Consider the following 111,508-nt stretch of genomic DNA (forward strand, 5'->3'; position numbering starts at 1 on the left):
CCCTATCAACCGTTATTTACCATTCTTTACAATCCTGAAATCTTGGCAGATACCATCAGGGTCTTATAGCTGTTTTTGACTTTGGAGCCAGGTTTTAAAAAGCACATGTAAGGCTCAAAAGTGATTGATTAACCTTGATTGATTAGGGATAATGTCATTACATACTCCTGTGGAATCTGACAGAGTGGAAGGATGGAACTGACTATACATGGAAACATAATGTATTGGCTAAATTCTTGATTATATCCGTCACCCATTACTAGGTTACTCCTACACTGAATGGAGACCCGTGTTAGTGTCCCTCTTTATAACACTCAAGCGATCTTTAACTGCAGTCACCAAAAGTTTCATTTTGTCAAGCCCACTGGGGAGATATTATTTATTTTGAGACATTTAGAGAGTAACTAACTGGCATCCCTGAAAACCACAATGGTCACTAAAATAACTTGAAATCACAAAGGTAAATATATACAGTATGTATTGAAAACCATCAAAAGAAAATCTGGCTTTTCTATTTCATTGGTTTTTATTTTCTGTGGTCCAACAGTGAACCTTGATTATATCCCGGTGTTGCTCTATCAAATCTGGCACAGGGCGTCTTGAATCTAGTATCAGAAAACCTCGTCTCAACCATAGGTCAGAGGTTGTCACAAAGGCTACGGCCCCGAAACAGTTGACTAAAAATGTACAGAATAGATAACAACAAAACATTGCACTATTCTGAAGTGGCCTTCAATGAGCCCTGATGGAACATCTGCGGAAAGCGTACTGAAACATGCTCTCAGGAGAACGCACCTTTCAAACGTGTCCATATTGGGCCAAAATACTGTTAGACAAGTGTAAAAGTCTCATTGTGAGCGAAATAAATTTAGCACAAACAATTACCTAAGTTTTGGGTATCATCATTTGGTTTTCATTTAATTAGAATTTTGTAAACATAATTTTGTTAGACCACACAAAAACAATGCCTGATTGTTTAACTGTCAGTTGATGAGGCAGAATTTAAGGACACATCTCAGTCTGATTCAAATGAAACAAGGTATCAATCATGCACAGCTTTGGGGATACTGTCACTGTTCGCCAGTCTGTGTAGCAGATACAAACAGATGGTTTTACTTGAAGAGGAAATCCTGTCAGATTTATTTTTCTATGGTTTGTGCTTGTTCGATAAACTTCTCATGGTGCGTCATGTTTATTGTGCTGTTACACACATCTTTGGACCAACAGGGTCTTCCGATAAGGATGTTAAAGATTCCTCCAACTAAGAAGATTGTGTCAATGTATGGGGAAAAAAAATTATCTGAAAGAGGGTGGAATGCATCACTGCCATATGTGAGTGATTTTGTTCTCAAGTTACAAATGGAGACAAAAAATACTCACTTTATTTTCTGTGTCTGTGTAGAAACATAGTATGTCAAATAATTGTAGTGTCAGACTGCATGTAGTGAAGCCCTTGACATCAACTATGTAATGTCCAGTATATGTCACACTTGGCGCTTTGTTTGATGTTGTTGTCTTAGGGTGCTTTCGTCCCAGTTCGAGCGTTTGTTCTGAAACAAATCTTAGGATTGATTTGTTTGGACATATGTGAACACAGCAAACCTGTGAGGATGCGGAACAACTGAGGCGAGAGCGCCTGGACGAGGTGGTCTCGGCTCGATTCCATTCACAGTCGTCCATGGTAAGAACAGAACTGATGCAGCAACAGACACAACTCACTCATAACTGGTTCAACCTCTATGAGAGATGGTTACAAAGATATCAATAACATGTTGAAGTTTGACCTAAGTGCCACGTCTTTATAGAATCTCATATTTTGCTAAACTGAACCAATCAGACATACTAACCACAAAAAAAATAAGTCACAAAAAAGGCACACTGACTTACGATGCTCCGATGTTGTTATTCCTGCTAGGTTAATGGCTAAAAGTGCATGTCCACAGTGAGAGAGATAATCTAAAAAGAAAAATCCAGAAATCACAATGTCTGATTTTGTAACAATTTATTTGTGTCATAGAGCTGCAAGTATTTGAACACCTGAGAAAATGAATGCTAATATTTGGTAGCCTTTGTTTGTAGTTACAGAGGTTAAACGTTTCCGGTAGTTTTTCACCAGGTTTGCACACACTGCAGGAGGGATCTTGGCCCACCCATCAGTCAGGTTTCTGGGCTGTCGCTGAGAAACACGGAGTTTGAGCTCTCCCTGAACGTTTTCTATTGGGTTTAGGTCTGGAGACTGGCTAGGCCATGCTAGAACCTTGTTATGCTTCTTACGGAGCCACTCCTTGGTTTTCCTGGCTGTGTGCTTCGGGTCATTGTCATGTTGGAAGACCCAGCCACGACACATCTGGAATGCTCTGACTGAAGGAAGGAGGTTGTTCCCCAAAATCTCACAATACAGGGCCCCAGTCATCCTCTCTTTAATACAGTGCACTCGTCCTGTCCCATGCGCAGAAAAACACCCCCAAAGCATGATGCTACCACCCGCATGCTTTACAGTAGGGATAACTCCTCTGCATCATACAAATGGTCATAGGCAAACTTAAATCAGGCATGAAAATCTCTCACCTTTCAGCGAAATTCGCCGTTTTGAAGTCAAAAAGGGCGACCTACGTGAATTGCGTAGATCCGAGGAGAAATTATTTTTGGGAGGAGGGGGGTGGGGGGTCGGGAGGTTTTATTTAATTATTATTATTATCATCATGTGATTAACTTAGTACGTAAACTGAGCACTTAAGAACACAGTCAGCAAATCCTTCTAGATGCTTCGCTAACGAGAACCAATCATCGGCCCAAGCTGCGTTCCATTATTCCAAACGCGCGCACTCCTTACTCGTGTACATGGAGTGCTCGGAGAGCCTTCGGTTGCATTGCAAAGCAGCGAAAACAAAAAGCAGGCCTTATCCACATCGGGGCAGACCAGACCGCAGCATACACACTTGCCTGTATTTGCCAGCAGATTGAATTTGGTGAGTAATGGTTTCAATCGTTTTCACGTTTTGCGATATAAAAAAGTTACTGCCATTCGTTGCAGCTTGCGTTGAACACTGCCAGAGCTAGCCAAATCTCCCATGAAAAAAAATAGCTCCCGTTAAATTGGCGTCAAGCTTGTGTATTTAGCGGTAATATAAACGAAGAAACACACTGTTGAGTCAAATTAAGCGGCATTCTCTCGGATGGAGGGGCGCCTCACATTGCTCCCGTCGTCCGCCGGAGACGCGTTATTTTCTCTCGTTATTTTCGGCTTGGATTTGAGCTGACAGCCGGTGTCAGCACAACAGCGGCCCGACGAGTGGTGGGAATGAGTCCTGCTTCTTAAAGCTTTTCAGAAATACAGGGATCCCTCGTTTTTCGCGGTTAATGGGGACCAGAACCCGCCGCAATAAGTGAAAACCGCGAAGTAGCGCCCCAACCCCCCCATTTTTTTGTGCGTGTTCAATGCATTTATTCAGATTTTACATTGGAAAAAAGATACATATATATAAGACATGTTTTTTCACTTTTTTCACCAAAGTATCATTTGTAAATGGTTTTCAAGCACTTCAAAATGTAAGAATTATGATAAGTTTTAAATATGTTACTGCCCCACCCAATTATTTTTAAACAAGAATAAAGTAGTTAGAAAATGCTTGGCTTTATTAAAAGCTTCATAGTGAGTCTACTCAAACCCTCTCAGGCTTTGGTAAACGGTGATTGGCACATGTGCAAAGTTTTTCTTTTTATATATATTTTTTTGTTTGAAGCAACTTATTTGATTGAATAATAAAGACACAAATGTCCTAGCCAAAATGTGGCCCAAACGCAAAACATTACTTAAATGGAAAAATTTGTTTCAATCAAGAAAAATAGTTTTCAAATGCTTTTTTTGTCTCAAATTTATTATTGCAATCAAAAACATTTTTTTTTTATTGAAGCTACATTTTGGGATTAAAAGTATATCCTGTATTTTGATTGAAGCAACTTTGTTCTTGATAGAAGTAACTTTGTTTTTTGATTGAATAATAAAAACAAAAATCTAAGTCCATCGTTATTGAGTGAGAAAGAAATTAAGAAAGCTTTAAAACCAAAAGCCACCGGGGAGTCTGTTTGTTTTTTTAAATATTTATATTTCATTACATAGACATGCGTCGTAGGGAAGGGACATTGAGGGATAAAAAAAGGTGTTAGATGAGGCTGCTAAAGGCAGTGGATACCTCATCAGCTGGGTGAATAGCAGACCTGGTAAGAACAAGTTTGCAAGGATAGTCGGGTATTAAATCCAATTATAAACACAATTACAATGTTATTTTTCTATAAGATTTTTATGTCATTGCTTTATTAATCATTAGGTGCTAGAGTTGTTAAGTATGGATAATAATGAAATAATAGTTTTAAGAAAACTGTGCTGTTGGTGGCTCAGTGACCATCTGATGTGGTTTGTTCTCAGATGAACAAGTTGAGGAAGGAAGTTTTGATGCAGACGTTGAAGGAAGAAAAGAGGCAGACTGACTGAGTGACAGCCAGAAAGTGTTGATGACAGTTTTGATTTCTATTCACTGTTGCCCCCTCCCAATTAAAGTATGTCACAGTCGCAGCCAATTATTATCTAAAGCTGGTTAAAATTTAAGTTATGTTGTTTTAAGGTGTATTAAATACTTGTTCATGTGCCCCTTTTGATCTACGAGCACCCGCCCCTCCACCGGTCTCTGCATGGCCCTGCTGAAACACAGTGTGGGTCGACAGAGCTCAATATTTTGTTGGGGTGTACAATACAGTGTACTGGAACATATTTCCTCCACACCCTTCTCACCTTTTTAACCCCTGACCCATTTTCATGCCTGTAAGATGTGCCCTGACATGTGCTGGTTTAAGCAGGGGAACCTTCCGTGCTAGGCATGATTGAAACGATGACGGCTTAGTGTATTACCATTAGTAACGTTGGAAACGGTGTTCCCAGCTCTTTTCAGGTCATTGACCAACTCCTGTCGTGTAGTTCTGGGCTGATTCCTCAACTTTCTTGGCTCACTGAGACCCCACGAGGTGATATCTTAGATGGGTCTCCGCTCCGATTGAGATTGACCGTCATGTTTGGCTTCTTCCATTTTCTAATGATTGCTCTAACAGTGGACCTTTTTTCACCAAGCTGCTTGGTAATTTCCCACCTGCCCTTTCCAGCCTTGTGCAGGTGAACAATTTTGTCCCTGATCTTCTTGGGACGGTTTTGGGTCTTGACCATGTTACAAGTTTGAGTCTTATGCTGCTATCGACCTCAGACAAGTGTATCTCATTCATGATAATACATGGAGTGGAGGTGGACTTTTAATAGGCTTTCAGGGTCAGAATTCTAGCTGATAGTTAGGTGTTCAAATACTTATTTGCAGCTGTATTACACCAATAAATAGTTTTTAAAAATCATGCATTGTGATTTCTGGATTTTTCTTTTTAGATTATCTCTCTCACAGTGGACATGCACCTACGCTGACAATTTCAGACTCCTTCATGATTTATAAGTGGGAGAACTTGCAAAATAGCATGGTGTTCAAATACTTATTTTCTTCACTGTATAGTGAACACACATTTTTTAAAAAATGTAAATGCAAATAAGCTCTGCCTCTACTTCGCATATTTTCGATTAACGAGGGAGGGGGAATTAACCATCAACCGCGAAAAATGAGGGAATTAAAATCATAGTTGTTGTTATTTTTTTTCCCCAATTTTAGTTTTGATTCCAAATTGTATTATCTTATAGAGGATGCCTCTGTTGTTGACGCCATAGAGTGGTCATCTTTAGAGTTTAAAGAGAGAGAGAGTATATTGCCACAGACGGTATGACTGGCAATACTTTTTTCATTTATGAGACAATCAGAACAACTATTGGGAATGTGAGATTTAGTTACACCTATTACAATTTATTTTGAGCAGAAATGATGCGCAATTTTACTCAAGTTTGTCAAAACACAACATTCTTCAGGGATACAATTTCTGGAAGTGTTCTGACTGTGAAGTGGGCATGCGTTTCTGCTGGCCTGTAATTGTAAGATTGAAAAGGCCAAACATTTAGACAGACTGGGTGTTCTGTGGTCCACAAAAACCTTGAAATAAAAGACCGAGTCTTCATTATGATTTTATGCAGATGGTAATTGTTTCATTGTGCGTTTGTATTCCCATTTTCTACATCACTGTTTGCCTTATAAACATTTATCATCATCAAGTTAGACGACGCAGTAATGTCAATGTTTATTTTCATTAAATTTGTTGGAACCATGTTGACTTTTTATTCATCACAGTTTTTGAATGTAAATATTTTGTAAGACTTGCGTGTATAGTTGTTCATTCCACATTTAGATTTGTAGCCAAGTCATGTAAAATTAGTAATTGAATATCATGTTTTGTTGATTGATTACTGCCGCATTTGAATTCTTATCTTATTTTATTTACATTTTCAATGAAGCCAAATTAAAAAAAGCTATTACGTCATGATGTATGGTGATTTTTGGCTTTTTTATTGTAAGTGGCAAGTCATAAAAACCTACCACAGCATTAGGTATTTTTTTATAATAACATATATTACATTATTATAAAAGGATCAATATAGATTAAATTAAATTGATTAAAAAAAAAAAAAACTAACATCTTGTGCTTATTTTCTTCTTCTATGAATTATAGTCAAATAAATGAATGATGTCAAGACCAAACGTCGAACATATTCCTAAAACATACCATAATTCTTATAAGTATATATTTATTGGGTTTACGGTACTTAGTGGTATCCTCCCTGACATTACAAAAAATAACAGCACTTTAGGTGTTATGTGCCACTTGCTTCGCCAATACTGGACCTGCTGTGTGATGATTTAAGAGCCCAGGCATGAGCGGACACCGAGAGCTTTCCAAGTGATGATGTAAAGACAGGAAACAGGGGCCTGAAATTAGGCCACAAGCTTTCCACTGTTGTTTTGCACCTTGTTCAGTGAGGTGACAGAGCTTTGACAGTTTTTGCTTTGCTAGCCAGGGACCTGCTTAGTCCAGCATTAGATTGCCAAAAGTAAACAAAGCACACATTTTCTGTCATGGTGGCTGGCAAAACATTTTAGCACCTCTGAACTAGGAAAGACGGCTGTAAATGCAAGACAGAATCGCTATTTGTAACCTCACTATCCGTGCCCAGTATGTCTTTTAAGTTAATAGGCTAAATACATGTTTTTCCTCCCTGTATAATTTCATTTAAATTTTACTGACTACACTCATTATGATAACAATATCATCTACTGTATACCCATGTATCACTGAAAGGTTAGAAATTATTTGAATCATTTGAATATGAACAAATCCATAGGGGTGAAATTAACACAGTGAACAGCTAGTTCTGAGGTTTGGGGTCAAAATCCCTCCTCTGACTTTCTCATATGGAGTTTGCATGCTTGTGTGATTTTTCCTCAGGTACTCTGAAGTCTTGGCACATTCCAAAAACATCTTATTTCACTTCATAATTCTAGGAAGTACGTTTGAACCAACCCAACCATCACTAAAAATTTTTAAAGATCATGTCTTGCCAAGGGTGTGGCACTACATTCAGCGAGGTTGGGGGTCATTGAGATGTTAACACAAATGAACAACAGTTTTGACACATTTGGTGGTTTTCATATTTAATGACCTTTTAGCCTAGTAAACACTTGTGCATTGTTTGGCCCTTTATCTTCTTCTATATTCTTCTTTATTCTAGACGTATTATTAGCGTGTTGGATGATGCAGCCTGATTGTCCTGTTTTTGCTGAGTGCCAAGCTGGATAAAGGTCTTTTTTTACATTGTATAGACCCTACTCACCAACGTTACAGAATGACGTGTCGCTGTATCCGGCCGCCATATTGTCCGTCAGTGTTTATCCGTATTCTCAATGGTTTCAATTTGTTGTGCAATTTATAGTGCAATTCTTGGAAGCCCCGGTGCTTTCAGACGCTGTAAACTCATTGGATGCATTGCATAAAAGGCGTTATGTGGAAAAGCTTCAGTCTATCCATTCACCAGATCCATATTTGATGCCTAAATCGATATTTTTCGACCCGCTGTCTTCGCCCTCTCTGCCTGACATCTGCTACCCTGATATCTACAACTATCTTGTCCACACAAAATCAGCCTATTCTCACGAAAGTTTGAAAAACTTTAAGAGCAGCACTCTAAGCAACATTACCCCGTGTGACCCTTTACTTCCAATTTTCTAAAATGGCGACAATCAATAATTAAAAAAAGTTGACTGCGATGGCCGACGCTTCAAGGATAGGTGGATATTGGACTATTTCTTCAATAAAACACGCAACAACTGTGTCTGCCTCATTTGCAAAGAGACAGTCGCTGTTTTCAAGGAGTTCGATGTGACGCAATATTACCAAACAAGACACGCTGACATGTACGACAACATTACAGGGAAGATACGCAGCGAGAAATTATAGCAACTTGAAGCTAGTTTAATTTCACTGCAGCAGTATTTCGCAAGAGGCCGAGTGTCGAAAGAGAACGCCACAAAGACGAGATTGTTGAAATTATGAATTAAAAAAATTATAAAGCAAATGTGACACACAGAAGGGCTTGCTAAAATTTGTTTAAATATATTGTTCTATGTAAATCAGCCAAGGTAGCCCCCCGCATTTTTACCACACCAAATCTGGCCCCCTTTGCAAAAGGTTTTGACACACCTGTTTAACGTCTTTCACTTGGTACCAGCTAAATATTATTCATAAAATAATGATGGTGGAAGAAATAAGCATCTTGAATTTGAAACTGTATGTTGTCGGCGATTAGGCTCGCAATGATCTTAATTGTGGTTGTCAGCCCAAAACCCTCTAAATATACTGTATATTAAATGCATCTTGCCAGATATAAAATGACTACTACATAATCTGTAGTGATCGTTTGGTGCCCAGTTTTCTCGTCGAATTGCAGCAGTCCATCTCGCTCTCCTCTCCGGGTCTCTCGGAATACGGCAGAACTTCAAGTCTCTCCGTTCTCTGTTATTGCAACCAACCGCCACACACGCCTCCACCATTTTGATTATTTATGTTAACGAGCAGAAAAACACGCTATAATAGGAGGAATTTACATAGCGGTAATGCTTAAACCCGACGAGCTGACGGACAATATGGCGCGGAGGCGTGGTTGTGACGTCATGTGAGTAGGGTCTATAGGTAGAACAAGGGAAAAATACACACCAAGTAAAATGTTCAAAGCAAATGGGCTTCCGTTGTTTCCAAGTATAGGTTAATCTAATCTCGATTGCATCATTTGTCCTTTGATAAATATAAAATGTATCTATGTTATCATTCAACTCAACTCTGGGCTTGTGTGCTAATTTTTCCTTTTTTCCTCTTGAATTATAAAGCATTGGAATAATGCAGATATCTTTAAGTGTTAAACTTTTTGCATTTCACAATGAAGAATTAAAAGTCATTTGGTCAGATCTTGGATTGCATTTCTCTCAGTTAACATTTGTTTTCTTAATGTTTTGTTAACAACAGCTTGAAAGAACATGACTGAATGTGATCCAGATGAAACTACAACCACAGTTTTCAGTAGATTTATTTCTGTTACCAAACAGAAAAGTCCCTTCACTGCTATAAAGATGAAAGCTGTTTTCTGAAGCAGACCTACTGAAACTAAGAAAACATGTTTTCTATGATTTTTTTTTCCTTTTAGACATTCGTTTTCTAAACAAATAGCCATCCTAATTGAGCTAATAACTCAATAATTCAGCAAAAAAGGCTTTTTCAATATGCTACAATCATTTCAAACTGTAGTAAATTTCTGATATTTTGATTAAGTCATCCTAGGGGTAGTCCCCTGATGAAACATGTTTGAAACACTCCTCAATACCTATAGAAACATAAGAAAGATCAAACTCAAGAGTGGACATCTGATTACACTCAATGTGTCCACATGCTGAGCGGACCAAAACGGGCTACAGAACAAGTGCTGTGCTGGGAACACTGGGATGTTTTCATTTCTCCAGTCACAACAATCTTACATTAACATGGTAGAGAACAATGATGCCAAACACTTCCTGAACAATTTCAGAGGATCGTTCACATACATACATACTGTAGTTGTATCCCATTAAAAATCCACATCTCCGTGCCAAAAACTACATCCAGAAATGAACATGCCAAACCAAGTTATCTGAACGTGAGAAAACAATGAAGCCAATAAAAATTCCGGAAAAGGCCTTTGCAGTTGAAAAGTCTGTTTCTTTCAGAGCCTGGAAAGTCGTACAAAAATTTTGATGTGACGACACACAATAAATATGACGGCTTTGCGTGAGAGAACTTCAGCAAAACACTTGAGACCTCAGAAGGGATGAACTTCACGAGAGCTCAGTTACTATCATTGACGGATGACTGTGCATCTGTTTTTCCTGTACTTTTTGCAACACTTATTAAAAAAAGAAAAGAGTAAGACCACCATTTTAGCTCTCTTTTAGCTCTTGAGGAAACTGTCAATCATCCTCCCAGCTATTATTAACATTATAATGCTTACTTCTTGGAGTGGGACCCTCTTGTTACCTCACGATACGATACGATTTGCGATGCAAAGCTCACGATAACGATGATCTGACGATATGGCGATACAACGATTATCGATACATTGGTCAGGAAATCATTCTAGGATATTCTATAAACAACTAATAAACAGAAAAAACAAGCTTCTGCTGTGAATTGGAATGAATTTATCACTAGTAGACGTCCAATCCATTTGAACTGGGAGGGTGAACGTCTTTAGCCGTCATTGGCAGTCAATGCCAGGCAATGAGGTAATTTTGGGCCATTTAAGGTCATTTACCTGTTGATTTTGGGGTATTTTATGGGTCACTTCCTGTTTATTTTGCGTTTACAGAACAGGAAGTGACCTGGGAATCACCCAAATGCTTACGCAGTGACTCAAACTCAACAGGAAATGACCTGTAAATGAACAGGAAGGAACCTGTAAATGCCCTGAAATTGGACAGAATGACTGCGAATGCTCTGGTTTCGAATGAATGAACATTCCCAGTCTAAATAGATTGGGCGTCGAGGACCGTCAATGGCAGCCTTACAGTTATCTGAGACACCATCATGGTGGAAGATTTTGGTAGCAACTGGTTGGTTGCTTTTTTTTTTTTTTTTTTTTTAAACATTGACACCTTTTTAAAACGACATCTCGATTCTTGGCAGGAGCATATCGATAACCTTTTGGGATACAAAGTATCACGATATATCACCATTTCGATATTTTGTCGCACCTCTACTTACTTCCAGTTAGTGATGCGATATGCAACAAAGGTTTAACTGTATAATGGCAACAGTTTCAATCTGGAATCTTTCTGTTGAAATGATTTTCAGTAGAGGTAGAATAGCATTTTAAAACATACTGTGTTCACTTCAACCTTAGAGGTTCTATTGTATTCATAAAATGTCGTTGCTTCATTTCTCACACTAAAAGCTGAGGCATTGCTTGAGTGGTAAATCACCCTATCTGCCCTAATAATTCCTTTCAGGGGCGGCATAAGGAAGTTTTAACAATGTCAAGGAAGTGTGTTTTTGTGTATGAGGGAAATGAGTCTAACAGTACGAAAGTATTCTAAAAAAGTGGGTTAAAAACTGAAGTTGTATTCTGCAATATTAGCCTCAGAAACTGTTGGTACCCAAGTTGTGATGGAACAGGAAATGTCACTGTTATCCACTTATGATAACGTCACTGTTTTAGGAGAAAGTTTTCCCATGTCTTAAGTTTCCCCCGTAATGGCTTGTCACCATCTCACTTAATGATTACGCTATCTTAAGCGTATCTTTCACTGGACATCAAGTGGCATGATGAAAAGCCATATCATCAGTGTCTACACTGCCTAAGAATTCCTTCTCCCGCTCAGACAAGCTTTGTAGTATATCAAACATTCCAGGATCTGATAACTTAACCAAAAGCCTGAGAACTATGATAAGGCAAAAACATAATTCAACAATTGTTAAGCATTCAAAATTCTCTGGACTCTGCATTGCCGTTTCCTATCTGATTATTGGTTAAAATGCAATCAAATGTTTTTGGGGAAAGCTTATAAACAGCGTTAAATAAAGACTGAGTCACCACCATTAAATACCCATACCCCAAATTAACCCTGTAAGTACCCCAAAATAACCCCTAAATCTCAAAATAACTATCCAAAACCATGTATTATATCTCATTGTACTGTCCTCGGCAAGATGTTGGAGCTAAGTCCTAGCTAGACAGCTAAGCTCTGAAATGACGATATCAGAGGTTCGTGTGGTTTGCTGGCTTTATTCAGCTGACATCAACACTTTCAGAATAAAACAAAAATTAAAATGAAATGAAATCAGTTTCATCTTCAATAACAGCAAATCAAATTTGTTTTCATGACTAGCTTCTGATACAGCAATAAGAATCCACACGAACGATTAGCATTTATCAGTTAATGTCCGCACGTCATCAAAAACAATCACATTAAGTCGCCCCAAGTACTCGAGCACAATTGAAAATGCACAATAAACAGTACAAAATGTGTTACCTACAGGTGTTGCCTATTTGGATGCGCCACAAGCAACAAATATGCTTGCAGCTCTTTCCCCTTCTTCGTGCGAGCAAATGGCCCTTCCTCGTGTGTGTGCGTGCGGTCTTTTTTGTGTGCGCAAATATGTTCCTTTTCGTGTGTACATGCATTCTTCAAAACAAAAGCCTATATTATTTAAAACAAAAACAAAAAACACTAAAGACTACGGCGTCGTGAAGTCGAAATCACGTAAGTCGGGTACGTTGTAACCTAGGACTACTTGTATTTGTTGTGCTTATTAGGTAAGTCACTGTTCTATTTTATTTTAGCCGAAGCTTTATTATATTGAAACAAAGTAGGATGAACATGAAAACATGACTTCTTTGATACTTGATGATTGATCTTTAGCTCATTATAAAAACAAATTTGACTATTTCAACATAACTTTATGATAACATATGACTTGATATATGATGGAGATGAGGTCCAAGCCCATCATATAACAGTTAATCAAAGCGACTAGCCAAGAGAACAAAATGCAGCAAATCATGCAGCTCAAAGGAGGATGAAATCGTTTTTCATATGTCATTTTTAATCCCAATGTTTAATTTTCAAAGGAATGAACCCACTTATTTGGAAGTACCACTTTGAAACCTTTTTATGACCTGAACAAATAATTAATAGAAAGCATTAAAACTTGCATATGTTCTTTCATTCCGCGAGTTCTTTTCTCTGAGTTCAATCACATTCATTAAACTAGTTGGACATACAGAAACTTGGATGTTCTGCTCAATTGCACGCATGATTGTTCTTAAAAATGTTAATGCCAAAACATGAGTCACTCTGTGGTCTGCAGGTCTGGGCCCTTGCAAAAGCTCATCAGTTTTCCCCCGGTGCCTGATGTTCACTACCCCATCTGGAGCCCAGTCTGGGTGAATATATCACACTTTGAAAATGGGCCAGTCTCCTTTTTTGTGACTTGCCATGTAATGGTATTTCTCACTTTGCAGTATGTGGTTTTCCTTGACCACACCACTACTCTTTAAGTTTGGAAATAATGATATATATATATATATATATTTTAAATTTATTTAGTTATGCATTAAAGCTGATGTTAAAGATAACTAAACATTATTTTGCATCTCTGTAACAGAACATAATAATAAAGTATTAAAATACCTCATTTTTTCCCCCCTCTCTGGTTATCCTTCAAAATTGAATGAAAATATTTTAATTTTGAAAAACATTGACTGGGCATAGCCAGTATCATATCCAAGAAGACTTGGGGATTGTATGACATGACTCGCGGGCCACATGTGGCCCAGTCGGCATCACTGTGCAGCCTGCCTAAGCGCCTCAGAAATGAAACCAAGCAAGTATTTATTCTGCACACACAATACTAGTTTGTTGCTTTTAATTTGAGAAGCAGTAGACAACTGCATGCGCTAACAGTCATGTGAAAAAATTTGGGCACCCCACTAAATATTCAGTTCTTTATTAAGAAATGTTCACTTATCAATGTCTGATTTAGTTTTTCTTTATCTCTGGAAAAGAAAGTGATTTAATTGCAGGTAAACAACAACAATTAACAATGTTTTACTCATTAAACCAAATATATAAACAAAAATGCATATTCTAACTCAGGAAAAAGTTAGGACTCCCTACCACCTAATTGCTAGTGTTACCCCCTTTGGCTGAAATAACTTCAGTGAGACGCTTTTTGTAACCATCTACCAGTCTTTGACATCGGTCTGAAGAAGGTTTGCCCCACTCCTCAGCGCAGAATACTTTCAGCTGTGAGATGTTTGAGGGGTTTCTCACATGTACAGCCCGTTTCAAGTCACCCTACAACGTCTCAATGGGATTAGGATCTGGGCTTTGACTCGGCCATTCCAGGACTCTCCATTCCTTCCTTTTCAGCCAGTCCTTGGTGGATTTACTGGTATGATTTGGGTCAGGGTTGCAGGGTCCAGTTTCGCTTCAGCTTTAATTCTTTCACAGATGATCTCACATGTTCTTTAAGCACCCTCTGATACACGATAGAATTCATGGTGGATTTTATGATGGTGAGCTGGCCAGATCGTGCTGTAGCAAAGCATCCCCAAACCATGACACTTCCACCTCCATGCTTCACAGTTGGTATGAGGTTCTTTTCATGGAATGCTGTATTGGGTTTACGCCAAACATGTCCTCTATTCTGGTGTCCAAATAATTCAATTGTAGATTCATGTGTTCAAAGAACATTATTCCAGAAGTCCTAATCTTTTTTACATTCACTTTGGCAAACTTCAGTCCGGCCTTCATGTTCTTCTGGGAAAGAAAAGGTCTCCTCCTTGCACACCTCCCATTAAGGTTAAACTTTTGAAGTCTCTTTCTGCGGCATGCACTTTCACATCAACAGTAGCAAGAGCCTGCTGTAGGTCCTGTGATGACATTTTGTGGTTTTTGGAGACTTCTTTTAGCATCTTGCGGTCTGCTCTGGGTAAACATGCTTGGATGGCCAGACCTGGGCATGTTGGCAGTTGTTTTGAATGTCCTCCACTTGTAGAGATCCCTTACCAGAATCATAAGTGTCTACTATCTTCTTTCTGAAAGCCTCAGACAGCTCCTTTGATCGCACCTAGTTGTTTTCTCTCTTTTTCAACAGTCAGTCACTTTTGAAAGTATTCTGCATTGAGGAGTAGCGCAAACTTTCTTGAGACCGATGTCAAAGACTGCTAGATGGCTACAAAAAGCGTCTCACTGAGGTTATTTCAGCCAAAGGGGGTAACACTAGCTATTAAGTGGTTGTGTCTTAACTTTTTCCTCTGTTAGAATATGCATTTTTTTTTTATATAATTGGTTTAATGATTAAAACAATGTTAATTTTTGTTTTTTTTTCCAGCAATTAAATCACTTTCTTTCCAGAGATAAGAAAAACAAGATCAGACAGTGATGTGTGAACATTTCATAATAAAGAACTGAATATTTAGTGGGGTGTCCTAACTTTTTCACATGACTTTTTAAGTAAGCAGGAACAAGTGGAACGCTTGCCTACAGGCTATCCTTCAAAATGTTAGACTACGTTAACAGAGAAAAGTTGATACTGCATGCTGCGTTCTCAATGAGAGATGGACTAAAAATATTAATAATTTACTCAAGTCCAAGGTAACGTCATGTGCTTAATAGGTGCCTCACAGGTTGCTGTGCTTATTCATTCATTCATTCATTCATTCATTCATTCATTCATTCATTCATTCATTCATTCATTCATTCATTCATTCATTCCATCTATCCTCACAAGGGTCGCAGACATGCTGGAGCTTATCGCAGTCAGCTAAATAGTAACCCTGAGCAGAAATCGAGCATAGTTTTATTAATCAGGAATTGGTGCCTACATCAAAATTAAGTCAAAATAAAAATCATGCTATTGATGTACTGTAAGTAAATCAGTGAACTTTATCAGAGCAGGAGCACTTCATCACACTTTGATGCATTGTTGGAGGTGGCTAAATAGAAGTAGCATGTGATTAAAATAGAAAATATACTTTTTTTAAATTTATTTTATTTTTTAATTAATGAAGGATAACACGAGAAACAAATGAGTTCAAGTTGTTGTTGGTCCAATACCTGGTCACACTAAAAAATCATGTGGCCCACCCCAACTGAAAATAATCACCCTGGTCAGTATGGAAGCATAAAATTCCAGTTAGGTAGCGATGGAAATGGCGCTGTGGAGTGGTACCTGTCCCAGCACCCTCCAATGGGGTAGGAACTCCTCTAGTGTAGAGTGGTACGCCGACAAACCAAACGGTACACCACATTTGTAGTCAATGACTTTTCATCATACGGCTACAGCAAGGGTGGGCAAGCTATTCCACCAAGGGCCACAGTGGGTGCGGGTTTTCTGTTCCAATTGGAAGCCCTTTTCACCAATCTAGTGTCTTGCAAGCGCAATCAGTTGATCACAGTTAGGTGCTTCTTGTTTCAACAGAAACTTCATTGGTTAAACTGTCTGTCGTGGATCAGTTGGAACAAAGACCAGGACCCACTACGGCCCTTGAGGAGCGGGTTGCCCATGCCTGCGCTACTGTGAATACTAATGCGTGCTAAATATTGCTGTTGCTGGCAGCAGAAGCAGCGTCTCACCTGCAGTGGAAATGCAAGAGAAATCAGCGTCTAGCAATTTGAACAGTATCCTGGGGAATAAATTTAAAATGTTACACTCAGTGGAAACATGCCTATGTGGAACAAGAGTTGCCCAGCAGAGTGGGGCCAGCGTCACTCTGTGGCCCTCTGCATGATGACTATCTCAGCAGACAACCAGTAAAACATCCCACAAGAAGATGTAGACACTGAACCATTGAACAAGGGCTCATTGTATCTATAGCATCCCATATGTGGAGCGTTACACAGCAATTTCCCACAAATGCTACAAGTAGTGCACACGACAAAGAGAAAACAAGACAAAAACAGCACCATCTGTGCATGTGCACTTGTCATTTGAACATGGAATCAACACAGGCATGGAAGTTAGAGTTTTAGATGCTACCAATACAGATAATGTGTTTTTGTTCAGTTAGCAGATGTTGGATTCATCCCATATGACCTCATGTTCATGCATTATGCTTGTGTCAGAAAGAGCTAGTTTGTGGAATAAAGAATGTTGTTTCGGGCTTTAAACACAAGTATAATAATGCAAGGTCAATGTAAATACCAATATTCCATTGCAGAAACACGACAGCCATAAAAAGAATTCCCAATTTACAGAGCAATAAAGTCCAGTCCCCCAATCCTTCAGTGTTCCGTTTAATCAGACCCTTTTTGACAAAAACAACATTCAGTCTTGTCCAAAGGAAGGGGACCAGACTAAGCTTAAATAGGGAGCGAATGAAATAGTACAAACACTTTTCACGTCCAGAATACACTTGTGCCTCAATTTGTCACAAATCAAACATGGAAAGAATGGTCACATGCAGACGACAACATTTGGTTAATGCACTCCCTGTGTTTTGGTTTCTTATTCATGATTTACCACAATCACGTGAGCTTGTTATTTCATGCAGTGTTTGTGTTCGGAATATTATGCACAGTTGTGATTGGCTGAGGATGTGGTAACCAGCTACAGTGCGACTTTGTGAATATAATGAGTGTAATTGTTTGATTAAATGTCATAAATTCTGTGAAGGTATATAACACCTCAGCAAAATTAACAACTAACTCTGCAAACACTTTTTTATGTATTCACTCTGCCACCTTATTTGCTTTTTAACGCATTTATGTCATGTTCGGTATATTTTAGTAAGGCGTCGTTCTTGAATGTCTCGCTTAAAGAAAAACATAACTGAAACATTATACTGGGAAAAAATCTAAACAAAATGGAACCTAAATACAGCATATATGTACTTTATACTAAATACAGTGACTGGATGGTGCTATGTTAACAATATGTACGTATTTATTTCACCTGAAAATAGCAAACCAATCGTTTCCATTCTATACTGACTTGTAGTTCACTGAATAATTTCTACATCTTTGACGCAAGGACCATGAATGCTGCTAACTTTTGATTTTCAATACTTGAAGACTGAAAACCTTTTAAGTTGATTTAGCCCAGGTAATGGTGCAAATGGTTTAATATTTGGTGGGTGTTGCAACATTTTTTATTCAACCAACCAATTCCAGTGTGTACATCAAACAAAAAGCCAACAGCATTGCGATTCATATAAAACATAGAAACTGAAACCACCTTACAGCACTATCAGGCAAACCAACAGAAGTGTTGAAAGAGTCATATGCTTCTTGTGTAGTTTTCATTGGGTCACCATACCTAATTACATGGGAAATTAGGTTAAAACTTGTATTGTCCTTTACCAAAGCAGATGTTTTTTTTGCCATGTTGGAACCCCTTTTTTCTTAGTTTGCTTTCTTGCTTCAGTGGAGCTTACCCAGCAAAGGTGGATAAAAAACTAGCTGCCGAACAAAACATCACTGATAGCGTAGTGGTGCATTTGCCTGACTTCAGTGCAGGCAGTGTGGGTTCAGTTCTGTTCAGTGACAGAGTGGGTGGTTTGCTGTCTTAATATGTGCCCCTGAACCGGCTGGTGACCAGTTCAATGTCAGTGTCCACTTGTTTGTCAGTCTTCATTTAGTGCTGCACAGTAAAGTATATGGATTTATTTTAACATGGGGAATCCAGTCATTTTGACATGAATTTGAATGTAGTTTGTCTATTCTGAAAATCGTTTTTCAGGGGAAAAACAGGTTTGTAAATTTTCACATAAACTACAACCGTGCTGCAGCTTTGCATAGTAAATAATTTGGTTTATCTAGATTATGACTCAATACATAACCATCATACACAGTAACTGATGTAATCTCAAATAGATGAGTTTGTTCTGGAAATGAACTACATGGGTTCTCACCTCTTAATCAAGTAAAATGTATAAATAAATTTCTAATAGTCTGAACTAAGTTTTGGCCAAACCTGCCATAAATCAGCATGAGGAAGTATGAACACTAACAGTGGATGCCACTACTATGACGAATGCTGTGTGTTTTGGAAAGTAATGTACATCCCATTAGCTTTGTGCAACATGCAGGTCTGTCAGATTTGTTTCATTTGGAGTAATGACTTTGTCTGCAGCATGCGCCAGTAAAAAGTACCTCTTACTCAGTCTCTTCTATTTCAAATTCCAAAACGACAACAAAATATGGACAATGGCATTCCTGCCAGCACTGACGTAGTTCCAGACCAATGCATGGAATTTGAGCCAAAGCGAATCCGTTATTGTGGAGTTTGGAATCGATTGTGTGTCCTGCTGTGACAAAATGAAGTTGTAGCAAGTGCAAATGGCATTTTATTCTTGTAATGCTCCGTAGGTTTATAATTTTAGAGGCATCAATTTGAAACTCCATCTTACATTACAATAGTTAATTAAATCTAATTCAAAAATACTAAGCTAATGACTGAGCCTCAACTTGTTTGTTCTGCAGATTCATTATGCTACTGCATAACATGATATATGCAAGTCCTTTCATTTCATTTCAAGACCAGATTCAAACAAAACAAAAAAACAAAAACTGAAGAGCACAGCCAAAAAATAGCCACTTGCAGACTCGTTGAATTAGTTGAATTACATTGACAAGTTGACAAATATTACATAGCTTTATGTGTCTTAACACAAAATGATGAAGGAAATGAACAGGAAGCACATCACTGCATAATTATTTTTTTTGCTATACGGGTATCTTGTTAGATTGTTATTCCATTGTTCTGGAATTCATATGTAAGTCTTTAGCTATGCTTCAAATGGAGTTCTTTAATTTCACCTTGAGAACTGCAGCCATCATGACATCTGGTGATTTTTTGTGTGTTTAAAATGTCTATCCAAAACATCTGCCCACATTCCTTAATAGGAATAGAGACACATTTTCCAATTTAGGGGTTGTTTGTGGCAACGAATCCCAAAGAGAATTTGATGACCAACCCTCACTGGAATTTCTTGCTAGCATCAAGTCTAACAACCGTATGATAACTGAAAACTAGTACAATCGCTTATTACATTATTTCTCAAATAGTGGGGCACGCCCCCTAGGGGGCGCAGAGCGATGCCAGGGGTGGCGCATGTGTCCTCGGAGAATATACTTTTTTGGCATGCTAGAATGAAATGTAATTGCACATCCACTGAGTAGGTGGCAGTGGTTCTCATTTTCAGAGTGCTCGCAGTATTTTTGAACCAAAAAAGAGCACACAGCAAAGAGCACTGGAGATATGAAGAGCTAAGACAAGGAAATATGACAAAGCGGATGTAACGTTTGGCTTTGACTTTTACTACAGTGGGAGATGAGGAAAGACCAGTCTGTTTACTGTGTATAAAAATATTTGCTGCGGACCGCAGGAAGCCAAATCAAAGAAGACTTCACTTCGAGACATTAGACCCCAATCACACTGATAAGTCGCTTAATTCTTTTTCAATTAAAAAGTATCAAATATTGCCAACAATAGTCCCACTTTGTCAGTGTTCCATCGATAAACCAGCCAGCACTGTTAGCATCATAGGTGGCATACCTAGATGCTTACTGCAAAATAACCCCACACCTTAGCAAAGGAGCTGATACCACCTGCAGCAAAAATTAAAACTCATTTTTTTTGTTTTTGTTCTATTCATTTTTGTTTTTTGTTTGTTCTGTCAAATTGTTTGGCATGTTGTCCTCATGAGTTAATGTTGCTAATCAATTTGAATTTATAATTATTTATTGATCTTATTTTTCAGTATCAAATGGTCAAGAATGATAATTTTAGTGTAATTTTAGTTTGGATATGTCTTTTTTTGATTCAGATAAATTGATGCACTTTAAGTCTTTTCTGTTACAAATTAAACAATGTTAATAAAGTTAAACTTGATTGTAAGTTTATCTACTGAACTTTTTTTCTCTAATATTAAAAAGGACACAATGATATGCAGGGATGTACATGTAATGATAACAATAATTTTACAGACAAATGATACTATTTACAGTGGCGGCAGAGGGTTGAGCGGGTTGCTGGGTGGGGTGAGTAACAGAAAATAATCTAGATGCACTGGCTCATTAAAACAAGACTATCCTATTCTGTTTAGTTTTTAAAGTCAAAAGTTATAAGAGTGTGTTATTTACCCATTGTGTAAAAGCCTACAAATAAAATACCAGATAGCAAAATATTTTTTTAAAAATTGTATAAAACTCAGTCTTCTTGCTTCAACTATCATACTCCAGAGAAAACATAGGTTTTTGCAATCTGTACCACCATTTGAGAGACAACACAGGGAGCAGTTGGAGGAACATTTGGAAATACAAAGCAAGCGCTGGAAAGGAGAGGAATGTATACAGAATATACTGTACATTGCTGGCCAAAAGTATTGGCACCCCTGCAATTCTGTCAGATAATGCTCAATTTCTCCCAGAAAATGATTGCATTTAGAAATGCTTTGGTAGTAATATCTTCATTTATTTTGCTTGCAATTAAAAAACACAAAAGAGAGTGGGGGGGGGGGGGAATAAATCTTTGCACAAAACTCCAAAAATGGGCCGGACAAAAGTATGGTCACCCTTTGAAAAATCATGTGATGCTTCCCTAATTTAATTTCCCTAATAACAGGTGGTGGCAATAACAAAATCACATTTGAAGCAAGTTAAAATGGATTAAAGTTGACTCAACTTCTGTCCTGTGTCCTTGTAAATACCACATTGAGCATGGAGAAAAGAAAGAAGACCGATGAACTGTCTGAGGACTTGAGAAGCAAAATTGTGAGGAAGCATTGTCAATCTCAAGGCTACAAGTTCATCTCCAAAGACCTGAATGTTCCTGTGTCTACTGTGCGCAGTGTCATCATTATGTGTAAAGCCCATGGCACTGTGGCTAACCTCCCTATATATGGACGGAAAAGAAAAAATGACTAGAGATTTCAATGAAAGATTGCACGGATGGTGGATATAGAACCTCGACTAACAAGTTCAAGCTGTCCTGCAGTCCGAGGGTACAACAGTGTCAACCCATACTATCCTTCGGTGTCTAAATGAAAAGGGATTTTATGGAAGGATACCCAGAAAGACCCCACTTCTGTCTCAGAGACATAAAAAAGCCAGGCTTCGGTTTGCCAAAACTTACCTCCGAAGGCCAAAAACATTTTGGAAGAATGTTCTCTGGTCAGATGAGACAAAAGTAGAGCTTTTTGGGAAAAGGCATCAACATATAGAGTTTACAGGAAAAAAACGAGGCCTTCAAAGAAACGAACGCGGTCCCCACAGTCAAACATAGCAGAAGTTCCCTGATGTTTTGGGGTTGCATTGCTGCCTCTGGCACTGGACTGCTTGACCGTGTGCATGGCATTATCAAGTCTGAAGGTCTGAAGACTACCAACAAATTTTGTAGCATAATGTAGGGCCCAGTGTGAGAAAGCTGAGTCTCCCTCAGGAGACCATGGATCTCCATTATGGCCATGGACATCATGGGTCTTCCAACAGGACAATGACCCAAAACACACTTCAAAAAGCACTAGAAAATGTTTTGCGTGAAAGCACTGGAGACTTCTAAAGTGGCTAGCAATGAGTCCAGATCTGAATCCCACAGAACACTTGTGGAGAGATCTGAAAATGGCAGTTTGGAGAAGGCAACCTTCAAATCTCAGAGACCTGGAACAGTTGGCCAAAGAAGAATGGTCTAAAATTCCAGCGGGCATTGGAAGAAACACATTGATGGATATCGGAAGCAGTTGTTTGCAGTTATTATGTCTAAAGGTTGTGCTACCAAGTATTAGGCTGACGGTGCCAATACTTTAATCTGGCCCATTTTGGAGTTTTGTGTAAAATGACAATGATTTAATTTTTTTTCATTCTCTTTTGTATTTTTTAATTGCAAGCAAAATAAATAAAGATGTTAATACCAAAGCATTTGTAATTGCTATCATTTTTCTGGGAGAAATTGAGCATTATCTGACAGAATTGCAGGGGTGCCAATACTTTTGGCCAGCATTATATGTGACTTAAAATATAGTACTTCAACAGTCTAGAGCAGGGGTCCCCAACCTTTTTTGCACCACGGACCGGTGTGATTTGGGTCTTTTTTTCACGGACCGGTGTCCTGTCAAATTTTGCACCCTTATAAAATTTTGCTCCCAAAGCTTTTGTGGCGGTGAAAAAAGCCCTCTTTTATATTCAGTTGGACTCTCAATGTTATCCAATGGTGCTAAAAAACTATTTACATCATAAACATACATGTGCAACACGGAAATGGCGTAAATTCATGCTTAACGACACGGCGAAGTCGTGAAGTGAGAGGGCTACGTGCAGTTGTTGTGTGCACCTAACATGGCAAACGTAAGTTAATATTTCTTTAAAGAAAGTTTGTAGTGTGTACTTTGGAATCGCTGCATTCGCGGTCCTTTTTAACGTTCCGCGCATGCCAACTTTGTCAGAACACCGGCAATGTGCGGCAGAAAAATACAGCAAATATAAAATAGCATTTGTTTTTAGCCCCGTCGTGTTAAGTGCAGGGAAGAAATACAACTCACCCGCTGAATCAGTCGGAGGCTTGAGTTTGTTTCGTTAAGACGAGATGGTCCCAAGATGGGAGAGTGAGAGAAGCTAGCATCACAAATACACGATGTTGGAAATTGTAGCACAGTTTTCAGCGCGCTCCTAGCGATGTCAGGATATTCTGAAATGACTTTAATCCAGAACTTCGGTAGAGTTGTTGTCTCAAATGTACGTTTAAGGTCGCCGTGATTTGCAATCTCTACAAGCTGATATTCCTGTTGCACAGACATGCTCCAATCACTCGGTTTATTCACATACGGGTCACGAATTCACTCCTTCGCAGTTCGTGGGTCTTTAGTGATTGGGAAGTAGCATAAATTTTGTTTTCTTCGAGGTTGTAGGCACATCTTCTGGCTCGTCAGGTTCCCTTTTCCCCATAAAAAGTCTGTCCAAAGACGTCTGTTATTCAGTCATTCTAGTGTGGGGGCTAGTTATTTCCGGGAAGAAATGTGATTGGCGACGACCTACGTCATACGTTATTATCGAGTCCAAGCGCGCATAGATATACAAAACGAGATTTGGTACTAACATCCCAATCAATGCATTTCTATGACCACCTCCTATCCTGTAGTTGTATATCGAGAGTAGACAGGGATATTGGTGTGTTAAGCGGCACAGGCCAAAGTCAAATGGCCAGAATGCAGTCGTTAATAAATTATTTATTATTTCTGCGCGGCCCAGTACAAAATGCGCCACGGACCGGTACCGGTCCGCGGCCCGGTCGTTGGGGACCCCTGGTCTAGAGCAAGACTGAACGTGACAAGGATGTGTACAAACAGATCCGAGCGGTTTGTATCTGCTGGAGGAAATTGTCAGGTGTGTTATGTGGTAGATGATTTCTTCTAGGTCAAACGAGAAAGTTTATAAAACAGTGGTGAAGCTGGCCTTTTTTGATAGATAGATTACTACAATGAAGAGGTAACAGGAAACAGTTGTACAGTTGGTGTAAGAAATGAAGATGTGGCAAGTTTTTTTTTTTATATATATATTGACTGACTCGATTGGATAGGATCAAAGATGAACCTAAGGTTAGATTTTTGGGGGGGATAAAGTTCTTGGAAGCAAATTTGAACATGGCAATAGTGAGTACACTCTTGGTCGAAAAAGACACTATCTCATCCTAATGAATGGTGAAGTGTATCAGAACTCATTACCACAGTTGTACACTGGCAGACAGAGGAGGAGAATGGACCTGTCAGTCAAGACTACTTGAAAAATACCTACAGTAGCAGAAAGTGAAATAAGGTAGTGAGGGAAGACATGAGGACAGTTTTATGTTAGCGGAAGATGCATAAAACGGCTTGGATGAAAAGGGATGATGCACTGTTCTGACCTCTGATTTGAAAAGATGAAAGGACTCAAAGAATTTGAGAGATAACGCCCTCTGCTGCCCAAATACAGAGGGGCAAATAAGTATTTCGTCAACCACCAATTGTGCAAGTTCTCCTACTTGAAAAGATTAGAGAGGCTTGTAATTGTCAACATGGGTAAACCTCAACCATGAGAGACAGAATGTGAAAAAACAGAAAATCACATTGTTAGATTTTTAAAGAATTTATTTCCAAATTAGAGTGGAAAATAAGTATTTGGTCACCTACAAACAAGCAAGATTTCTGGCTGTCAAAGTGGTCTAGCTTCTTCTAACGAGGTCTAACGAGGCTCCACTCGTTACCTGTATTAATGGCACCTGTTTTAATTCATTATCGGTATAAAAGACACCTGTCCACAACCTAAGTCAGTCACATTCCAAACTCCACTATGGCCAAGACCAAAGAGCTGTCGAAGGACACCAGAGACAAAATTCTAGACCTGCACCAGGCTGGGAAGACTGAATCTGCAATAGGTCAAACGCTTGGTGTAAAGAAATCAACTGTGGGAGCAATTATTAGAAAATGGAAGACATACAAGACCACTGATAATCTCCCTTGATCTGGGGCTCCATGCAGGATCTCACCCCGTGGCGTCAAAATGATAACAAGAACGGTGAGCAAAAATCCCAGAACCACACGGGGGGACCTAGTGAATGACCTACAGAGAGCTGGGACCACAGTAACAAAGGCTACTATCAGTAACACAATGTGCCGCCAGGGACTCAAACGTCTGCACTGCCAGACGTGTCCCCCTGCTGAAGAAAGTATACGTCCAGGCCCGTCTGCGGTACGCTAGAGAGCATTTGGATGATCCAGAAGATGACTGGGTGAATGTGTTATGGTCAGATGAAACCAAAATAGAACTTTTTGGTAGAAACACAGGTTCTCATATTTGGAGGAGAAAGAATACCGGATTGCATCCAAAGAACACCATACCCACTGTGAAGCATGAGGGTGGAAACATCATGCGTTGGGGTTGTTTTTCTGCAAAGGGACCAGGACGACTGATCTGTGTAAAGGAGAAAATGAATGGGGCCATGTATCGAGAGATTTTGAGTGAAAATCTCCTTCCATCAGCAAAGGCATTGAAGATGAGACGTGGCTGGGTCTTTCAGCATGACAATGATCCCAAACAAACAGCCAGGGCAACAAAGGAGTGGCTTCTTAAGAAGCATTTCAAGGTCCTGGAGTTGCCTAGCCAGTCTCCAGATCTCAACCCCATAGAAAATCTGTGGAGGGAGTTGAAAGTCTGTGTTGCCCAATGACAGCCCCAAAACATCACTGCTCTAGAGGAGATCTGCATGGAGGAATGGGCCAAAATACCAGCAACAGTGTGTGAAAAGCATGTGAAGACAAACAGAAAACGTTTGGCCTCCGTTATTGCCAACAAAGGCTACATAACAAAGTATTAAGATGAACTTTTAGTAATGACCAAATACTTATTTTCCACCAGGATTTGCAAATACATTCTTTAAAAACCAAACAATGTGATTTTCTGTTTTTTTTTTCCACATTCTGTCTCTCATGGTTGAGGTTTACCCATGTTGACAATTACAGGCCTCTCTAATATTTTCAAGTGGGAGAACTTGCACAATTAGTGGTTGACTAAATACTTATTTGTCCTACTGGAGTTCAATTGTTGGTTTCATTAATTTTGATGGCTTCTAATCCACACGACGGTCATCATGTTCTGGCACCACTTTACACATTGTGCTTTAGAAATGATTTACAAGAACAATGTGTAAATGCTCTGCTCTGTTGTCGGACAATCTCTCGAGTCCTTCACATATCACAATGGATCAAAGCGCTGCTGCTTCAACTTATGATTCTGGTTAACAGACTGACAGTTGCCATTACTTTTGCAAACTGGCTCAGGATTACGATATAAGACAGGCAGGTGTGTGTTTCATTCAATTGGCATTCTTATCTGTGTTCCATGCCAATTGTGTCCTCACTACCTCCAAGACGGCTTTTAATCATATGCACTGCCAGTCACTATGTCCCTCTGATTGCTGCATGATTCCTCGTGCCGAAGGTGACTTCATAAGGTCTTGTATTTACAGTAATTAAATTTCCCTAGAACCAATGGTAAAATGAAAAATCAAAGCAGCTGGAGACGTAAAGCTCTTTCGAGAGGTAATTGTCAGGCTATGCGGGTCGCTGCTCCTTCGACTTATATCTGACGCTCTCAGATAAGTATGCTTTGTATCCATGCAAGTGTTTGGCAAATACTTCAATTCCTTCATGATGGGGGACTTTCTCTCTTCCACTAAATTTCTCTCTCCCTCTCCCCCCACCCTCTGTCCTTGCTGGCAACAGCACTTGTACTGCTGGCAAGAGTGACCAGAATAAAAACAGCAACAACAGACAAGGAGGAGGGAAAATAGCAAAGTGATCCATTGAAACTGAGGTTTTGCCGACTTTTAATCCCATATTGTTCTCCTTTTTTCCTGGTCGCTACTCAACTTGTGTTAATTAGGTAGCAGAGAATAAAACCATCTCATCTGGAGAAGGGTGGTGCATTTGGGAGCGAGATGGCTAACGGAAAGGTTCAGCTGCTCCTCCATGGACTCTTCCTCGTAGCAGTGATTCAGCCCTCTCTGCAAGGAGGTAAGCATGTGTCCCAGGTCAACTGAAGTTTTAGCTACAGTAGGAACAGGTGCAAACTTGTGATGTTATCTTATACATCAAAAGAAAGTTTTAAACTCGTTCTTTTGGACATAAAAAAAAAAATTGGGAATAAGTTTGACTTTAATGACATTACCTAGCTCTACTTTTATTTTGTTTGTTTGATTCTAGTTTAAATATATACAGTACATGTGATTATTTATAATTATTTTTCTTTGTGTTCTGCATACTTGATGAATCTCTGAATATTTGTGAAATCAAACCACTGTTGAGGAACACTACTTCTTTTTTTTTTTTTTTTTTTTTAATACTTTCATTCTGCCCTACTGCCATCTCACATTATATCAATCATCAAATTTTTACAATGAAGATTTTGTCGACTCCAAGATTGCTGATATTTCATTCAATTATCTCCTGTTTAAAACAGCTTGTAATGCATTATTGTGTCTATAAAAGGCTGTGTTCATCTTAAGTATGCTCTGATAACAAGTGTGCTGAATCATTTCCAAGCAAAGAACTTTGACAACAATCCAAAACTGTCTCAACACTCTAATAAAGAAATTATCTCTGCATGCTCAACAAATGCGTCACACTGTCTACTTCAAGAATGCTGGGTAAATTAGTGCAGGATCCATCCAAAATCTAGCCCCATTAGAAGGAGCGTGTTTTATATTGTATTTTGTATGAAAGGCCATTTATTGCTCTCATAGGTAAAGAAAGCCATTAGAAATTGAAGGTGGATTCTCTTTTGAGTATCGGATGTATCTCCATGTGTATCTGATCACACACTTACACAATACAAAAAGTGTCACTTGTGTAATTAATGCTCCCTTGGGCCAAGATTCTCTAGTAACGGCATACTGATTAATTTACCAATATATTTATGATTGTTGTAGGAATGTGCCGGTATGAGATTTTGACGGTTTAATAACTTCAAGCAAAAATATGGCGGTTTCACTGTATCCCGGTATTGCAATTATAGCTCTAAAATGGGTTATTATGAGATGTATAGGTTTAAAAAAAAAAAAAAATTCCATTGATCAGGATTTTTTAATTTTTTTTCACAACATATTGGCAAATGTTTACAGTGGCAGAGGACTTTACAAAAGTAGGCTAATGGTAGAGAGGAAATTAGTTAGCCATCTTGGCTTGGTAATAAGCAACGCTATCTGCCTTGTTAACAAGCTTACGGTATAATAAATTGTTTTACCATTGCTAGACACACCAAACTAGCTTGAGTGAACTCTCGTAGCTGGTGGGAAACGTTCATGACAGCGTTTACTTAAATGTTGTGTAAAGTGACGGGTGATGGTCACTTAAATGTAAAATCATGTTGGAGGTGTTGCCTGCACGTTGGCTGACCTTACTCCTCTAAGCCGCGGTCGTCTGTTTCTTTTCAGTAGCCAAAATACTCCCATACTAGCGACTTTGTCTATTTTTGCGGGGGGAAAAAGCTCAGGTGTAGATAGAGCAACAACTGGAAGGGGATGGTTGAGCACTGCCGCTCAAAGCCACTGATTTCTCATTACATTTTTTGGGACCTCAAAAATAGCTGATACCGTAACCACAGTATGACGGTAAATTTTAACGGTTTTGAAACCGTGATGTCTTCATACCACGGTAAACTTTGAAAGTGGTAACCGGCACATGCCTAGATTGTTGTTTAAGTTTTAGTTTTTGGCGAGGTTTTTGTTAAGCAAAACTGTTAAAAGCCTCTTTAACAGCTCTATAATCAGGCAAACTACTCTTTTGTTGATAGAATTAAGAATAATTTAGAATGAAAATTGTGTAATTGTCCAAGTGAATTAGGGTACCGTCTCACAGAAATGGTAGAGATGGAGTTTATGACAACAGGCAAAAGGCACCCATGCGAAACTGGGAACGTGTTAAGCAGCTGAGCATGAAGACACAGACAACCATTAGCACTCATATCTTATTGTCACGAAACGGGTACTAAACCCACACAGACATTCGAAACCAACCAATATTGTCTTCTTTAAAGCACACTTGTTCTGTTGTTTTTGTGTTAAATCCTATTTAATTCTGCAGGAGTACCTTAAATCTTACTCAAGCACAGTTTCACAAATAGAACAAGTCTTTTTCTGCCAGCTATCTTTTCTCTCTAAGTTCTGTCTTGCTTGTAACTTTAAGATTCCTCATTGGCTGTTTTAGCACCAATGACACAAAACAGAAGCAACAGCTGCTACACATGCTGTCATATATGCAATACTTTTTTCAACAGTGGCCAATATTCTTGTTTAATTACACACTTTCATTATAACCTAAACATCTTTCTAGGTATTCACCTCAGACATACACAAATGCAGACAGTGCATACACTATAAACCATGTGTGTAGCTGTAACAAGTGGGTGAGACAATGTGTCCTTGGTGGACTCCCAGCCAGATGGACACAAGGAGTATATTAGTATCCTTATTGACAGCTTGAATCTGCCAAGTCTACCAAGAATCAATTGAATGTAAAACCACCACAAAGAAGAAACATACCTTTTTTAAGGGTTCATTTCAAGAGCCATTTGACTTTACAGCTTATCTGTTACAGACAGAGAAAGACATTGTGTGCACATGCCTTTCCTCCCACTCTCACTCAGACTATAAGTTTACTTTTTATCCCTTTTTACACTACTTTGATTTGGTCAGGCTTTCTGTCTGTGTCTGCGCACCACTCGAAAGCAAAAATTCAAATCAGATTTAAACTAGGTATACAATACTCCATACCACGTTACCTTGCATTTATTAGATCAATTTTAACATAAATGTTGTCATATCACAGCGTTTGCTTTTATCAGGATGCTTTTTCATCCATCTCAGTGGAGGTAGGAAACTTGGGCCAAGAAAGGAACTATTAAATTTGGAGGACATCAATCATCAAACATTTTTACTCAGAATTCTGGTGGTCCCTCCCTTTCCCAAAAGAATTGTATGGATTATGTGGAAACATGGCTTCCTTGATGGAGGTTTTACACTCTCTGAATTCTCATCCTCATCCTTTTTAAGTCAAATTGGCATTTTGTATGTAGAGAGATAACATTATTTGCCTCTAAAAGTAAGTAATTCGTCCATATATAGCATCCTTTTCCACAGGCTGGCTATCTTGAATCCAGCCCTGGTTTGTCATCAAACTATGTAGCAGGTCAGAGGGTGGTAATTATCAGTATTGGCTGAACTTATTCAGTCCCTATTAATTCCGCCCATAACATCATACGGTCCTCAAACCAGCTCCATCTGTGCTTGTACTAAAACTAGTGGGAAAAAAAACACAGAGCCTCATCCTCGGGTCAAATATCTATGAATAACATGAACATTATTAGCACTCCATTGGACTCAATGCGAGTGCTCAGAACACTTGTTTGAATTATGATCGGGCAAGAGGCACGTCTGAATATTTTATGTCGACAAGTGTAAGTGATTTATGACACACAGGGAAACAACCGGGACATAATTTGTTCATGAACGGGTCATTCTAGAATTGGAGGACATTTTGGCTTAAAAACTATTGAAAATAGGCCTTCACTTCTCAATTTTTCTGCTGCACATTCTTCAATGATAAGTAGAAAAACTATCAAAGGCTTGATTAATTAACAGCGTTGAAAATCCATACTAATGTTTCGAATCAAGAAGACAAATTTACTTACCGTAAGTAAATAAGTAAAGGGGAAAAAAAAAAAAAAAAGTCTTTTTCTGATATTTTACGTAATTTTACAATTAATTATTTGGTAGTTTCCAAAATAAGGTAGTTCCCGGGTGATGAAAGAGTTCCGTTCCTACGCTCAGAAAATCATATGATGTACAGTAGCTGGATACAATATATCCTTAGCATGTTCATAGTTTTTAAAACTTTTTCGACAACATAAATTCTTACTGCAATCCAGAAATGCAGAAAGTTGAACTATTTGAACAGATTTCATGAAAAATTAAATTAGCGCTTTAGACCGAACCCTAACCCAGGGGTGCTCATACTTGTTTGCTCCAAGACCTACTTTTCAAAGAGACAACCGCCCGCAATTTTACCTTAACAGCGTGGGTGGGCTTTTAAATTTTTGTTTTGTTTTTTAATTAATTAATTTATTTATTTTTGATGTCGCAAGCTACCCACACTAGCATTGTGATCGACGTAATGGGCACCCCTGCCCTAACCCATACCTTTGGTGGTGTTAAACTACGGTACTCGAGCATACTATCCACAATACAATGCAAAAAAGGAAAATGTTCGTTTGGTGACTTCACTATCCTAATTGCTTTTGGGCTTCCCGCTACTGGAAGTCACTTTAGTTCATTTTAACCAATCAATGAAGATTGTATGACATATCCTTGCGGTCCAAAAATGTGAGGGATTCCAAGATTAGCTCAGGACTTCTGGTTGATTCCCAAAGCCTGATTCCAAAGGTCAACAGTGCTTCAAACTTTATTGATGGAGACTTGTTGATTCAGATCTTTTTCCCAATTTTAGCTTGAGTGGGAGGCAACCACAATTTATTGGATTCAAGTGACGCACTGGGATCTCAGTGCTCATCAATTCCAATATGCAATCAGAGAAACCATCATCAGAGTTTATGATATAGGTTTCTCTCCTGCCTTCTAGTGTTACATTTGCAAAGACTATGCAATTTGATGGCATTTAGCGGCTAGGTGACTTCACTTGTGTGGCCAAGAGCCTGCTTAAACTCCTTGAATGACTTGGCATAGCTGTTGTGAAAGAACCATTATGAACGTTTAGAGTATGTCTGCCTAGCCCTGGCTATTCGTACAGGGTAAATCCTGGTATATTTGACAATTTTATCCACAGCTTTCTATTTTACATTAAAACTAATGCTGTCTGGCTGGAGTCTCCTCAGCAGTAGCCAGAAGCCATTAAAATTTTGGCAAGTAGATTTTCTCACCACCATGACTACTGTGAAATGTGTCGCAGGGTTCAGACCATTTGTTTGAACTGTTTTTTTTTCTTTTTTCTTACTGCTTTATAAATTCTATGAGGTATAAAATATATCTATTAACTTTAAAAATAGAATTTTTCCTCTAGGCGGGAACGTGTTCATATATTCTCTTCATGTACAGTATTACACACAATAAGCTTAGTCACAAAGGTTGCTTTTCAGTAAATAAAAAAAAAAAAACAGTTTAAATAAATTACATACCCTAGATGGTAGGCAAGTACAGTAGTTAAGTACAAGTACATATTACTTTTGATCTCTACATTCTTAAACAGCTATCTGTACTTTCTACTCCTTACTCTTTTTTTATGAAGGGTTATTACTGTTGATTATAGTCCTTAAACTACTGTAAATCGGTACTTTTGGACAAAGAGCTATAATCTTAACGCAGATTTTAAAATCCAATTAGAAATGTTTAATCAACACACATTAGCACCTGAACGCCTCTATGATGCCTGTTTTTCCAGTGTGTAGCTCACACTGATGCTCTGTCAGAAATGGAGAGCCCGATTAGAGTGTCATGATAAGATAAGTGTGTACATTTTTTTTTTTTTTAACCTTCCATGTTCCTCACACTGTGACACTTCCTCATCCAGCAGGCAGTGGAAGGAGTTACAGATAGTAGGACAGGAAAGCAATCACATGTTTGATAATATAAGGGTGCCAGGATCCTCACAGTTTGCTTCGCAGTGTTGTTACTCTGTTTTGAGAGATTTCCATTACACTGTCTCCATAGAGGACTTGGGTTATGGATTAATGTGAATACTGCCCCAAATAGGTATTTTAGTTATTAAAACATTTTCATCTGGATCTGTAAATTGGCTGCAGAGAGCAAGTATCAGGTGTTGCTTTTCGTAATGATGTGGACTTGCCGCTTACTGATTATGCACAGATTTGGCCAGAACAAATGAAGAGAATACTGTTTTGACTTTTGTGAGGTCGCCCGTGCAAGCAATGTGTGTGTGTGTGTGTGTGTGTGTGTGTGTTTTCTTAAATTTCCTAAGCAACATGCCAAAGTGTTGTAATAGCTCTTTAGCTATTCAATACGTGAGTTGTTACCGTACAGCCACAACGCACTGTTCTTAAAATGGCCCATTACTCGCTTGCTTGCTTTTTACATGAACAAAATTGCACTCTTAAAGGTCACAAAGAGCAATTGTGAAAACTCTCATTAACATGGGAGGCAACTACAGGGGAAAAAAACGTCATTGCTATGACTTAATCTAAAAACAAAACAAGTTCTGACTTACAACTTCCTAACCCCTTACTAGTCAGTCATCATCCAGTATGCGGACTCAAAATACAGTATTCCTCATGTACTTGCCATATCAAGTGAAGCATTGTATACTGTTATTTATCCATTCATGAGGAAGCAATTTTAATTACTTTTCCATTTCCCTGGTGCATATATATATGCAGGTGTCCCCGGGTTATGAGGTACCTGATTTACGTGATTTTGACTTCATGAGGCCGGAGTATCGACCGCCATTTTGTTTTCAGTTGTTTTTTTTGTTGTTGTTGTTGCGTAACAGTGTCTGGTCTGCCATTTTGTCGCCAGTCGCGATCTTATTATTATTTTTTTTTACTTCATTTTATTAAAGTGGCGTATAATACATGTTTTTAGATAGTTATTTTGAGATTTAGGCGGTCTTTAGTGGCGCTTAAAGGGTCCATTCTGACTCACGTGGAAATATGTATATGTATGTCTATATGTATATACTCTCTCTCTCTCTCTCTCTATATATATATATATATATATATATATATATATATATTAGGGCTGTCAAAATCATCGCGTTAACGGGCGTTAATTAATTTTTTAAATTAATCACGTTAAAATATTTGACGCAATTAACGCATGCACTAAATGACCCGCTCGCACATTGCCTCAAACAGATTACAATGAGGCCGTTTATGGACATTAAGAGTGAAGACAATGCCACCAGCCGCTTGGGGGCAGCGCCGTTCCATACTCATGTTATTTCTTCTAAACGTGGGAGAATTAGTAGTTGTGAGACGTTTATGCTGTATTCACAATGCAGTGCAAATTGCTATTTGTGCTCCACACATATTTCGGTAAGTTTTCTTTCTTTTAGTGGCATTTATGTGTCTCTTGTTGTATTTTGGGTAAGATATGTACAGATATATGTTATACAGTAAAGGCGAGTGGACACAGGCGTTCTTTGGACCGCGCCGTTTATTGGCATAAGCTTCAGCAACTCCTTCACAACAAACATAAGTATCGTTTAGTGAAAGCACAACAAAAATAATATTCCTATCTCTCCAAAAAAAAAAAATAATGTTCACAAAAATAAAAGCACTTTAGTCTATAGACCCTACCCACCGACATCACAAAATCACGTGCTCGCTGTATGGTTCCGCCCCCTTGTCCGTCATTTTGTGCCTGTATTATCAATGGTCTCAATTGATCGAGCAATTTATAATGCATTTCATGGAAGACCCGGTGCTTTCGGATGCCGTAAACTCACTTGATGCGTTGCATAAAAGGCGTTATGTGGAAAATCTTCAGTTTATCCTTTCGCCAGATCCATATTTGATGCCTAAATCGATGTTTTTCGACCCGCTGTCTCCGCCGTATTTGCCTGACATCTGCTAGCCTGATATGTACAACTATCTTGTCCACACAAAATCAGCCTATTCTCACGAAAGTTTGAAAAACTTTAAGAGCTTGGAGGCTTATAAATACTTCGTTGCTGGTTGGGTGAAACAGGTCCTCGTCCACGAAAATTCGGCAGGAATCTATCTTGTGCTTGGAAAGGTGAGTTACGAAATTTTTAATTCAAAATCTTTTGTTATTGCTAACATCCACTGTCACGTCTAATGTATTTCATGTCGTTTGTCAATGGAGTTAGGGCTTTTAATGTTTATATGGTTTAGCGATAGCACTCTCACTACATACATACGTGTATGTTGTCGGCGATTAGCCTAGCAATGATCTTAATTGTGGTTGTCAGCCCAAAACCCTCTAAATATATATTAAATGCATCTTACCAGATATAAAATGACTACTACATAATCTGTGGTAATCGTTTGGAGCCCAGTTTTCTCGTCGAATTGCAGCAGCCCATCTGGCTCTCTTCTCTCCGGATCTCTCGGAATCCGGTAGAACTTCAAGTCTCTCCGTCTTCTCCGTCTATCTTCTCTGTTATTGCAACCGACCGCCACACACGCCTTCACCATTTTGATTATTAATGTTAACGAGCAGAAAAACGTCGTAAATAGGAGGAATGTACGTAGCCGTAACAGGTAAACATGTGTTGACGGACAAATGGGCGGCACCAGTCAGGAGGAAGGAGTTGTGACGTCACGTGGGTAGGGTCTATAGTAATGAGGCCCTATTCTGACACACAGTTAAACAACAATGCAAAATGAACTGGCATTCCATATCAAAATAGCTATGCAAAATACACGTAAAACTCTATTTTTATTATTGTTATTTTTATTCTTATTATATTAACTCTACTTTTGATTGAAAATTTTACAAATTTTATTAAAACGAAAACATTAGGGGTTTTAATATAAAATTACTATCATTTGTAACTATAACAAGACTTGAACTACAAGTCTTTCTATCCGTGGATCACTTTAACAGAAAGAATGTTAATAATGCCATTTGTGGATTTATTGTTACAATAAACAAATACAGCACTTATGTACAGTATGTTGTATGTATATATCCGTCGTGTGTCTTATCTTTCCATTCCAACAATAATTTACAGAAAAATATGGCATATTTTAGAGATGGTTTGAATTGCGATTAATTAAGATTAATTAAGATTAATTCATTTTTAAGCTGTAATTAACTCGATTAAAATTTTTAAACGTTTGACAGCCCTAATATATATATTTTTTTTTTTTTTGTTTTGTTTTTTTTAATTTTTTTTTTTATTTTATTTTATTTTTTTAAGAACAAGCATTTTGCCTTAAAACATGATGTCTCCGAAACTTTTTAGTTAGAATGACCCAAAATCACAAGTTTAAATGATTTGTTAAGGCCACATGGGCTTGACAATTTATCAATAACCTTAAGATAATATAATCAAGATGCGGTCAGGCTCTTTGTATGGGTGCACCGAACGTTCGGTGGCTGAAAATTTTCGTCAGAAATGTGACAAAAATGTGGTTTCAGTCTGAAACTTTTTTTTTTTTTCACCAAACTAACAATTCCAAAACTGGACGTTGCTTTGAAACAAGCTAAAACCGCCGTAGCGTGCACATATCTTAAACTAGGTTTATACTGCAGGTCTTAAAGCACAAATCTGATTTTTTTCTCGTGTTTTTCTGGCTCGTGTGAGGCATTAACTTGACGGTCTGAAGTGGACAAGTCGCATAGAAGTGGACCATTTCAAATCCGATCTGTGTCACTTTCGTATGTGGTTTAAATCCAATCTGGGCCACATCTTTCCAGAATGTGGCGGCGGTCTGAACTGTCAAGTCTCCCAAATCGAAATTCATGCAGTAATTATGTCAGCAAAGAGCAAGAGCATCACTCAAGATGGCAGCAATGTCGCTGTTCATTAGCGTTGGCGCCTAGCTTTTACTACGCAGGAGGCGGGCTTGACCACAGTCATAAAAAAATACAATGAAGAAAAGGATACCGATAAGTCTGATAATGCTCAGTTTTTTACTGTGCGCCAAATGAGCAATATTTCAGTACTGCCTACATGGCCGAGTTGGGGCAAACTGACGTACGCACAGAAGGTTTATGTGTGCGTCGTGCACGCACAGTGCGTAGTTATTTGTTTTGATGCTTCGGCCCATGCGGGTCAGTTTGCTCAGCACGTGTCGGACTGTGAATTGGTGCGCACGCGTAATACTTGAACGGGCTCAATGGACAAAGGCAGTCTGAACGGGCACGCCAAAAAAAAAACAAATTTGTCAAAAAATACGAATGGTGCATTAAGACCAGCAGTATGAACCTAGCCTCAGATTGCACTCAAGTGGCAAATGAGCTGTTCATACTTAGAGAGAAACTTCACCCTTAACATTTACTACCCACCTTTAGATCTTCTTTTCTTATCCCCTTTAAGCAGCTAAAATATGGGACTACCAGGTTGCCTTTCTGACTTTGGTAACTTTTATTTTGCTCTTATTTCCACATGCAGGCAAGCTATCTTTCCTCACAGGGACTCACCTACATGTGGTGCATTAGCTTTATGGGCCACTTTGAGAAAGTAGTTTCAAAATGATCCCTTATATTGCCATCTGAAAACACAAATGAAAGTGGCAGAACACCAAAATATAAGACAATTGTGAAAAATAAAGTACCGTATTTTTCGGACTATACGTTTTTTTCATAGTTCGGCTGGGAATGCAACCTATACTCTGGAGCGACTTATGTGTGAAATTATTAACACATTATTATTAGGGTTGTTCCGATCATGTTTTTTTGCTCCCGATCTGATCCTGATCGTTTTAGTTTGAGTATCTGCCGATCCCGATATTTCCCGATCCGCTTGCTTTTTTTTTTGTGCTCCCCATTCAATTCCAATCATTCCCGATCATATACATTTTGGCAATGCATTAAGAAAAAACATGAATAAAACTCAGACAAATATATACATTCAACATACAGTACATACAGTAAGTACTCTATTTGTTTATTATGACAATAAATCATCAAGATACCATTTACATTATTAACAGTCTTTCTGTGAGAGGGATCCACGGATAGAAAGACTTGTAATTCTTAAAGGATAAATGTGACTTTGTATATTGTGACGAAATATTGCCATCTAGTGTATTTGTTGAGCTTTCAGTAAATGATACTGTAGCCATTTAACTGTTCTGCCCAAATGCATGATGGGAAGTGCAACCATGACTGTGCGTAGCGGCACCAATTGATATATCTTCTCTGCGTTGGGAAATAACATAGGGTGTTAAAAAAAAAGATCAACTACTACCTTTCTTCCCCACATTGCTTCCCACGATATTTCTAATTGTTGAGAGAGGGATTGGAAAGCTTTAGCCATTTAATAAAAGGCTCCAAAGACTGCCAAAATTCACTCGACTCATTTTACACTGCCTTTTAGCTCTGTATATAGGTAAAACGGCACCATTATAGATTGAACGCGACAATACGTGAGTGGGTCGTGCAGCGCATGCGTTACTTGCGTTAAATATTTTAACGTGATTAATTTTTAAAAAATTAATTACCGCCGTTAACGCGATAAATTTGATAGCCCTACTTTAAGCCCAAACTAAAGACTGGATGAGTGTAAGACATTTTGTCTGTAATGTTAAATACAATTAGAAAACGATTTAAATAAAAAATATATATATATTAAAAAAAAGGCATGTCCGATATTTTTTTGCTGATTCCGATACTTTGAAAATGACGTGATCAGACCCAATCAATCAGCATCCCGATCGATCGGGACATCTTTAATTATTATATCATTTCACATGTTATTTTGGTGTTTTGGAGTAACACTGACGGTTTGGTGAACTTGTTAGCATGTTCTTTATGCTATAGTTATCTGAATAACTCTTAATAGCCATGTTACAGTTACTTTAACATACCGGCCATGTTCGCATTTCGTTGTTCATGCATCATGTAACATTATCATACTGTACACTTGTTCAGCATGTTGTTCTCTATTGTATTTTTATTTTAAATTGGCTTTCAAGATGACATACCTGTTCAATGTGTTGGATTTTATCAAGTAAATTTCCCCCAAAATTCGACTTGTTCCGATGCAACTTATGTTTTTTTACCTCTTTATTGTGCATTTTTGGGCTGGTGCGACTTATACTCAAGTGCGACTTATAGTCCGAAAAATACGGTAGTCAATAGCAGAATATTACTTGCTTTTTACTTTATCGTGGTTCTTGTTAAAATATCAGTATCATATGAATACTAGGAAATAGATGTTTTTGTTTTTCTAAGAATTAAAAATTAATAGAATAAAAAAATAAAGATAAATATTTTTTTTCTCCGGTTTTCGGTTTCAGCCAAAAATGTTCATTTCGGTTTCGGTCCCCTCAACATTAGTCATTTCAGCACTCTTGGGTCTTATGTTCAATGTCCACTGTAGAATAATTCATGAGCAATATAACTGTGGAGGAGGGCTGCGATGAAATTAGTGAAATCCAATCTAAAGCAGATTAGGTCAACTAGTGGAAAACATTGGACTTGATGCCCTCAGTTAAAATTGCACAGTAGCTCCAGAGGAAAACTGAAGCACAGAGTTTCCCTCTTGCCTCGCTCCCAAAGTCCAGACAGGAAATCCTTCTGATTGTGCCACGACGGAACAACCTCTCCACCCTGGTTGGGTGGTACCTGCACCTGACACATCTGTCATGGTGGCAGTGGCAAGGACACTCAACACACACACCACATTGTTCAAATTATTGTTAAAAAGTGCTTGTATATAGGCTTGTCTAATTTATGAACAATAGGTTTATATGATTGTTGAAATAAGGTACTTTTGTCAAATTAGTAAATAGATCTACAAAATTCAACTAATTTCACCAAAAGACATATTGTACCACGGATTTCTTATTCGAACTCCGAGCAAGTAAGCCCAAACTTTTGATTGTTGCTGTATATGCACTCAATTTTGTTCCTAGACAGATGTATTGCATCATTACGTGTAACAGAAATATTCTTGCCTCATTGTAATAATATGCAGTGTATGTTATAGTTACTTCACACTGCAAACTTCTCAGTCTGCATTTTAGGCGCTTCAATAGCTAACTTTGTAAGTGTTGACATTTTTTTTACTAAAGTCATTTGTTACAATAAAACAGCAAACTTCTCAGTCTGCATTTTAGGCGCTTCAATAGCTAACTTTGTAAGTGTTGACATTTTTTTTTTTACTAAAGTCAATTGTTACAATAAAACAAGAATATCAATGTTATTATGGCAGTAACAAATATTTCACAATTTATTAGTGAAAGTCTTCTGCAGTGCTGTAGATTATGTTTACATTTTTTGAATTTCCCCTCTAGCACTTTCTTGGTGGCTTATGTCATACATTTTCATTTTGCTGGTTCAGACACTAATGCCTTATAATGTTCTTCCATTCACTCTTCAACAAAGTGTGGCGTTCACACAGTACGCATTAATAAACACACACGCCTTTGACATGTGTTTTTAATTAATTGGCCTCCTAGCGCATGTACTGACCATTAAACAAAATCACTGTGGTCTTCTCAGCACAATTCTCTCCTTTGTGTTGTGTTTGTGGTGATACAAACCAGCTTTCTTCCTCACAACATGGAACTTTGTAACATGAGTCTGAGCTCACCAGTCCCTTGGGATTTTGTCCTTAGTTGTCCCATAACAACGGCAGTAATTTTTTCATTCTCACATTCTTTTATTCCTGTTGTTGTTCCCTGACCCTCTAAGGAATTAGATGAGACAGGAGGCCAGGGGTGCTGCAGGTGGGGGCTGAGGGGGTCAACTGTGGAGCTCTTCAATATGACTCTTCCAAATGCAATACCTCATCAAAATGAAAACTTAAATTTTCTCCTGAACTTTGTCTCATTTTGATACAAACCTTTTTATCTTGATCTTCACAGGAGCTGTTCATTTTCAATGTAAGCCCATCACAGCCATGACCTGAGATAAACTTGATTTTAATGCCTTGGTCAGAAATGATAAATGAGTTTGGGAATGTGTTTATAATAAATGGGGTCATTGAATGGTCATACTGTTACTCGTTTCGTAATGAAATCATTACATTTTTGTTATCTAACTTTTGGGGGAATATGTTGAAGTGACCAAGATTGACCCTTTGCTCTCATACTGTGTATTACAGGCGTGTATGTACCACCTGGTGCAGGGATAGGAGCTGGACCAGGAACTGGATTCTTTCCAGGTAACAAAGGCTCCCAAGTCTGCTGGAAGAGTTTAGAATAATAAACTACACCAGCCACAACTCACTTCAGCTAAACCATGCTCCTGCAGATCAGACATTTTACTACACTGACGCATAGATATTGAAAAAAAAAAAAAAAAACCTTATTAAAGCATGAAAGTGAATGTGAACGTCAACTAAATCCAATGTAGGACTATAGTAAAATGGAAACGATTTGGCAATGTTAGATATGGTCCTGCAGAGTCACAAAAACTAATTTTCCCCTCTAATGATATACGGTTCAAAATTAAACTATACCAGCACACTTTCCAGGACTGATAACTGCACTGGCCACACATTGTGACATATGTTTGTACTTAACATTCTTTTTATCTTTCCCGACTCAATAATAAAAGCTACATATATGTATGTTTAATTCCGAAAACATAAGTAATTTAAAAACATGAAGAGTTTGTTCAGGAGATCACAGACAAAAGTGAAAGGAAATGCATGGAGCACAGTGTTTGTCTTCTTCCAATCTCACTGTGGTGTCAATGGTGTGTGTAATCAGCAGTGCAGACTCTGCCAAGAAGGAGGCAATGTTGATGATGATGAATGTCTTCATCTGGCTGCCCATACACAACTCAAAGCAAAACAGTTGTATTGGGTTCATTTTGTCTACACTTATAGATTAGTTGAACTTTTCTTTTATCCCATGCAATAGTTATAGGTTGTTTTAATTACCTGACATGTTTTGGCGAACACTTCCACCTTGATCAGAGAGTCACGGGTAATGTTGTGACACTTCAAAAGGTGCTGGACAGGTTAAAAACAAGAACAACACAACACGGGGGGGAACAAACAAAACAACAACACAGAGATATGGTGACGTTGCCGTACTAAGAAGGGTTACAGAACGTGAAAAAATACAACATAAACACACCGGTCAAACCACACGCAACACTCCGCAGGAGTGGGAGGAGACAGGGAGGAGCATTATTACAAGAAAACAGAACGTGAGAAGGAGACAACAATAAGACATACAAGGACAATAAAACATCACAAGTCAGTCATCACCTATAACTGCAAAAGGGAAAACCACATTATGGACTGAGAAAAGGCCAGAGTCATCCGCACCGAAGAAAACAAACATCAGTGCTGGATCAGGGAGGCCATTGAGATCCACAAGCAGGGCCCGAGGACCATCAACAAGGACGTAGGGGCTTACACGCTCTCTACTACCTGGACCAGCATCCTGGAAGAGTGAATGTTCAGCAGAGGGCGTGCCTCGCATGTCAATCTGACACGTGAGTCACGCCTTCATCCATCAGCTGATAGACGCATCACACCAACACCAGTGACTGTCTGATGAAGTGTTTGCCAAAACATGTCAGGTAATTAAAACAACTAATTTAAAGCAAAACAAATACAAAATCCAACATTAAAAACAAATGGTGTACATGGACATCAGGTAATTAAAACAACTAATTTAAAGTAAAACAAATACAAAATCCAACATTAAAAATACATTTTGTACATGGAAGTCACAATGATATGACCATAGCATTTATTTATTCTGAAGCAGGGTAGCATTCTTGTTTGTCTGATTATTAGTGAGCAGAGGTGGGTAGTCATGCATACATTTACCTCATTAAATTTACTTGAGTAACTTTTTGACAAAAATATACACAGAGTAGTTTTACTTTTTAGTTTTACTTGAGTAGATTTGTGAGGATCAAACAATACTCTGACTCCGCTACTGTATTTTAAGTTACACGAGAATCAATACATTTTTCCACTTTATTCTCCATTTTGACTTTATTTCCCCCAGAGGTGCCGATAATTGCAGTCTCAGTTTCACGAATAAGACATGGCAACAATTATCACAAGATTGCATTATACCAATCAGAGGTAACAATGTTCTCCACTAGACGGCACATTCGATCATGAAGTACCGTACAATAATAACAGCTTATATAGATGACGTTGTGCTGAGAAGAATAAAGTACCATTATTTTTAAAAATCTGACATTGTAAGCAGTTACTCAAAATGTTACTCATTACATGAGTATTCTTTTCAACGAATACTTTTTTACTTGTACATGAATACATTTTTGGATGACTACTTTTACTTTTATTTGGGTAATATTTGGAAGTAATGCTACTCTTACTTGAGTAAAATCTTTGGCAACTCTACCCACATCTGTTGGTGAGTAGGTTACTAATGGAGAATAATGCAAAACAAAAAAAGACCACCAAAAAAAAAAAAAAATACAAGAGCAGCTTAAAACTGCAGTGATTTGAAATATGCAATATTATGGATATAATCTATTTAAATAAAGTACGAGGTCAATTGATGTACATGGTACAGTCAAGCAAGAGTAAAGTTAAGTCAATTGTAACAAGACGTGTATGTTATCATGACATGTAGACATACATAGACTCAAATATCGGATTTTTCATTCAAAAGGGTCTACAGGAGGAGTGCCCGCTGGCTATAAACCCGCTAAAGCAGCAGGTGAGTGGAATAAGACATTAAATGTATGGTTTTTGATGGATATTTTCCCCCCTAATAACAGAGATCCAATGCTTGTTTTTGTTTGTGAATTTTCATGAATTACATTGATAAAACACACATCATAAAAATGCTTTCTGCAGGAACATAAACGAAAATAGTTTCTCTTCTGTAGCAGGTGAGACGCTGTATGAAAAAAGCACCTTGAGATAAAGTGAAAATTTAAAAAAATGTTGGCAGTACATTTCCTTCATGCAAGGGCGTAGGGTATGTCTCAACATTTATGGACGATATAACACCATAACCTGCATGTACACTTTTTGCTCAGAATTAAAAAGACCAAACAGATAGGGTGAACGGGGGTCAGGGCTACACTTCTCACGAATATGAACCTAATTGATAGGCTAAATCGGGGGTGCTCATTACGTCAATCACAATCGACCGGTCGATCGTAACGCTAGTGTGTGTAGTTTGCGGCATCCCAAAAATGTTTTTACATTTTTTTATGTGCATAGTTAATTATGATTATGTTGTGTGTATGTTGTGTTGTGTGAGCACATTTGAGGTCATGCAGCACCCGTCTCTTTCTAAGCAGCTTTTTACTCACATTTCTCTGGTTCTACTTTCCAGCAAAGTTTACTACATTTCTCACAGTTTTTTTTTTTTTTTTTTATTCCTCACAGTTTAATTAACATTAACAGTACAATACACAAATAGAAGGACACTTCTCTTTAAGCAGCTTCCTACTAGAGTTTTGCAGGTTAGTAAGTGCACACAGTTTAATGTTATGCTAACTCTGATGCAGGTCAGACTTTCAGGAGCAAAATTAGTGGTGAAATTCCCACCTGCACAACATTGATGTCTTTTTAAATTACTTACAGCGGCTGCTACTGCCCGAAAAAAAAAAAATCTAATCCCCCTCATCTTCGAATGGGGTGGCATGATGTCGACATGTATTTCTGTCAGGGCTGTGTGAGTGTGAGCGTGGTTGTGTGTGTGCGTGTGTGTGTGTGTGTCAGGGGTGGGTCAAGTCATCAGCCAATCAAACGTGCATTTGAGGGGGGAAAACTGGACCGGCGCATTCAGCAAGTGAAAAGGGGTAAATGTAAGTTTGAACATAATGAAAATAATTCACTTCATAATAGTAGGATCAATTCTATCCTTACAAAATATGGGAAGACAATCTAAATTACCTGTATAGCTCAACTCATTATACTGTATAGTGTGTATAAGGTTGCTTAAAGGTTGGTAGGGACAATTTGAGCATCCTGAAAAGTTGGTAGTGTTATGTCCCTACCGTCCCTATGCAAACCTAAGCCCTTTCCTTCATGGTAAGATGAACCTGGTTCTTCAAAGATAGAGGTACTCGGTATTAATCTGTCAGCAGATTTTGCAAAGGTGAGTTAGATCTGGCTTGATCCGACAGTACAAAAATGTGGGTTAGATTCCTTTAGGATACTAAATTTTAGTTCTCAAAGTGTACCCTGTTAAGGATAAGAATGAGAGGTACAGATAATAAATCATTGTTGATAGATAGCTCTGTGTATTCTCAGCAGTATTGGCCTCCATCTAGCAGATGCCGTTGCCTCAGATCCATTTTTGGGGGTTTTGATTTCACACATTTGTAGTATGGATGTGTTATGTGGGTCTACATATAAAAAAGTTGGAATTCTGTTTAGCAGTTCAGTTACCGACCAAAACTCAACTTCAATTAGTTCAGCGCTCCAGAAACAAATTGGGATCCAGTGTCATGTAACTACAAGCAGAAAACAATTATATTGAAAGCATATTGTAATACAGCTGAGCAAAGGCTCAACCTCTGCTGTCAAGCCTGATTAATCAAGCTATATCCACATTTTTTTTTTTTTCAACAATACAATACTGTATAAGAACAGTGACATTATGTCAGCAATACTGATCTCAGTCTGATCGTTCGATGCTTACCTTTACATTAGGAGGCTATGGAGCTGGAGGGCAAGGTGGCGGCCCAGGAGGTCTAGTGCCAGGAGCCGTTGGCCAGGCTGGCTTTGGCATTGGAGGACTAGGAGCAGGTATGAAAATTATGAAGAACAGTCTAGTACTCGTTAATCAGCAACAGTCTCTAATCTGCTGCCAGTCCTCATGACAAAGCATTGCCAATACCATTGATTTTAAACCAGTCTAATCTTTTGTACTTCACTCTGTGAAGCCGTATTGTAAATCAACATGTGGACTTAAGTAAAATAACCTCTTTTTTTTTTTTCTTTACTCACTATAGGACAAGGAGGGAAAGCCCCCATACCAGGTAAGATTACTTTATAGTAGAGAAAATTTTACATTTAGGCATGTAACAGTCCATCATATGGTGTTTCTCACAATACATATTTGTGTGTAATCGCTTTGTTTATTATATATACATTGTACTTTTCTTGGTTGTCATGGGAATTCCTGACCATTTAGTGTCCATTAATGGGGTAGATTAAAAAGGTTACTGTAGACCTGATAATACCGTATGTTCTCACACTCATTGCCCAGCCACTAGACAAACGTAAACACCATTTAGAGGAGTTGTCACCAAGCTGCCCTTATCACCATGTGTTATAGGTTTACATTAGCTTGACCACTATAGGCGTTTTGATTAGGTGTGGTTTTAAAGAGATTGTAATACGTTTACACCTCTAGTGAATTAGTGAGTGATGACTGGCAGAGTATAAGCGAACATCAACCCCTGTTAAACAATGGTTCCAGAGGACTGATGGTGTTTTTGTACCGTCAGACCCTCACAATATCTGGAAACCTCCAAGTTGAGATTTGCTTCGGCCTTTTTCTCCAGTGCTGTACAGTAAATATTTTCCATTGCTGTATTTTTGTCTACATTACGCTTTAGCAACTTTTGGCCATCGTTTGATTTCCGCAAGCACTCACTGATATGATCTGAGCATACCTCTATGTGTTTAGAAAGATAAGGAAGCAAGCAAATGTCGTACCGGCCTGATAACAGAATGCTGCCCCTGGTGTGCCACACCCCTGCCCTCAACCGAGATTGGCAGGGCAGTCACTTTGTTTAAATGACCACATTCCCAGTGCAATATAAAGTGGATGTTGATTTTGGCAGGGATTATCTGGAAGACTTTTCATAAAATCTAGGTTGTGCTACAGTCACTACAATGTGCATCACAATTAAAATGCATATTATATTCTCTTTAACAGAAAAAAAAGGAAAAATATCACATGCTAAGCTTTTTTAGGACACTGCAGTGCTGTTTCATGTTAGGAAGCATGGAAGCATACTGTACACTGTAGTTACATTTTCCCCCCTAACATTCAAGGTGAGCTGTAAGCCAGTGATGCGGAAATGATGTCATGGCATTGGCAGGTCATACCAATTATTAAATATTCAATGAGATTCCCCTGATGTCATTCTTGAAAACCCTCACAGCATCTTTAGGTGTCTCACAGTGGAACGTACAGATACCTGTTTTTTTGTGCTGATCAACTTTTAGTTTTTTTGTTGTTCCATTTGATATCACTTACAATAGCGTACTGCACGGATGCTAATTTTGGACCGCAAAGCTGCGTGACGTCACCATCGTAAACCGGAAGAGAGTCAACATAGAAGTGCTTGCATACAACCAATGGTAGTTCTGCTTCTTTGTTGCCGGTAGTCTATCAAAAAACAACATGCCGAATAAACACTGCTGCTATGGAACTTGTAGAAACGACTCTGGACATTACGACCGTCCACATATGAAGGATGTTTTCTTTATATGTTTTCCAAAGCCAAAAACCTGGGGGAAAAAATGTGAACAATGGATCAACTTGTGCAGATGTCCAAAAGACCAGTTTAATGCCAGCAAGGTGATGCCATTCACCTTCATATGCAGTAAACATTTTGTTCGGGGCCAACAGTCAGATTGACTCACATATCTTTTTTTTTTGTTTGTTTTTTCTAAACCTGTCCTGTTCTGCTGTTTGACACGGAGAATGGAAGTCTAAGTGCCCGGATAGTCTGAACAGTTTTAATGTTTCACATTGAGAGTCTGACATACTCCCATTGTGATCATTAGACATACCTCGTTTATTATGACAAAGCAGCTAACAGGACGGGGTTATGGGGGAAAAGAAACACAAGAGAAGAAAGAAAAGAAAGAAAAGAAACACAAACAACAAGAAATACATTGAACGCCTAACTACACTAACTACTAATATGTTGGTGCTATCGTCAGCTAAATGTATTTCCGGTTGACACCATGTAAGGTGGCCTGTTGACCAAGGAAAGAGGGGGAAGGAGGTGGGGGAGTCTATAAGCTAAGTGATAGAAAGGGGTAGAGTGTACACAAATCATCTCTGTGATCTACAACCCAGTAATTGTGTGAACCACCAGCCAACGGGCTTACACTCACAAGGGAGATTGACTTACATATCAATTATGATATTTATGAACAATCTTTATCAGTGTATTATGTTGCCTTCTACCCAGTTACTTGTAGGTGGTACTACTGCTTTGACTGACATTTATTTATCTATCACAACAGTCATGTAGGCGTATTTTTCTGAAATACGGATATTTTAATAAATTAGCCATGTTTGGCCTCGGTGTTTTTGTAGTAAACCTGTTCATGCCTACAGGTAGGCTCTAGATTTAACAGCTTTACCTTTTCTGTTGTAAAGAAACAACTTTGGCAAGGGGGAACTTGGGAAGTGTAAATAAATTACTATAATTAAGATTTGTTATTAATGAAAAAATTATAAGTGTTCGTTGGCTGTCACTGAGTAGCATTTGCGATCGCTTCACAAAAATAGCAATACAAACTACCCCAAAAACTGTAAGATACGTAAGACAACCAGAGGATATAATAGTAGTATATACAGTGTATCACAAAAGTGAGTACACCCCTCGCATTTTGCATTTTTCCCTCATGCTAGATGCATGTAAGTAGTGTACGAACGAGATGTTTACTGAGCTAAACCTCCCAATTCTGTCTGAAAATAATGTCCCTGGTGCCAAATTCACTGGTAAAGATGTGGAAGAGCATACAAATGTTCAGTTAAAGAGATGGCTTGAGCGTCGAGGGCTGAAAAAGACGGGAAAAAGAGCCAACCTGATCCAGAGAGGTTTTTTATCCATGACATTCTTTTGTTTCAATAAGCTATCCTTTACTTCCATATGCCCTTTCTTACAGTGTATCACAAAAGTGAGTACACCCCTCGCATTTATGCAGCTATTTAAGTATATCTTTTCATTGGACAGCACTGACAAAATGAAACGTTGACACAATAAAAAGTAGTCTGTGTGCAGCTTATATAATAGAGTTTATTTATATTCCCCTCAAAATAACTCAAAATATAGCCGTTAATATCTAAACCCCTGGCAACAAAAGTGAGTACACCCCGATGAAAAAATGCACATCCCTAAATGTCCAATTTGAGTACTGCTTGTCATTTTCCCTCCAAAATGTACAAAAGAAAGCCCGCTCGTCTCATCAGACCATAGGACATTGTTCCAGTAATCCATGTGCTTTGTTGACAAGTCTTTGCAAACTGTTTGCGGGCTTTCTTGTGTACCGTCTTCAGAAGAGGCTTCCTCCTTGGGTGACAGCCATGCACACTAATTTGATGTAGAGTACGGCATATGGTCTGAGCATTAACAGGCTGACCCCCCCCCCACACCTCTTCAATCCTCTTCTGCAGCAATGCTGACACCACTCCTGTAACGAGTCACATGACATTTTGGAAGGAAAATGACAAGCAGTACTCAATTTGGACATTTAGGGATGTGCATTTTTTCATAGGGGTGTACTCACTTTTGTTGCCAGGGGTTTAGATATTAATGGGTATATTTTGAGTTATTTTGAGGGAAAAAATAAATAAATTCTATTATATAAGCTGCACACAGACTACTTTTTATTGTGTCAAAGTTTCATTTTGTCAGTGTTGGATCATGTTTTTATAACCAGGCAAGTTTAATGGCATCGTGATTCAGTAGTTGGTCTTTGTTTTTGGCATGCAACAGCCATTTTTCAGTTCAATACATGAGGGGATTGCTATTTCTGGTTGCATCATGAGTCCTTGGTCTCATAGAAACATTTGTAATCATTAATGAAACACTGAGACAATGTACCTCTGCACATTGAAAGGCCCTCCACTGGCAAGCATTTTGTTTGACCTGGACTATTGTGCAGGGCAACAGCTGGTGAATAGCGTGACTTCAGTGAATTTCAGCATATCTCATCCAAAACCTTGTGAACGTCAAACTAATTGTTAAGTCTCCAGTTTTGAGACGTCTCTTAATAAAAATTTTCCTTTTATGAGAAGCGACTGCACAGCATCACCTTAGATGTGTTCTTTCTTTCAACGCTGGTTTCAACCATTGATGCAATGATTGCCAAAATTTGCCATTCAGATATACATAGACATAATTACAGTATCACCAGGCATGTGCACTGTCTTTTCAAATTAAAGACTTTGTTTTTAATGTTTCCGAAGTCTATGACACAAATTATCAGATTTCTTGTATTCATTTCTTAAAAGAAACCACGGATAGAAATACTTGTGGTTCTTTAAATATAAACGTTGGTATGAGCTAAAATAATCTGATATTAAAGCCCTTCCTGATGTTCTCATTTTTATACAACTTTAAAAATTTGTTTCAATAGTAGGTTGTCATTGTTGTTGATGTCGCAGGGCGTTCACGTCGCTTGGATACACTGCCTGGCTTCCAGAGTGTGACTCTAGCGACATAATCATGTAATCTGTTCAGCCCTTTCAATTTGAACCCGAGAGCAACATTATGAGCATGACAGCACTGTCGATATTTTACAAAACGAGCATTAAAAGCAAAATGAACAGGAAAGACGGGATGAGACGAGACGAGAGTAGGACAAAACCGGTGTTCTGCCAAAATGTGCTAGACTGGCAAAAGGTCATGCAAGAAGTGTCTTTGACACCCAAAGTACTACCATGTGCTTTCAGCTTGTTTTGTTTAGATGCATTCAAGCAGAACACACTAAAGATGATTTAAGAAAGTACTTAAACGTAGTAATATCAAATAACGGTGGTTTAAATACACGACATGACTAATGTGCTCAACAAATCAACAATCTGCTTCAAGGCTACCACAAGAAAACACAATGCTTAAAAGTATGAGAGGGAAACACATACTGTACCTAAAGTATTTTGAGGCAATGAAAAGGTAATAAAAGACTCAATAAAAACACAAATAGTAAGTACCCGCCTCTTTGAACCAATGTGCGCATGTGTTGGACGTCTCGCTGTGTGGAAAGGAATTGCAGAACACCTGTAGTGTTCGTCTACTGACAGTGACAGCTGCGGCCTTGCATTCTCGCTTGATGCAGGGAAAAAAAATAAATAATAGGAAGCGTTTAAGTTCACACTCTTTGCACTTTTTGTAACATTAAGAAACACCACAAGGACCATGCTATTTTTTTTCTACATCGATAGTATGTGTATTGTTTATCGATCCATTAGCTGCAATCAGTAACTCAAGTCCTTAGATGCAAACCAACAAATCTGTTACGGTCCGCAAATGCGGAAGCAAGGTAGGACCCCAAATAGACAACAATAACAGAGGGATTGCGTACAAGGGTTTATTGAACACACAAAAAACACGAAAAGGGAGACAATATAAGGGTCCATGACAGTTGGTCGGGATCAATAAAAATAAAATAAAAAAATTTTGTGTGAAAACTGCGGTGAGAGACAGACAAACGAAAAAAAATAAAAACAAGCCAATGATGCAACTGGCAACGAAGGGATATACAAACTGTCAAATGGCAGTAAATCAATATCTCGGCAACTTGCCTAGGATCGGTTTAAAGACACTGCTGGTGAGCTGGAATTGGATGCCGGTACGATGTCGATAAGTCATCCCACAGTTCTGTAACAAAACAATCTGACCAGCAGCAGAATGTGACAAATCGTGCAAGTCGTCATATTAGCTTCGTTTGCTAACAAGCACAGCCATTCTCCGAGTCCAGTTCAAATACGTCATCACCCTGAGCGTCTATTACGCACATAAAACATGGTGCCCACCATAGGTCAAAACATGTACTACATAGTATAGATTTTTAAAGCAGTGACAATATTTTATGTGTTTCTCATAACCTATTTTAGTAAAAGAGAACCATTGTGGCTTATTAGCGCCAACAAGTCTTAAAGTCTGAGGTTCCCTTTAATTAATTAATGTTGTTAATTAATCTAATATTATTGAATAAAACATATTATGTTAATTTGATTCACTAAATTCATTCTGTCCAGTAGAAGATTGCTTACTTTTGGTCCCAAACCTTTTTGATACAGAATCACTGCAACCCAGTGACTATCCATGACAGTTAGAAAGGCAACATGACTTTTACGATTCTTTTCTGTGTGAAAACTGGCTGCATAAGTTTAATGTCAAAAACATTAGGTCAAAAATTATATGAGCTGTTACATCTGGAACCTGTTTAATTTCAGACTTCCTTGCTTGGTTTATACTGTAGTTGGCTGAGATCATATGGTTACCACCATTGTTGGGTATACCTGCACTAACCTTTTTGACAGTAAAATATGATGCAAACCAGCTGCAGCATATTTAACAGCATATTTTTACTTAATGTTTTTGTTGTTCCAGTCACGACAATCAATTTGAAATTAGAATATATGCTTATAATCATATTTGAACTACAAAATCAGTATAGATTAAGATGATAGATACCACTGATTGGTTATTGTAGTTTGTGAATCCTTCACCTTCGAGGAGGTCAGCCCAGTGTGTACTAAAACCAAAAGCTGTAACGTCACTTTGGACAGTCAGATTCCGCACTTCCCTCTGATCTAAAGTTTTTCTTGTTCGTTTCAATTACACCACTATCCTCGAATCGTTTATATAATGAAATGTGGATTGCGTATTGTGAGCGCTTTCTATGATGGATAGTGCAGAGCACCTGTTTTAATTACCGGACCAACTGCTTCATGTCAGGGTAATTTCTTGAAGTAGCATGACGTATTTTTGTCTGCTTAGCCACATGTGCAGGACAAGAAATACAGCCAAATCAATGAAAGGTAGCCTAAAAGCAAGGATAATGAGAAATGACAAGGCATACAGTCACCGGCACCTTATTATGCATACCTGTCCACCTGCTCGAGAATGCCCATTTCTAATCAGCCAATCACATAACAGAAACTGCAGACATGCTCAAGATGGTCTGCTGCTATTCAACCTGGGCAACAGAATGCAGAAAAAAGGTGATTTAAGTGACTTTGAACGTGGCATGTTTGTTGCTTCCACATGCGCTGGTCTGAGTATTTCAGAAACTGATCAACTGACATTCTCACGCATGACATTGATGTCATGTTAAGACATATTCTGACATACCTTTTCAACTCGACGGTCCATGGTTTTGTGTATGAATTATGTAACAAAATTACGACATAAAAAACAAATATACATCCTCACAAGTATAAAAAAAACATCCACATATAATATATACAGTGGGACATGATGACTGTCGTGTGGATTAGAAGCCATCAAAATTAATGAAACCAACAATCGAACTCCAGTAGGACAAATAAGTATTTCGTCAACCACTAATTGTGCAAGTTCTCCCACTTGAAAATATTATAGAGGCCTGCAATTGTCAACATGGGTAAACCTCAACCTTGAGAGAAAGAATGTGGAAAAAAACAGAAAATCACATTGTTCGATTTTTAAAGAATTTATTTGCAAATCATGGTGGAAAATAAGTATTTGGTCAATACCAAAAGTTCCTCTCAATACTTTGTTATGTACCCTTTGTTGGCAATCGGAGGCCAAACGTTTTCTGTAACTCTTCACAAACTTTTCACACACTCTTGCTGATATTTTAGCCCATTCCTCCATGCAGATCTCCTCTAGGGCAGTGATGTTTTGGGGCTGTCGTTGGGCAACACGAACTTTCAACTCCCTCCACAGATTTTCTATGGGGTTGAGATCTGGAGATTGGCTACACATTCTGTCTCTCCTGGTTGATGTTTACCCATGTTGACAATTACAGGCCTCTCTAATCTTTTCAAGTAGGAGAACTTGCACAATTGGTGGTTGACTAAATACTTATTTGCCCCACTGTATACTCAAATTGTATGATTATTATTGATAAAACATATTTATTATGAATATAATAAGATATTCAAACTACAGTGTGTTAGGGTGCGTGAAAAGGAGGGAATCTCAAAGCAGACAAACAATTTTTTAATGAGTAATATTAGTTTATTAGCTATCACACGAAAGAGAACGTGACTGGTGCGGGAGCCAAGGCAAAGGGCGGGTGTGGATCGTTCTGCTCGGGGTCGTTGAGCCGGCGTGAGATGATGAGGGTCAGAAGGAGGCAGGTGTAGAATCCGACAAGTGACGCACATAAAACAGGTCCTGGGGCGAGAGCAAAAACAAATCAGAAACTGGTAATCAGACAAGTTGATCGGGCGACGAGGTGGTGGCGTCCACTGCTTTTAATGATGGCAGATTGTTATTGCCTGCACCCGTGGTCGCATCACCCGTCAGACGTCCTAACCTGTAATCAGATAAAAACATTAACATCTTCCCAAGGTGGGTCAGGTCTCAGGAGGGAGGGGCAGAGGCCCTAACACTTTTGTGTGCGGATGCACATAATTTTGTTAGTTCATATTATATTATTACAAAGTGCAACCACGAGGAAAGGGTAGTTTTATAAAACCTCAACCCCAACAATTTATTGTTGAATCAATCCATTTCTATCAGCGTCAATGAATACATTTTAATTACAATTATTATCGCTGCAAATTTACTTTTAAAAATGTGTTTTGGATTTCATTTAATGTTATTGGTATGCCAAATGATACAGCTCATGTGTATATTCTAACCCCTAATACTAGCGCACAATACCTTTGCAAAGACAGAAGATGAAATGCAAAAAGTTAACGCAAAAAAAGATTATCTTGGCCAAGGTGCAAGTTCTTTTGTGTGTTTCTGATTAATGGATCTCAGACCTGTACACTTAGCTGCCAGAGACTAGAAAGCATCTGCTTATGAATGTGTCTGACTGACTGCTTACGTTGCCTAAATATCTTCCTGATCCTCACAGGCCTCATAATTTGTCAGCACATCTGCACACATAGACACATCAAGAGTGAATATGCCGAGGACATGAAGCAGGCTGTGTTCTGGGATCCGACTTAAGTAGTGCAGAGCCACTAATCAGACTGTCAAGCTTTCAGTATTTTTCTTCGTACCTCACAATCCTAAAAAATAATTGTTGTTGAATCATTTCTTTTCGGACTAAAAGGCGCATCTGACAATAAAACACATCCATCAAATTTTACAAGAAAGTTGAATATGTCCTTGCATCAGCCACACTAGACTATAATATTATAAATCGATTAATTTGTTTCACAGTTCAAAAACCTACACTGAATCCTTAATAAATACTGCTGGAACAATTACAAATAGCAATTACACATAGCAAAACAAGTAAATTAGAAATACAAATCGTAATAATTATAATATTAATAATAATGATAATAACAATAATGTAAAGAATCGGGTTGTAATGTGGTGGATGTTTTTTGCATTCTGTTCCTGAATGCACCGTGTGACTGACGACAGCGTGTGAGAAGGGCAGTAGAGTTTTTACTTTCTCTTTTCATGTTGTTGTTGGCGTCGGCTAATGCGGACAGTAGCTGTGTTGTGTTACACAAGTTCTGAAATACCGAATTAAAAAATCTGACGAAGCTGTTGATTTCTTTGCCGATATTACAGTGATAATATCTGTCACTTTAACTATAAAGACTGGCAAACGGAGGTAGGAGGACAACCGTCGAGATCGTAGACATATTCCGGCCGTATTGTCGAGCCAGTTCACTGGCACGCACACCACACTCATAACGCTCATATTTTTCTATCATTTCCATATTAATTTCAATGCTGAGCGTCACGTTTTTCCTTTTTTCACCACCTGCACTAAACTTCTTGGGACCCATGTTGATTTCTTTCACAAGAAATTCCACCATGAGTCTGTCAATAAAATTGCGACGCTGTCATAAATCATTGTATTTCGAGCATGTCATCAAAAAAATGGCAGGTCAAATTTTACTTCGGCTGTCGAAAGGATCGTATGTCGAGGTACCACTGTAATACGTACTGTACATTGATTCTCTCACTCTCTCTCATATGATACGTGTATGTAAGTGTATATACATTCGCAGATATAAATGATGTGTACAGAAATATGTTTTTAGAACTCTTGATAACACTTTAGAATAAGTTTCCCTTAATTGACATTAGTTAATGCATTTTTTGACAATAACTCATGTTTAAGTAACATAGAAATAATTCATTTAATCCCTTATCTAACATTTATTAATATATTAATTAACATGAGTTAATGCATTGGTTAATGCATTTTAAGAGAATAACTAATGTTTAAGTAACATTACAACAATTAATATACTTGCTTATCTAACATTTATTAATATATTAATTGACATGAGGAAATGCATTAGTTAACACATTAGTTAATGCATTAGTTAATGCATAACCAGGCAGTAACTAATAGTTTGGCAAAAGTAAAAATATATATAGGCCTATATAGGGTTAGGGTTTAGGGTTAGGGTTTGTTAACTTAAGCATTTATAATTTGCTATATAAATGTGCTACACTTTACAATAAGGGTCCAAAAAGCATTCCGTAATGGTTAATAAAGGTTAAGAGGGGGGAACTTAAGCATTTATAATTTCTTAGTTAAGGGATACGTGTGCTACACTTTACAATAAGGGTCCAAAAAACATTCAGTAATGGTTAATAAAGGTTAAGGGGGGGGGGTTAAGCTTTCATAATTTCTTAGTTAAGGGATACGTGTGCTACACTTTACAATAAGGGTCCAAAAAGCATTCAGTAATGGTTAATAAAAGTTAAGAGGGGGGAACTTAAGCATTTATAATTTCTGAGTTAAGGGATACGCGTGCTACACTTTACAATAAGGGTCCAAAAAACATTCAGTAATGGTTAATTAAGGTTAAGTAATACTCATGAGGTACGTTCACGTGAAATAATACCATACTTAAGGTTAGGTTATAATATATAATATATATAATACATTAATTAACATTAATTCACATATATTAGTGCATTAATAAATAGTTAGTAATGTATACAGGTACTAGTTAGTGATTATGTTATTTTAAAATGAGAAACATCGCTCTGTGAGTCCTTGGGTGGGTACTTTAAGTATAGTATTTTATGTATTATGTGTCCCTTAACTAAGAAATTATGAATGCTTACGTCCCCCCGCACCCCCCCACCCCTTAACCTTTATTAACCATTACTGAATGCTTTTTGGACCCTTATTGTAAAGTGTAGCATATGCGTCCCTTAACTAAGAAATTATAAATGCTAAGTTAACAAACCCTAAACCCTAACCCCATATAGCCCTATATATTTTTTTTTAATTTTACCAAACCATTAGTTACTGTCTGGTTATGCATTAACTAATGCATTAAGCGATGCATTAACTAATGCATTAGTTAATGCATTAACTCATGTTAATTAATATATTAATAAATGTTAGATATGCAATTATATTCATTATTGTAATGTTACTTAAACTTTAGTTATTGTCTAAAATGCATTAACTGATGTTAATTAAGGGACCCTTATTGTAAAGTGTTACCGAACTCTTATATAATAATATAATATTTTTTTTTAAATCCGCAATGCACTGAGCATGCGAAAGTTGAGCCAAGTAGCACCAAAAGACAAAAGCCTCTGAAAAGCCACAAGTAAGCCGCACTAGACTATAAACCGCTGGGTTCAAAGTTGTGGAAAAAAGTAATTGCTGATAGTTCAAAATTACGGTATTTTAAAACATTGGATTTGTGCATTAAAACCTCCGGTATGAACCCTAGCCATTCTGAAAAACAGCTCTGATCGGATTTAAAACCACATACGAAAGTGGGTCTGGATCGAATCTGAAATTTTACGCTTCCAAGCTGTGCCGTTCAGATTGTCTCATTCGAGTCGGATAAACGTGAAAAATCGCAATTGTGTCACTTCATCCAGCGCTGTGAACATAGCTATTAAAGTCATCAAACCAGTCACTCAACTTTGATAATTTTCCCTGTAATTAGATCACAAAAATAAAAACTGGGAGCACACTCATAGCCTTTTGGTTCTCATTACAAACATTGTTTCCTAAAAGGTTTTCTGGAGTGATGTAAACAGATTGTCATCTTTTTAATCTTATTCAATATTCTCATGAAGTACTGTAATTGAAAAGCAATGAAAGATAAGTTGTGTTTTTTATTAGTTTTTGTTTGTGTCTAATCAGTTTTGCATGCTACACGCCTTGGTCTCAACCTGATATGTTCTCTGTGTGAGTTGATGAACCATCCCTTGGCAATGTCAAGCGAATATTCAAGCTTTTGTTTTCCAGTAAGTCTGGAGTATTAACCGCTGTCCTTGTCCATCTGGTAGTATTGTCCCAGGGTTGTTTATACACAAATAGATGTTTTTCTTTCTCTGTTGTCTCTATAACTGTAAATTAAAACCCACAACCATCTGAACTTCCCAGACAAAACTATTGAACGTTTTGATTGATTTATTGTTGTGAACAACAAAGACAAATTACAAACAAATAATTACGGTCAACAAAAAAATATTCAAACTATAAACTGATGCCATTTTGGCAATGTTTGTAAGACCTTCTCCATTTTGCGTTAAGGAAGTAACAGATATACTGAACACGCCACACTGTTACAAACTGGGTCTGCTGGCCATGTTGTCCCCACAATAGCTGAAACACAATTTATATGACAGAGGAGTGAAAATTTCCACAAAGTCATGTTTTAACCAAAGCACTTAAGATCCATGTTTGATCCTTTAGTCCACAGGTGTCAAACTCAAGGCCCACGGGCTACATTCGACACCCCACATAGCTTTGTGTGGCCTTCAAAAGTCAATCATGTGCACTAATTTTGTTTCTTGTTAAAATAAAATTTTATCACATAAAAATTCTGTAGTCCTCAATATTGGATCGAGACAGCTAGAATTATATATTTACTTGTTTCTCAATTTTTTTTTTTCAAAAAATTGAAATGAAAAAATTTATCTAAAAAGGTAAATTGATGAAGAAATAAAATTGAAAAAATAAAAAAATAAAAGTATCATAACAAATAAATGGTGAATATATACAGCTTTTTTTTTTTTTTTAATAAAAAAAAAAACAAAAAATTAAAACTAATTGACAAGTTTCTGAGGTACTTCCGCTTTACTTCCTTATGTCTGCAAGCAACTTCTTAGTTTTAGAATTTTTCCATCCAAAACAACAGTGGAGCTGGAGTAACATTACTCATCAAAATCCCTTAAAGAAGACAATTTGGAAATATCGCATCCATCTGCCATCATCACGACAGGGGAGGACAACATGTTCATGAAGGCAGATGTGGAACCAAGCTCGTGCCATCACAAAGACCGGGTGTTTTTGTAGCCATGTCGCCAATGTGATATGAAAGGTATGTTCTTCCTATCCCAGCATTTTAATGTGTCCAGTGCTCAAAAAATACTACAGCTAAAATCTTGCGCATGCACTTGTTGCCTTTGATATTATTACGATGATGATTGTAATTTTGACAATCTTTAATATTATTTACTACAACTACTCTATCTGCTGCTTGCCTGTTGCTAATCAGTGCGTGTAGCATGGCACAATTATGTCAACGCATAAATGCAAGTGTTACAAGTTTTTTATTTGTTTGTTTACAGGTGGACAACGCCGTAAAGAAAAGGAAAACAAGTTGATGTGCCTCACATCAACACTAACTGTACGTTGATGGACATATATCAAGACGTGTGTTCTACCCACAGATGGGACAGGAGGTGGCTCGCCTCGCGGTGGAAATTCAGCTCAATCCCAAGATCCAACTATGAGCTTTTTAACTGCAGCAACTTTAAGATACGCTATTGGAGCTGGAATTACCTAGGACAGCAGGAGAAAGCACGTCTGGAGGCCGCCGAGGGTCTGCGTAATGTCAGGTCAAAGTTTGGCGAGGCTCTCAAGCCACTCCGGAGCTCTGCTGTCTGATATCAAATTCTCTTATCCTAATAATTTTATAAATTGTGGTTTATTGACCTGTTTTGCACATGCACCAATCGTTTTAAATAAAACAAGAAATCGAATCATGTTGTCCAAATGTTTTATAGCGATCAATATCTGCAGTAAAAAGACCATAATAACCATAATTTCCGCACTATAAGGCGTACCTGACTATAAGCCGCTACCCACCAAATTTGGCACGAAAACTGCATTTGTTAATAGATAAGCTGCACTGGACTAGAAGCTGTCCTCATTGTATTATGGGATATTTACACCAAAATATATTAACCGGCAACGCTATTCGACAGCGGCATCATATGACTGTCATAAGACCAAATGAGCCACCATGAAGCTTTGAACCAATTGGTTGCAAAGCTTTATTGCTTCAAGAAGCATCATTTGGCCATCACAGCCCCCATGGGGGCGACAGTCAACCTCTGCTGCCACCTGCTGTCAACATTGTTGTCATCTAACATGCCTCGTAGCATGCATTGCAGCGCTACAGATATAAATAACAATTCAAATTCATGTTCTATAGTAAATATTTCTTCAGTTACTGTTCCGGTTGTTTCATTTATTGCTAGTTATGGTATTTGGTAACACTTTATTTGACAGTGGTGCCATAAGACTGTCATTAGACAATCATAAGTATGCCTTGACACCATCATGAGCATTAATGAATGCTTATACAGTAACAGACGTCATCTAGTATTATCCAGCAAATTATCTCACTTTTGAATGGATGGACAGTAAAAGATCCAAGCTGGACATAAATGGAGTTAGTGACATAAATTGCCGGATGACACCTAATGACATATGCATTCAGTAATGCCCATGATAGTGTCATGCCATAATTATGACGGTTTTATGACAGTCCTATGACGCCGCTGTCAAATGAAGTGTTACCTATTAACTCAAATAAATCAACAAATAAGCCGCACTGGAGTATAAACCACAGGATTTAAAATGAAGGAAAAAAGTAGTGGCTTATAGTCCGAAAATTACGGTAAATGTACATACCTTGTAGTATTTCATTGTAACAAAATCCGTGTCAGCCCTTCTGCGTTCGGCAAATGTAACATATTTTTGTAATTTCACCTCATTTTGGTCACTCAAGTAGTCGGCGTATCAATCTATACCTCACGTCAACACAGGCTGACAGGTTGTTATAATTTTGTCCACGAATCATCAACGAATTGATAAGAACAATCATACAATCTCATCTACGTCGTGCTGAATTCATTTTGGGAGATTCCGTGGGTTCCTCTGGCTTGGTTTTGCAGTTTTAACTTCGTCAACACACTGCTAACTTCAACCGCAACTCATGAGGTTTTATCTCAACTGGATGTTCAAAGCAGAAATTTTCCAAAATGGCGCCACCCATATTTCGCTCAGGAAACTTGTCTATAAATAAATCTAAATAAAAATATTTTCTACTGTGTTTCCACTTATGTATTAGTCTGTCTATTCCAGGGTTGGGCAAACTATTCCACAAAGGTCCGCAGTGGGTGCGGGTTTTCGTTGCAAGCCATCAAGATGACACCTTTTCACCAATCTGGTGTCTTACAAGTGCAATCAACTGATTGCAGTCAGGTGCTTCTTGTTTCCCCGAACATCTCATTGGTTAAACTACCTGTTCTGGATCAGTTGTAACAAAGACCAGGACCCGTTTGCCCACCCCTGGTCTATTTTTTTCACTTGCACATACACACCAGCAAAGTCTCCTATAGTCTTTGAATGCAAATGTCACTATTCTTCACGGTTCAACTTGTAGCAGAGTTGTTTTTTTACTCTATCTGTGACACAAATCTTTAAAAAAAAAAAAATCACTAAATATTTTTACCTCGTGATTGCAGCAGTGACATGCAACAGATGGCTGCACTGTGTTCCCAACCTTTCCTATGACGGAAGAATTTGGAAGATGCTTTGGAGCATGTGCATCCAGCATCAATGTTTCAATGTGCATTTTAGCAGCCGACCTATCCAACATTGCTCTCCTTCCTCAACCCTGACTTGTCAGAAAAGTATTCAGTGCAATGGCAGTCAGATGCACATGTGGACCATCTGTGAGAGGAAACACATTTGGCCCAACTGTACATACCATGCCTCCAGGCTTCGCATTTTGACATCAGTTCTAACCCCAATTCATAGTTTGTACAATTAATCTTTTTTGGCCTGGCTGCTCAGATATGTGACGTTTCTCCTCACGTGTTCCATAATCTAATGCTTGCAATGTGTTTTTGCCTTGTCTGAATGCCTTTGTTAAACATGCTGCAAGTACGTGTGCCAAGCACAAACGGTTGATGAGTACTGTATTGTGGAAACTCCTCAGACATGTTCAGGGAATCGAAGTTGGCAGAGCAGCTTGGACATTCCTTCAAAGTGGATAAAGGGTAGCAGATTCTCTCTATTCTAACAAAAACCAGGAAAGTGCTGGACTCCATGGTTTAAAGCGTACGGTCTACTGATGTCGGCTCCGTATGACTTGAAGTGTAAACAATGACATCATTGACTTAGTGGATAATGGTGTAATGCGAGGTTTACAAATTAGAATGGTTTCAAATCTAAACAGGAACAACAACTGTCACCACAGATGGAACAACAACACTGCTGGGTGGGAAAATAGTTCCTGTTCTCTAGACCTTTTTCCTAACATTTATTCAGCCAAAGCAACAATTTGACTTTGGGAAAATCTCATGACAAACCAATAACAACAACAAAAAAAGAGTCATTTAAAGTATGGTGACTATTGACTTGATGATAATCTTGTCGGATTTATTAAAAAATGGACTCATTTACTGTTAAGTTGTGGCCTGTTTTATTGAACACAAAAATGTTGCAATTGAAGGAGGCCGTCACTTGATCTGTTTTATGGATGACAACAGTTTGATATGTGAGATATTTATATATTTTGTCATCTAATATAGTGCATTTTCTTCTGATGCCTGTTAGGGATTATTAAAGAAATTTGCAATGAACAAATACTGTAGTAATTTTTGGTCAAATTTAGTGAATTTCTCACATAACATCTGATGCGTGACCAGTGTTGCCACAGATTACTTGAAAAAGGAATTTAATTACTGATTACGCCTCAAAATACTAATCTATTTACTCTACTGATTACTTTATTATCAAAGTAACTAAGTTACTTTAAAAGTAATTTATCAGTTACTTGTTACCAATTTTTCTCCCTTTGCCGCCTCAGCATAAGAATGACAACAGAAAAATGTCATCGCATGTAATTGACTTTCCGATAACTTAACGGCAAAGATAAGAATTTTTCACATAAGACTTATTTTTCGAGTTAGCGGAGGTTTAATTAGTCAATGGAGTTGATTTCAACCACCATTGACTCACGCTAGCTTAGCCACTCCGGAGCCCTGAAACTAACAATAACTGACAAACTGCATGGAATTTGTTGAAATCAATTCCACCGATTAATTTAAACCCCACTAACTTGAAAATAAAGCCTAATGTCATAAATTCTGAATTTCGGGTTCTGAGTTTCGGGGTTAGGGTTAACAGCATATCTTTGCCAATGTAAAACAATGCAAATTGACTGCACAATAATGAGCAACACACAAATGAATTGCACAGTGCAATAAAGACAAAGGTGGGTGCGGGCGCAGATGCGCGTGCAAAACCCCAAAGTACGCCATACACGCATGCGGTCAATTTGGCCACAATACTTGGCGGCAACTAAGCACTTTACACTCAATCAGATTTACAACATATCCCAAAGATGCTAAACAAACACGTCACCTCACAGCATAAATGTGCAACATAAATATGATGTTAAAAATGCTTGGCAACTTGGAGCGATGACTGCCTGTCGTTGCAACGGCAAAGCTACGAAACGGCAGCGCATGTAGGGGGTCCAACCTATTGCTGGAACCCTCCAGAATGAAGGAAAAATACGTTCATTCATGAACGTACAGCATTCCCTCGCACATCTCAACACTCGGCTCGAATATGCACCCGCGCTTGCAGCCTGGCGCACACCTTTCTCAGTCCCAAAATACTTAGCGCGTGTGACTCGAGACCAAAACAGGAAGTAATTGAGAGTGGTTACCATGGAAAACAATACGTAGCGGGAACCTTTCTAACATTTTCTATTCAAAATGCTCTTCATACATGACTACAATACGGTATTCTTCATTCAACATACTGTACATTATGTGGCAATAACAAAATATTAACGCACAGACACTATGGAAACTAACTTTAATCAGATTACTGGTTTGGAAAAATGAATGCATTACATTACTCGCTACTGAAAGAAGTAATCAGATTACAGTACTGACAACACTGTGCGCAACATCAGTGCAGTATTACCCTGATTGGAAAGGGTTGCTACATTTAACAGATAATATTAAAACTCACCAACATGTATTAAATTGATATTCAACTTGCCAAAAATATTCCAGAAAGGTTTTGCTCACTTCAACCATGTACGTGCTGTGTATGTGGCGCAGTCAAATTGCAAATGTTTGTTGTGGGAAGTATGTTTTTCCCGGTGTGTGTGAGAAGTAGCAGCACTTTGCAATGACCTCAAATGCATTAGTCATATTATTCCTTCATTTTAAGGTTTTGGCATTTAAGACAGGAAAAAAAAGTTTTCTTTGGAGGTGCTGTAGACAGACTAACAGACCTCTCCACAAAATAAGCCGTTTAGCAGAGGTAATTAAGGTAGCACACGAATAATTATGAAGCTGTTTGGAGAGCTGTTACACAGGTGAGTTTGTAGAACAGCACAGTAGCTTTGCTTGAAACATGAGACTTTCACACTTACTGTTCGTCATTAGAAAGCCTTGTTAAATGTCTATATGGGTGAGATATTTGTACTCACGACTTCATACATTTTTTTTTACCTGCATGTTTGGATCTTTATCACACAGATGTGTTAATTCCACACAAAAACTGAACCTCCTAGAATCTATTCTGATAGATTAATCATCACAGAAGCATTTGGAAGTCATGAAAAATGAGATTTAGTAATTCAATGAGCCAACTACCCTAATATTTAATAATATCTGTATGATATCTATATCAGCAACATATAGTATAGATCAGGGTTCACTAAATCCGGACCTTGGTGCCACTTTTCCTGTCATGTTTTCCACGTCTCTCTCCCCTAACACACCTGAATCAAATGATTATGTCATCAGCAACCTCTCCAGAAGCCTGATAATGATCCTGATTATTTTGAATCAGGCATTGAGGAGGGAGACATGGAAAACACAACAGAAATAGTGGCACCGAGGTCCGGATTTAGTGAACCCTGGTATAGATAGTCACTTAGACCAGATCCATGCTAACATATGTAGAATTACACACTATGTGGGTGTGTATGTTCATGTTGCTTCCAGCTAAAAGCTTGTTTGCTTACAGAGGAGGAGAGACATGAATGGAGGAGAGATGAGGAGGAGGAGGAGAGGAGGGAAGAAATGTTGATATTGAATGTCAATTTAGTTCACTCTGAAAAACAAAATCGTTAGCTGTTTTATTAATCAGACAATAAGTCAATATCGTGATCATCGTGACAGACTACCTGTCAGGTGGTTGTATGCATTTTATTTTATTTATTTATTTATTTATTTATTTATTTATTTTCAAAACATGGTAATTATTCCAAGAATAACTAAATCATGCTTTTATAAATGCACTTCATTGGGTTACCAGTAATGTCAATGATTGGGTGGAACTGGGAAGTTTATACAACATAGCAGTATAGAGGAACTTTGCAAAACTGGGCAACATCAGAACCATTTCTATGAGGAGGAACTCCCATAGAGCAGCAAAAAGGTTGACTGAAAAGTTTTGGAAGCTCTCATTGATAGTGTCATGACTCCATGGAAAATATAATTCAAAACAATAGGAGGCATTCTGCCCAAGACGGCAGACTCACACCATTATAGAGAGGCAATGCGATAAGTGCAGTTTAGCGTGAACATTTAATTAATCCAAGATGTGCACAAACTTGCGTCTCACAGTTGGATGCACATAACCGACAGCACAGGGAACCAGGAAGTGACAAGGACAATTAAAGGTCATAGCAGAAGGGAAGAGAGTGAAAGCATGGGAAGTGTCAGTGTGTCCACTTGTGTCTCACGCAATGTGAATTACTACAGCACCTCACATCACTCTGCTTTCATCCAGCTCAGCCTGCATCACCTCACAAAAATTCTATCTATCTACCAACTTGGAAAATGTACTGTGTGATAATTTGATACTGATAAAAATCGTGTGTGATGACTACGAAGGCCATAATGATAGGCTTAGTTTTTAAAGTGAAAATGTATTTGGGACCTTAGCCGAAGGATCTAACCCACCTGTCAATCAATGAAAAATGCTGATTCTTCAGGGAATTCGCCAAGTCTTTGAGGATGAAGTTAGTCCTATGTTTTTTTCCCATCACATTACAGATCCTGCAGCACAATGCATTGCCAAAGCACGTCTGTGCACCTTTTGGTGTCAATGATGTCAATGCTAGTGCAAGTAAGGCAGAGTGTGTGTCTTCTCACTTTTTGCATCAGTTTCTTAATGAGATTACAGAATGAAAGGGCATGAGTTCAAATGGCCTGTTGCTGCTTTTCTGAACATTATAAAAGAAACAAAGAACAAATAAGGAAAATGCATTCAAAATATCAATGAAACTCATCAGGAGTGTGTATCTGTTCTGTTACTTTCACTGTTTTTGAATGAATGCCCAAAATAGAAAGAACGAAGTGAGGGAACGGAACACATGGGAAGCAGTGAATGAATGCATTCCTCTCTCACTCACGTTTGGCTTCCCCCTTTCGAACCTATTAACACCTTGTGTCTGCTCTCTAAACTCATAGAAAGCATTGGGGGAGTCGGGGGGCATGAAAATAATAGAGAAAAACAAAAAAACAAGCGAAGAGTTAGAAATGAAGACAGCGTTTTGATTAATGGGTTTTGTATCCCTCGATTCTCAAACGAGATTTTCTGACCTCGCCCCTATGGAGAATGAGCGAGGTGTTTGAGGGGTGAGATTGAAACCAGATATTTCTGTTCACACTGGCTCATATCCATCACTTGGGCTGAGAACATGACCAGTGACTGAGAGCCTGAGCTGTATTATCTGGCCAATGTCAATCTTGTATCGACAACAGAAATTTACATACTTCTTACTTCTCCAAATACTTCATTGTAACTTTTGGGTTTAAACATGGCTTGTCATTATATACGCGACACCTCTTTTGAACCTTGACTTTAACAACTTGGTATCGTTTGTACCTTTTTGTTCTTTTCAAAAGTTTAAACAGCAACCCTAGAATATTTTTTAGGACTCATTTTTGAACGTGTTATTCATCCATTCACCTTTAATTCTGAATGTAGCACTCATTTTTTGTACTTTTGTAACCATAACCCTTAAAAAACAATCTAATAAAATCAAGACTTTGTTTGCATTTTTCAACCCCGCCAAAACAATCCACCATATCCCTGAGCTACAAAAATGCCTGAAGACACTGTCATTTGAATACATGTGTTATCATTATGTTATTATTATCTTTTACAAAAGTATATTATTATGCTCTATCATGCTTATATTCGGTAAAGAGATTAGAGATTGAGTTGAGTTGACTGGGAATGATCTGTCTCCCTTGGTTTGTTGTTTGTGTCCAAAATGAAGTTGACGTAAAAAAAAAAAAATTATGGCCAAAACAAGATCAATTTTAATGGGAAAACAGTCCTGTTTGAAATTATTGTAAATGAAGTCAACCTTTGATGCATCGCAGTACTTTATCGCTCACCTTCCAAATTCTCTGTTGCCCTGTTCACTCTCTGGCGTATTGATTTTCTAGCCCTTCCATCTTGGATTGTATCATTGACCTTTTGTTAAGATATTGTGTCCATTGTCCAAAGAGAGTGAAGTTACAGAGTTGGTCTCAAGAGTTTCCTGTTATGCCTGGGAGGGGGGGGGGGGGGCACAGAGAAATGTATTTACAATTTACTGCAGGTATGCAGAAATCCTTCAACCTGTCAGCAATTAAATAAATACTGGAAACGCTCAAAAGGAAATTGACGATTTGATATCAAAGCTATTGTGCAGAATTTCCTCGGGTGGTTGGTTCATTGATAACAAACAAACCTAATGTATACATCCAATAATCTGTAAATTATGAGGGGCCTGTTAGTGTGAGTTGATGTCCTGTCGTCTTACGTCCAACAAAAACATGATTGTTTAGGCTGACAACGTGGTGTAAATATGGCCAAACAGAGAGCTCTTGTTCAAAAACCAATGCCTTTGTTCCCTAAATTTGAAACATATGATAAATGTCAAGCCATCAAACATTTTCACATCTCAACAGTTTCCTCTCTGACCTCGACAATCAACTACTTCCAGGGTAATATACAGTGTGTCATCTTCCATGCTGCTCGAAGTCACAAGAGAGTATTTTCGCATGCTATCTGGTCATTCCTCCATGTTCACATGCAATTTCATTTGGGAGATGTAATAATGTGAGATGTAATACATTTTAACTTACTGTATTTTCTCACTGTCAAGTAAAGTCTGAGACTGTTTTATGCCAACAGCCTGGACTCATGCTCAATCACATCCTCTAGGACTCATTTCTGAGTCTGCAACTCATCTTGTGATCTCAAACCAGAGTCAAACTTCTTACGCAGTATGGGCTGATCATAAGTGCTATCAGTGGTGATAGTCTAACTCAGTGAAAGAAAGATGGCCAGATGATGATTTGGTGTTCATCTTTGTCTTTGAAATAAAAAAATTAAAAAAACACCCCTCTCTTTTCCTCATTTAACTCAGAACTGGGCAGCATGGTAGCCCAGTATAATTCCACCATTGACAAAATTGGATGTTAATGCTATGACAGACAGTCAAAAAGTACTGAACCTAATCAATTTAACGGATTTATAGTACATATTTTTCCCGGAAATTTTAATAGTAGTAGAAATTTTAACAATAGTAGTTTGAAAATAAACTAAATATCTGATTCCTGGTGCTTCCGGTAAGTTTCCCCTTTCATCACTGCTTTGTGTGGTTTTCATTTTTCATCATTGGACAGTGTCAGTGAACAGGTATCCCTTGAGTACAAAAATAGAAATAACCAGAAAACAACACACAGTAGGCTACATATTAGTGGTGTGACTCAGTATTGAGGACGATTTGCGGAACGCTTTTCGCAGCTGATCCCTCGAACTGTAAGTCAGACATGCAAAAATGCACTCGAATCGCTGTTCTGTATTAAGAGAGAAAATAAGAAAAATGAAAACACTACTCTCTGTTGGTGCACTACCCTTGCACCATTCGAGGTTGTAACTAGGTAAAGCAGTTATCACAGCCAAACTTATTAAATAAAATAGTAGATGTCCTTTTTTCAGTTTTTTGAAGATTTATAAGTCAAAGTTTGACTTGAACCTGCTTTTGAGGTGTGCCTTTATGTCCACTACATGTCTAAGAAGGAGATTACTTAGGAACTCTTAGCTCAGCGTCGAGGCTCGCATTGCATGCCTTGTATGTTTGTCAAGCCTTTGGCAGTGTTCATCGTGTACTGTTGCTTTCTTCACACATTCCCCGTCATCATAACTAATCATTGTCATTACCTTCACTCTGCGCATTACTGGATGATCTCAAGGTCTCATCTGTGTCTTGCCGCCTTGTTCGACTTGCTTCCCATGTTCACTTGGTCTCACAAACAGCTTTTTGACCCTTTTTAGGGGTTAGTTAGAACCATTGCTGAAAACAATTTGTTCTGCCTTTTGGGGGGGCTTATTCCTAAAACATGCATAGTTTCTGAAACCTTGTCTCAGCTCAGCTTGTTCAAATATAAAACGTGCATGTTTACGAAATCTCCCACAGCTGTACTTTGCCAAATTCCATTGATAGTGACTAGTTCCATGTCTTCTGTTTCCATGTATCCACATATTTTACTTATTCCAATGGAAATGTTTAAGCAAAAAATTGAGTAAAAAGCTGAGACTCTTGTTGCTATAGTCTTTAAAGAGAACCACGGATAGAATGACTTGTAGTTCTTAAAAGATGAAATGTTGATTTGATATTAAAACACATCTTGATGTTTTCGTTTTTTCACAATTTGTAAAATTAGTTTAACTAGTAGGTCACCATTGTTGTTGACATCACAGGGTGGTGACGTCACTGGACTACGCTGCCGGGCTTCCAGAGTATGACAAGCGACATAGACATGTCATCTGTTCAGCCCTTTCAATTTGACCCGGTAGGAACATTAATGAGCAGGACAGAACTGTCAATATTTTACAAAACGAGCAAAAATGAACAGGAAAGACGGGATGAGACGAGACGAGAGTAGGACAAAACCAGTGTTCTGCCTACAAGAGACGATTTGACACCCAAAGTACTACCGTGGGCTTTCAGCTCGTTTTGTACAGATGCATAAGGGCAGAACATACTAAAGATGCCTTATGAAAATACTTAAGCGTATTAATATTAAATAAGGGTGATTTAAATACCGTACGTGACTAATGTGGTCAACAAATCAACAATCTGCTTTAAAGCTACCTCAAGAAAACACAAGACTTAAACGTATGAGAGGGAAACACATGCCTAAAGTATTTTGAGGAAATTAAAAGGTAATAAAAGAATCAATTAAAGTAACTCAGTAGTAAGTACTCACCGCTTTTAGCCGATGTGCGCATGTGTTGGACGTCTCGCAGCATAAAAAACCAAGGCAAGCAACGAAGGGGTCGAGAATACAAACTGTCAAATGGCAGCAAGTCAATATCTCGGCAACCTGGCTAGGATCGGTTTAAACACTGCTGATGAGGTGGATTTGGATGCTGGTACGACGTCAGGCACTCATCCCACAGTTATGTAATAAAACAATCTGACAAGCAGCAGAATATGACAAAATCATGTTAGTCGTCATACTAGCTTCACTTGCTAGCTAGCACAGCTATTCTCCCAGTCCAGGCCAACTATGTCATCACCCCGAGCGTTCATTGCGCTGATAAAACATGGCGCCCACTTTAGGTCAAAACGTGTACTAAATATTATAGATTTTTAAATCAATGGCAATATTTTATGTGTTTCTCTTAAACATATTTTAGTAAAAGAGATCAATTGTGGCTTATTAGAGCCAACAGGCCTTTAAGTCCGACGTTCCCGTTAAAAGACAACATAAGATCTTCATCTGATGCTGTGTTTTATGTGTTGGTCGACAATACAATAAATTTTCTCTCCTGGATTTGGCGTGAAGCTTGTCCTCAATCAATTGGAATCTACAGTGCCTTGCAAAAGTATTCGGCCCCCTTGAACCTTGCAACCTTTCGCCACATTTCAGGCTTCAAACATAACGATATAAAATTTTAATTTTTTGTCAAGAATCAACAACAAGTGGGACACAATCGTGAAGTGGAACAAAATTTATTGGATAATTTAAACTTTTTTAACAAATAAAAAACTGAAAAGTGGGGCGTGCAATATTATTAGGCCCCCTTGCGTTAATACTTTGTAGCGCCACCTTTTGCTCCAATTACAGCTGCAAGTCGCTTGGGGTATGTTTCTATCAGTTTTGCACATCGAGAGACTGACACTCTTGCCCATTCTTCGTTGCAAAACAGCTCGAGCTCAGTGAGGTTGGATGGAGAGTGTTTGTGAACAGCAGTCTTCAGCTCTTTCCACAGATTCTCGATTGGATTCAGGTCTGGACTTTGACTTGGCCATTTTAACACCTGGATACGTTTATTTTTGAACCATTCCATTGTAGATTTGGCTTTATGTTTTGGATCATTGTCCTGTTGGAAGATAAATCTCCGTCCCAGTCTCAGGTCTTGTGCAGATACCAACAGGTTTTCTTCCAGAATGTTCCTGTATTTGGCTGCATCCATCTTCCCGTCAATTTTAACCATCTTCCCTGTCCCTGCTGAAGAAAAGCAGGCCCAAACCATGATGCTGCCACCACCATGTTTGACAGTGGGGATGGTGTGTTCAGGGTGATGAGCTGTGTTGCTTTTACGCCAAACATATGGTTTTGCATTGTGGCCAAAAAGTTCAATTTTGGTTTCATCTGACCAGAGCACCTTCTTCCACATGTTTGGTGTGTCTCCCAGGTGGCTTGTGGCAAACTTTAAACGAGACTTTTTATGGATATCTTTGAGAAATGGCTTTCTTCTTGCCACTCTTCCAGAAAGGCCAGATTTGTGCAGTGTACGACTGATTGTTGTCCTATGGACAGACTCTCCCACCTCAGCTGTAGATCTCTGCAGTTCATCCAGAGTGATCATGGGCCTCTTGGCTGCATCTCTGATCAGTTTTCTCCTTGTTTGAGAAGAAAGTTTGGAAGGACGGCCGGGTCTTGGTAGATTTGCAGTGGTCTGATGCTCCTTCCATTTCAATATGATGGCTTGCACAGTGCTCCTTGAGATGTTTAAAGCTTGGGAAATCTTTTTGTATCCAAATCCGGCTTTAAACTTCTCCACAACAGTATCTCGGACCTGCCTGGTGTGTTCCTTGGTTTTCATAATGCTCTCTGCACTTTAAACAGAACCCTGAGACTATCACAGAGCAGGTGCATTTATACGGAGACTTGATTACACACAGGTGGATTCTATTTATCATCATCGGTCATTTATGACAACATTGGATCATTCAGAGATCCTCACTGAACTTCTGGAGTGAGTTTGCTGCACTGAAAGTAAAGTGGCCGAATAATATTGCACGCCCCAATTTTCAGTTTTTTATTTGTTAAAAAAGTTTAAATCATCCAATTAATGTTGTTCCACATCACGATTGTGTCCCACTTGTTGTTGATTCTTGACAAAAAAATTAAATTTCATATCTTTATGTTTGAAGCCTGAAATGTGGCGAAAGGTTGCAAGATTCAAGGGGGCCGAATACTTTTGCAAGGCACTGTATATTGATTTATATGTATTATATGCTAAAAATTAACAACATTGACCTGCGTATAATGTTTCGAAATAAACAACATCAGCCCCCTCCCTAGTTTTACTCTCCGGTCAATCCAAGCCATCTCTGAGATCAAAATTAAGTCTAAACCCACTACCTGTCCTGTTGATCCACTTCCCACTCCTCTAGTCAAAACCTGCCTTCCCTCAGTGTCTCCCCCCTCATCACCAATATCAGTCCTTCTTTACTAATAGTATAGTCCCCTCATTTCTTAAAACTGCTACCATCACACCTATTCTCAAGAAACGTGGCTAGGATCCCACCAACTTCAATAACCTCCGCCCCATCTCTAATTTACCCTTCATCTCCAAAATTCTTATATTACACTCCAAACCCCCCATCCACTTCGCTCTTATTCTACCCCAATCTTTCTGCCCCTCCTGTCACCTTTGGTTCCAGAGCATTTCGTCACTCTTCCATCCAGCTCTGGAACTCCCTACCCCCTGGCCTTTACAATATAACTTCTCTTCCACTCTTCAAATCACATCTGTGCAATCTATTTTACCCACCTTGATCCTCAGCTCTGATTCGTCTCTAACTTCCTAATTTTCTGTTTCTTTTATCTTTCTCTTAATCTGTGTTTGTAAATTTTAATTTGTATCTCTTGTTTGTGTCCTTGAGTGTTCAGAAAGGCATTTGAAATTAAATGTATTATTATTATTTATCATTATTTTTTAACATGTCAATCTTTGTTGATGCTAGCACCTATACTTATATATAAATGGTACATTGTCTTCGTGTGTTTGTCTGTGAGTGGGGGATATGAGTCCGTATGTTCGTTTCCTATGCACTCATAAACAGCTTGGTGGATTTTGACGAAATTTTACACAATTTTACTTTATGTGTCTGGGGGTGTTCTTAGATGGGTGTGGTCTTTGTAGGCCTCCATTTAATGCTGAAAATGAATTTGAAACTCCTAAGATTAGCATAGAAAATCCCTAATTATGGAGGCGACAGCACCATTGCTTGGGCAAGAGATGCGTCTCTTGCCCAAGCAATCTCGCAGTTAGCTTTCAAACTTTACGGTTTTATGTACAAATTTAAAATGTGCTGTGATGATACTCCCCAACAAGACACTGGACTTATTATTATTATTATCTATTTATTTTATTTTATTTTTTTACAATTTTCCGGAATAATATTTAGGGATTCATTTCGGCTAATCTCTATAAAGGCGAGTTTGTCTGTGTGGCTGTCTGTGTGTTCGTGTTTTATTGACACCGAAACAGCTGGGTGGATTTTGACAAAATTTTACACAGTTGTACTTTATATGTCTGGAAGTGTTCTTGGGTTTGATCTCTGCAGGCTTCCATTTAGTGTGGAAAATTAATTAGAAACTCCAAAAATTAGAATAGAATATTCAAATTTTCCAACATATAATGGGGAAGCCCTGATTTGGAGGTTTTTTATGTGTCGATTTAACAAACCTTGGCCCCAACAACCCAGCAAAATTAGTATGCTCGGCATTGACGGGTCATACTGCTAGTATTACTCTAAATGGCAGTGTGAGAGGTATCCAGGCTCGTTCATCAGTATAACAGTATGTCTACTAAATGAGGAGGTAATGAATCAATTATAATGTGTTTGGCAAAATAGTCTAAGGTTATGTTACGTTACAATGTGTTCAGTTACAATGTGTTCAGTTACATTGTGTTATGTTCCAATACCTTAGGTTGTGTAATGTTTCATTGTTGTGTTATGTTGATAAAATAACATTTTTGTAATGTTGATCATTTTAAAATGATTACAATATGAATGATGGGCTTATAGAAACACTGCATGTCACCCTTAAAGTATTGTTTTCCAGTCTGTCTTTTTCCATGTTTATTCAAACTCTGATCTAATATGTCTCTTTTTAGGTTATGGCAATCTAGGAGCCGGGGGTCTTGGAGGTGGAGGTTATGGTGCTGGAGGCATAGGTGGCGGTGGGTACTTTTTTAGAAAGTTGTATGTTATTCCCATCATCAATACACAATGTAAAACAGATTTTAGCTGTTCTTAAATTCTAGACATGGTTTATTCAAAGGATATCCCCTACTCATATTTAGGTGGTTATGGAGGGTATGGTGGTGTCCCAGGCGGAATCTTCCCAGGGGCTGGACAGAAGGCTAGTAAAAGAGGTACAGTACATTCAGGACATTGGAAAACTTTAAAATGTAACCACTACATAGGCCCATCAATTAGGCACATCCTCACGATCTAAGATCAACAAGCTGTATTAAGGTAGACATGGGTACCTGATTTGATAAGTTTTGGTCATAATTTGGTTATCTCAGTCTGCTTCCTCACTGATTTGGTCTAGAATCAACCAGTCCAAGACAGCTTAAATTTGGGACCTCAAATAAAAGTTACAGAAGTGCTGTTCAGAGAAACAATAGGTTTATGGAAAATAAAGTTGTGTCAAGTCAAGTTTGCCTTTTAAAGTGTTTTCAAACAATTTGTCGTAGAATGTCGGAATATCCCGATTCATGTTAACAATAAACTTTAAAGATTGGGCATTTACTTCTGGATTTACTACAGAATGACTTGAAAAGTTACATGGAAAATTAAACCGCCTATAGATTGTACTGGTGGGGAAAACAAGTATTTGATACACTGCCAATGCCATTGGCAGTGTATCAAATACTTGTTCTCCCCGCTGTATATGTGTATTTTTTAAATGGTCAAACCAATTGGCGATACAGCACTTTCCGATTTTACAAAAATTGCCATGATTCGATTCTTATTCAAAGCCCATTAATCGGATTAATATGATATGTAGCGCATAATCAGATATAGTAGATTTTACGTAAAGCAATAAAAACTGCATAGCAATTTTGGCATTATTGGGCAATTTTACTGCTGAAACATTTTCTTTAAAAAGATTTTAAATGGTTTCTTAACCAAAAGAAGTACTGTTATGCCTTACTGGGACCCTTTGACCGAGTGTATTTATTCTTGGTACGGTTTGGAATAAAACACAGTAAAATAATAATAAAAGAATACAATCACATACCTTTACGTTCGATATCATCATGAAGTGCTTGCTATTTTCGAAGTCTTACTTTGAGTTTGGAGTTTAACAACTATATCTTATTTTGGATCTCAACTATTGTTTATGGTTTTATAAATTTTGGAGATTGTGTTTCATTGGAACAATTATTTTGGTGAATGTAGAACAAAGCGGAGCAATTACTTTATGTTTTGTTTAATGTTAATTGCCATTTCCCCATCACAGGTGCTGGAGGCCATTTGCTACCATTTGGAGGTAAGATGTCTGCTGGTAAACTGATGAACTACCAAGCAAGAGCTGACACAATGCATGTAATGGTCTCCGTACTTGTCTATTAATAACAAAAGCCCAAATAAATATATCACATTGATAGTAAATCAGCATGAAATATAATGTTTTGGACAGAAACATACTCCCGCAGAGCCTACAGTGACCTCACTGTCTGTGCTGTTTATGTCCGTATGATTTACTTTAAATTAGGCAGCCTGATGAGCCATGGACTCCTGGGTCCACTCATGACGAGGGCTTTGGCGAACAGCTTACTTCTAAATATTGGTTGGCAGAATGAAAACTTCCCTCGAATAAGTCTCGGCTTTTTTCTTTTCTATCATACACTGAATAACAGCTCATTCCCCTGAAAGAGCAAAAGATAAAGTAGCATTGATTTGCCAAAACTTTGCTCAACAAATCTCCAGAGGTCACATATTTACAGGTAGTGCGCAATGTCTATCCAGACAAAGTATGTGGAATTTAGGAACTTCAAAATGAAAACAAGAGTTGAAGAAATAAATGGTTGTGTATTTGGTGTGGACAAACTCCCTTTCTTTTGAGGCTGACAGCTCATTTCTTACACAATGGGTTAGCCAATGAAATTAGGCATTCGATTAAGAACAGTTAATGACTTTGTGGCTGCCTCCCGTAATTATATTAAAAGTCAACCATGTCACTTTTGATCATGAAGTTACTTGACTTGACATTGGTCAGAGAAGAGATACTAATCTATTTATAAATGTCTCTTGTGACTTGACTGCATTTCATTGTACTGCAGGAGCTGGAACTGGAACTCTTCCTGCTGGAGGCAAGATACAACTTTATATAATTTTGCATTCGCTTGTTCTTCTTTGAGTGCATTTACTCACCTCATGTGACATTGTGTCCTTATTTTCAGGCCCTGTTATTCCACAAATAGGCTTGCCAGGAGGGGCTGGTGCTGGATCAGGAAAGAAAGCTTCCAAAGTACCAGGTATTGTATAATCGAATCATGATCTACTTTTCATGCTCATTGGAAGACCGGATATTATTCTGAGTAGTTTATCTGTGCGAAAGAAATAAAGTAAATTTATCTTCTTTTGCATTGGAGGTGCATTGTATTAGCAGGTGTCTGTTTGCACTATTGCATTTCGAAAAAGAGCACTGTTCCGCAGAGTTCTTATATCCTTGAGTTGTTTGGATTCCATACTGATTTACGTTAGAAGAAGCAATGGAATTAGAAATAATTTGCGACTTTGTCCTGCCTTGCCCCGTTTTGGTCATTTTTGTAGTTGCTCTTCTGATGAACCATCCCCATTCTGATGGTTCACTATGACGTTTTCTGACCTTGATCTGTCACTTTTAGCATTGTAACTTATGAGGGCAGACTAGACACAAAGACATACAGTGGGGCAAATAAGTATTTAGTCAACCACTAATTGTGAAGGTTCTCCCACTTGAAAAGATTAGAGAGGCCTGTAATTGTCGACATTGGTAAACCTCAACCATGAGAGACAGAATGTGCACAAAAGATTTTTAAAGAATTTATTTCCAAATTAGAGTGGACAATAAGTATTTGGTCACCTACAAACAAGCAAGATTTCTGGCTGTCAAAGAGGTCTAACTTCTTCTAACGAGGTCTAACGAGGCTCCACTCGTTAGCTGTATTAATGGCACCTGTTTTAACTCATTATCGGTATCAAAGACACCTGTCCACAACCTCAGTCAGTCACACTCCAGACTCCACTATTGCCAAGACCAAAGAGCTGTCGAAGGACATCAGAGACAATACTGTAGACCTGCACCAGGCTGGGAAGACTGAATCTGCAATAGGTAAAACGTTGGTGTAAAGAAATCAACTGCGGGAGCAATTATTAGAAAATGGAAGACATACAAGACCACTGATAATCTCCCTCGATCTGGGGCTCTATGCAAGATCTCATCCCATGGCGTCAAAATGATAACAAGAACGGTGAGCAAAAATCCTAGAACCACACGGGGGGACCTGGTGAATGACCTACAGAGAGCTGGGACCACAGTAACAAAGGCTACTATCAGCAACACAATGCGCCGCCAGGGACTCAAATCCTGCACTGCCAGACGTGTCTCCCTGCTGAAACCATTACCCGTCCAGGCCCGTCTGCGGTTTGCTAAAGAGCATTTGGATGATCCAGAAGAGGACTGGGAGAATGTGTTATGGTCAGATGAAACCAAAATAGAACTTTTTGGTAGAAACACAGGTTCTCGTGTTTGGAGGAGAAAGATTACTGAATTGCATCCGAAGAACACCATACCCACTGTGAAGCATGGGGGTGGAAACATCATGCTTTGGGGCTGTTTTTCTGCAAAGGGACCAGGACGACTGATCTGTGTAAAAGAAAGAATGAATGGGGCCATATATTGAGAACTTTTGAGTGAAAATCTCCTTCCCTCAGCAAGGGCATTGAAGATGAGATGTGGCTGGGTCTTTCAGCATGACAATGATCCCAAACACACAGCGAGGGCAACAAAGGAGTGGCTTCGTAAGAAGCATTTCAAGGTCCTGGAGTGGCCTAGCCAGTCTCCAGATCTCAACCCCATAGAAAATCTGTGGAGGGAGTTAAATGTCCGTATTGCCCTATGACAGCCCCAAAACCAAAGTTTGTGAAGAGTTACATAAAATGTTTGGCCTCCGTTATTGCCAACAAAGGGTACATAACAAAGTATTAAGATGAACCTTTGGTGTTGACCAAATACTTTTCCTCCATGATTTGCAAATAAATTCTTTAAAAATCAAACAATGTGATTTTCTGTTTTTTTTTTTTCCACATTCTGTCTCTCATGGTTGAGGTTTACCCATGTTGACAATTACAGGCCTCTCTAATATTTTCAAGTGGGAGAACTTGCACGATTAGTGGTTGACTAAATACTTATTTGCCCCTCTGTATGTCAATTATTCCCCTGCATAGTCAACCCAATCCATATACTTCAACCCCAGAAAGTCTACTGCAGTATTTCTTTGCATTAATATTCCATCATTGTCTCTGGAAGGTGTGGGTGTGCCAGGACTTTATCAAGGCGGTTTAGTACCAGTGAATGGTATGTTACTTTAATCAAATTATTACTGGCGGATATTGGAACTCTTCCACAATTTACAGCAATGCAACTGTATTTTATTGGTGCCTTCAGGTTTCGGTAACCGTGGAGTTCTTCCAGGAGTTGCCACTGGCAATGGCCTCAGTCAAAAGTCACGTAAGAATTGTGTTATTGTTCAAGCTTTTGTGGGAGTCTTCAGGAAAAAAAAAAAACATAGAAATGGCCACAATACAAACATGAAATAGTAGAAAACAGTGATTTACGAGATTTAAAATTGTGAAATTTTCTTTACACTTTATATGGTGCATTTATCTAGTTACTAACAATATTAGGACTGTGTGTGTCTTCAGAATTACTATACAGTACCTTTGTATATACAGTGCGTTGTGAAAGTATTCGGCCCCCTTCAACTTCCCAACCTTTCGCCACATTTCAGGCTTCAAACATTAAACATATCAAATTAAATTTTTTTGTCAAGAATCAAGAACAATTGGGACACAATCGTGAAGTGGAATGAAATTTATTGGATATTTTATACTTTGTTAACAAATAAAAACCTGAAAAGTGGGAAGTGCAATAATATTCAGCCCCCTCGCATTAATACTGTGTAGCGCCACCTTTTTTTGCAATTACATCTGAAAGTCACGTGGGGTATGTCTCTATCAGTTTTGCACATCGAGGGACTGAAATTCTTGCCCGTTCTTCCTTGCAAAACAGCTCGAGTCTAGACTTTGACTTGGCCACCTGGATATGTTTATTTGTGAACCATTCCATTGTAGATTTGGCTTTCTGTTTTGGACCATTGTCCCGTTGGAAGATAAATCTCCGTCCTAGTCTCAGGTCTTTTGCGGAATCCAACAGGTTTTCTTCCAGAATGGTCCTGTATTTCACTCCATTCATCTTCCCATCAATTTTAACCATCTTCCCTGTCCCTGCTGAAGAAAAGCAGGCCCAAACCATGAGACTGCCACCACCATCTTTGACAGTGAGGATGGTGTGTTCAGGGTGATGAGCTGTGTTGCTTTTACGCCAAACATAACGTTTTGCATTGTGGCCAAAAATTTTGATTTTCGTTTAATCTGACCAGAGCACCTTCTTCCACAAGTTTGGTGTGTCTCCCAGGTGGCTTGTGGCAAACTCCTTATGGATATATTTGATACTTTCTTTTTGCCACTCTTCCATAAAGGCCAGATTTGTGCAGTGTACGACTGATTATTGTCCTATGGACAGACTCTCCCACATCAGCTGTAGATCTCTGCAGTTCGTTCAGAGTGATCATATGCCTCTTGGCTGCATCTCTGATCAGTCTTCTCCTTGTTCGAGATGAAAGTTTAGAGGGACGGCCGGGTCTTGGTATATTTCCAGTAATCTGATACTCATTTGATTTCAATGATCACTTGCAGAGTGCTCCTTGAGATGTTTAAAGCTTGGGAAATCTTTTTGTATCCAAATTGGGCTTTAAACCTCTCCACAACAGTATCCCAGACCTGCCTGGTGTGTTCCTTGGTCTTCATGATGCTCTCTGCACTTCCAACAGAACCCTGAGACTATCACAGAGCAGTTGCATTTATACGGAGACTTGATTATACACAGATCGACTCTATTTGTCATCATCAGTCCACAACAGTATCTCAGACCTGCCTGGTGTGTTCCTTGGTCCTCGTGATGCTCTCTGCACTTCCAGCAGAACCCTGAGACTATCACAGAGCAGGTGCATTTATACGGAGACTTGATTATACACAGATCGACTCTATTTGTCATAATCAGTCATTTAGGACAACATTGGATCATTCAGAGATCCTCACTGAAATTCTGGAGTGAGTTTGCTGCACTGAAAGTAAAGGGGCAGAATAATATTGCACACCCCACTTTTCAGGTTTTTATTAGTTAAAAAATTATAAAATATCCAATAAATTTCATTCCATTTCACGATTTTGTCCCAATTGTTGTTGATTCTTAACAAAAAAATAAATAAAATTTTATATCTTTAAGTTTGAAGCCTGAAATGTGGCGAAAGGTTGAAAAGCTCAAGGCGGCCGAATACGGAAATATTTCGCAAGGCAGTGTATGTTGATCGGTAGACTTCTATTTATGAATAATCCTGGACGGGTTTGACGTTTCCGTGTCTTTTTACAAGGAAAAATAATACGCACTCTTATGATCACACGTATTTCTTTCTTATCCAGCAGCATGCACAAAAAATACCAAATGAATGCATAAATTGTGGTACATAAACTTCAATTTAAGGCAATTCTTGCATCAAAAGATTGGCCCATATTCTTTTCCTTGTCATGTCAGACACTAATCTGGCCATTTAGCTGCTTTGCAGAATATAGAAAGTAGTACTTTAATTTAACACAGTCATTTGTCAGCATCTCTCCATCTGAGTGGGTGATGTGATATTTTTCTGCAGTTGGTGCCGGGGGACAGGGTGGTGCGGGACCAGGTCAGTTATAGACACATTCCAAATTCCTATGCATTATCACTGTGTTTTTTGATTATATTTCAAGTGTATTCTTTGATAGGGTACGGTGGAGTGATGCAACCTGGAGTGTTCCATGGCTATCCTCTGAAATCACCCACAACTCAAGGTGTGCGTGTATTTTCATTCATCTATTTCAGGGTTAATTCCTTTTTGCCAGTTGCCTTTTTGTTAGAGTAGCTCATTAAAATTGTGAGTTGCTGCTTGTTACAAGATTATTTGTTGGCCTCACGCCAACCTATCTTCCTATCCAGGAAATATCATGAGTAAGGCTTTGGGCATACAGTTGCAACTAATAATGGGAACAAGATCATTTTATGTATACTTGTTATTCAACCTCCATTGTACCAGTGTTTTTTTTGTATCCCTCATCAAGGATTTCTAATTTCTCAGGTGGCCAAGGAGCAAAACCTGGAGGTGGAAAACTTCCCTTTGGTACAAATGCTTCATTGTTTCATTGATTTGACATAATGATGACATCAGCCACAAGTTGTTGAAATGTCATGTTGCAATGTTTCAGGGTACGGGGGGTTTGGTAATCAAGGAGCTGGACTTCCAGGGGGTAAAGGTGGCCCTGGGCCAAAGCCAGGATTTCCTATTGGAACTGGTGAGTATGCCAAAGTCTTGTTCCCTTACAGGAGCACAAAAGCAGAAATCATGTCACATTATTATCCTTTTTCTTCTTGCAGGAGTGGGCACTGGTGGAATTTCACCTGCACAGGCTAAATCTGCCAAATATGGTAAAATTAAAAATTCAGACGAAATAAAATGTTGTCATGAACCTATTAGTAGAGTATTTACTGTATCATATGTACAATTTTCTTAACATTTTGTAGGTTTAGGTGGCGCTGGTGGACTTGGTGCTGTCGCTGGTGGTGCTGGCGGTTTTGGCCCTGGTGCAGTTGGTTTTGGTGGTGTCGGTGGCACAGGTGGACTATATCAAGGGCTGACACCAGGAGGTAATGTGTCTTGAACTGAGAGCATAACAATATTTTAACATGATCACAATCTATGTACAACGATTTGAAACAAAATGAAATATTTGTCTGTTTACAATTGCCATGAATGAATACATACATTGAAATGTATCCCTATTTCACAGCAGGCTATGGACCTGGTTCAAAAGCTGCGAAGTATGGTAACTAAAATTCTAGATTTTTTTGTTAGAGCAGTATGAAATCATCAACAAACAACAGGGCACCATTCTAGATCTACAGGATTTAATGCATTATATTCATATTGAAAGGTGGACTGCCAGGTGGTGTTCCTGGCGGCGTGCCAGGTGGCGTACCGGGCGGTGTTCCTGGTGGTGTTCCTGGTGGTGTTCCTGGTCGTGTTCCAAGTGGTGGATATATACCATCTTCCAAAGCAGCAAAATATGGTCGGTGCATTGCTAATGGTTTTTGTGGTGTTGTTAGTGTGACACGATTGCCTCTATCCAGGGCAGTGTATTGTGCATTCATATAATTGACGTTGGTCCTGGTTCCCTTTGACAGGTGGCGTACCAGGAGGCGTACCAGGAGGCGTACCGGGAGGCGTACCAGGAGGCGTACCGGGAGGCATACCAGGTAGTGTTGCTGGGAGGTGGGGTTACTGGTATTGGATATTTACCATCTGCCAAAGCAGCTAAATATGATACAGGCATTACTGGTAGAGTTGGTGACATAATTGCTTGTATCCAGGACAGCCATTATGCTGTATTATGTAATAATGTAATTGACATCCATCCTGGTTCTCCCTGACAGGTGTTGTACCGGGGGGTGTACCGGGTGGTGTTCCTGGTGGTGTTCCGGGTCGTGTGCCAGGTGGTGGATATTTACCATCTGCCAAAGCAGCTAAATATGGTAGGGGAATTTCTAATAGTTTTCAGTAGTGCTTGTGGAAATATATGCTTGTATAAATGCCTATTTCCAAGCCAGATACTGTGGTGTATTGTGCAATTATGATAATTAAAACACCCGCCCTGGTTCCCATTGATAGGTGGCATACCCGGAGGCGTACCCGGAGGCGTACCCGGAGGCGTACCAGGTGGCGTACCAGGTGGCATACCAGGTGGTGTACCAGGCGGCGTTCCTGGTGGAGTACCTGGTGGCGTTCCTGGGGGTGTTCCAGGCGGTGGATATTTACCGTCTGCCAAAGCAGCTAAATATGGTAGGGGAATTTCTAATAGTTTTCAGTAGTGCTTGTGGAAATATATGCTTGTATACATGCCTATTTCCAAGCCAGATACTGTGGAGTATTGAGCAATTATGATAATTAAAACACCCGCCCTGGTTCTCTTTGATAGGTGGCATACCCGGAGGCGTACCCGGAGGCGTACCAGGTGGCGTACCAGGTGGTGTACCAGGCGGCGTTCCTGGTGGAGTACCTGGTGGCGTTCCTGGGGGTGTTCCAGGTGGTGGATACTTACCGTCTGCCAAAGCAGCTAAATATGGTAGGGGAATTTCTAATAGTTTTCAGTAGTGCTCGTGGACATATATGTTTATACAGTGCCCTCCATAATTATTGGCACCCCTGCCTGAAAAAGATTTGGTTTTTAGCTTCTAATATATATTTTTTTATTCAAATAATATGGGACCTTAATGGAAAAAAAGAGAAAAATCCAACCTTCAATACAAGTGCATTCATTCAGTGGGGAAAAAATCCCACATAAAGAAAAAAGTATTTGACATCAAATAATGTGTGTCACAATTATTAGCACCCCTGGTGTTAATACTTTGTACAACACCCTTTTGCCAGCAAAACAAGGTCTGGGGAATGAGATGGCCATGGAAGGAGCTTGATTTTGTGTCTGGTGAACCATTTCTGTGTAGATTTGGCCATATGTTTAGGGTCATTGTCTTGTTGAAAGACCCAGTGACGACCCATCTTCAGTTTTCGGGCAGAGGGCAACAGATTTTGATTTAAAATATCCTGGTATTTCAAAGCATTCATGATGCCATGCACCCTAACAAGGTTCCCAGGGCCTTTGGAAGCAAAACAGCCCCACAGCATCACTGACCCACCCCCATACTTCACAGTGGGTATGAGGTGCTTTTCAGCATGCGCATCTTTCGTGGCACGCCAGACACACTTAGAGTGTTTGTTGCCAAAAAGCTCAATCTTGGTCTCACACAAAAATACACACGGTCCCAGGCTTCAACTGGGACCGTGTGCTTTGGTCAGATGAGACCAAGATTGAGCACATCTTTTTCAGGGGTGCCAGTAATTATGGAGGGCACTGTATCTACATGCCTATTTCCAAGGCAGATACTGTGGTGTATTGTGCAATTATGATATTTAAAACACCCGTCCTGGTTCTCTTTGATAGGTGGCATACCCGGAGGCATACCCGGAGGCGTACCAGGTGGCGTACCAGGTGGCGTACCAGGTGGCGTACCAGGTGGCGTACCAGGCGGCGTTCCTGGTGGTGTACCTGGTGGTGTTCCTGGGGGTGTTCCAGGTGGTGGATATTTACCATCCGCCAAACCTGCTAAATATGGTAGGGGTATTTCTAGGTGTTTTGGTAGTCCTGGTGGAACAGTTGCTTATATCCAGGCTGACATAATGAGGTATTGTGCATTTATGATCAGTATAAAAATTGGTCCTGGTTCTCTTTTACAGGTGGCGTTCCTGTAAGCGGAGTTCCTGGTGGTGTTCCTGGTGGTATACCTGGTGGCGTTCCTGGTGGCGTTCCAGGAGGTGGATATTTACCCTCTGCCAAAGCAGCAAAATATGGTAGGGGAATTTCTAAGGGTTTTGGTATAGCTGATGGAATGGTTGCTAAAATCCAGGGCAGACAGTGGTGTATTATTTACTGATGCTAATTGAAACATCAATCCTGGTTCCCCTTGACAGGCGGTGTACCGGGAGGATTACCAGGCGCTGTTCCAGGTGGTGTTCCTGGTGGCGTACCAGGTGGTGTTCCTGGTGGTGTCCCAGGTGGTGGATATTTACCATCCGCTAAGGCAGCTAAATATGGTAGGGGCATTGTAAATAGTTTTGGTTGACTAGAGGTGAGGTTGGCTGATATGTGGAGGGAACAATAAGGTGTATCCATAGGCAGAGTTTGACTTTTGGGGCAGGTGGGGCACAATATGTTGATGACGCAGTGTGAGCAATAAAATTAACTTACAAGAATATTTATAATAATAAGTTGAAAATGAGCGTCTTTTGTTTCCCCATCAGTCTTGAGGGGCATTCTAAAATCAGGCTGCTTAGGCTATACTTTTCGTCAAGATTGTCATCCACCGAATATAGTATGCCCACCGGTGTTGTGCCAATGTAGTTACCCCAGTCTGGGTGGAGCCACTGCACTGCACTGATTTGCTTGAGTTCCGTGTTTTGGTGATGTACTGTAATTTTCTACGAGGTTTTAAAATATGGCACATCCATCAAAAAACCCCAACTTTTTTTTCCTGTCGTACACCGTAACATACGTACTGAATGTTAAAAAAGGCAATGTTTCACTGTTTTACTCGTAGGATGACCTATAACTGTTCTGACTGTAATTCAAGTCCTGTATGGAGTTTCTCCAGTTTAGTAAACGCTGATGTCCAAAATATATAACTGTGGTTCTGTTCTGGCTTCAATTAATTGTTTAAGTCGACATAATTCCTAACTAATGTGTGTGTGTGTGTGTGCTCCCACGGCCAAGGGTTACAATTTTTGACGGGAATAACTACATTGGCAAGACATCGGTGGTGGCGCTGTTGTACAATTAGCATCTTTAGTGGGGCAAATTGAAACTCCGCTCACCATCTTGACGGTGGTCTCTGGCGTTTCATGGTCCACATTTTCAATCTTTGGTTCTTGCTCAGTAGTTTTTGTCGCATTTGACAGCTTAGGTTAGAAAAAAATTACGTATATCCATCTTGCCTTTTCGGTCCTCGGTGGGTTTTGGCTAAGCAAAGCAAATGACCATCTAAGGTGTTAGTCACATAATCTGTTCAAAAAATAATTTTGACCCATTATGAAAAGATCTTTTTTTTGTTCATTTCATTCATTTTTGTTTTTTGTTTTATTGCTTTGCAACTTTTATAGAGAATATTTTACAGGAATATTCTTAATTTTAAAATCATATACTGTAAAGGAAAGTCAATTACATGCAATGACGCAAAATCCACTTATGGGTGTATCATGCAAACGTTTAAGTAAAAACGGTGCTGGTTCTCCTCAACAGGTGGTGTGCCAGGAGGTGTAGCAGGGGGCTTACCAGGGGGTGTACCAGGAGGTGTACCAGGCGGTGTACCAGGATTTGGTGGGTATCAACCTGCTGCCAAAGCAGCTAAATATGGTATGCATACTTCTCTGTTCAATAAACATTTGTCTGGTTAGCACTCTGGAAGTGTTCAGATGACACAAATGGACTATATCCAAAACATACTGTGTAGTTATTCAATACAAGTAGATGTCTAATCAGTGCAGTAAACATGGGATCGTTAAATGGTTTATTAGAATTATGTGCATACTTTAATTCATTAGTGCATTTTATTTTTGTCATGAAATTTCACCCATAAACTTAATAACCCTAATGTTTTTGTGAACAGTGTAAGATAAATGCAATCAAAATCTTGCTCTCCTTGACATGTGGGGTAAAAGGTGGTGTGCCAGGTGGTGTGCCAGGTGGTGTACAACGAAGTGGTGGATATTCACCAGCAGCCAAAGCAGCTAAATATGGTATGAACACCACCATGCCGGTCACAGTCTTAATGTTGGGGCCGTGCTTTGTGTGGTCTGTATCCTGGACTCTTACCTAGATGTATTGTGTGTATGTGTGTGTGTGTGTTTTGTTGTTGTTGTTGTTGTTGGGTATTCCAGGTGGTGTCCCTGGGGGTTTACCTGGGCTTTTGCCAGGTGGGGTACCAGGTGGTGTCCCAGGATTTGGTAGGTATCAGCCATCAGCGAAGGCTGCTAAATTTGGTTGGGCAACCACTCCGCTGATCACAATTCTCAATATTGGTCATGTTGCTGGTTGTGCATTTGGTTTGACTGTAATTTACACCAACATTCTTTGGTGTTTTTCATGCCAGGTGGAGTACCAGGTGGGGTACCAGGGGGTGTGCCTGGTGGTGTACCAGGATTTGGTGGATATCAACAAGGAGCTAAGGCAGCTAAATATGGTAAGGAGAATGCTCTTTGTAATTTTTTTTGTTTTCATGTGTTGTTGTGGCAAAATGGGTCTTTATCCCAGGCATACTGTATGTATGTATGATGTTTCAAATAATAAAACCAATTTAAGTTAGCGATATCTTTCATGGGCTTCCTTTATAGGCAGCATACCAGGTAGCGTACCAGGTGGTGTACCGGGTGGTGTACCGGGTGGTGTACCGGTTGGTGTACCGGGTGGCATTCCTGGTGGCATTCCAGGTGGAGGAAATTTACCAACAGGCAAAGCAGCTAAATACGGTATGGGCAATGTTGTGACAATTTTTAAGGACTTTTTGGAGTTTCTGGCATACAGTAGGTTTATTGTATCCATGGCAGCTGTATTCATATTTCAAATGTATAATCATTTCAGTCTTCATACAATCAACATCCAACTCTGTCTCCTTTACAGGTGGTGTGCCAGGTGGCGTACCTGGGGGTGTTCCAGGTGGCATTCCTGGTGGTGTTCCAGGTGGCATACCAGGTGGGGGATATTCACTATTTGCCAAGAAGTTAAATATACTATGGTTGTGTCCTGTCAATCACAATTCTCAATGATGGTTGTGTTGTTGTGGTTTGATTGACAATATCCAGAGTATATAATGAAATATCATAACAAAGATTTCACGGTAAATATTTTTCAATGAGGTTTTGTACATTACGAAAGTATCTGTAAATGCTGAAAAGGTGGTGTGCCAGGAGGAGTGCCAGGAGGGGCACCGTTTGCAGTACCAGGGGGAGTGCTGAGATTTCCAGGGATTGCATATTCACCAGCATCCAAAGCAGCAAAATATGGTATGGGTAGTGTTAACTCAGATGTATTTGTTTGTTTATTTGTTTGTTTGTTTGTTTGTTTTTTAAAATTTTGTCAATATTCTGCAAACCTGAGGGAATTGTTTTTTAGTGAAAGCAAGAAGTCCAGTTATTAATTAATTATTCCAATTTTGATTTACAGGAGCCAGACCAGGGTTAGGAGGCACAGGACTAGGAGGACCAGGTACAGGATTAGGTGGAGTATCAGGTTTAGTCCCAGGAGGAGTTGGAGGTGGACAATATTCTGCTGCAGCAAAAGCTGCTAAATATGGTACAATAAATCATAAAGCCTGTAATATACTTTTGTTTAATAGTTAAATATATTAGCTAATCAACAGACTCGATTCATGTGCATTGTGGGTTATAGGAGGAGCAGGAGCAGGGTTGGGCACAGGAGGACTGGGAGGAGCAGGAACGGGAGTAGGCGGAGTACCTGGTTTAGTACCAGGGGGAGTTGGAGGTGGGCAATACTCTGCTGCTGCAAAAGCTGCCAAATATGGTAAGATAAACCTTTGCAAAGATCTAATGCATTCAAAATTCTTTTTCTCATTAAACTGTAGCTATTTTCCAATTTTAAGACTAAACATCAGGGTTTGATTATTTTCATCAGGAGGAGCAGGAGCAGGGTTGGGGGCAGGTGGCCTGGGCGGAACAGTAGGAGGCGTGCCTGGTTTGGTACCAGGAGGAGTTGGTGGTGGACAATATCCTGCTGCCGCAGCAAAGGCTGCTAAATATGGTATTAGCACACATATGTTGTATAGTGTCATATAAAGTACAATATTTGCACACTTCCTTATTTCTGATACTATTTTCTTGCATAGTATCTATCGCACCCTTTTAGAATAATTGTGCCGTGAAAGCTGCACAGTATAATTGTCACCAATATTTAAAGCGAATGTTTGAAGAAGGGGAAATAGTGATAGGCTGACCCTCACAAAGGTTGCAAGCGTACTGGAACTTATCCCAGCAACTGTTGGCATATGGCAGGGTATACCCTGAATCGGTTGCCAGACAAACCCATTCTCGCACACACTCATACCTGTGGACGATATGGAGTGTTCGATCAGCCGACAATGCATGTTTTTGGGATGTGAGAGGAAATCGAAGTACCAAAAGAAAACACGCATGCACGGGGAGAACATGCAAACGCTACACAGGAAGGCCGGAACTTGGGATAGAGCCCTTGATCTCAGAACTGTGAGGCCGACGTGCTAACCCCTAAACCACTTTGGTTAGCTTATTGTTTTATTTATTTAATCCCTTGCGGCTGTAAGACCTTTAAAAAAGAGTGTGAGGATCACACAGCCCTTTGCTTTTGTGGAGTATTAAGGGCTTTTTGTACAGTCAGGGTCTTGGCAGGAGTGCAGACTTTTAATTTGGAGGGCTTGTGCTGGCGACATTGTCATACTATTTTGATTAATGACAGCAATAACAATATTTTTTTGACGTATGACATTAGTGATTATTTTTGGTTGTGCTGTAGTTATATTGGTACATTATTGTATCAAACAGTATTGGATAGCAATATACTGTAAGTTAAATGTCATACCAACTTTTTTTTTTTTTCATTTCAGGCAGTTACATTCCTTTTACAAACACAATTTCTCTGCTTTCAACAACAACAAGAAAAGAAAATGTCTAAAAGGGAGTGGGACAAAAAAAACTTAAATTAACTTAAATCCCACCCCAACATCCCAATTATCATGCACATAAATAAAATAGTTTCCTGCAACCTGTTTTTTTTTTTTCAAATGCTTACATAGTGGACACTCTTTCCCGACAAGCTAACAGTACCCGCAATGGCATTTTCCTCTGTCATCAAGAGAGAAAAACAAAGGAGAAGAAAGAAAAAACATATATATATAACATGAAAAATGAATGAATATACACAGATATTACATATACCATTCCAGCAATGGTAATAGACCTACACACAATTAAGAAGACATCAGACACTGATAAACATTTATGACAGTCCCTGAATATATTTTGACCAAATTAAATGTTTTTAGCACAATTTAAATGTTTGAATGTTTTTACACTGTTTAAGTTGTAAACTTAGACTTGGACACACAAAAACTTTGGCGAGTTGTTCTAAATTTATGAAATGTGAACTCCTCGTAAATTTGTGAGCTTTCTCGAATCTTGAAATGGGTTTGTAAATTTGCCACTAATATATTGTTAAAAGCTTTATACAGAATTATAGATGTGTTGTAATCGACAAGGTGTTGAAATTTAAGCAATTCTTACAGTGACGTCAATTGAGAAATATTCTGTAAACTGACAAGACCAAAGTGGAAATTTTGGAAGGTGTGTTGCCTGTTACATCTGGCATGAAAAAACATATCAACTGTCAAACAAGAGTGGTGCCAGTGTGATGGTCTAGTGCTGCTAGCTGAGGACTTAGACAACTTGGTGTTATTAAAATAATGGAACAATGAATGAACTCGGCTTTTTGCCATAAAATCCTACAGACAAAAGTGTAACTATCAGTTCGAGTTCTATTGGGTTATGCAGTAAAACAAAACATCAAAAGTTATGAGCAAGTCCCCTGCTAAATGAATCATTAAAACAAGTTTTAGGATAGCAAAATCAAAGTCTGGACTCATAGTGAATCCAATTGATATTGTGTGCTATGACCTTCAGCTGGTGTTAATGCTCACTTAAATGTTGCTGGGTTAAAGCTATTTTTGAATAGGTGTGACAACACTTTTTCTTCCACTATGATGCAAATGACAACAAACTGCTCAGTTCAGCAGGTATATTCTCTCACAGTATATTAATTCATCATTTAGAAACTGTATTTGAAATTTACCTTGGTTGGGTTGGTGAAACATTAAAACTTCTTTATTGATTTTGAATATTTAAATGTGATAAATGTGCAAAAAAATTAGTAAGTGGCAAATGCTTTTTTGTGGCACAATATTCAATTTTGTTGGTATTTGCAGTGTGTTATTGTGATCCTGATATGATTTTGCTGTTTCATTTCCACCAATTATGCATTACAGGTGGAGCGGGAGCAGGGCTAGGAGCGGGTGGTCTGGGAGGAGTGGGAACAGGAGTGGGAGGAGTACCTGGTTTGGTACCAGGGGGTGGACAGTACTCTCCTGCTGCAAAGGCTGCAAAATATGGTACGGTAAATGAATTATCACAGTATTTGTACTATTAAACGTTAAATTGTTGGTCTAAGTTCAAACAGTCTGCTTGGATTCGTAGTCATCTTTGTGGTTTACAGGAGGCGCGGGAGCAGGGTTAGGCACAGGAGGACTGGGAGGAACAGGTGGACAAGTACCTGGTTTTGTACCAGGGATTGGAGGTGGACGATACTCTCCTGCTGCAAAAGCGGCTAAATATGGTAGAGTCAACAAAATAAGGGTTATACATATCATCAAATGTTTGTAGACATGTTAGTATAGTTTATGTTTAAACGAAATGCTTGAATCAATCTAAATTGTTTTGGTTTACAGGTGGAGCAGGAACTGGATTAGGAACAGGAGGACCAGGAGGTACAGGTGGGCAAATTTCTGGTTTTGTACCCGGAGGAGTTGGAGGTGGTCAATATCCTGGTGCTGCTGCAAAAGCTGCTAAATACGGTATGGGAACTAAAAGTGATTGTACGGTATTCCTTTACTTTTTGTATTCATATTAACTTCCGTTTGCAGGAGTAACAGGATTAGGAACGGGAGGCCCGAGCGGAACAGGGGGACTCGGAGGAACAGGAGTGGGAGGTGTGTCTGGTTTGGGACAGGCAGGAGGACAATATCCTGGTGCTGCTGCAAAAGCTGCCAAATATGGTATGGTCATTAAGAAGTAATATATTTTACAACTTGGTCTAGTATGTCTGGAATTCTTAATTAAATTTGAATCCACTATAATTGTTGTGGTTGACAGGAGGAGCAGGTGCTGGAGTAGGAACAGGTGGACTGGGAGGAACAGGTGGTCAAGTACCTGGTTTTCTTCCAGGAGGAGTTGGAGGCGGTCAATATTCTGCTGCTGCAAAAGCAGCTAAATATGGTGCAGGAAATAAAACTAAAACCATGGATTAGTATGTTTTGTTTTGTTTTTTTGTAATAACAGCCTGAGTTCATCTTTACTTTGGTTTACAGGAGGAGCAGGAGCAGGCTTAGGAACGGGAGGAGTTGGGGGAGCAGGAGGACTTGGAGGAACAGGAGGACAATACCCTGCAGCTGCTGGTGCTGCTGCCGGTGCAAAAGCTGCCAAATATGGTACGAAAGGAGAAATACTTAAATTCTAATATATGTTGACATGCAAATGAAGGGAAACACAGTAATTTTTCACTGTTCGCAAATTTACCTTATAATGTATTTAGTTCACACAATTCACAGAGAGTGTTTGCCACAAATGAGTCTTTCCATTTTGCCCTGCTTTTATATATCCTAGTCCTTCTCAAAAAATTAGCATATTGTGATAAAGTTAATTATTTTCTGTAATGTACTGATAAACATTAGACTTGCTATGCTAATTTTTTGAGATAGGGATTTTTGGTTTTTCTTGATTTTTTTGCCAAAATCATCAACAAAAAACAATAAAAGGCCTGAACTACTTCAGTTGTGTGTAATGAATCTAAAATATATGAAAGTCTAATATTTATCAGTACATTACAGAAAATAATGAACTTTATCACAATATGCCTTTTTTTTTAGGACTAGTATATATATATATATATATATATACATACATATACAGTGCCTTGCAAAAGTATTCGGCCCCCTTGAATCTTGCAACCTTTCGCCACATTTCAGGCTTCAAACATAAAGATATGAAATTTAATTTTTTTGTCAAGAATCAACAACAAGTGGGACACAATCGTGAAGTGGAACAACATTTATTTGGATAATTTAAACTTTTTTAACAAATAAAAAACTGAAAAGTGGGGCGTGCAATATTATTTGGCTCCTTTACTTTCAGTGCAGCAAACTCACTCCAGAAGTTCAGTGAGGATCTCTGAATGATCCAATGTTGTCCTAAATGACCGATGATGATAAATAGAATCCTACTGTGTGTAATCAAGTCTCCGTATAAATGCACCTGCTCTGTGATAGTCTCAGGGTTCTGTTTAAAGTGCAGAGAGCATTATGAAAACCAAGGAACACACCAGGCAGGTCCGAGATACTGTTGTGGAGAAGTTTAAAGCCAGATTTGGATACAAAAAGATTTCCCAAGCTTTAAACATCTCAAGGAGCACTGTGCAAGCCATCATATTGAACTGGAAGGAGCATCAGACCACTGCAAATCTACCAAGACCCTGCCGTCCTTCCAAACTTTCTTCTTAAACAAGGAGAAAACTGATCAGAGATGCAGCCAAGAGGCCCATGATCACTCTGGATGAACTGCAGAGATCTAAAGCTGAGGTGGGAGAGTCTGTCCATAGGACAACAATCAGTCGTACACTGCACAAATCTGGCCTTTATGGAAGAGTGGCAAGAAGAAAGCCATTTCTCAAAGATATCCATAAAAAGTCTCGTTTAAAGTTTGCCACAAGCCACCTGGGAGACACACCAAACATGTGGAAGAAGGTGCTCTGGTCAGATGAAACCAAAATTAAACTTTTTGGCCACAGTGCAAAACGATATGTTTGGCGTAAAAGCAACACAACTCATCACCCTGAACACACCATCCCCACTGTCAAACATGGTGGTGGCAGCATCATGGTTTGGGCCTGCTTTTCTTCAGCAGGGACAGGGAAGATGGTTAAAATTGACGGGAAGATGGATGCAGCCAAATAAAGCAACATTCTGGAAGAAAACCTGTTGGTATCTGCACAAGACCTGAGACTGGGACGGAGATTTATCTTCCAACAGGACAATGATCCAAAACATAAAGCCAAATCTACAATGGAATGGTTCAAAAATAAACGTATCCAGGTGTTGGAATGGCCATGTCAAAGTCCAGACCTGAATCCAATCGAGAATCTGCTGTTCACAAACACTCTCCATCCAACCTCACTGAGCTCGAGCTGTTTTGCAAGGAAGAATGGGCAAGAATGTCAGTCTCTCGATGTGCAAAACTGATAGAAACATACCCCAAGCAACTTGCAGCTGTAATTGGAGCAAAAGGTGGCGCTACAAAGTATTAACGCAAGGGGGCCGAATAGTATTGCACGCCCCACTTTTCAGTTTTTTATTTGTTAAAAAAGTTTAAATTATCCAATAAATTTTGTTCCGCTTCACGATTGTGTCCCACTTGTTGTTGATTCTTGATAAAAAATTAAAATTTTATATCTTTATGTTTGAAGCCTGAAATGTGGCAATAGGTTGCAAGATTCAAGGGGGCCAAATACTTTTGCATTGCACTGTATATATATACTAGTATATATACATACATACACACACACACACACACACATATATATATATATATATATATATACTTGTCCTTCTTAGATTTATAAACAATTACCATAGTCTTTAGTTTAAGGCCTCAATTAGGGCTCGGTCCCTTTATTGCACAAGTTGCAGGGATTCAAATTAATGCACAGTTGAAGACATCAACACTGTATAGATTTATAATTATGCCTGTCCAGCCCATTTGTGTTTTTTAAAGTAATTTCAATGTTTTTGGTTTCTCTTAAATATGTATTATAGATGGAGCAGTTACAGGGATTAATATTCTGGTGCTGCAAAAGCTGTAGGACACGATACATTTGAGACGAGAAAACAACTGAAATTTTTAATCCTAAATATTAGTCATGAGTTTTTTTTTTTGTCCAACTTCTCTTAGGTAACGTTTCTGGAGCAGGTGTTGGCGCAACACCAAATCCCGCCGTTCCCGATGGTTCTGCTTTGGCTGTGCCTGGTGGCACCGGCGTTCCCACTGCTGGAAAACCACGTAAGGCATAGAGAAAATTCCCTCATTTCTCTCACTAGCCTTTATGTGCATGTTGTCATTAATCCACTTGTTTCTACAGCAAAAGATGTGAGTCCGTCTGGAACTCCTGGTCCAGGTACTGTTGAATTGCATTTCTTGCACAATGAAATTGGTGCCTTGACTTAGGAGTTGTAGAAACGTTGGAACTTGGGATATTGGAATGTGTAGTTCTTTTGATATGCCGACACAATTTGAGATAGTGTGGGCGCATGAAAATAAAACTATAAAAATGGACGCTTCGGTCGTCTAGGTTTTTTGCCACAGGTGAAAATCATCCTCTATTTATTAAGCTTGAGAACGATAAACCGATACGATATCCGGTTTTACAGGTGAGAGCTACAGATGTATCGATAGTAAAGTTACCATTCGACAGTAATTAGCCATTAAATGTTCAATGAACCGATAGTAGAGATAGAATTCGGCTATCACGAGTCGGCTTCTAATTCCTAGTTGAATGCATTGCGTAGTTTATTGATAATTTAGCTTTTACCTCGCATGCTGCGCTTGTGTCATTCACCACACAGCCCACTCAGATCGAGACCGCACGCATGATATAATATGGACAAGCACTACTCACAGTCGTGGTTGCCTTAACTTCCCATGCATTTCGGTGGAACAGCTACTAGTCGCCGTCATTACCCGATCGTCACGGGCGTGTCATAACAACGCGAGAGCTAACGAAATCACTGCAACGCACGATCCGCTCCGTTGCACACTCATTTTCTTCACTGCCCAAAACGAAACTAGTAGTGGCAACGAAGCAACTTGCTAAAACAATGGACAGTGTGATAACTGACACCAGCGATGTGCAGCGATTGATTTTCAACGCACCCAGGAAAACAAAAGTCGGACTTTGAAGTGATGAAGGCAACCAGATCTATTCGCATGGGACAGAGCTTGTGTGAAGTGTGGAGCGGTACGTGAGTTTTTAACCCTGAAAAATAATCCACTACAATGGTGGAAAGGGCGGCATATTGTTTCCACGAAACGCAGTCTACTTAAACATGAACATGTGGATTAATTGATCTTCCTCAAGGCAAGGCAAGGCAAATTTATTTATATAGCACAATTCAACACAAGGCAATTCAAAGTGCTTTACATCACGTGAAGACCATAAAAATCACATTTAAATCAACACAACGTAAAAACCAAGACAAAAGATTGCATTTAATCACAGATTAAAAATAAATAAATAAAACTGAAACAAAAATAAAAAATAAAGCAAAAACTACTACTACTAATAATCATTGAAATCAGCAATAGAGATAAGCACAAGAGGAATAGAAGGCAGGTAGATTGAAATATATAGACAGTTATGGATATGCAGTGCTAAACAAAAGCGTTTTTAGCCCTGATTTAAAGGAGCTAACAGTTTGAGCATACTTCAGACGTTCGGGTAACTTGTTCCAGAGGTGAGGAGCATAATAACTAAATGCTGCCTCACCCTGCTTGGTTCTTGTTCTTGGAACATGCAGAAGACCCGTTCCAGACGACCTTAGGGGTCTAGATGTCTCATAGGAATCTAACAAATCAAGCATGTATTTTGGTCCAAGGCCATTAAGTGTTTTGTAGACGAGCAGTAGTATTTTATAGTCTATCCTTTGACTCACTGGAAGCCAGTGTAGCGATTTCAAAACCGGTGTAATGTGGTCCAGCTTCCTTGTATTTGTGAGGACTCTGGCTGCAGCATTCTGTACTAGCTGCAGCTTCCTGACTGATTTTTTATCAAGACCTGTAAATATACCGTTGCAGTAGTCCAATCTGCTGAAAATGAATGCATGCATAAGTTTTTCCATGTCTTGTTGAGTCAGAAGCCCCTTAATTCTGGTTATATTTTTTAGGTGGTAATAAGCGGATTTAGTGACGGACTTTAGATGGCTATCAAATTTTAGGTCAATAATTACGCCAAGGTTTCTGACTTGATTTGTAGATGTAAGTGACATTGTGCTAAGTTGGCTGCTTATCTTTGACCTTTCCTTTTTTTGCCCAAAAATGATCACCCTTGTCTTCTCCACATTTAACTGGAGAAAATTCTGGCACATCCAATCATTGATTTGATGAATGCATTTACTCAGGGAGACTAAGGGACTATAATCATGTGGGGACACAGAAATGTACAGTTGTGTGTCATCTGCATAGGCGTGATAGGAGATGTCATACTGTTCCATTATCTGAGCTAACGGAAGCATATAGATGTTAAATAAGAGTGGTCCAAGAATTGACCCTTGAGGGACTCCACACGTGAATTTGGTTCGTTCTGACTGATAGTTTCCAATTGACACAAAGAAATCCCTATCATGTAAATAGGATGTGAACCACTGAAGAATAGTGTCAGTAAGCCCTACCCACTGTTCCAATCTGCTGAGTAGTATGTTGTGATCAACCGTGTCAAATGCGGCGCTGAGATCCAATAGTAGCAGAACAGATGATTTGCCTGCATCGGTATTCCGACGAATATCATTTAGGACTTTGATAAGCACGGTCTCTGTGCTGTGTTGTGGCCGAAATCCAGACTGAAATGAGTTAAAAAGATTGTTTTGGATCATAAAAGTCTGGATCTGTTCAAACACAACCCTTACGATAATTTTCCCCAGGAATGTCAGATTTGATATTGGCCTGTAATTACTAATGGTTGAGGCATCCAGATTAGGTTTTTTTAGGAGAGGTTTTATTACTGCTGTTTTTAAAGTCTGAGGAAACTCTCCTGTTTGGAGGAAAGTATTTATAATCTGAAGTATGTCTGGGGCTATGCAATGAAAATCAGTTTTGAAAAAGTTTGAAGGAAGGATGTCAAGGCAGCATGTTGTGGGCTTTAATTTCGACACCATTTCTGTTAAAGTGGCATAGTCCAAGAGGCTAAACTGTCTAAGATTGACGTGGGGGACACTTTGGGAGGCATTTAGTGTAACATTTGTTAATCCGGAGTTGCACACAGTCTGTCTAATCGTTAGTACTTTGTGTGTATAGAATGCTGCAAAATTATTACAGGACACCTCAGATGCCAATTCCTGAGGTATTGATGCTTGTGGGTTTGTCAGTTTGTCAACAACAGAAAATAGTGTGCGAGTATTGTTGGTGTTTCTACTAAGGATCTCTGAAAAATATGATTGTCTAGCATTTTTCAGTTCCTGGTTGTATTTGCGAAGACTCTCTTTGTAGATATCATAAAAAACTAGGAGTTTGTATTTTCGCCATCTCCGTTCTGCTCGTCTACAAACTTGCTTTTGTTTTATAGCTAGTATGGCATTTCTCCAGGGTGACCTCTTCTTTCTTGACAAAGTTTTTGTCTTAATCGGGGCAATAGTGTCCATTACAGTCATCACACTGGAACTGAAACTATTTACAAGTTCTTCCACTGGAGCTATTGTAGGGGTTAATGATGAGGCATAGGCCTGTGTGAATAACGCACATGTGTTATCACTTATGTAACGCTTCTTAATAACCTCTGTTTCCCTTTTCAGAGGATGGACAGGGGTGGTCATTTTAAACATAATGCAGTAGTGATCAGACAGAGCAACATCATTCACTGTGACCTCAGAGATGTTAAGACCTTTGGATATTATTAAGTCCAGTATGTGCCCTCTGTTATGTGTTGGAACTGTGACATGCTGAGATAAACCAAATGTATCCAAAATATTTAAAAGCTCTCTAGCACATCCTTCTTCAGGATTATCAACATGAATGTTAAAGTCACCCACTTTAACATTTCTCAAGAAAAATCTGCCATTCAAAAAAGATATGGACAGTGATGAGGAATAAAAAATGAGGAAGAACAGGCGTAAGTGAATGAATTTGCTGTGTATTAGATTAAAGTAATGATTATTGAACTGTCTGTCTAAAATGCCATGTTTTTATTCCCCCAATTATACCAGTCGTAAAGCATAATTTATTATTTATTTATGATAACACTAGCAGGTTTAATTCTTTTTTTTCTCTAAAACTGCTGCATATAATCAATATTTTTTGTTTGTAAGATGTTTACGTTGAAAGTTTGCACTTAAATTACTTACCTCTTGTGTTAAAAACACCAGGAAATACAGTAATTGAATTAATGCACTTTATTGTTGTCTGTCACTGGAGTTTTATTTTATTATCAATCCCATCCAACAAAATGACGGTCTTATAGTAAGCCTTTTTTTTTTTTTCATAAAAAAATAAAACATAACATTGGTATGAAATTTTGTTGTTTTAATTTTGCTATATTAGAAATGTGGTCTTTATATATGTTTAAAATACTGTACACACACAACAAATATTTACTATCGTATCGTTCTTACACTGTATCGAATTGCATCGAATCACTCGGCCTTAAAAATGTATCGTTTTTTAATCGAATCGTAACCGGTGTATCTAGATACATATCGAATCGGCTTCATGCCAGAGATTCCCAACCCTACTATTTATGTGTTCCCACTCCCGCCCACTCCCGTTGATTATTATTCCTGTTTTGTCCCAATCACGGCATTAATAAAATTTTGACTCTCATCCTGTGGGACTCACGTGACCCGCAGGATTTCCCGCAATACTTCATGCTCTACCGCGCACCCCTCTCTGCCCGGGGATAGGATGGGGTGGATGGCGTTGCGCTCCATCCCCATGGCCTGTCGCCGGCTCCGCTGCCCTTTTGTCGGCAAAATCATTGGTGGGCCCACCCGGGGGGGAAGGGGGAATAGTCAGGTGAGAGGTTGATGTAGTCCTGGCCCCGCCATTTCCGCACCTCTTTTAACGCACCACACACAGTACATTATACTCCAGGGGAAAGCTACGATGAGGGGCGATGGGATGCGTGGCTTGGAAGAACTTTCACACAGCAGTCCCACTATCCTTTCAGCCGAGCTCTCCTATTTAAATGCATCCATTGACTGCACTACCCTTCCCGCACAACTGCATCATGGTGCTGGGTAGTATACTAAGTTTATAACTTTTCTATATAGCGGCGCTCCTGGATCGGGGCCTCCTCTTCGTCTGGGCTGTCAGTTACGGGAGTGGGTGGCGTAAGGGCTCCGATTCCATCCTATCAGCGTTATCCTGCTTCCACTTTCCGCCTTCTTTTCTACACGAGCATCCTCCCGTGGTGCGGATCGCCAGCTGGGCGCTGTTAGTCCTGCGGGGTGTCGGCCCCTCTGGATGGGTATCCTTTCCTGCCCCGGGTCTAGTGAGCCATAGGGTCCTGTGGTGTGCCGTGTCAGTTGGGGGGTTGCATTGGTGGCTGGTGGGCCTGGTGGACGGGCGGTGGTGGCAGCAGTCATGGGAGGCGGTGGCGTACCGCCTCATCCCTTCCCGTAGGGCCGGTTACCCAGGGGACCGCCTTGGGTCCCAGGATGATGACCGTGGCCCCTTTCCAGAGCTGAGGGAAAAGGGCCGCGCTCAATCCCCAAACCCCCAATTGGCTCGGGCGGCCCCCGCACAGCATTTCCATCTCTCCGCAGGAATATCACATGTCTCAGTGGGTTCACAGTGGGTTCACACATGACAGGGTGCAACTAGACACACTCAGGTGGAGCGATTGTCAGTGTCAGGATTAGCAATCAGGTTTCGTGGAATAGGACATCAATTTATTCAAACTTGCAGGCCACCTCACATTGCTGAATTGTGTCCGTGCCACTCCACCTAATCACCGCTTCTTTTGAGTCACCTTTCCTTCTCTTTCTCCTTGGCTATCAGGCCCCCCCACATGGTGTGCATGGGTAAATATAATTAGCCAACGATAGCACCACTATTTTCATAGGCAGCATAGCAATAATGTATTTCTTGTTGTTTTTTACTTCTCCTCTTCTGTCTGCTACCTTCCTTTCTGTCTTCCTATAACCCCTTCCTGTTCGCTACTTTCTGTAATATAGCAAATAAAATAATTTTTTTTTTTAAAAAACACAAAAAAAACATAACGAACAGCCACAATGCGAGTATATACAACTCCCGTGTGATTTATTAAAATTGTTCAGACCAGAAGTACACTCAGATTCCTGTTCTCCATGCCTAAGCAGCCTAACAGGACAGGTTAAAGAAAAACTATTTTATATTTAAACATTAAACACAAAGTACCAGTCATTTAGTCATTTGTCATCAAATCATGAATACATACAGTACACTGTTTTCAAGCAGCCACCTTATATTGCTTCTTCTTCCAACTTCTATAGTTTGCAACTGTAGCTTATTATCTTCCATCTGTGGCATCTTTCATTTTCTAACGTTTCTGTGCAAACCACCTTTGCTCCCTTTCTTTCAGCAGGGCCAACACCAATTGCCTCAAATGGCACGGGCACAGAGCTCCCGCAGCCCAGTAAGACCAACTGTTTGCTTGCACTCTTTCTTTTATCATTTGTTTGTCTGCGTTCTGCTTGGGTAGGGTTGATAGAGGGAGGGCTAGAAGATGGTGTTCATGCAAAGTGGCAGGAGACTAGGCAAGGTTTATAGGGTTTAATAATTCCTTAGATATTTCAGCCGCTGTGATGTTAAAATGGCATGCAGTAGATTGGACGTTAAAGTAGCCATCATTAGCTGAGATCAAAATGACAACTTCAAGTGTTCTTTCTATGTTGAGTATTCCATTAGTCATTACGCTTTATTGAATATTAAATAAATTTGAGTTTGAAAATCTGCCTGTTTTGCCCTCCCTTCCCCAATATAAACTGACCCCTACTATAATTTACATTAGCTTTTGGGCACTTGTGTGCTATGTGTATATGTTCACTTTGCTATGTGGACTGGAACTTTAAAGCCCCTGCTTTAGAATTTTGCAATACTGTTTCTTTTCATGTTATCTTTACAAGTCATAGTAGGACGAGAGGTAAAACACCTTCCAAGTCAACTAGAAAAGTCCAGTGACCTGGATGAAGGATATTTTTCCACATGCATCTTCCTTGGTCTCACATTATTGTTAAAAAAAAAAATTTTTTTTAAATTAAATTAAATAAAAAATAAAAAATAAAAAAAGATGTGACAGCCATAAAGTGAATCATCAATGAATGATTCAACTACATTTTAAAAGCTCTTTGTTTCTGTAGGCCTCTTTCTTTGTAACTGTAAATCATATGTATTTAATGTTTGAGTATAACTTAGGGTATTTTCTTATGTTTTAGCTGGTACAAAAGGTGAAATTCCAACTGGTAAGTGTGAGCCGTCTCATTTTCATTACAATTACTTAAGAACATAAGCTTGCGACCTGACTCCGTGTGCATCACATTTTGAACTTATGTTAACTTTCATGAGCAAACTAACATTAGCGATTTCCTGAAATGATATCCATTACACACTGTTGCATCAATGGGAAAAATGAAACAATCAAATTCATGTACGAAATAATAATACATCATATGAGAAGATGCAGTACGCGCTTTTGTCCACACGGTGGAAACATAGACAAACAGCAGCTCTGTCTCCTGTCACAGACAGGTTTATCTGATCCTGCTTTTTGTAGGTGTTGGTGTTGGTGAGGGCCCAGCAGGCAAAGCACCAAAACCAATCCCACAAGGTAAAACAAAATAGATCTATATACTCTATGAGTATAAATATATGAATAGGCAACATTACACTGAAATATATTCTCCTACTGCTGTCGTACCTGTGTTCAACCTGAGTCCAAGAAATAGATGAATGAATTGACGATTATGACACCAAAAATTAGTTTGGACCTCATACATTAGTACATTGTATATGACAAATATGAAATGTCTTCATCATTATAAACCATTGCGGCAAGGTACAATAGGTCAGTGGTTGGCATGTTTACCTCACAGTACTGAGTTCAAAGGTTCAATCCCAGGACCCGACCTTTCTGTGTCAAGCTTGGATGTTCTCCACATGTCTACGTAGGTTTTCTCCTGGTTCTGTGGCTTGGTCCCACATCTCAAAAACATGTAAAGCAGGCTGATTGAATACTCTAAATTTTCCATATGAATGATTTTGAGTGAGAAAGGTCTGTATGTGATTGGCTGGCAATCAGTTCAGGGTGTACCATGACTCCTGCCCATAGTTTGCAGGGATAGGCTCCAGCACCTCCACTACCCTCGTGAGCATAAGTGTTATGTAAAATGAATGAAAGAACCCTGATTTTGAGATTTTACCATACATTAACTCAAACACCCCTTTCTCGTCCAAAGGTGCTGGAACAGGTGTCGGTCCAAGCGGAGTTGGTTACCCTTATGGAGGCAAGTTACCCACTTTTTTTTTTCTTTTTTTAAACACATCTTTACGTTTTATGTTGTAATCTACAGTGACACATTTGTCTCTACTTCTGTACGGGTCATTTAATGTGGTACTGTATATGTGAATTGAGATAATTAGCTCTATTCATATCAATGCACTCTGAGCTATTGCCACATTTTCATTACTGTAGTATGAGTAACCATCGAATCATTGAGAGACTTATTCATATATATCTTAGTGCCATGATATTTCCTTTGAAATTGCTGTTGCAAAATCCTACAGTATATTCATAAAATTTTATGCATTGTCTTCACTGTTTACATTCTATGTACAATAGTATATACAATTCTATATATAGAAAAATAATTATGGGGTTGTGAGAGGGGGGCTGGAACTTATTGAGGGTACAAAATATTTCATGATGTTATAATGCATCATCAATTCTTTGGACAATTATACGATATTCAGCGACGATTCGAGTCAAGGACCTTCGATCTATTTAATACAAAATTATGAAGACATTTAAAGCAATCCGTTTAAAATGTAAAAAATACAAATGAGTTTTGTTGTGTACAACAATTCTGTTGAAACATTTAGGATTTTTTTTTCCTTTTACAAAACGGCATTTCAAAATTATCGTTTTGCATTTTGATCGAATTACAGTCAATTGTGTTTAACAAATCAATATATTGATTCACATCGATTAATTGTTACACCAGTAGTGTCAACATACAGTATGTCAGATGTGTACATATATTGAATTAGAGTTTGCTAAGAAATCATATGTAGACACTACAAAAAGGCCCAAGTGTTATACGGATCCTCTCTGACACCACTACTTAATTGTTGACAGTTAATGTAAAACTGACTGGAGTTTTTTTGTTGTTTTTGTTGTTGTCTTCTATCGGTACCAACTGGGGTGGCAACTGGGGTGGCAAGCCTGTCTTTTAGGGTGCCAGTTGCCACACCATGCCACCCCGGTGCATCTGCTAAAATAGTTATTTGAAACAGTATGCAATAAATGCCAATTCTGTTGTATTCTATAGTTCCTTATGGACCTGGAACAGGTATTGGAACTGGAACAGGACCTGCGCTGCCTGGTGCAAAGCCCTTGAAACCTCCCTGTGCGTATGTTGTATATGCAATAAATTAATTAAAAAATCTAAAATCCCCTTCCTTATTTATTATTTCAACAATATTGTAGAACGCTGTCTGTGTATTTACCGTTTATTTGTCTTTATCTTTCGGATATAGACGTAGGAGGAGCAGGAGGTGGAGCAGGAATTCCACTGGCAGCAGGAGGCTATCCAGGTTAGAAGTCACATACTTTTTATGTACACTAACATGAGATATTCTTTAGTTTAGCATCAAATATACATTTTTGTGTCAATAAGAAATACAAGTTCAATTACCCATCTGAAGCAAAAAAAAGTCTTACTTTGTTTTAGTGAAACATAAACACATTAAGAACTGTACTTAATGTGGGAGTTAACCTGCCACTGCCAGACAATAATGCTCCTTTTTTGTGTCATCACAATGCAGCGGGATACAATCCATATCAACGTGGGTATGGACAGGGTATGTACAAAGGAGAAGAGCAGCTATTACACATGTACAAACAAATAATGTTCCGCCCAGTGACTAAAGTGACAGTTGCTCAGGAAGAAGCCATCTTTTTGGCATTTCCTGTGCAGACAGCTGATAACTCTTTTCAATGGGTGTAAAGAGAATAACAGTTAGGAGGGCTGCTGGCATTGTAAATAAACCTTTTTTAAATTTGAAGCAAGTCTCTATTTCCACAGGTGGTTTCCCATACCCCTCAGCAGTTGGACTGGGTGGTGCTGGGGGAGGAGCTAAAGCACCAAAACCAGGTAGCTTTTCTAGTAGCACCTAATAACGAAATTTAGTATAAGTAAGTATAAGATAAGAAAGAAAGAAGTATAAGATGGACTGCTGCTGATTATAACATGTAATTACTCCGAGACATGGTATGGGGGAAATTACTATATTTGGCCAAGGCTCCCCTTTAGATGTTTTTTTTTTTTTTTGCCCATTTAACAAAGATCCAAGCTTAAATCCTATATTTCTAATATTTAGTGTACATCACTGTACTATCAATCTCAATATAAATTATTTTTTTGTAATGAATAAATTATGATAAACGTAACCACACTGTTAATAAGGGAATAGCGGTGATGGCGATATATATATATATATACGTATATATGTTTGTTTGTTTGTTTTTTTAACTCAAGTCGCAAATAATTATTCCCTTTCAGTGTCAAACTGTACCATCATAAAACATCAAAAAGACAAGCAACTCCACAGCTGCCGTACAAACATAAAAAGAAATTAACCAATGGTAAATTGAAAAAACAGCAATACATTCAGTGTAAATTAAATGACTTTATGACTAATGATGAAGCCATAATGCAAAGGTGATCATCTACACGATGTGCCATGTTTTTCTTTTTTTAAAGCCTAATTGTCACACAAATCTGAAAATAAATTAACTACACACTTTTCTGATATTTTAACGTTTCTTTTCATGCTCTCTTAACACGCCCTCGTTAAGTCCGCTCCTTCTTTTGAGATGTCTTTTAAAAGATTTTAAAAATCTTCCAAGAAACAAAATGCAGAGTTTGATGCTCACTGCAGTGGTTTACAGTTTGGACAAAAAGCATGGCATCAATTCCCATTAGACTGTGATTACTCTTGCACTGTGCTCACTGCACAGCATCAAAGTGTGGCAGTTTAAAGATAACATCAAGCCCAGGAGACTCCTGACGTAATTCGGCAAAAGTAGACCAGAACAAACTTGACTCGGGTTAATGTTTTTTTTCAGTCAAGATTAAAATCCGACTATCAGATCACAAAAATGTTATGAATGTCTGCAATTATCTGTCCACAATGGATCTGTCCACTTTAACTAATTGCCTGACATGAACAGGTTATGGAAATCTTGGAGGTGGTGGAGGATATCAACCGCAGCCAGGTGAGGACTATCATATGGACATAATAATCATGGCCTTAATCCTCATCCCAATAAGACATGTACTAGTATTGCATCAACAAGTAATGCCATCTGTGAAAATGTACTCTATATAACATGGATGGTCTTGCCCAACATATTTAATTGTAATCCCACCATATGCATTGAAAATGAGAGAAAAGCATGTAAACAGGCACAAATAACTCAAGGCTTGGTTAGTTAGGGCTCAGAACTAACCAATAACTATTTGAATCTGATAACTGCAGAATTTATTACCATAGTTTTTATTTTTACATTGCGCACTAATGTATAGCACCATCTACAGGATTCTAACCCAAGCCTTATTACCAGATAGGCCGGGGGTTGGCAACCCATGTTTTGAAAGCCGCATGCGGCTCTTTAGCGCTGTCCTAGTGGCTCCCTGGAGCATTTTCAAAAATGTTTGAAAATAGACAAAGATGGTTAGGGAAATGTATTTTTTGTTTTTATATGGTTTCTGTAGGAGGACAAAAATGACGCAAACATTCTTAACATTTTCCAATGCTGGAAAAATGTGTAGAATAAATATTAAATTTCAACATTTCTGTCAAGGAACATTTGCGTCATAGCCTGCGACACACATTTCTATCAGCAGGGCGGGATGCCAGTCATTACCCGTTGTAAACAAACCGGCAGCCGAGTACCCAGTTGGGAGTGAGAGAAAAAGTGCGATTCCATAACTTCTGAAAAACTGGAGCGCAAAAAATAGATTTATGAAATGTATAGCATCGCCAAACTCCACTACTGCTGCATGTTTTGCTGTAACCCTGGGGTTAAAGCATGGAAAACCATTCACAGATGGTGGATACGTGAAGGAGACATTCATCAACATATCAGAACACCTATTTGCAGACTTCAAAAACACCAACATAGTAAAGAAAATCAAAGGCATGCCCAGATAAGGGGCATGTTATGCTTGTTCCATTTTGTTGTTTTTCGAAACCTCAAAATAAAAACAACATCAAAAATTGAATTTTTTTATTGCATTTATAATTTCATAAAACAACAAAACAATTCATTAATATTGTAATGAAGTTAAACTTGATGTGGCATCATACAACATAACAGTCACGTGGTGCGTTGTATGTACTGCAGGGGAAATAAACACTAAATCACGAAGGCTCGTTATGTATTTTTAGTCGACTTAGTTATTTTGATAGTAGGCTAATACAGATACAGCATGTGTTGCCTTCATTGTTAGGCTTATTTAAGGCTTTTAAATTTCTGCGGCTCCAGACATATTTGTTTTTCTGGTCGAATATGGATCTTTCAACATTTTGTGTTGCCATTCCCTGAGATAGGCAGAGGACATGCTGGACCTGCATCAAATGACATAGTCAAGATAGCGATAAATACTCTTAAATACTGACTGGGTCATTCCACAATCCTTTTATACAGGAATTCCTTAATTAGTATGTGTTTAATCCTGATCACAACTGAACTGAGTTCAAATCCTAACCACCTTTATCATGAGACTAATTGATCATCTATTGCTCCCCTAACTGTACACAGGTGGATACGTCCCAGCCCCTTTGACACCTCAACAAGGTACCATACAACCATTTGTCATATCAATATTCGTATGATCACAATATAATCAACACCTTTGTTCATTTTCCAATTTCCAAATACCAGACTATCTGGATGAAATAGGATGTCAATTCTGTGTGTGTGTCTGCGTGCATGTGCATGCTCATCAGTGCAGATGGCTTGACACAAGCAGTGTGTGAATGCATGATAATCTGCATTTTCCTGAACATTGGAGATTATTTCTGGTGGGATTATTTCAAGGAGAGCACGTCTGCTTCCTTAGTTTGTTAGATTGATATTTTACAGTGTTGGGAGCATCTGCAACCGACCATAGTCTCCTCCACATAAGCAACAGTTCATAATGCTAATGCCAATAATATTTACAGTATCTGTATTTGAATTGGATTCATGATAGTACATATTGATCCATTGTCAACTCTTCAGTTTGACTTTATCTTGCTGATTTTTCAGTCAGTCCTGCCATTATCTACTTAGGTTGCAAAATACAGTATCAAGATGGGAGCGACCAAATTGCTGATCAAAATTGCACCAAATTGTTTCTTTTCACACTTTCTGGAGCACCTTACATAGTGATCCGGCAGGCAGCTCGGCCTGTACCCCATGTAATAAGTGACGTTGTAATTTCCTAGGTCAGGCTGAACCCAGAAGAAAATTTCATTAAACTTGTGTAATGTCAAATAAACTGTTGACACTTGAATCAATCATATACTGCAACGACGGTTTATTGTTCCTATTCCTGTATGTTTGTTCTATGCAGCCAAAGCAGCCAAGTATATTGGGAATCCATTGCAAGGCTTTCTGGGTGGTGCAGGAGGGGGAGGCGCCTACCGAGGTAATTGACCTGCGTTTAACATACTGCATACTGAAGGTATTGAATTTATAATATGTGCCAACTGTATAAATGTTTCATTGTTCAGACATTATTTTGTTTGCATTTACAATGATAATAATAATAGTAATAACTAAAGTATGAGGCCAGGGTTTTGTTAATGAGATGGTCTGTTGTATATGTGGCTCCGTCCATGTTAATTGTTTTCTACAGGTGGTGCCGCAGCAGCATGCCAGGGCAAATACTGCGGCAGGAAGAAGTAGATCCTCCTGAGGTGTGAGAGGGCCTGAAAAAATCCATGGTGCTACTGCATGAACTAGAATGTACATTTTAGAACACAACTATTCAATGTTGTTTTTACGTACTTGATTTCAACGTCCGCTTCTGTGCAAACCCACCGACCAAGAGTTTTGTATTTTTTTTTTCCTCATGTGTCATTTATTACTGACAGTGCCTTTTTACATGAATGTGTGAAAGTCAATTGGTTTTAATGCCCCTGAGTAATTCTAGTTGATATATATGTGTCGTCCCATGTTGCTCATTCCTACGCATACAAATGTCTTCTTTATGTGGAGTGGACATATGGTGACACGGCGAAAGACTGCATGAAAACGTTGTCTGCCAATGCAACCCTTGAGCAGGACCCTGAAGCGCATGCTTTGCAGTCTTAAAAAAACACAGGGGCTGAAATTCTGCAGCACACCACCTCTCTGACCCGTGAGAAGGCTGCTTTCTGTGGCCGACTCTCTGCATCATCTTGGGCCCTCCTTCCTTGCTGCTACTTTTAGTCCCATTGGGTATAAAGTAGTGGGAAACGGGATTTCTGCCAACTCATCTGTTCTCAACCTTTTTTTGCTGATTCTATTTGCCCAAGAACCTCCAATTTCGACAAGTGCCTTTTGAAGATCAGTCTGTAAAAGAATGTTGCCTTTTCTACTTTCATTCCTCTAGTGTATTTCTGAAAAGTTTGCATTTTTGCGCATTCGCTTAGTGATGCTTTTTTCCTCAAGCATCATTTCAGGAGTTATTTTCATTCATGTCATAGGGTCATCAAGCTTATGCTATTGTTATTATAAATGTGTGAACATGCAGTAAGACCTTGCCATTGCATTTACTATTCATGAATTGTAGTACAGAATAACATTTTTATTTAATGGGTTCATCCAACCCCCATTGTTCATTTACTTGAGCTGTTTATTTGAAGAAAAAAAAAAGAGGAAAAAGCCTAACTGACCAAAGGTTCATGGGTGCTGTTGCCATGTGACCCCATTTTCCATAATTGTGTACTGTATTTTGTACTAATATGAAGGTTGCTGGCGTTTGTTCGTCCACTCCGAGCTGTGTGAGAACTGTCTTTGAGCCTCGCTGGGTCAGACAAGTGCCGTGGGATACACTTCATCTTTATTTAAAACTATTTCTATAAGGAGGAACATTGTGGTTTTGCACTTTTTTGTATGTCTCCACCCACACATGCACACTCTCACATGACTTGATATATCCTGCCATTGTATTTGCTTTATTGAAAAACAAAATAAAATGTGTTTTAAAAAAACATGTCTGGAAGTTTTGATTCTCTTCTGTCAGCAATTTTTTGCAGTGTTATTAATATTACTTTAAAAAAAAAAGTAGTTACAGTTACAAATTACTTCTGTCAAAAAGTAATTGTGTTAGTAACTCAGTTACCTTATTGTAAGAGTAATTAGTTACGGACGTTACTTTTCATGTTCTACACGTTATTACAATATACTACATTCTATAACATCTTTCACAACAGAGATATTTATATTAACTGATTGAAGAATAAAACACTGCATACAATATTTTATTTATTTGGATCAAATATATTAGTCTGTTAAGAAAACACAAACTGACCATTAACCAGCACCAAACAAAAGTTCCAGCATCATCACCTTGTCCAATGCAGATTCTTGACTCTTGACAAGGTGATGATGCTGGAACTTTTGTTTGGTGCTGTTCCAGTGAGATTTACAAAGATGACTGCCTGAAGAAGACATCAAAATTCCCTCAGTCGTTGATCATATGGGGCTGCATGTCAGGCAAAGGCACTTTGGAGAAGGCTGTGGTTAAATTTTCAATAAATGCACAAGTTTACATTGAAATTTTAGACAGCTTTCTTATCCCTTCAATTGAAAATATACATTTGTCATTTTCCAAGATGACAATGCATCATGCCACAGAGCTAAAACTGTTATAGCATTCCAGGGAGAAAGACTCATCCAGTGCTTGTCCGAGACTGGTGATTCCATACTTTTTGCTAGGGGTTGTATTTGATCATGAAAGAAATTAAGATGTCCTTTTGTTGGGTAACGACACCCTTTTTTGGGCCATCTGGAAACAATAAAGCACTGTTCTATGATGCAGAAGTTACTTAAGGGGAAGACTGCTGATTGAAGGACTCGAACACTTAGTATACCATCTTACTAGTTACATGGGAAAATAAAAG

General features: G+C 38.8%; 1 protein-coding gene across 9 annotated transcripts; it reads left to right on the top strand.

Annotated features, from left to right (window-relative positions):
• The first annotated feature begins 27,250 nt into the window (after positions 1 to 27,250).
• On the top strand, positions 27,251 to 110,580 carry elna (elastin a). Of its 9 annotated transcripts, none has more exons than XM_057838873.1 (58): positions 27,251 to 27,541; positions 41,297 to 41,356; positions 43,806 to 43,853; positions 45,806 to 45,901; positions 46,108 to 46,134; positions 74,723 to 74,788; positions 74,912 to 74,983; positions 76,081 to 76,110; positions 76,904 to 76,933; positions 77,024 to 77,098; positions 79,135 to 79,182; positions 79,273 to 79,335; positions 81,593 to 81,625; positions 81,705 to 81,770; positions 82,055 to 82,096; positions 82,182 to 82,268; positions 82,351 to 82,401; positions 82,498 to 82,620; positions 82,764 to 82,799; positions 82,908 to 83,042; positions 83,158 to 83,229; positions 83,407 to 83,505; positions 83,642 to 83,812; positions 83,949 to 84,095; positions 84,972 to 85,007; positions 85,044 to 85,142; positions 85,265 to 85,378; positions 85,499 to 85,621; positions 86,823 to 86,936; positions 87,242 to 87,319; positions 87,461 to 87,526; positions 87,673 to 87,762; positions 87,914 to 88,048; positions 88,200 to 88,271; positions 88,475 to 88,582; positions 88,743 to 88,871; positions 88,968 to 89,099; positions 89,211 to 89,336; positions 91,609 to 91,731; positions 91,836 to 91,955; positions 92,068 to 92,193; positions 92,263 to 92,394; positions 92,492 to 92,614; positions 92,707 to 92,826; positions 95,342 to 95,449; positions 95,529 to 95,564; positions 101,715 to 101,768; positions 102,568 to 102,594; positions 102,906 to 102,959; positions 103,588 to 103,635; positions 104,680 to 104,757; positions 104,888 to 104,944; positions 105,176 to 105,211; positions 105,436 to 105,504; positions 106,584 to 106,628; positions 108,177 to 108,212; positions 108,973 to 109,047; positions 109,258 to 110,580. In XM_057838873.1, exons 1-58 carry the CDS (start codon positions 27,466 to 27,468, stop codon positions 109,305 to 109,307), a joined length of 4,692 nt encoding a protein of 1,563 aa, XP_057694856.1. In that variant the 5' UTR covers positions 27,251 to 27,465; the 3' UTR covers positions 109,308 to 110,580. The 9 variants fall into 9 exon arrangements, with proteins under 9 accessions (XP_057694856.1, XP_057694853.1, XP_057694855.1 ...); XM_057838869.1 differs by having other exon boundaries at positions 27,274 to 27,341; positions 27,411 to 27,541; positions 84,972 to 85,142; XM_057838870.1 differs by having other exon boundaries at positions 84,972 to 85,142; positions 101,718 to 101,768.
• Positions 110,581 to 111,508: the final 928 nt, after the last annotated feature.

Source organism: Corythoichthys intestinalis, chromosome 6, assembly GCF_030265065.1.
Source record: "Corythoichthys intestinalis isolate RoL2023-P3 chromosome 6, ASM3026506v1, whole genome shotgun sequence".
Classification (NCBI taxonomy): Eukaryota; Metazoa; Chordata; class Actinopteri; order Syngnathiformes; family Syngnathidae; genus Corythoichthys; species Corythoichthys intestinalis.

Excerpts from the sequence above, each read along its gene's own strand:
- elna (XM_057838869.1), top strand. The coding sequence starts at position 27,466 with ATGGCTAACGGAAAGGTTCAGCTGCTCCTCCATGGACTCTTCCTCGTA. Across the intron at positions 74,789-74,911 it reads TGCTGGAGGCATAGGTGGCG|GTGGTTATGGAGGGTATGGT; the intron begins GTGGGTACTTTT and ends ACTCATATTTAG. Across the intron at positions 89,100-89,210 it reads TGCAAAAGCTGCCAAATATG|GAGGAGCAGGAGCAGGGTTG; the intron begins GTAAGATAAACC and ends TATTTTCATCAG.